Source organism: Platalea leucorodia (assembly GCF_965183815.1).
Source record: "Platalea leucorodia genome assembly, contig: HAP1_HAP1_SCAFFOLD_136, whole genome shotgun sequence".
In the NCBI taxonomy this organism is placed as follows: Eukaryota; Metazoa; Chordata; class Aves; order Pelecaniformes; family Threskiornithidae; genus Platalea; species Platalea leucorodia.
Window position 1 is genome coordinate 935 of NW_028121404.1, and position 141,533 is coordinate 142,467.

The 141,533-nt window shown below is 52.4% G+C and overlaps 4 protein-coding genes and 1 pseudogene across 5 annotated transcripts in view; 4 read left to right on the forward strand and 1 right to left on the reverse strand.

Annotated features, from left to right (window-relative positions):
* Positions 1 to 20,008: 20,008 nt before the first annotated feature.
* LOC309603588 lies at positions 20,009 to 20,310 on the reverse strand (annotated as a pseudogene). The gene is made up of 2 exons: positions 20,217 to 20,310; positions 20,009 to 20,156 (listed from the first exon to the last, which is right to left on the reverse strand). The product of its transcript is annotated as an uncharacterized misc_RNA (transcript).
* Positions 20,311 to 24,167: 3,857 nt separating this feature from the next.
* LOC309603583 (olfactory receptor 14A16-like) lies at positions 24,168 to 68,232 on the forward strand (the record flags this gene model as incomplete). Its single annotated transcript, XM_082338392.1, has 3 exons — positions 24,168 to 24,247; positions 24,772 to 25,183; positions 67,369 to 68,232. 3 exons carry the CDS (start codon positions 24,168 to 24,170, stop codon positions 68,230 to 68,232), a joined length of 1,356 nt encoding a protein of 451 aa, XP_082194518.1.
* Positions 68,233 to 86,464: 18,232 nt separating this feature from the next.
* On the forward strand, positions 86,465 to 87,403 carry LOC309603587 (olfactory receptor 10AG1-like; the record flags this gene model as incomplete). Its single annotated transcript, XM_082338395.1, has 1 exon — positions 86,465 to 87,403. One exon carries the CDS (start codon positions 86,465 to 86,467, stop codon positions 87,401 to 87,403), a length of 939 nt encoding a protein of 312 aa, XP_082194521.1.
* A 42,707-nt stretch (positions 87,404 to 130,110) lies between these two features.
* LOC309603584 (olfactory receptor 14A16-like) lies at positions 130,111 to 131,040 on the forward strand (the record flags this gene model as incomplete). The annotated part of the gene is made up of 1 exon (XM_082338393.1): positions 130,111 to 131,040. The coding sequence occupies one exon, from the start codon at positions 130,111 to 130,113 to the stop codon at positions 131,038 to 131,040; it is 930 nt and encodes a 309-aa protein (XP_082194519.1).
* Positions 131,041 to 140,788: 9,748 nt separating this feature from the next.
* LOC309603585 (olfactory receptor 14A16-like) overlaps positions 140,789 to 141,533 on the forward strand; it is a gene marked incomplete at both ends in the record, with an annotated part of 936 nt that continues 191 nt past the window's right edge. The window contains one exon of the mRNA XM_082338394.1: positions 140,789 to 141,533. This exon is cut by the window's right edge and continues 191 nt beyond it. Coding sequence (XP_082194520.1) covers positions 140,789 to 141,533 — 745 coding nt within the window.

The following is a 141,533-nucleotide window of genomic DNA, read 5'->3' on the forward strand; positions in this document are numbered from 1 at the left end:
AAATTAACGCTATCCCAGCTGAAACCAGGACATCCCTCAGGAGAGGGGAGCGAGCGAGCAGCTGGCTGGGGGCTTAGCGGCTGCATTATGGACTTATTTCTGTTTTCACTAATAACAGTAACAGTAGCATGCTCTAAAATTTCTCTTCTCCTTCTTGATGATGATATACTTAATTTCTTTACTTTTATGCCTCTCCTTCATTCTTACTTGACAAGACAGCTATAACTTAACAGAATTTAGGCCATGGCATGAAGTTTTTACAACAGTGGTTTTTCTCTCATTGCGAGCTCTTTGTTACCATTTCATGGTAACACCTCTTAGAGAATATTGCCCCTAATTCATTTCTGCTCTCTTTCATCCTTATTCCAAGTGTGTGCGAGGAGTTTATTTTTTTATCAAAAATATGTCAAGGGACACATCCCAAACTGGTGAAAAGTACAAAGCAGGCCAAAGATTTATGAGATTGGACACTGGTACAACACCATTATCTTCCTTTTGGATCTCTGAAGACCTCATCCTTCAGCAGCATGCCTCGAACGTCTGAAGTCCCTCCACCTGCCCTGTAGGTCAGCACTGAAGGTGAAATCACTGCAGTCAGAGGTGCTGTTTTGATTCTCTTCTCAGCCTAAAGCATCACCTGGGTCAGGAGATATTCCAGGACACCTCAAGGGGCATCATGCTCCTCTGGACCCAAAAGGGGAATCTCAGGTGTCATGGCATAGCAACACTTGTGTTCAGGGACCTGGTCAAAACACCCATCTCCTTTTTGCTTGAGTTTGTTCAAGTAACCCTTGAGTTGATTCCCATCCACTGCTGGTTGTCCTCCTCCACAGGAAGAGAACACAGGGAGCATCCCCCATCCTCATCCTCTCTGCCTGTCTCTCCAGCAGAGCCTGTTTTCCTCCACTGCAGAACTCCATGTGAGCAAGCTGTCCCACCACATCTCATTTCATCCAAAACCATCACAGTTGTGTGACAAGCCATGGGGTTCCAGCTCCTCCTGCCTGCGATCGACCTCCTCCTAGCTCTGATCCACCTCCTCCTCCTCCACAGCTCAGCTGTGGCACCAGGCTGGAGTGCAGACTTCTCACAGGGAAACCTGAGCAGTGACCCTGACCAGAAGACCATTGGACAGCGAGCTGTGCTGCACTGCACGTACAGCCTGGCCTTCACGCCTGTGCCATGCAGAACGGAGCCTTTGGCCACAGGACAACTTCAGCAGCTCATTGTCACAGAGGAGCCTGCAGGCAGCTCCCGCTCAGTACTGCCCTTACACCTCCTGCCTGGCCTTGCCTGTGTCTAACAATGCAGCAAGGAGTTCTCATGAGAACATCACTTCTGTTAGACTGTCGAGATGATGGAAAGAGTTCTTCTTTTGTAATAAACGCCTACAGTAGCTTGAACGATCAAAAGAGGGGAAGGGCTTCGCTGGGTGGGGTGCGCATGGCATGCCATGTGTGGGTCAGTGGCCTGTTCAATGCTACACCACCTGGGGTTCCCACCATCTAAAAGGGACCTAAGATGATCTGCATGATTCTCTCTTCATAGTGTTAGCGCTAATGAACAGCCTGTTAAATGATACCTTGCAGAGTCTGACTGCCTTTCTTACTCAAATTACAATGAACCAGTGGTGAAAAACACTCTCGCAGCACCCTTGCATGCAGCCCCTCCAGTCCCATGGACTGGTAAGGGTGCAGTTTGCTCAAGGAACCCCTGGCTTGATCCCCATCCACTGCTGGTTGCCCTCCTTCAGCGTCCTGCCTCAAAGCACCGAGGCCCGGGAGACCTTGCTGGTGGTTGCTGAGGCAAAGAGGATGTAGAGTATCTCCGATCTATCTACACCTACTGTTATTAAATTTAGCAGTGGTCTCACAGTATTTCTGACTCTTCCTTAGCTCTTCCTGAAGTAGCAACAGCTCATCTTAATGCCCTTGGATTCCCTTTGGAGTTTCAATTAAGTTTTGAGATGAACCCTGGCAGTGCTTCATTATGCTGTCCTTGAAGACAAGATGTATCCAGGCACGCTGTTAACATGATTGGCCTGTTCCTTGATTGAATCGCCAAGGGAGGGAGTAAAGACCCCGGTGTGGGGTGCTTTGTGTTCATGCAATGCAGGCAGCTATTGCGTAGAGAAGGGACAGACCTTGCTTCTCTGAAGGCACCTGATGGCTGATGCCTCTGACTGGTGCATCAGCCAATAGCACACAGGCACCAAATCCCACTTGCTGCGATGCCGTCAGGGGTGTCTGTCACACACCCGCCCTAAATGGGGATTGCTTTCCTGTAGGTGCTGTGCTGTCCCTGCCAGCCCTGGTGTCTCAGGTTGCTCTGTGGGCCTGGGTTTGAAAATTAGATTGAATCGACACCCAGAATTCTGTAAGGCAATGTGGGGATGGACGTGAGGCAACTGCCAACACAGTGAGTGGAGGCCTAGTAAATACAGCTCATGGAGAAGAGAAAGAGAGAGCCTGAGCTCTCCCTATGGCACATGACTCCATTCCATCATAGGAATACCTCTATAGGCCGCCCTGAACATAATGAGTAGGGACAGGTTCCATTGCCCTTAATTTGGGCATCAGCTGTCATTTTAGTTGGCCAAAGAAAACTCCCAAGAGCCTCCACGAAGCTGCTGTCAGTCAAGGTTGTTGTGGTCTGATATTGTCCTGTCTCTACATCTGCCTGCACCTATCTTCAGTCTCTTTCTATTGCCTGCACCTATCTTTGACCACCTCTAGCACCTCAGCTGTGACCACACATTTGCACCTGAACAGCTCACTCCTGGCCTCCACCACCATTAATGGGAGCTGAGGCAAGGAGCTCACATGCAGGTGCTTCTTTAATGCCCACCTGAGCAGAGGCAAGAGGAATCCCACCTCCTGTGGGTTGGTGGTGTGCATGGGAGGGCGCAGAGTCCCTTGCCAGCCCCAGGACTACAAACCATGGAGAGGATGCCTTGCCTGACTCAGTTGCATCCCTTCCTTCAGCAGGGGTAAAGGAGAGCCCTGTCTCATGTCCTGTCTAATGATGGGCCAAGAAAAGTTGATATTTAGACCTAACTCTGTCTCTCAGCAGGGAAATGGCACTGCTGGAAAGAAGTGTCTCTCCCCAGCTGAGGGAGGGCACATCAGTGATTGCTTCAGCCTGTTTCACAGCAGGTTCCCCTGGAGCCCCAGGGACAAATCAAGGGAGCGCAGAGGGGGCAGAGAAATTGCCACCTTGGGCTGGTCCTCTGCTGCTGAGCTGGGCCGGGCTCCTGGGACACAGGGAGCTCATGGGAAGCGGGCAGAGCTGCAGAGAGACAGCTCTGCCCAGGAGCAGCAGCTCTGCAAAGCGCAGCAGGGCTGAGGGCACTGCCTGCAGGCACCAAGGGGAGAGGAGCAGGGCAGGGAGAGCTTAAAGGCAGCCTGGGGTGTAAGGGAAGTTGAGAGCTCACTGGGGGAGAAATCTTCGCAGCCCTCTACGTGGTAAGTACCTTCATGAAGGCCAATGTATCTGCAGCTGGTGGAAAGATGTCCAAAAGCTGGCGCATCCCAGAGTCAGGAGGACTGCCCCAGTTTCTCTAGTGTAGAGGAGAAGGACGTGCTGCACAGCAGGGCTTCCCTGCTGCACCCTCAGAGGGACAGGGCATCACAGCTGCCTTCTCCCGGGGACAGGTGCAGGGAGGTGAACGTGTGTGTGCAGCCAGGGGTGCAACACACACACAGAAGGTCAAGGCAGAGTTTGCTATAAAGAGATTTCCCGAGCCTGTGTTTTCAGTTCCCTACTCTGAGGGCAGGGAACAGGAGCAGGGGTGGGGCTGGGGAAGGGAAAGAGAAATAGAAAAGGACCTGTCAAGTTTGGACAAGTCATTGAGACTCCTGAGCTGTAACTTGGAGTCGCCAGTAGGTCATCTAACAGCCTCCTAAAGTGCCTTCAGCCCCTCCTCTGCCTAGGGGCAGCACCAGCACCACCTCTGCTGCACCCCTCAGGGCTGTTCTGACCTGCCCTTCTGAACCTCCCGACAGGAACATGTGCCCAGCCAGTGCCCTGCAAACAGGCAGGTTTCTGTAGGGCCAAGGGGAGTGCACAGAGGTTGGCATGGGGTCTGTGAGGGCTGACAGGGAAAAGACATGGCACAGGGAATCACTTCCCAGGAGGAAAATCTCCAGGCAGCAGGGTTACGATCAGGGAATGAGAGGAAACTTACTTAAAAGAGCAATGTTGTGGGAGGGAGAATTCAGAAAATTCCATATCATCCCCTCCAATGCAGACCCCTGCCTCTGAGCAAGCCCCCTTGCCTCCTCTCCCACCCACCAAAGCCTCTGCCCTCAGGGCTGGGGGCTCCAAGGCGTGAACCACCTCCTCTGCAGCCAGAGCTCCAGCAGAGCCGTGGTGCAGCTCTGCAGCCACGGGCCCAGTTCCCTCTGCAGAGCGCAGGGGCTGAGAGCAGCTGCCCGGCAATGGTGGTGTCTGGGAGGTGGCGTGCACAGCTGGGGAAGGGGAACGCTGTCTGAGTGCCCCAATGCCTCTGCCCTGGCCTCCCTCAGCCAGACCCTCCCTGTATTTTTCCTTCTTTCTCCACTTGTCTGTGTGATTGCTCTTGTTATCCTGGTCTTGCTGTCAGGCTCTCTGGGGGTGGCAGTTTCAGCTGCAGAGTCACACACTGATCTTGTGGGGCCTTTCGTGCAGGTGTGTCCCTGGGAACAAGTGTCCCAGCCTTCCTCTCATCTGTGAGGCTGTGGACAATGCAGGCTGTGGGGCTGGGGCATGAGCTGGTTTGCCCTTAGCGAGATACCATCATGAAAAAACTGAGGTATCTCCTTGAGGTATCCTTCCAAGCTGTGAGCTGCCCTCCAGAATGCACATCTGTCCCATAGCATCTTTGTGTTACCTGGAAGCCCCATGGAGAAGCACGGAGATGCAATGGCCAAGGAAATGCTCTTGGGTTGGTGAAATGAGCCCTGTGTGACCTTGGCTGGAAGTGGGCTGCTGAGGCCTTGAGAAAGGGTGGGACATTTAGTGGTCTGCACTGGATCCCTCTGCTCTCAGCAGTGTCTGCTGGCTTTTCACAGGAACACAGCAGTGTGATCGCCCTCAATCTCAGAAAGGTGCAAGGCCAGGGCCTCTCGGGCTGAGGGACGGACCAGCTCCCCTCACTCTGCTCTAATCCCAAGGCAATCCTCTTGCCTTGCAGGATTCGCTCTGTTCTCCCTGAGTGCAACAGAAATACTGAGGGTTTCTGACATCCCAAAACAATCCTCAAAGAAGACGGGGGAAATTCTTTTCTAAAAAATACTTTCAGTCTGCCTTCTGCATTCCTCATTCCTTAGCACTGGGAGTGCAGATGCTGACAAGCCCTTCTGTTTTAGGGGAGGTTTCATCTGACAAAGCTGAATACCAGGACTGGACCCTGCTTCCACCATTCCCATGAACTCACTGCTGCACAGCAGGGCTGACACCTCAGCAGCCAGAGGGCAGAGGCCCAGCTCCTCACGGCACATTCAACCAGCACAAAGCACAGCTTCAGCCATGGAGCTGAAGGAAGGTCTCCTAGAAAAGGGAAATGTGTGTGTGTTTATGCGTGTTTGTGTGTAGCAAGGGGAGGGTCTGTAGGAAATGCCTTTTAGTTTTGCTCAGAAAAGTCTCCCCTAACTTGTCAATGCCTTTTCCTCCTTGCATGGGTCCCCATGCCCAGAGGCAGCAAATGTCCAATGCCAGCTCCATCACTGAGTTCCTCCTCCTGGCGTTCATGGACACACGGGAGCTGCAGCTCTTGGACTTCTGGATATTCCTTGGCATCTACCTGGCTGCCCTCCTGGGCAATGGCCTCATCATCACCGCCGTAGTCTGTGAACAACTCCTCCACACCCCGATGTATTTCTTCCTCCTCAACCTCACCCTCCTTGACCTGGGCTCCATCTCCACCACTGTTCCCAAAGCCATGGCCAATTCCCTTTGGAACACCAAGGCCATCTCCTACCAGGGATGTGCTGCACAGCTCTTTCTGTTTGTGTTTTTGATGGCAGCAGAGTTTCCTCTTCTCAGCATCATGTCCTACGACCGCTACGTTGCCATCTGCAAACCCCTGCACTACGGGACCCTCCTGGGCAGCAGAGCTTGTGTCCACATGGCAGCAGCTGCTTGGGGCACTGGGTTTCTCCGTGCTCTCTTGCACACTACCAATACATTTTCACTACCCTCTGCCAAGGCAATGCTTTCGACCAGTTCTTCCATGAAATCCCCCACATCCTCAAGCTCTCCTGCTCAGATGCCTACCTCTTTCTATGGGAAGTTTGGGCTATTGTGGTTAGTATGTTTGTGGATTTGGGGTGTTTTGTTTTCATTGTGGTGTCCTATGTGCAGATCTTCAGGGCTGTGCTAAAGATCCCTTCTGAGCAGGGACGCCACAAAGCCTTTTCCACGTGCCTCCCTCACCTGGCCGTGGTCTCCCTGTTTATCAGCACTGCCATGTTTGCCTACCTGAAGCCTCCCTCCATCTCGTCCCCATCCCTGGATCTGGTGGTGGCAGTGCTGAACTCAGTGGTGCCTCCAGCAGTGAACCCCCTCATCTACAGCATGAGGAACCAGGAGCTTAAAGACACATTGAAGCAGCTGATTCAATCAGCTCTTTTCAGCAGCATTAACCTGCTCGTGTCTCTTCAGAAGTGATTTCAAATTCATCTCAGGAACCTCCTGCGCTTTGGGCATTTTGCCTGTGATAACCGTGTCTGTACATGCCTGCATCCACTCCACTCCACCAGAGGCCTGAACCCAGCCTGTCTGACCCAGAGGCCTGTTCACATGTGGCTGGCACAATGGTACAGCTCGCCTCCCATGACACATCTCTGGAATAAAAGGGGATTTCCTCAATGCTGGTGTCTGGAGGTTGGGCTCTTCTGCCAAAGCTGAGGTCAGGCTGAAGAAATTGCCCCCACAGTGCCGTGCTGCATTGCTTGGCTTCTCCATGGGATGAGGGGAGGAGGGCATGGGGCAATGTGTTAGAGAATGGGCCTGGGCTGAGCCTTCACCTGTGGGTGCCCAGTTCCCCCGGAGATGGTGAATGATCAACAGGGATCTGCCTGGGGCATCGCCCCATGGCTTTCAGGCACCACGGCCCGGTCGCTCTGCAGAGCAGTACCAACAGCTCGGGGCCCTGTGGAGAGCACAGGGAGGGGGTAGGAGCAGCACGCCAGGCCAGCATGGACAAACTTCCCTGGTGAAAGGCTCTCTGGGGGCAGGGACATGCCTGGAGAAGAGCAAAGAAGCACCTCTGTGCTTCCAGGGGGTTATAAATGACAAAGAGAAATCTATTTCTGAATGCACCAGCTCGGGCAGGCTTTTCTATTGCTTGGGCAGCCGGAGCAGCCTGAGCATCCCCTGGGCCAGCAGTCTTTTCCTGGTGTTGTGGTTTAACCCCAGTCGGCAACTAAGCACTACACAGCCGCTAGCTCACCCTCGTCCCTCCCCAGTTGGACCGGGGAGAGAAGAGGGAAAAAAAAGTAAAACTTGAGGGTTGAGATAAAGACAGTTCTGCTCACCACCCGCCAATGATGCCCAGCCTGTCCCCGAGCAGCGATCGCTGCTGATCCAAACCGGCCAAAGGGCTATTCCATACCATGTGACATCATGCTCAGTATAGAAACTGGGGGGAGTTGGCCAGGGGCAGGGATTTCTGCTCAGGGACTGGCTGGGCATTGGTCAGTGGGTGGCGAGCAATTTCATCACTTGTTTTTCCTGGCTTTTATTTCTCACTCTCTCTTATTGTTTTCCTTGTCATTGCAAATTTTTTTTTATTATTATTATTATTATTATTATTATTATTACTACTACTACTACTACTACTACTACTATTACTATTATTACTATTACTATTATTATTATTATTGTTATTATAATATTTCAATTATTAAACTGTTCTTATCTCAACCCATGGGTTTTCTTACTTTTGCTCCTCCAATTCTCTGCCCCAGCCCACCAGGGTGGGGAGGGTGAGCGAGTGGCTGTGTGGTGCTTGCTTGCTGACTGGGGCTAAACCATGACAGTCCTTTCTGGCACCCAACACGGGGCATGAAGGGTTTGAGATTATAACAGATTAACCAGAGTTTACTAGGGAATTTATATCTGTTAACGGCTGCAGGTCATGACATCATTGATTCATCTGTTCCCGATCTTAGTTTATCTGATCTGCACCATGCTCTTTTTTTTGTGTACATGTTAAAGATTGGTGTTGGGTTTTGCAGCTTGCTGTGCTCTGCAGTGATTAGTGATGTTTTACCTCAGATATTTGTTATTGAAACACTAGCCTTGAGCTTTATCTGCTATTTAAGCTTTGTACTGAAACCATTACTGTACTTCGAGTACTACCTTCACATTTAGAAGTGAGTAACGAATGCTATGACCAGGACTAGAGAGGCCCTGCCTCCATCCAGGTGGAGGAAAGGGACAGCCGGGTGTACTGGACTGCGTGGATTCGATGGCCTGGCACATCAGACCCACAGGAGAATAAGGCTCTAGTGGACACTGGTGCACAGTGTATCCTAATGCCATCAAGCCATAAAGAGGCAGAACCCATCTGGATTTCTGGAGTGACAGGGGGATCCCAACAGCTGACTATATTGGAAGCTGAAGTGAGTCGAACTGGGAATGAGCGGCAAAGGACTCCATTGTGTCTGGCCCAGAGGCTCTGTGCATCCTTGGCATAGACTACCTCAGGAGAGGGTATTTCAAGGACGCAAAAGGGTACCGGTGGGCTTTTGGCATAGCTGCCTTGGCAAGGGAGGAAATTAAACAGCTGTCCACCTTGCCCAGTCTCTTGAAGGACCTTTCTGTTGTGGGGTTGCTGAAGGTCAAAGAACAACAGGTGCCAATTGCTGCCACAACGGTGCACCGGAGGCGATTTTGCACCAACCGCCAGCTGACCCCAAGTGACCAAAGGGATATTCCATACTCTATGACATTATGCTCAGCATATAAAGCTGGGGGAAAAGCTGGCCAGGGGTCTGCTGCTCAGGAACTGGCTGGGCATCACTCAGCAGGTGGTGAGCAATTGCACTGGACATCAATTATTTTGTATATTCTTTTATCATTGTTATTCTTTTCCCTTTTTTTTCTGTCCCATTAAATTGCCTTTATCTCAACCCATGAGTTTTACCTTTTGTTTTCGATTCTCTCCCTCATCCCACTGCGGGGGAGTGAGTGAATGGCTGTGTGGGTTTTAACTGCCTCTTGGGTTTAACCAGAGAAGACCTTGATGCTGTGCAAACACGGCTCAGCAATAGCCAAAACACGAGTGTGTTATCAACACTGGTTTAGGCACAAATGCAAAACATAGCACCATGTGGGCTGCTATGAAGGAAGTTAACCCCATCCCAGCCAGACCCAGTCCACTTGAAATGGGGGCCCAAAAATGGACGCAGTCGCTTACAGGTGGCCTAACGAGTGACGAGCAGGGGAGACAATCTCTTCCCTCGCACTTTTGGCAAGGGTTCTCTTTATGCACTTAAGGACACTGCTGGCCGCCTTTGCTGCCTGGTTGCACTGGATCGAGTGGATAAATGCTGGATGATGTTCTGTCTTTAATTTCTCTAATCTTTCCTGTATTTTCACCTGTCCGGATACAACGACCATTTCTAAAGTCATCTTTTCAGCAGGTTGTGCAGACAACAGCCTTTTTCCATTATTCTCCAGTTTTCTCCTGCCCTTACTCTTTGTTCATTCAGATCCTTCTCACCTATGCTGCTGCTTTGAGCTTCAGGGACTAAAAGCTTGCCTGTCCTTCAGCAGGACAAGTGTCTGTTTAGCCAATTCTTTAATTATGTTTATCTCTAACTTTCTATAACTATGTATCTAAAACATTTCTCATAAGATCATCCCTTGTAGAAAGGCAACCTCATTAGTGGTAGCTTGTAAGGAGCATATGCTCGAGGAGTGTATTTTATTGTTTATGAAGCTTTATCATGCTTAATTTTCTTTGCTTGCCAACAGGAAGAATCCTTCTGTGCCTGTGTGCAGCCAGTTGTCTAAGGAGATGAGGTGGGAGATGGTGCGATGGAACTGTAACATTCAGCTCCCAGAGGTCAGTGAAGTCTGATGTCAGGAAACTGATGTAAATCCCAGGTGGCCAATGAGAGAAATGGTGAGGTTGAGGAAGGCAGGAAGCAAGGGGCAAGGTTGTCACTACAGTGCCAGACCTCAAGGGACTGCTTTTCCTAGCTGCGCAGACCTCCTGAGGAGACCCTCTGCATCAATATCAATTGGAGAATGCTGCTGTTACCTCTGCTCTCAACTGAAATGAATAAAATATAACCTTTAAAAAAAGGATTTTTATTGGGTACACTTGGAAATCTTCCTCCTTAACTACACTATGAAATGACTCTACAATTAGCTGGACAAGTCTTGAAGAGTTGAAGAAAATTACAGGAAGAGAAATAGCTCGTTAGGGCTTTCTGTATTTTCATGAGCCCCCATGCTGTAGTTGGCCCTGTGTCCGTGAACCTCAGATACTGAGAGCAGACTGAACAAACCTCTCAAGAAGTCAAAGGCAGAAGCAAGACCTTGAAGCATTGATTGGCCCCCCTGAGGGCCATTACTGACAAAGCCTCCCCAAGGGCTCGTTAGAGCAGCTAACTGGAGGCTGTGATTGCAGGTAGGCAAAGGCCCTGTGCAGGGGGCTGTAATGCTGAGAAAACCCTTGGCTGGTTTGATGAAGCAGCAAGGCCAAGTCCTAACCTGCAGGCCCTGGGAAGGCAGATCCTGTCCCTCATGTCTGGCTCAGGGCTCTTCCTGGGGGCAGTGGGATGTGAGGATGAGCAATGCCAAGTGCAGAAAAACTGTGCAACACCTCCCGGCCTCCCCAAGCAGGGATGAGGAAGAAACAAAGTCCAGAGCCTCAAAATGAAATTTTGCGGCAGGCATCAGTGGCAGAGGCTGCTGCCATAGTCAAGAGGACAAAGACCTCAGTCCTGTTGGGCTCAGGGGGAGGGTGTCTAGTTAGTGTCAGGGCATGGGCTCGCTTTGTGGATTAGGGTTTTGTGTAGGGCTCTTGTGAGGGTTAGGGTCAAGGCTAGCATTTTAGTGTTCTGGATAAAGGCTAGGAATTAAGAGTGAGTAATAGGGTGAGAGTAAGCGTTTATGGTTTGGGGCTTTGGTTTAGAGGTAAGGTTTGAGGTTAGGGATTGGAGTAGTGGATTCCTGTTAGGGTGAAGGGTGCCATTTAGGGGTAGGGTTAGGGCTTAAGCTTACTGGCTAGAAATAGGGTAGATGCCTAACATGAATGTTTTCTCAGTCAGTATCACGGTGGCATCAAAATTACCCAAACACATCTTTCCTCTTCAAAATCTTTCATCTCTATTGGCCAAACCTCTCTTCCCTCCACCAAATCTTGTCCCAGCTAACCCTGACCTCCCCACATCTTTCGTCTTGTTGGGGGGAGCATTGTGATGGCTTTCAAGACCTCAGAGTATCTCTCTCCCCACTGCTGCCTGGTCAGAAATGACCTCACAGCCAGCATCCAAAGGGACACAGTGTGCTGCTGTGCTGGAGAGGCCTCTTCACAGCCTACCCAGCAGCGCTGAAGGCAGGTGGTGCCTTCCACCACCCCAAGGTACCCGCTTGCCTACCAGCTCATGCTGCAGAAGCCTCCTATATGTCCTGTGACAAATTTCCCATATGCATGCTTCAGCTACATAGGGCAGTGGCCACCTCTTTGTGGACGACTTAATCGAGCCCTGAATGTAATTTCTTAGGAAAAAGTTGAAACTTCTGCAGAAAAGAACTCAATGTAATAGCTGAGAAAGTCTTCATTTCCAGCATGGCTAGCTTTTTATGAATTTTCAATATTTTTTTCATCTATTTTTATTAACAGCAGGAAGGGCATGTACTGGCAAGCTGATTACGCTCCCTTGCTGTGTGCAGGCAGTTTTATGCAGCCACTTATCAAAATAAATTTTCTTACCAATCATTCAAATGGAGAAACATTGCTCAGAACTACTCTATTTCTGTTGGCACCCTTTATCTCTCTGCTTCTTCCTTTCTATCTTTTCTCCTTCCTCTGCTTCTTCTCTCTTCAGAGAGCTCTCCAAGGGGAAGATTGACTGAATCCTAGAATAACTCAGGTTAGAAGAGCCCTGAATGTTGTCTTGTCTGACTCTCCTGCTCGAGGCAGGGTGAACTAGATGAGGTAGCTCCAGAGCTCCGCTCAGCTTGCCAAGGGAGCTGAAGGTGAGCTCCATCCCATCGTACAGGGAGATAATAAAGGTGTTAAAAGTGTTGGCCCAAATGCTGGTAACAGATGCCGATAATGACTGGCTGCAAGGAGGACTCTGGGCCAGTGGTGACATCTGAGCCTGATCGTGCAGTCATCCTCCCATCCACCTCATCGTCTGCTTCTTTAGTCCAGATGTCACCAATCTGGCTAGAAGGAGACTATGGGAGACCATGTTAAGGCTTTGCTAAAGTCCAGCTATGCAACCTCTCTGATGCCTCTTGCCTTTACAAGGCCTTTTACAGAGGTCTCACAATGAAACCAGCCAGCCCCACTAGCACCTCTCTGCACCAGAAACCTTCTCCACATCTCACACTTCCACGAGAGTGCCCAGGACACAGCACACACCTGTCTGGGTTTTCTGGGCCTGTTCAGAAGAGAACCAGAAGTCACTGCTCCCAGCAGGCCCACAACTCCAATTGGCTCTTTGTGCAGCCCACAGCTTTTCTGAGCACTTCTCTCCGTGTCCCACTCCCCTCCAAACTTTCTGATCCTCAGGCTGCAGATGAGGGGATTGAGCAGGGGCCTGAGGACGGTGTAGCAAAAGGGCTTTGTCCAGCTATCTCGGGAGGGCTTTTCTGGGCATCTGACAGACAAGGATGAGGATGCTGTAGAAAACAGTTTCACGAGTGAGGTGAGAGCAGCAGGTGGAGAAGGCCTCCTGCCTGTCCATGCTGGGTGGGAGAGCTGCCCCAGGGTGGCAGCTCTGGTGCATGCACAGGATGCTCCTGTGAAGAGGAAGGGGAGGCCCAGACCTAAAAAGCAGGTTATGAGAGCAAAGAGTGTAAGTGTCACGGTGTCACTGCAGGAGAGCTCCAGTGAACTCACAGAAGAAGTGGCGCACTGCACTGGGGCCACAGACCTGTATCTGGGACAGGAATGAAGTGACTATTGTAGATGAGAGAAATGCCCCTAGCCAAGCTGTAGCTGCCTTCTCAAAACAGACCTTCCAGGCCATGAGTCTTGCAGAGAGAAGCAGGTGGCACACAGCCCAGTACTGGTCGTAGGATGTGGCCACCAGCATGAAGCACTCAGTACATGCAAAAGGTGCAGCAAGTACTACTAACACCGCTGTCAGCAGAGATGGTGGTGTGTCCAGTCCAGTCAGCAGTGTGGTCAGGTCAGGGGCGTGGTGGTGGAGCTATAGCAAGTCTTCAAGTTGTCCACCACCAGCACAATGATGAGGGTGTTCCCAACACCAGTCACAGGGCAGGTCATGAGGGAGAGGAGGACTTCTCTAAGGCTTAGGGATATTCCCTATTTGCAGTACAGGTAACTCCGTTGATGAGCTTTGATTGTCCCCTTCCCCTTTCTCCATTGAAGGTTTTATGTCCATGTTAAGTCCCGGTCTGATTGTCAGGCTCAGGGAAGGTTTGTAATGATCCCAAGGGTGAAATTAAGACACAAACGAGGTTATATGCCGCCAATCAGACGTTTTATTGGGTAAATATAAAAGAGTAAAGCGATAGGAAAGGCAGGAAATATTAGGAGGAAATTAAGCAAGCATCCAGAGAGAGAGAAGCAAAGGATAGTCACCACCATGGATCCAGCGGCGTCCCGTTGGTCCCGTCTTCAGTTTTTTCGGTGGTGGATGGCCACACTCAGGTTTCGTTGTGCCGTCTTTTATCTGGTGTTGGAGAGGGAGTTTGCCCTCTCGTTTCCGTTTGGTTACCCAGGGCAACATCACGTACCCAACACATGCATATCCACTGGTGGGGCAAGCGGCCTGACCAGATACCAGTTGGTGTCCTATTCTTGGTGGTGCCTGATAAGCCAAAGAATGGCCTGCTGCTTCAGCAAGTTTGCACAGGCTTCCTTGCAAGATGGTGCTACCTGAGAAGCCAAAGAATGGCCTGCTGCTTCAGCAAGTTTGCAAAAGTTTCCTTGCCAGATGGTGGTACTTGATAAGCCAAAGAGTGGTCTGCCCTTGGGTCTTGTCAGACAAAAGAGTGGTCTACTGTTCTGGTCTTATCAGATAAACACACACAAGCAAGCTTTGAGACAATTGTTCTTTAACACTTCAGTCTCTTACACCACCCCGTGGCTCAACAATTGCTGTCTTGACTCGCAGATCTCTGCCTTCATGGCCCATGGTGGTGATAGAGGGAGAGGATAGTAAGGTAAGAAGAGAGCATTTGTTTACACAATTTTTACAACTAAAGGATTTGGTTGGTACACTGCACGGATATATTTAACATTGTCTGGTGATGGGGCACCAACAAATTGCATGTTAGTCACAACATGTTGAATTAATTGAACAAAACATGGAATGATACATGGTAAAAATAATAGCATTGCTAATCCACACAACATATAGAACAAGATATGCTTAACCCAAGGGGTACCTGGAAGCCATGAAAAGGGATCAAAATTCCCAACCTTTCCAGGTCTGAACAGGAACATGGGCTAATTTTCTTATTCCAGAGGTTATTCATTTAACATCTTGACCGTTATCATCAATTTTTAAACAGCAATTAGAATCATTTAATTTACCACAAACACCTCCTTCTTCAGCTAGCAGTTAGTTGAGAACCATACGATGTTGCAAAATTGCCGTTTGCATTTGTGTGGTTTGATCTGCCAATAGGTCCAAGGCATGAGCGGTTTCATTGGTAATAATTTCTAAAATGGCTTGTAGTCAAATAATGCGATTTAAATTACAAACAGGTTCTCGAGCACCGTTAATCAGTTCATTGGGGTTCCAGGTGGCAGGCCCATAGTGTTGGATAATTCGTTCTGGGGGCCATTCATCCTTTCCCCACAATTGGCTACTACCACCTGCTATAGCAGTATTAATAGATCGTTTGCTTCGTGTAAGATCATCATACAACTTAACACCCAAATTATCATCATCATTCTTGGGAAGCAGAAAAAACAGGGGACGAATTATTCCAACATAACATATTCCAGACCACTTTGCTGGTCACACTTTGTATGCATGGTGACCACACACCCAGTAGTGACGCTTTAAGGCTCGATGGCCATTAGCAAAAGGTCTTTTCCATTCTTTTGCTGATTTGCCAGCATGTAATAGAAAAGTTTGGAATGTGTTTTCTCCAAAATACAAGTATTCCTAGCACATACTGCAATTCCTTCTTTGACTCGGGCATTTTTGTCTGATCTAGTGTGGAGAGGGTATCCTGAGGAATACATGTCATTCCTCCTTTCCACCAAATCCCTAGAAATTCAACTTTATTTGCAGGAGTATGAATTTTCTCAGGCGGGATCTTTAACCCTAGGCTTTCTAAATGAATGATAATGTTATCCTGTGTTGTCTGGACCTTTTCCGTTTGACTCCCTGCAATTAGCACATCATCAATGTACTGATAACCTTTAACTCCTTCCTCTGATGGGATTAGTTCTAATTCTCGTGCTAAAGCGTGGTGGGCTAACGTGGGGGAATGTTTATATCCTTGAGGGAGCCCTGTAAAAGTAAACTGTTGCCCCTCCCAGGTAAAAGCAAAACGATCTTGGTCCTGCGGTTGCAGAGGGACCATAAAGAACATATCTTTAACATCAATAGTTGCCATAATAGGATGTGCTTGTTCCTGAATAGTGGCTATGAGTTCGGCAATGTTTGGTACAGCAGCTGTTAACGGGCCCGTGTTTGCATTGAGCCTTCGGTAATCGACTGTTAGTCTCCACTTCCCATTTGGTTTTCGGACTGGCCATACAGGAGAATTAAAGGGAGAGTGAGTAGAAACTACAACCCCCTGTTCCTTTAATTCCTCCAGTACTGGGGAAATCCCCTCTCGTGCCCCCAGGGGCAAGGGATAGGGTTTAACATTTGTTAATCTTGAAGGGGGAAGTAAAGGTGCAGCTTGTAAAAGCCGTATGTTTATCAGTGGCACACCAAAAGACCAGCTTCCCCCTTTATTGTCTGTCCACACTTTACCCTTCAGGACGTCAAGCCCGAAAAGATTAAGCGGGAGCGGCCCCACAACCATTTCCACTGGAGTGGCTGTCTCCTCCCCTGGTAGCTGTAAGTTGACCGTAGCCAGTGCCTGTGCTTGAACATTACCGAACGCATCTGCCACAAACAAACGTCGCTTAGACAATGATATACCTCCGCGCGCTGCATCTTCTATCTTGATGGCTGAAATTTGAGCACCAGTATCCACTAAAAATGTAATGGGTACTCGTCTAAATCCTACAAGGCAGGTGATTAATAAATCACCTCGATGACCTATAGTGAGCTGTCTAATATACACCCACCCTTCGCACCCCCGCTCACTACAAAGGGGCGAAGGAATTAGTTTCCCGTCAACCTTTGGGGGCAGTCGAGTCAGTCAAATTAATTGGGGTGGGGGTGCACTAGGAACCGGACTCTCAAACATTTTTACTTTGGCTGCTGGCTTTTCCGGCCACTCTAAAACTAATTTTTCAAGCCTATCAGTTGGTAACCCATCCATAAGATCTGGAGAAACACCTTTCTGACACCCTATGGTCCATAAGCTAACACGCTTGTTTGAGATGTTTCTTCCGCCAGAAAGTTTAACGAAGGACGCTCTTTTTTCATTTTCAAGATGTGAGGGAGTCTTTATTCCAGTACGTCTTAAACCCTTCAGGTCTGATTTTGGGGACGGGGTGCTAATTGGGCCATATTTTCGCCCATAATTGATTAATTCCTGAGCAACCTCACCCCAAGTCCATACTTTAAAATTTTGGTTCCTGCGATCAGAAGTCGCCAGTCCAGCTAGTGCGGTTGAGACCTTTTCGCCCTGGGGCATTGCGTTAATTGTACTTTGTAATTGTATGGCCAGAGGTTTTAAAGATTCAGGGAGGCCCCTTATCAGGGGGGTCATTCGTTCAGGGTCCACCGGCATCATCATCGGGGACTCCTGTTTGAGCTTCAGCTCACGATCATACATCATTTGCAAACACGCCGCTTTCTGTATATTTTCTACCAATTGATCAATTGATCCTGTGATAGCAAGAGGGTCTCCTCGTTCCAAGGGATTGAGGCCTCCAGCCCAGTAAGCTGCCCTTTGGGTTAGGGACCAGGGAGCGCGGTGATCACCGGTAGTTAAAAACACTCCGGGCCCCCAATATCCTTCAGCTTCTTTTTCACTTAGTAATATTTGGTCCCCACCTGACAATGACACCCTCCATACATATTCTGTTTCGGATTCCTTAGGGGTACGGCCAAAGTCCCTTTTTAATTTAGCTAATTCTGTAGCGGTATACAGCACTTCTTTTGTAGTAATTTGAGGGGAGTCATCCTGGTCATTGTCATACGTGAATTCAGTCTTAACCAAAGGTCGGAGAGAGTAAGGAGGCATCTCTAATTTGTCTAATCTTAATTTCATCTTTTCTAACTCCTCGCAAGGATACACAATTTTCTTTTTGGGGGGCGAATGGCTGTCACCACTCTCGCCCGTGAGGAGTTGATCTTTAAGGGCAGATTGCAGATAGTCTGCCTGGGCTCTCTCCTGCTCTAATTGCTCTTTTAAGTTTTCAATTTGTCCTTGCAAAGATTGGACAAGGGCTTGTAAGCACTGTATGGTCTGAGACTCGGCACTACGCTGCCGGTCTCTTGCTTCCACAGCTACAACTAAACTGGCACCCAAAACGGCGCATATAATTGATTTTCCTTTTCCGGCCCGAAGTTTACCGTCCTTTTGCAGGGTGCTGATTCGGTCGGTTATACTCTGCAGATTATACCAATTGTCTCGTGCCCAATCAATACCTTATACGGAAGGGCGTGCATTATGTTTTTCCAAAAAGTTATACAGCACCTCCCTGTCCACAGGGATAGTGTTATCATCACCCATTTTCTACAACAGCACACTTCAAGCAGGTTTAGTATTCAACAAGTGAGGGTGGTCGTCCCAGGGAGGCCACACATAAGAGTTAATTTTCACAAAGGTTTCACCCTCTACTTCCCTGAGAGGTACGCACGTAAGACAAGCAAGTTCAAAGGTAAGAAATACAAGAGGTGCACCACTTTCACTCCAAGGGGTCCTGTCCGTGACGCCAATAAAATGTTAAGTCCCGGTCTGGTTGTCAGGCTCGGGGAAGGTTTGTAATGATCCCAAGGGCGAAATTAAGACACAAACGAGGTCATATGCCGCCAATCAGACATTTTATTGGGTAAATATAAAAGAGTAAAGCGATAGGAAAGGCAGGAAATATTAGGAGGAAATTAAGCAAGCATTCAGAGAGATGAGCAAAGGATAGTCACCACCATGGATCCAGTGGCGTCCCGTTGGTCCCGTCTTCATTTTTTCCGTGGTGGATGGCCACACTCAGGTTTCGTTGTGCCGTCTTTTATCTGGTGTTGGAGAGGGAGTTTGCCCTCTCGTTTCCGTTTGGTTACCCAGGGCAACATCACGTACCCAACACATGCACATCTACTGGTGGGGCAAGCGGCCTGACCAGATACCAGTTGGTGTCCTGTTCTTGGTGGTGCCTGATAAGCCAAAGAATGGCCTGCTGCTTCAGCAAGTTTGCACAGGCTTCCTTGCAAGATGGTGCTACCTGATAAACCAAAGAATGGGCTGCTGCTTCAGCAAGTTTGCAAAAGTTTCCTTGCCAGATGGTGGTACTTGATAAGCCAAAGAGTGGTCTGCCCTTGGGTCTTGTCAGACAAAAGAGTGGTCTACTGTCCGGTCTTATCAGATAAACACACACAAGCAAACTTTGAGACAATTGTTCTTAACACTTCAGTCTCTTACAGATGCATCTCCTTCGGGGAGCGTGGTAAGACCTCGCGTAACGTCTGGACTATAAAACCTCCCAAACCCAGCGACAATCATGACAAAAAACCCACACCCACGCCGGTCCCTCAGAGAAACCCCAATCCATGGCACAAGAAAAAGCTGGAACCTCTTATTTCGGTTTACCTGCTAACAGCTCTCATTATTCTTGCTTGCCCTTCGCCAAGAAGTTTTTAAAAGCTTTCCTCATTGCATTTATAGTGTAAAAAAAGATCTTCAAGCTACAGAGGAATGGTGAAAAGGATTTAAAATCCCTGCTCTCACTAGAGAATTCATCAGAACCCATCTTCATAACAGACGCTACACAATTTCCTGAGAAGATTGTTGTTTATCAAGGGTCAACGTTCGATATATTCCTTACCTGCTTAGATTCACCTAACAGAGTGCGAGCCATTCTTTTTCACCGCTTGTCAACCTTACACGTGGTTGTTTTCAATCTTTACTTCCAGCAAACAGGATGTAAAATATGGTGGCTCATCTACCGTGAAGGAAGAGGAGAAAGAAGAACCTACCACGTTGGCAAAAGACAGAGTGGGACCAGTTGAAAAACCCAGCGCCCATGAAGTCTGAGAACACGACTTGAAGGAAAGACCAAGTTAACCATCAGGAGAGAGAGCAGTTGGCGACGGATCTTGGGAGGAAGCTTGGGCAGCACCAAAACTGGCAGAAGTGGTGACCAACCAGCAGCAAAGGTGTGAGGCCCAGGACGCACGGGAGCTGGAGACTGATGGCGACGAGGCCGCCCGTGTCCTCTGCCTCCAAAACGAGCTGCTGCTGCAGAGGCCACTCTTCCTGAAGTCTATCCTGGGGTGGTTTGAGCATCTCCATGGCCCCGCAGTCCCCAGAGAGCTGCCATGGCCCAGGCTGGACCATGGGGACCTGGTGCCGGCCGGGCCCCCCGCTGCCCCCAACCCCAGCTCCGGACACAGGGCAGCGGCTGGGGCAGGAGAACGTTTTAACGACTGCAGTTTTCTGTCTCTTAGTGACATAAAGAAATGAGATCCTCCGTGTCAAAACAGACTAACATGGGAGTCTGAGGTCCCTGGCATCACATGGAAGAAATCCTCCTCCTCCCTCCTCCTCCCTCCTTCTCCGTCTCCTCCTCGTCTTCTTTCTCCTCCTCTTCTTTCTCCTCCTCCTCCTCTTCCTCCTCCTCGTCCTCCTCCTCCTCCTCTTCCTTCTCCTTCTCCTTCTCCTCCTCCTTCTCCTTCTCCTCCTCCTCCTCCTCCTTCTCCTCCTCCTTCTTTACCTCCTCCTTCCTCCTTCCTCCTCCCTCCTCCTTCCTCCTCCTCCCCCCTCCTCCTCCTCCTCCTTCTCCACCTCCTCCTCCTTCTCCACCTCCTCCTTCCTCCTTCCTCCTCCCTCCTCCTTCCTCCTCCTCCTCTTCTTCCCTCCTTCTCCTCCCTCCTCCCTCCTCCCTCCTCCCTCCTCCTCCTTCTCCTCCTCTTCCTCTTTCTCCTTCCTCCTCCTCTTCTTCCCTCCTCCTTCTCCCGCCTCACCAAAGCTCACCCACTGCCGAGCGCAGATTTCACAGCCACCGAGGAAAGACCCCCAGCGTCAGACCCCGTCGTTTGCAGACGGGGCTTTACTGGAGAGAACGAAGCCTTGGTGTTAACAGCCTGGCCCTCGTCCTGCTGGAGGAGGCTCTTGCTGGACATCTCTCTCGGGAGAGGCTCTCCCGGCACTCGCCGATGTGGACTAGATCTGCTCCTCACCACCACGGCAATGGGCTCTTCCCTCTGCCTTCTCGAGGAGGTGGGTCGCTGCTCCTCGCAAAGCCTGCTGCGTCCCTGGGGAAAGGCTCCTACCGCGGCAAGGACAAAGTCCCACATCTCGACCGAGACCCTCCTGCCTCTCCCCTCTCCCAATTGCCCCAACCCAGTGATGGCTGTGCTCGGGGCTGCAGAGAGGCACCTGGCACCGGGGACTGACCCCCGCCATTCCCACGGCATGAGAAAGGAGGGGATACTGTCTGTGTCCAGCCCCGTGGCGCTGGGATTTTCTTCCCTCACCCCCAGCTGGGCCACCAGACCCCAGCTGGCCCCGTCTGGCCTCAAGCTGGCCCACACTCACCTTTTCAGAGGTGAGGGCTCCAAAAGGCAAAGACTCAACTCGTCCTCTGGGCTCTCCTCATCCTCCATGGAGGGCTTTTTTCGGCCCTCTCCCCACCGCTCTGCAGTGCCGCGACCGCAGGAGCCCTGCACAGAGAGGGGTGAGCGCAGGAGATGCCACTGGGCAGCGGGGAAGGCGCCTCGAGCTGGTACAGCCCCACACAGGACAGTCAGCCCCCACACTCCTAGGGCTTAGGGACCTTCCCACCTTGGCTCCCCGGCAGCAGAGGAACGCCGTCTTCCTAAGTGTTTTTCACCGCCTGGGCCTGCCGTTGCTCTCGCTCTTCTTTCCAAGCCTTCGGGGCTGCTATTTTTGCCCTCGCCTTCTGGTGCAATTTCTTGCGCTTGCGTCCTTCCCCCTCCATGCACGCACGGGGCTGTGCCTGCAGGGCCATGGCAATGCAGCAGCCGTCCTGCAAGAGGACACCTCGGAAGCTTCTGGTGTCCTGAAGCGTTACCGGCCTTTCTGCTTTCCCGGGGCTGCAGGAGTCGAATGCCCTTATGGATCGCTGATCCCAGCTGGGTGTCATCACCCTTGCAGAGGCACTGCTGACATCCAGCACACACCCACAAACTGCCCGGGACTGCCTGTAGGGTAAGGCAGGTTGTCTTCTGCTCGTAGAGGTTCCTGCAAAGTCAGATTGCAGCTTCACTGTCCACGGAATGAGGCATGAAAGACTTTTATTTCAGCGCTTCCAGTCTTTTTTTCCCCTCAGAGGGGTTAACCAGCAAGAATATATGGCTGGATGCTACTAGGTGGGATCCAGAGAACCATTTTCCTCACTGAAATAGGAAATGATCTAAAAAAAAAAGGGCAAAAAAAGTGTACGAGTAAGGTGCGAGCATCCACTCTTCTTTACCTGGAATGCAGCGTGTGTCTTCATCTTTCCGTCATCGAAAAGAATAATATTCGCATACCGAGCCTCAGAGGGTTTTGAGCGATTCATCCATATGAAAGGGGAGACCTCTAAAAGGTGTATGTAAGACTCATGGAGAATTTCTAGGACTGTTGGGAAACCTGACCTGGTATTTTTGATTACTGCTGGCCGCTGCCAAGTTTAGAACTCCATGCACAACTTCAACTCCCAACTCTTCACAGAGATTCCTGATGATCTCCAAGTCTACTTCTCTTAGTCTTGCTCCCCGATTCAGCAATCCCCCTTCCAGGCCTTATAACCAAAGCTTTACTTTTTGAACCCTGCTATCCAGCTCCTCCGGAAGAAGAATGCCGTTGTCTCTTGTCTTCGCTGAGCATTGTTTTTATTATAAGGCTTATTTTTCTAAAAGAAGCATAACTTTTTCCGTGCGGTCTTCAAGAAACTGCACGTGAACAAGTGTATAAAGAAAAGCTAGGTCCCCGGGGCCATCGCCACCGCCTGATTCTCTTATTCTTCCATTATTTACTAATTTATGCTTCTAGAAACTCTAAATTTGATACTAGAGCAACCCTTACACAATTCATATTTTTGGGGGGGGAAAAGATACACACGTCTTCCCATCGTGATGCTAATGGGTGTAACCTCGGCCAACTGGAAGAGTGACGACTTGCCACAGGGCTTTACTGGCCCAGGACTCGACAGCCAGGAAGCATTCGATGAGATCTAGGTTTTAAATGAAGAGAGGAGAAAATAGTTCAGTGGCACAGAGCATGATGAACGGGTGATTTAGAACGCTTAAGGAATCACTGACCAAGGTATTATCATCGAATCCAAGAATGGGTTGGGTTGGAAGGGACCTTAAAGATGATCTGGTTCCAACCCTTTGACACGGGCATGGACACCTTCCACCAGCCCAGGTTGCTCAAAGCCCCATCCAACCTGGCCTCGGACACTTCCACGGATGGGGCACCCACAGCTTCTCCAGGCAACCTGTGCCTCACCGCCCTCATCGTACAGCATTTCTTCCTTAGATCTAATCTAAATCTCCCCTCTTTCGCTTTAAAGCCATTACCCCTTGTCCTGTCAGTACGTGCCCTTGTAAAAAGTCCCTCTCCAAAAGCGGAAGGCAAAAGTGGTTTTTATATGACGCTGTGAAAGTGGACTTAGAGTTCGATGGCAAGGTTCCCTCTATTAATGACTGCTGAGAAGAATCATAGAAAAGAAAACTGAGTTACGCTCGAGTTCGAGTGATTCACAGAGAGACCAGAGTTGCAAAGAGTGAGGAAGACCCTCCCGTTGAGTGACGAGGTTCAGAGTAGACCCCCTTGCTTTCTAAACTCCTGAAGGAGCTTAAGCGTGGCTAGGTCCAGTCTTAGTCTCAGACTTGGAGAACGGTTTATGTCTAAGGGATTGTACATGCGAAGTTTATGTAACGTTTCATTAGCATCAATTCAGCATGCAATCAAAGTCACCAAGACAAAATCAAAGTTACCACACTACAAGGTTAGGCGTGATATCGGTCGCTCACCAAAGATCTGTCATTGGTAAAGAGTCTCTCTGCCTCGAGGAGCGACCTTGCGAGGTGTCCCAGCTCCAGGGGAGATCACCGCCATGCCGCCACGCTGCCGAGCAGGGAGAGCTCGAAGGCGGCTCACTGAGGCTGCCGTATTTATAGGATAAAATGGTTGGCTTGTAGTCAAATTACAGGCAATGGAAAAGGTCTGCAGGAGGCTCCTTGTACCCACAACTTTCTTTGTCCCTTGATAAATGAGTCTTGGAAAAGCCATGTGTCAACCGCATGGTCGGTGTTCCAAGCCCGTGTGCATGGATGCTCATGGTGTCGCTCTGCTCCTTGGTGGGGTTTCAGAGAACGGATTGAAACATGAGGAGTTCACAGCCCGGCTACGGCTCAGGCCTTAACGTCTTCTGGAGCCCGCACCAAACCACCGCCAGCCTGGTCAAGGGGTCGAGCACATCCATCGCACCTCATCCCGCAAGCGGAGCACTCAGCGGGGGGCTGTTGGGGGTGTCCGATCCCAGCTTCTGCCTCCCCTCCTGCTTGGAAACCTGCCACGTTGCCCCACCCCAAGAGGCCACCGTGCCCAGCGACTCTGTGACATCAGCCCCAGGGCCGAGGCCACTGCAGGCAATGTGACTACTGCGGGCGCTACGTCGGCTGCTGCACCGGTGGCGACAAGCCCTCCATTGCCACGTGCCGATGGCAGCCATGAATTTGCTCCCCCTCCTCATCCTGCTGGCCACGTGCTGGCCTGCGCAAGGCACATGGGACAGCTGTGGGTAGGTGGCCCGAGGCTCTGGGAGGGAGCTGGGGCAACGATTATGGGGTTCACTGAAGGGTCCCTGCTTGTCCCCCGTGGCCACGCCACAGCTTCTTGAACCCCATGTGGGAGCCTCAGTTCCCTGCCAGCACCTAGGCTGCTGGCACAACTCATCTAGCAGAAACAGGGGCAGACAGACAGACGCACGCCCCACAGGGCTCCCTGGCCCTGCTGTCCATGCAACGCTGTGTGGGGAGGGAAGAGGCCCAACCTTCAGCCTCAACAGCAGCAAGCCGTCGAGCAGGACAGTAAGGACTTTCTGGTTGCGGAGGGACCTGTGGGCTCCGGCCCATGGCTGCTCACCATGGCATGTGACGCGTCGTGGGGGACAGAGGATCCCTGGGTAATAGGCACCGGGCATCTCTGACCCCTCTCTCCATCTGCCTTCCAGGCACATCACCACGTGGTGATGGGGGCCACCCAGCTGGGCCCTGAGGCCCACGTGCGCCATATTAAGCGGCTCCTGGTTCACCAACACTATAGAAATATCTCGGAGAGGAACAACATCGCCTTGCTGGAATCGGACCAGCCTCTCCAGCGGAGCTCCTACGTACAGCTCGCCTGCGTGCCCGACGCCTCGCAGAGAGTGTCAGAGCTGACAACATGCTACGTCAGTGGCTGGGGTTCCACGACCGCAAGATGCGAGTTCCCAAAAAGCGCTCGTGTCCTGAGCGCAAGTTTGGCACGCTGGGGAGACGGGTTCGGCTTCCTGAGAGCAGTGGCGAAAGCCAGGGTCAGGCTGCGGGGACGTCTGCCGATAGAGAGATGTCCCCAGAGCAGGGCAGAAGGGAAACACAGGTACGATGCCCTCAAGACGCAAAGCCAAGCCCCGCGGAAGGGGTTCACCCAGAGAGAGGAGGAGAACCGCAGCGAGCTGCACCAGCTCCGCTCTGCTGTGGGTCTTTCAAATTCGGTCAAGGGCAGCGTGGGCTCTTCAGAGGGTCACCACCTCCCCCCTTCCAACCGAGAGACGAGCAGCACACAAACCCCATGGCATCACCAGCAGAAGGCGAAACCTTCCACGCCTGCAAAGTTTCACCTTTTGCCACAGGCTCTGCTTTCCCTGAAGGGAAAAAAAGAGCAGAGCTGCTGATCGCTGAGGAGGAGAGCTGTAAGCGGAGCCTTTCTTACCTCCACTTCTCACGTGACCTTGTCCGTGAAACCTCCTGAATTCTGTTTGTAAGCAACTGCCGGTTTGATAGCATCACTGAAGAGCTGAGAAGGAAAATGCTTGTCACCCAGAGAAAGGGTCACTGGGCTCCTGTAGCATACGGAAACTGTTCCCACACCCCGAGAAAAATAAAACCCTCTGCAACTACCTGGAGCTCCCAAGAGCTCCCAAGTAGCCAAAGAGATGTACTGGCCCGTTTTCTGCTCTCTGTGCCTCCCGCAGTCTCTGTGTCCTTGGACGGTAGAGGGGTCTCATGGATGCTGAGCCAAATAGCTACGTTTTACCTTCACTGCATTGGTGCCATCCACAGCAGACGCAAAGTAAAAGGGCAAACTGAACTTCCAGGCAAAGCTGAAGCTTTTCTGGGTCCAATTCATATCCACTGGGGAGCAAAAAAAGGGAGAAATGGTCAGTGAGACATCGCTGTAGGCAGAATGCCGACCTATGCAGGAGCGGTGGAACAGATGGAGACCAGAGCCCGATGTAGCCTTTTTAACCAGAACTCCCCCCTGCCCTTCTGCCACGTTACCTGTAGCCCTGTGAGGCAAGCGGCACGCTCACAGCCTGCAAATGATTCAACTCATATATTCTTACTTAACAAGTGGTTAGGTCCGGCCACCCCAACCTCAGTAGGCCAGAGGCTTTATTTCAGTTTTGGAACAAATCTACTGCATATCTACATATCTACCTGGCTGCCCTCCTGGGCAATGGCCTCATCATCACCTCCGTAGCCTGCGACCACCGCCTCCACACCCCCATGTACTTCTTCCTCCTCAACCTCTCTGTTCTTGACCTGGGATCCATCTCCACCACTGTCCCCAAAGCCATGGCCAATTCCCTCTGGGACACCAGGGCCATCTCCTATGCAGGATGTGCTGCCCAAGTCTTTCTGTTTGTCTTTTTGATGTCAGCAGAATTGTATCTTCTCACCATCATGGCCTATGACCGCTACGTTGCCATCTGCAAACCCCTGCACTACGGGACCCTCCTGGGCAGCAGAGCTTGTGTCCACATGGCAGCAGCTGCCTGGCGCAGTGCTTTTCTCCATGCTGTGCTGCACACGGCCTATACATTTTCCATACCCCTCTGCCAAGGCAATGCTGTGGACCAGTTCTTCTGTGAAATCCCCCACATCCTCAAGCTCTCCTCCTGAGATGCCTACCTCAGGGAAGCTGGGCTTCTTGTGGGTAGTGGTTTTCTTTTTTTGGGATGTTTTGTTTTCCTTGTGGTGTCCTATGTGCAGATCTTCAGGGCCATGCTGAGGATCCCCTCTCAGCAGGGACACCACAAAGCCTTTTCCACGTGCCTCCCTCACCTGGCCATGGTCTCCCTGTTTATCAGCACTGGCACGTTTGCCTACCTGAAGCCCCCCTGCATCTCCTCCCCATCCCTGGATCTGGGGGTGGCAGTTCTATACTCGGTGGTGCCTCCAGCAGTGAACCCCCTCATCTACAGCATGAGGAACCAGGACCTCAAGGATGCCTCATGGAAGCTGATCCAATGGGTGCTGTTTCACTGACAATAACCTGCCTCTCCTCCTCTGCATGTTTCCCAGAGTTTATCTTAGGCCACAATTCTGTTTTTGTCTCTTGTGATAATGCTATTAGGGGTAATTTGGTGGGTTTATACTCCTTCTGTGGAGGTTTGATGCTGTTGTGCCTGACAACACTGTGTCACATGTGGCCTGTCAGATAGCAGCTCTTCAATTAAAGGGGATCTCCTGGATGCAGTGCCTGAAGGCTGGGCTCTTCCTTCAAAGTTGCTTCCAAGAAAATGTCCAAGGAATTGGTCTTTAAAGATTCTGTTCTCCTTTTGATCTCGGTGGTTTTGGGGTTAAGCTCAGGGTAACACTCGGTTCCACTGAATCAAAAGCTCTGGTTTTAAAGTCTCTCTTCTTCGTTTCCAAGGGCAGGGGAGATGGCCCATCAGCTCCCCATTTTTTCCTCAGGTTGCTTCTTGTATGACAGGACTGATGGCATGTACCAGACTGTCTAGAAAATACTTCGGAGAAGTCAGGAGAGGAGAGGATGGGGACTCCCCACGTGCCCTGGGGTTGGAATGAATGGAGACTCAGAAGGTGAAACACCCTCAAAGATGAAGTCCCCCAAAAGTAAAGCGCTAAATTGTGGTACCTATGAAAAAGGATACCTGCAGTGCCATGGGAGTCAGTGGGGACTCAGCAGGCACAGGGAAGGGAGAGTGGAGAGCTGCAGGAGCTGCCTGAGGAACCCCAGGGCCAGGACACTAGTGCTGTCCTGGGGAGTGGGGCTGGTGGCAGCAGAGGAGGGGGAAAAGTCAGTCAGGGCTGGGGTTCACCTACAAGATGAATTGAGGAGAGCCAGAGAGCAACTAGCCTCTGTTACCTCATGGCCTTGGGGCCAGCAACAGCCCTGGGGCTGATGGGGAGCCTGAGCCCCGCTGTCTGCCCCCCAGCAGCTGCTGTGGCCTTCAGAGGGGCTGGGGCTGTGGGGTGAGTGCCCAGAGCTCTGCAGCAGCCTGCACTGGGCAGCGCCATAGAGCCAGCCCAGGCTGGGCTGCTCTGCTGGGCTGGGCTGGGCTGGGGAGAGGGCAGGGGAGGTGGGGAGAGGTGGGGAGGGTCTGGGCTGGGCTGGAAAGAGCCCGGGAGAGAAAAACACCGGTGTAGAGCTAAGGTGTGTGAGTGTGCGGGGTAGGGGCAGCCAGTGCTCACAGTGCAGAGCCAGGTGTCATGGTGAAGGAAGCAAGGCATCCAAGGTGCAGAAGAGACGGGCCTGGTCTGTGCCATGTGCCCTGAACACCACAGGGAAGTTGCCCCAGGAAAATTGTCCCAGACCAGTCCCACCCACCGGCCATTTCCATCTCTGGGCACAACTATCCAGCCCGGAGGAAGGACCTTTGCTGCATGGTCACCCCCATCCTCCTCGGAGCTCAGTCATACCCAACTCTACTCCCATTATAAATCAAAAGGGGACCATTTTCCTACTGATAGCCATTACACACAAAATCCCACAGCTCTTGCCACAGCTGGTCTCTCAGGCAAGCCCGTTCTCAGACAGCTCCAGCTAGGTCAGCTGCTCATGGCCTGGTCATGACAAATATTGAGAATTTCAGTTGATTGAAATCCCAAGTCAGAGGATTTGTTTACATTCTGTTTACAGCCTAGAGCACCCCATGCTCTGCAGATATCTCGTTGCCTTATCTCTGGCCAGAAACTTCCTCATTACAACATTTGACTATTGCCTATTATTCTCCTGCCAACCAATACCATTACAAGACCGGTTTCACTTTCCTGAAAGCCTCCACTTGAGGGCTGGCAGGTCACTATTAATTTCTCAAGACCTTCCCTTCTGCACATTGAACAAGGCCCTTTCCTCCACTTTCTCCTCCCAGGCAAGTGCTCCAGCCCCTCAGCAGCTCAATGACTCTCAACTCCCTGCCGGTTACCAACACCTCCCTTGCTGTGGTGGTGATCTCTGGCCAAGAGCCCAGCAGCCCCACAGGCGCTCACTCCCTCCTCCCCTTCCCCAGTGGGGGACCAAAAATGGACGCGGTTGTGTACAGGTGGTCTAAGGAGCGATGAGCAGGGGGAGACAGTCACTGCCCTCGCTCTTTTGGTGAGACTCCAGGACCCTGCTGGCTGCCTTTGCTACCAGGTCGCACTGCTGGGTCATGTTTTGCTTTCTGTCTCCCACCACCACCAGGGCCTTTTCCACAGAGCTGCTCCCCAGCCAGGCAGTTCCCAGCCCCTGCCACTGCAGGCTGTTAGGCTGTCCCAGGTGTAAGACCTGGCCTTTGTCCTTCTCTCTCATGAAGTTCCTGACAGGACAGTCCTACTGCCTGTCAGGTTTGCCCTGGACGGCATCCCTAAGGAATAGGAATGGTCCTCCCAATTTAGTGCCATCCACAAACATGGTGACAGTTGCCTCCTCCGGGTCATGGATACAGGTGTTAAACTGCACAGGGCTCAGGAGAGTCCCCTGTGCTGCCCCACAATGTCCCAGTATGGCCCACTGGCCTCCAGGTAGGGCATGACCCCTTCAGTGCTGCTCTCTCAGCCTCATCCTCCAACTGGTGTTTCACCCATCTGTTTGTCGACCCATGCAGACTGTAATGGCCTAACGTGGGTACAAGGCTATCGAGGGAGACCATGCCAAAAGTCTTGCTGAAGCTGAGGTAAAGGACATCCACTGTTCTCCCCTCGTGCATAAAAGCAGTTCCTTCATCAGGAAGGCCGTCAGGTTGGTGAGGCAGGATTTACCCTTGGCTAATCCATGCTGACTGCATTTGGACACCTTCTGCTCTTTGAGGTGCCCAGCAATGTCACCCAAGAGCACTCATGGGAAGGCTCACTCCTCCCCCAAGTGAACTTGTACAGCCTGGCGTTCCCGGGGTTGCACTTTTGGCCTCTTTCAACGATGGGTGCAACATTGGTTTGTCCTCACTCCCAAGAGACCTCTAGCAATCCCATGACCTTTCAGAAGGGATATTCCAATGAAATATCGATCTTCCAGTGTAAATTCATTACCACTGTTCTGCCTGTTATACCGTGTATTGAATTTATATTTAAATTAAATATAAATTAAATTTATTTAAATAAATTAAAATTATTTCTATTAATTTAATTTTTATCTGTCATATATTTTCACCTCTCTTGAAAGAAGAACCATTTCTAACGTCATCTTTTCAGATGCAGACTGCCAAGACAAAGGCCCTTTCCCTTATTCTCCAGTTTTCTCCTGCCCTTACTCTTGGTGCATTCAGAATCATCTCACCCATCTAGTTGCTGCTTTGACATCAGGGACTTAAAAGTTTGCCTCTCTTGCAGCAGTCTAATTGTCTCCTTAGCCAATTCTTTAATTATGTTTATATCTCTCTTCTTTGGATCTCCCTACCTGAAATAGTTCTCCCATTATCCCCTGTAGAAAGGCAACCTCATTAGAGGCAGCTTGTACTTAGCATATGCTGGCAGAGTCTGTTTTCTTTATGGAACTGGACCATGCTTGACTTGTCCTTTGCTTGCAAATAGGAGAAACCCTTCTGTGCCTGTGTGCAGCCAGGTCTCTAAGGAGAGCAGGGGGGAGATGGTGCAAAGGAGCTGTACCATCCAGCTGCAGAGTTGAGTGGAGAAGTCTGCTGTAAGGAAAAGTCCCAGGTGGGCAAGGAGAGAAATGGTGGGGTTGAGGAGGTGAGGTAGGAGGTTGTCAGAGCTCAAGGGGAAGCTTCTCCTACCAGTCCAGACCTCCTGAGGAGACACCCTGCATCGATATCTATTGGAGAATGCTGCTGTCACCTCTTCTCTAAAATGAAAAGTAATAAACTACACCCTTGAAAATAAAACCTTATGTTTATTAGAAGCTCTTTGAAATCTTTCCCCATAACTACGCTAGGAAACAACTCCAATTATCTGTACACCTCTTGAAGACTTGATGAAACTTATGGGAAGAGACATGGCTCGTTAGGGCTTGCTTTCTTTCAATGAGCCCCATGGAGGATTTGTGCTGAGTCCTTCAGCTGCAGGCACTGAGAGGAGATTGCACAAACCTCTCCAAGAGTCAGCACCAAAAGCAAAACCCAAAGCACCTTGAAGTATTCATAAGCCCCACTGAGGGCCATTACTGGCAAAGCCTCCCCAGGGACTCGTTAGAGCAGAGAATTGGAGGCCATGATTGCAGGCAGGCAAAGGGAATGTGCAGGCAGCTCAGCTGCTGAGAAAACCCTGGCTTTGTTTTATGAAGCAGAGAGGCCAAGCTCTGACCCCCAGCCCCAGGGAAGGCAGGTCCTGTCCCTCACGCATTGCTCAGGGCTCTTCCTGGGGCAGTGGGATGTGTGTGGGGGTGATGCTGAGTGCAGGACAAGGCTATGACAGCTCCCAGCCTTACTGGGGGTGTGCAAGGAGGCAATGAGGCCCCCTCCACTGCCTTAGGACAACATGTCTCCTCATAGGCCTTGGTGGCAGGGACGGTTGCCATAGTTAAAGGGAACAGCCTTGGGTTCTCTGGGACACTTCCAGCCTTGCTAGTGCTCTTTGCCATCTCCACCATAGCTTGTCCTACGCTGTCCCACAGCTGCTTCTTTTACCCTGCAGGCTGCAGACACCCATCTCGCTTCCTCACCTTGCTCTCACCCTGACATTTCCATACATTCACTGACGGCTGTCCACCCTCACACTCTGTTCCTTCAAACACAAGGAGATGGACTGATCTCATACGCCTTCTGGAGGACTTCATGTACCACAGCACTACCGTCTGAGTGACATTTCTTCCTCCTCATGTCCAATCTCTGCCATCCCAGCTGCACTGTGCGGCAGTGTTTCTCTCTCCTGCTCTTTCCTACCTCCAAGGAAAGCTCCACCATCTGGGAAATAACCCTTCAAACAGGCATCGAAAACCATAAGCCTTCTTGGAGCCCTTCATCTGACCAGACAGAAATAACCTCTCCATGATCTTCCAAGGCTGCGAGCTTTTCTGCTTCTCATATAGACATGACCAAGCTGCGTGCCTGCTGCTGTCCCATCCTGTACTCAGGCAGAAGAGACAGGACAGCCAAAATACAAACCCCCTTCCTGCACTGAGCCTAGGTCCTTCGGCAGAGGGGGTCTCCCAGCCAATGTGCCAACCAGCTGCCTTCTGCTGGTTCGTCACAGACACCGGCAGAGGTGAGTTTAGAAGCACATGTCCCAGCCATGAGTCAAGGGCTGACCTATCGGCTGTTTCAGGAAGAAGTGACCTCACAGTGCCTTTCCCAGACACATTCCTGCTGTTGGCCTCTCACCTCCAGAGGCAGAAGTGACCTCACAGCCCCCTTCACAGCCATTGGCTTCCTACTGGATTATGAGTTCCTGAGACACATTTGACCGCATGGTACCGTACCCAGCATTAACCCTCCTTGTGGCTCAGTATTTGAACAGATAAACGTAAGCTTGTTTCATCAGTTTTATCTAATATCTGTCTCTCTCTTTTTTCCTTCTTCCTCTGTCACTTCTGTCTTCAAAAAGCTCTCCAATGAAAAGATTCACTGAATCCTGGAATAACTCAGGTTGCAAGAGAGCCCTGAACATCACCTTGTCCAGCTATCCTGCTCAAGGCAGGGTGAACCAGATGAGGTCACTCAAGAGCTCTGCCCACTTTGGCACCATCCACAAAGGAGCTGAAAAGGCACTCCGGCACATTATCCAGGCAGTTAATGAAGACACTCCAGAGTGTTGGCCCCAGTGCTTGCACTGAGGGATGCCACTAGGAAGTGGCCTCCAGCAGGACTCTGCCACTGCTGACATTTGGGCTGGATCCACCAACCACCTTCCCACCCACTACATCACCCACTTCTTCAATCCAGATACCACCAATGTGGCTATAATGAGACCATGGGAAACCATGTCAAAACCCTTGCTAAGCTCCAGGAACAAAACATCCCCTTCTTTCCCCTACCCACACAGGTTCAGCAATGCCTTCCTTGTCCTACAAGTACCTGGAAATGGCTGCAGCAGTATTTGGCCCATCCCCTGCCCAGGGACTGAGGTGATGTTGACCAGCCTGTAATTCTCCCAGTCCTCCTTCTTGCACTTCTGGAAGAAGGGTTTGATGTCTGCCTTTTCCAAAGACCCCAAAACCTCTCTGATGGCTCTGACACCTTTGAGGGCACAATCCAGAAAGGGTGACGTGAGCAGACAGGAGCATTTGCAATGAGCTTGTCCGAGGCGGGTGAGATGAATCTCCCTGGGCCAGTGGGGTTTGTTCCTGGACTTATACACAGAAAGAGCACGGTTCTGTCAGGCGTCCACATCTGAGCTGGCCTCGTGGATTCCTTATGCACCCAGGGGTGTTCAGAGACAGAGTCTTTCCCTCTTACACACAGAGGCAGGGCACTGCAGGAGTCATAGGGACTCTGTGGCCTCCTGCTGCCACTGCCAGAGCCTGGGAGGCACCTCAGCCCTGTGGTGTATCGCCCTGCTCTGCACTCACCTGAGATGCCCCTCGTCATGAGGAATGGACACAGGGAGCGCAGTTCAAGGAAGCACATCCCAGTGCTGCCTTCAGGCAGCTTCCCATGGGACGTTGCTCCCATCGAGAAGTGACCTGGAGGCGCTGTCTGTCCCACAGGCCTCCATGGAACCCCAAGGAATAGCTGATGGCATTTGTGCTCACTCAGGACCATCTCACCTCACGTACGTGATGTGCATGCTTACATCTCCTCTGTACAATGCAAACATGGACTTCTGACCTAGTCATTCGGTGTCCTTCCATGGAGGGACAAAGAACCTCTCCGAGCTGGAGTGAGAGGCCAGTGCTGGGAATGGTGGTTGCAAGGGGCTGGTCTGTGGCCATTGCCCTGGGGCACCTTGCCCAGGGTGTCAGGCAAACACGGGCACAGACCAGACCCTGCTCTGCTGGTCCTTCCAGTCTGTCCCTGGAGGCCTGGCTGTGCGAGGACACTGCTGTGTGCCGCAGCCCTGCACACTCACACATTTTGGATGTTCACTGGTGTTTTCCTCACCAGGGTACTATCTTGAGCTTGTTCTTGACAGCAGCTTTGGACAAAGACCTAAGCCTTCATGCACTGCCCTGAGGAGATCACCTTTCTTTATGGAAGCGCTGTTATGGAGGCCAGCTCTGTCATGGAAGTGCCCATTGCCTGTCCCTGCCTGCGGTCAAAGGACAACCATGCAGCACGACTGTGACCAAGCTGCCAGAGCACTCAGTGCTGACACCAACACAAGGGATCAGAAAGAGAGTGTGGATGTGGAAAGAGAACAGCCCTGGAAGACCAAGCGCTGGTGCTCCCTGGCAGTGCTGCCATGCTGGGACTCTTTTTCCCCTCCACCCATGCATAAAGGAACCATCCCTGCAGCTCCAAAAAGGCCTTTCAGGAAGGATCTCAGGTAAAAAGATAGTCACTGAAGTGCCCTTTATTTTGTTTAAACACACAGAGAGCATGGCTCCTCATTTAAACTACCACTGAGTCAGAAAAGAAAAGCAGAAAATCAAGTATAAAGGGGACAACAACTTTATCCCAAGTAAAAACCCACCACCACCAACAAAAAATATAGAAGACAGGCTGGGCTTGTAATGAGTTATAAGTGTTATGCAGAATATGATGGGCAGTTTATTACTCCAGAAAAACATCCAGTTATCAGTTTCCACACTGCATCCTTCAGCGCCTGGTTCCTCATGCTGTAGATGAGGTGGTTCACTGCAGGAGGCACCACCGAGTACAGCACTGCTGTTACGAAGTCCAGGGATGGGGAGGAGATGGAAGGGGGCTTCAGGTAAGTAAATATGGCAGTGCTGACTAAAAGGGAGACCATGGCCAGGTGAGGGAGGCACGTGGAAAAGGCTTTGTGCCGTCCCTGCTCAGAGGGGATCCTCAGCATGGCCCTGAAGATCTGCACATAGGACAGCACAATGAAAACAAAACAGCTGAATGTTACTAAGAGACTAACCATAAGAAGCCCAACTTCCCTGAGGTAGGCATCTCAGGAGGAGAGCTTGAGGATGTGGGGGATTTCACAGAAGAACTGGTCCACAGCATTGCCTTGGCAGAGGGGTATGGAAAATGTATAGGCCGTGTGCAGCACAGCATGGAGAAAAGCACTGCGCCAGGCAGCTGCTGCCATGTGGACACAAGCTCTGCCCAGGAGGGTCCCGTAGTGCAGGGGTTTGCAGATGGCCACGTAGCGGTCACAGGCCATGATGGTGAGAAGGCAATACTCTGCTGATATCAAAAAGACAAACAGAAAGAGCTGAGCAGCACATCCTGCGTAGGAGATGGCCCTGGTGTCCCAAAGGGAATTGGCCATGGCTTTGGGGACAGTGGTGGAGATGCAGCCCAGGTCGAGAACAGAGAGGTTGAGGAGGAAGAAGTACATGGGGGTGTGGAGGTGGTGGTTGCAGGCGATGGCAGTGATGATGAGGCCATTGCCCAGGAGGGCAGCCAGGTAGATGCCCAGGAAGAGCCAGAAGTGCAAGAGCTGCAGCTCCCGCCTGTCTGTGAATGCCAGGAGAAGGAACTCGTTCATGGAGCTGCCATTGGACATCTGCTGTCTCTGGGCATGGAAACTGCCAAAGGAGACAAATGAGAAAAATTCAGAGAAGCTTGTCTGAGCAAAATTTGATTCCTTCATTGTGAAATACCTAAGGCAGCTTTGCTTTCCTGGGGGACCGTTACGCAGCTCCGAGGCTTCAGCTCTGGTTTGTGCTGGCTGAGTGTGCTGTGCAGAGCCGTGCCCTCTCCCCAGGGGCTCCTGGAGGGTCAGCCCTGCTTTATAGCAATGACCCATGGAGGCAGCAACAGCCCAGTGTGTTTGGAGGGAGGGTTCCTGGGGAGGAGCTCCCTGTGCTGCACTAGAGCAGAGGGTGAAAGCTCCGCAGGACGCTTTCTTCCACAGAGGAAGGTGGGAGATGAGGTGCAGCAAATGTGTCTCGTTACGCTGTGGTTTAATATTCAGACACCCCCATCCACTTGGGAAATGTTCTTGGAAAGGGTAAAATTCCCCCATTGTCCCATTGCTTGCAGAGTAAACCTGCATCCGTGCTCCCATCCAGGAGGGCTGCTCTGTCCATCAGCCTGGTGCCCAGCTGCTCTGTGCTTGCACCGCTCCCAGCTGCAGGAGGACTGCACACAGAGGTTGTTCCAAAAAAAAAAATGGACTGTCCTGGGAGCAGAGGGGTCCTGTTCAAGGAGCAGCTTTAAAAACACCTCTCCTTTCCAGCACAGCTCTGCAGAGTATGATGGAGAGCACAGGACAAGGATGCTGATTGGCATGGGCAGATCAAGCGCTCTCAGACATCACCAAGGTCCTACAGGAGAGCTGTGCCCTTCTGGAGTGATGCTCACAGCCCCGCAGCACTCCCTGTCCAGCACGATCAGGTGTCTGAAGGTGATGTCTGCTAAGGGAAGTAGTGTCTCAAGCCTGGAAAACTAAGAGAGGGCTTGGGCACCTTGGTCCCATGGAAACACCTCCAGGGCAGCGCCCTCCAGGTCAGGGCCAGAGCAGGCACTCAGCACCCCCATCCCTTGCCCCACACCACCACTGTTACTGCCAGGCAGCCCAAGAGCAGGAAGAAGAGCAGCACAAGCAGGTGGAGAAACAAAGAAAAGCTCTGTGACTCTCCTCCTAGGGGAAGCAAGGAGAGGAGAGGCAGCCGGGCACTCAGGAAAGCCTTCTCCTCACCCAGCAGGACACAGCACCTCCCGGTTAGCAAAAGCCCAGGGCAGTCGCTCTCAGCCCCTTTGCCCTGCAGAGGGAAGCGGCCCCATGTCAGGGGAGATGCCCCTCTGCTGTGCCAGAGCTCTGGCTGCAGAGGAGGCACCTCCTGCCCTGGACCACACAGCCTTGAGGGCAGAGGCTGTGCTGGGTGGGAGACGGGAGCAGGGGTCTTGCTCAGAGGAAGGTGTCTGCATTGGAGGGGATGACAGGGAGCTTCCCAAAGTCTCCCTCCCATGACATTGCTGGTTGGAGTTTCCTACAACACTCTGCCCATGTGTTTGCAGCCTGGAGCTCTCCCTGGTGGGAACTGTTTTCTCCCTCCAGTTTTTCCCTGTCAGGGATCACAGACCCCATCACCAACTCCTGTCTGCTCAGCTCTCACCTGAAGAAACCTCCCCCTTCCAGGCACTCTCTAGAGGTACTCCCCGTTTGCAGGCAGTGAGGAGCAGGTCAGACAAACCCTGCTGAGGACAGCAAAGGTGATGCTGTTGCTCTCTGGAGGTAGAGGAGGGGATGGAAGCAGTTGACTTGCCTCCCACCAGACCTACTGATCTCTCAGTGTAGCAGCTCAGGACTCTCAGTCTGCCTCTCCAAACACAGCAGCGCCTTTTCCCTTTTTCCTGAAACAGCAGGATATCCTGCTGTTCTCCTACCTTTAAGGTATCCCCTGCCATGGTCTTCCTCTGGAAAAGTCCCCTATGAAATGCCCTGGGCAGCTCTGGATGCACACTGCCTTCACCCCTTTCCCCTGTTCTAACATGAGCCCCTGGGCTGGGAGGCCTCCTGACAGATCCCGTAGGCTGTAGGCTGTGATAGCTAATTCAGGAGACCCTTCCAGGAACGGCAGCTGCATTGCCCTGCACCAAGAGACTTACCATGTCAAGGGCTGGAAAGATTCCTTCCCTTGCAGCTCTCCTCTCTCCTCCCGCTCGAGGCTGCCTTTAATCTCTCTCTGCCCTACTCCTTTCCCCAGAGCCCTGCTGCGCTTGGCAGAGGAGTTGCTCCTTGGCCGAGGTGTCTCTCTGCACTGCTGCCTGCTTCCCATGAGCTCCCTCCATCCCAGGAGCCCGTCTCAGCCCTGGAGGAGAGGACCTGCCCAAGACGTCACTTGCTCTGCCCCCCACCCCACTCTGCGCTCCCTCCAGGTGTCCCTGGGGCTCTCCAGGGAGCTGCTTGGGAAGAGACTGAAGGAATCACCCATGTTGCCTGTCTCACCTCCGCAGAGAAGTTTCTTTGCAGCGGTGCCCTTTCTCGTCTCAGAGTCACAGATAGGTCTGAGAATCCCCCTTCCTTGGCCCATCATGAGACAGGACACCTGGGCACTGGCAGGGAGGCATCTCTTTACCCATGCTGAGTGAAGGCAATCAGCTGAGGCAATGGAGGCATCGCCTCCTGGAGTTGTAGCCCTGGGGCTGGAAGGGACCTCAGCTCCCTCCCATGCCTGCCACAAACCCCCAGGAGGTGAGATTCCTCTTGCTTCAGTCATGGTGTCTGCTAAAACTAGGCACCTGCACTCCTTTTCTGTGGTCCCATGGTCACTGATGGAGATGGAGACCAGGAGTTCACACACAAACACCTGGTGACATCTGAGGTGCCAGATGTAGTCCACGATAATGGAGCAGTACTGACAGATTGGGAAACATCTGGGGGCACCATCCTGCAGCCTGGTGAGGATGCCAGCTGAAATGACGGCAGACGCCCACATTTAGGACATCACAGCCTGTCCCTACTCACGCTGTTCAGGGCCACCTAGAGAGGTGTCCAGCTGACCAAATGGAGTTCTGTGCCAGAGGGAGAGGGAAGTCTTTCTCTTTCTCCACTCCTTTAGCTGTATTGACTAGCTGTCCATTGCCTGTAACAAGAGCTGTCTCACACAGCCCCATGGAGCCTAACCTAATTCAGGGCAGCTGCTCATTGAATGGCCAAACACAGGCCTGTAGGGCTACGTGAGACGCCAAGGCTCTCCACCAAAACTGTGTGTGGCTGGCAGGGACAGCACAGGACCCACAGGAAAGCCATGTCCCCTCAGAGCGGGTGTGTGACAGACACCCCAGGCACCATCTCAGATTCCTTCGGTGCTTGTGTGCAAGTGACTGATTGCCACCCCTGCAGTGAGGCCAGCCCTGTCCCATCTCTATCCAGCAGATGCAAGGCACTGCACGAATAAGAAGCACATTGCACTGGGCTCTCCACTTGTGGGCCTATGTTCTCAGCTTCTTCTAGTTCTCCTCTGCCCCATCCTTTACTCACCCTCTTGACGATACAGTCTTCAAAGAGCCCAGTGAATTTCGAGTGGGCCTAGATCACAGGATGCCCACACCCAAGGACGCTTTCAGCAGCACCTTGTCCTTCCAGGAGATCAGTGCCTCTCTCCACCAAAGGCCCTCCAGGGCTGCAGACACACCACAGGCAGCCATGCCCTCTCCTGCCAGGGCTGCCCAGCCCAGCCCTGTTTCTCTCGGACCTTGGGGGCAGCAGGCATTGCTCTCTTTTGGGGCATCTCATGTCTTTCTACAATGCCGTCTGCCATCCGCTCCAGCATGTCTCTGTCATGCAGCAAAGGTTTTGCGCACATGGGCTCTTGGGTGCTTGGTGTCCCTGTTCACCATGACAAGGCTGAGGTTGGCCTGGAGCCACAACTCGGGGGCTGCAGCCCAGATGTGCAACACTCTCCTCTGACTGGGAACAGCCAGGAGAACTTGGAGCCCCGTCGTCTGTCACAAGCTGTGACTTCTGAGGCACAGTGGGACACCTCCCACAGCTGGCGTGCTGCAATGGATGGATAAAGGCTCTTCACGAGGCACAGGATGGGAGCATCAGAAGAGGAATACTTTCTGTGCAAAGGAGCTCCTTGCTGGGAAAGTCAACAGGCTGGGTGAGCCCTTGTGGGTGAGGCTTGGAGGAGAGGCCAGTTAGGGTGACATCGTGATGGGAGATAAAGAACTGGTGATCAAGGGGAGGAGGTGGACAAGCTCTTACTTAAGCAACCCATGGAAGCCTCCAGATCAGTGACATGGGGCTCTTTGAGGGGACTTTAATGACCCTGACATTCATTGGAGGGGGAACACAGCACTGTGAAAACAGACCAATAGGTTTCTGGAGGGTGTTGGAGCAATTTCTTTGCAAAGCCACCAGCTGGACCAACAGAGATGATGATGCTCACCTGGATCAGGTCCTTGCAAACCATGAAGAGTGGTCAGGGACCTGAAAACCAGGGTCATCCTTGACTGTAGTGACCATGAAATAGCGGGGTGCAGCTCCTGAGCAGCCTGAGGAGGGAGAGGAGCAGAGTGCAGGTGTCAGACCTGAGAGGGGAAGAGTTTGGCCTGTTCAGGGGGCTTTTAGTGGGGATCCCATGGGCAGCAGTGAAGGGCAGCACAACTCAGTACAGCTGGTCTTTAACGAGAGAATGACCCACAAAGAGCAGCAGTGAGTAAATAGCTGACAAGACCAGCTTGGGTGAAGAGGGAAGTTCTTGGAAGAGGAAGCTCCATAGGTAATGGGAGCAGAGAGGAGGAGGGTGCAGAGACTCACTTCAGATGGAGGAATTTAGAAATAGGAGTGCCTTTTTGTTTTTTAAGAACAATTTTGGAAGCCAGGGTGGGTTGAGTTACAGGAGCACAGATGCCTGGTGTCACCCTCCATCTGCAGTTTCCATTGGAGGGTCCAGGTCTCCCACAGCCCCTTGTGGTCACTCCCAGTCCCAGGTGAGTGTATCAGGCACACCAGGACCTCCTGAAGTGGCACTGGAGGCTTCTGGTCAGGAACTGAGATCGGCCTGCAGAGATGAGGATATTTTCTCAACATTTATGTAGTATGGGAACATTTTCATCAGCTGAAATGTTTGAATACTTTTCATAGAGAGAGAATGTTTTCCTGTGCTGCCATCATGAAACTCTCCAGGATGTGTACTGCTCTCGGGAGAAGAAACCTTGATCTTCCCGGCACTTGCTTGGCCACTGCTCTCTCCAGTATGGAGTGTACTGAATCTCACTAATCTTCTAGGTATTCCCACATGTCCTGATTCAACTGACCATTTCTCAAGTCATCTTCTCCAGCAGACTGTCTGCACAGATGCCTTTTTGAGTGTCCATCTGGATTTCTTCCTCCCATTACTCTCCATTCCCTCAGACCCCTCCCAAGTACCCAGGTGCTGCTTGGAGCTTCAGGCAGTTGAAAGCTTGCTGCTCCTGTCTCCTGACTGTCTCTGTAGCCAACTCCTTCATTGCCTTTCTCTCTGCCCTTTCCTACTAATCTCACTGAAGATTTTCCCCTCAAAAGTACAAGTGGGATTTAGTGGAGGCAACTTGGACTTCATACACACCTGAGGAATATGTTTTATTCTATACTCAACTACTCTTTTCTTTTTCATTTTTGCTGTTGTTGTTCTTGTTAACTAAGAGAAATGCTGTGTGTCTGTGCAGCCACTTCTCCAAGGAAAGCAGAAGGAAAGGGAGGCTGAGACATTCAGCTCCAGCCTGAGTGGGAAAAGCTTTGATTTTAATGTGAGTGATGTGAGTTTCAGGTGACTGGTGAGAGAAATGGCAGGTTGGGGTGGGGTGGGTGGGATGAAGAGTGTGTCTAGGGTGTCTGACAGAAAGGGTCTTGCTTTTCCTGCATGTTCATACTTCATCCTGAGACTCTCGGGATCAATATGACTTGGAGATTGTCTATATTGTTTAATCTGTAAGCAGGACAATAATGAAAATGCACAAATCTTTTAAAAATGTTATTTGTTTTTGACATCTTCTCATTTAGACTATACTCCTGAACTCTCTCTAATGAACCACCCAAGAAGGGAGGCATCAAAGAAAACTGCAGAGGGCCATGGCATGTTAGGGTATCTGCATTTCCATGAGCCCTCTGGTGCCAAGTTCCTGAACTGCAGCTACCGAAAGGAGATTGAACAAGCCGCTGAAGAAGCCTTTAAAATGTGATTCAAATCTCCAGGACTCTGAGGGTGTCAGTGGGCGCCCTGAGGGCCATCACAGCTGAAGCCATGAAGGGAAGCAGGGGTGGAGGTACCCGTCCCTGGGGGCTGCCTTAAACTGGCAAGAGGTCAGCACTGGTTCCAGGTGACCAAGGCAATGTGCAGGTGGCTCTGCTGCCACGTCAGCCCTTGATGGGTTTCATCAAGAAGGATGGGCAAGCTCGGATCCCTGGCACCTGGGAAGGGAGATCCTTTTCCTCCTGCATTGCTCAGGGCTCTTCATGGAGCAGTGTGATGTGGGGGTGTGCGATGACGAGTGCAGGACAACCCTAGGACTGCCTGGACTCTAGGAGGGGATGAGGAGGCACCGAGGCCATGGGGCTGTAAGGAAATGGTGTCCCCTCGTGGGTCTTGGTGGCAGTGACAATATTGATAGCTGAGAGGAGAGAGACCTTGGTTGTGTTGGGGAAGTCCCAGCCCCACCAAGACCCTCAGTCATCCCCACCATGGGCTCTCCCATGCTGTCCCATGCCTGCAGCAGTTCTGCAGACTTTGGCCACCCCCCAGATTCCCCACCTCACTGTGTACCTAGGCTTTACAAATGTCTTTTTGTGCTCCCTGCCTTTTGCTTCTAACACAAAGCTGTGGTTTTCTGGGGATTTGCCAAAGCTGTGAATCCCCAAGCAACACATCCAGCTGCTTTCAAAGCTAATGCTCCTCAGTCACCTAAGATATCCCAGCACCGTACGTACTTATCATAGATTCATAGAATGGTTTGGGTTGGAAGGGATCGTTAAAGGTCATCTAGTCCAAGCCTCCTGCAGTGAGTAGGCCATCTTCAATTAGATCAGGTTGCTCAGAGCTCCATCCAACCTGACCTTGAATGTTTCCAGGGATGGGGCATCTACCACCTCTCTGGGCAACCCCTTCCAGTGTTTCACCGCCCTCATCATAAAAAAGTTCTTCCTTATATCTAGTCTGCATCTACCCTCTTTTAGTTTGAAACCATTGCCCCTTGTCCTATCACTACAGGCCCTACTAAAAAGTCTGTCCCCATCTTGCTTCTAAGCCCCCTTTAATTGCCGAAAGGCAGCAAGGAGGCCTTCCCAGAGTCTCTCTTGCCCAGGCTGAACAACCCCAACTCTCTCAGCCTTTCCTCAGAGCAGAGGTGTTCCATCCCTCTGAACATTTTTGTGGCCCTCCCTGGACCCGCTCCAACAGGTCCATGTCTTTCCTATACGGAGCGCTCTGGAGAAAAATTAGAAAAAGCATATTTTTTCACTAATTTTCCAGGAGAAAAAATTGCTTGGGGGATGTTATGAATGTGCATAAATACCTGAAGGGAAGGAATGAAGACAAGGGAGCCAAACTCTTCTCAGTAGTTCCCACTGACAAGACAAGGGCTGATGGACACAGATAAAAACACATGTCATTCCATCTGAATGCAAGAAAACACTTTTTCACTGTCAGGGTGGTCAAACACTGGAAGAGGTTGCCCAGAGAGGCTGAGGAGCCTCCATCTATGGAGGTATTCCAGACCCACCTAGACAAGGTCCTCAGCAACCTGCTCTAGCTGACCGTGTCTCAGCTGGGGAGTTGCACTTGATGAACTCCAGAGGTGCCTTCCAATCTCAACATCTCTGTCATTCTGTGAGTGTGAAGGAGAAAAGTAAGACGGAAAGAAATGAACAGCACATAGCCTTCATGGCAAACACAGTGGGATCCTGTGGAGAGGACCCACACTGGAGCAGGGGAGATGTGTGAGGAGGAAGGAGTGGCAGCGATGTTCTGTGCTGACCGTAAGCCCCATTCACCATCCCCCCAGCTCCTCTTGCGGTTGGGGTGGGTAGAAGAATTGGGAGCAATGGAGTAATTTGAGCCTGGGAAGAAGGAGTGGGGTGGGGAAATGGTCTTGAATATTTTTGCTATACTTTGTATCTGAATCTCTTTTAATTGGCAATAAATTCAATTGATCTTCCCCAAGTCAACTCTTCTTTGCCCATGACAGTAATAAGTGATCTCCCTGTTTTTATCTTGACGCATGAGCTAGTCCACCTTATCTTCTCCCTTTGTCATTTGATCTGGGGCTGTGAGTGAGCAGCTGGGTGGGTTCTGGCTGCTGGCCAAGGCGAACCCACTACAGGACCAGCACAGCAGGACTGCTGTGTCCAGCCTGGGGCTCAGCAGCACAAGGAAGATCCTGACAGACCGAAGCAAGCCCTGCAGAGGCCGGAAGGATGGTTGGGGCCTGGAGCACATAATGGACAAGGAGAGGCTGAGAGAGCTGGGTTTATCAGAAATCCCTCAGAGCCAAACATCAGAGCAAGGACCCAGGCCAGCTGGGAAGATCTCAGTCAATGGAGATTTTCAAAATTGGTTGAGACAAGCACCTGATTGAGCTGGAGCTGTCTGAGAAGAGGCTGGGCTGAGAGACCAGCTGTGGCAAGAGCTGTGGGACTTGGTGTGTAATGGCTGTCAGTAGGAAACTCGTTTCCTTTTGATTAATAATGGCAGTGGAGCTGGGTATGACTGAGCCCCAGAGGAGGATAGGGGTGACCATGCAGCAAAGGTCCCTCCTCAGGGCTGGGGTGTATGGCCAGAGATGGAAATGGCCATTGGCTGGGACTGCTCTGGGACAATTTTCCTGGGGCAGTTTCCCCAGGGTGTCCTGGAAACATGGCACAGACCAGGCCCCTCTCTTTTGCACCTTTGATGCCTTGCTTCCTTCACCATGACACCTGGCTCTGCACTGGGAGTGCTGGCTGCCCCATCCCTGCACACTCACACACCTTAGCTCTACACCGGTGTTTTTCTCTCCCGGGCTCTTTCCAGCCCAGCCCAGACCCTCCCCACCTCTCCCCACCTCCCCTGCCCTCTCCCCAGTCCAGCCCAGCCCAGACCCTCCCCACCTCTCCCCACCTCCCCTGCCCTCTCCCCAGTCCAGCCCAGCCCAGCAGAGCAGCCCGGCTTGGGCTGGCTCCATGGCACTGCCCAGCGCAGGCTGCTGCAGAGCTCTGGGCACTCACCCCACAGCCCCAGCCCCTCTGAAGGCCACAGCAGCTGCTGGGAGGCAGGCAGCGGGGTTCAGGCTCCCCATCAGCCCCACGGCTGGTGCTGACCACAAGGCCATGAGGAAACAGAGGCTAGGCACTCTCTGGCTCTCCTGAAATTATACAGTAGGTGAGCCCCAGCCCTGACTGAATTTTCCCCCTCCTCTGCTGCCACCAGCCCCACTGCCCAGGGCAGCACCAGCGTCCTGGCCCTGGGGGTCCCCAGGCAGTCCTCAGGTGTCTTGCACTCCCAATCCTCTCCTGACCCCTCCAAATTCATTTCCAGAGAATCTGGTACACGCCATCAGTCCTGTCATATGTGAAGCAATCTGAGGACTTAATGGGGAGCTTATGGACCATCTCCATTGCCATTGGGCACCAAGAAGAGCTCTTTTAAAACCAGAACTTCTGAACCAATGGAACCCAAGGTTCATTACCCAGGAGATCCCTTTTTATTGAAGAGCTGCTGTCTGACAGGTCACATGTGACACAGTGTTGTGCACGGGTCAGACTCAACAGGATGAAACCTCCACTGAAGGAGTATAAACCCAGAAAATTATCTCTAAGTAGAATTATCACAAGAGAAAAAAATAGACTCATGGCCTAAGATAAAATCTGGGAAATGTGCAGAGGAGGGGAGGCAGGTTATTTTCAGAGAAACAGCACCCATTGGATCAGTTTCCATAAGGCATCCTTGAGGTCCTGGTTCCTCATGCTGTAGATGAGGGGGTTCACTGCAGGAGGCACCACCGAGTACAGAACTGCCACCACCAGATCCAAGGATGGGGAGGAGATGGAGGGGGGCTTCAGGTAAGCAAACATGCCAGTACTGACAAACAGGGAGACCACGGCCAGGTGAGGGAGGCACATGGAAAAGGCTTTGTGGCATCCCTGCTGAGAGGGGATCCTCAGCACGGCCCTCAAGATCTGCACATAGGACAGAACAATGCAAACAAAAAACCCAGATTCCACAAAGACACTGACCACAAGAAGCGCAATCTCCCTGAGGTAGGAGTGTGAGCAGGAGAGCTTGAGGATGTGGGGGATTTCACAGAAGAACTGGTCCACAGCATTGTCTTGGCAGAGGGGTAGTGAAAATGTATTGGCAGTATGCAGGAGAGCACTGAGAAAAGCACTGCCCCAGGCAGCTGCTGCCATGTGGACACAAGCTCTGCTGCCCAGGAGGGTCCCGTAGTGCAGGGGTTTGCAGATGGCCACATACCGGTCATAGGACATGATGGTGAGGAGACAGAACTCTGCTGACATCAAAAAGACAAACAGAAAGAGCTGGGCAGCACATCCTGCATAGGAAATGGCCCTGGTGTTCCAGAGGGAATTGGCCATGGCTTTGGGGACAGTGGTGGAGACGGATCCCAGGTCAAGAACAGAAAGATTGAGGAGGAAGAAGTACATGGGGGTGTGGAGGTGGTGGTTGCAGGCTACAACTGTGATGATGAGGCCGTTGCCCAGGAGGGCAGCCAGGTAGATGCCCAGGGAGAGCCAGAAGTGCAAGAGCTGCAGCTCCCGTGTGTCTGCGGACATCAGGAGAAGGAACTGGGTGATGGAGCTGCCATTGGACATTTTGTCCCTCTGCGCCTGGGAATCTGTTAAGGGAGGTAAAGGAAGGGAGAAGTTAGGGCTGACTGCTTAGAGAAAAAGCTATTCACTTTCTATAGAAATCCCCAAAAATGCCTTTCAGTTTTCACGAAGACCTTTTGTGTTGGTGCTACCTGAGGGTGCCCCAGGGAGCAGGAGGCTCTGCTGGGGGCTCTGCAGGACTCAGTCCTGCCCCACAGCAATACGTAAACAGGAACTCAGGGTGATCTCAGATTAAATCCAATCCTGATATCAAAGAGCTTTTCAGCATTGTCACTCCCAATTCACCTGACTGCAGAGCAGAGCTGTGGGGAGTTTGGGTTGTGCCTTCTGTTCTAGTTGCCCCAGCACAGCTGAGGAGTGGTTTGAATGCAGCAATGCCTGGCATTTCTGCTGCCCTGCAAGGGAAACCTTGTGGGTGCAGAGACTGGGCACAGGGACTGTCCCTTAGTGCAGAGTGAGGACAGCCGCTCTGCCCATCAGCCCTGCTCTCAGCTGCCCTGTGCTGGCAGCTCTTCCACCTGGAGGACTATCGCACTCGGGTGTTCCCCCCAAAAGAAAGAGGCCAGTGGTGGGAGCAGAGGAATCCAGTTTCCAAGTGCAGATCTCCAAACCCTCACCCCATCCCATCGTACCTGAGGAGGATCTCAGCTCTGCCCTCCCAGCCAGGGACACAGAGGGCTCATGACAGCTGCCCACATGCAGTCGCCTAGCAGCGTTTCAATGGCCTTAGCACCGAGGTGTCTTCTCCAGGGGGCTCCTGCATAACACAGAGATGCCCTGGGAGAGCTGTGCCCCACGGGAGGGCAGCCTGCAGCCCAGCAGGACCTCCCAAGGACAGAGTCCACTCTCCTACATTTGTTACGTCCTAAAGGGAGGGTGAGATCACTGCCAGCTGCACAGACTGCAGTACCCAGAGCCCCACAGGTGAACAGGGTGCGAGCTGGATGCTCTTCCTCCATGGCCATATGTGCATGACAGCACACGCAGCGTTGGTGTCTGAGCTGCACTTGAATCCTCACCCCCCCACACCAGTGAGTGTAACAGTAAGAAGAAGGGCAGCAGGGAGAAGAGGAGAACATGCCAAAGGAGCCCTGCCAGGGGAGGCAGGAGAGGGAGACAGAGAGAGACCCTTGAGTTTTAACTCCCTTTGGTGGTCAGGCTGCTTGGGAAGGCAACTCATGGCCACATCCCCATGCCATTAAGGGCAGAAGGTCTGCTGTGTGAGTGAGGAGACCAGGGGGTTGCTCCAGGGAAAACATCTGCAGTGCACGGGGTGGTAGGGAGATGCCTGAACCCCCACATCTCCTCCCTCTCCATGCTCACAGAGCCCATCCCACCTGCTGTGTGCTCAGCTCTGTCCTGCAGGCACCTCCTGGCAGCAGGGCACTGCCCAGGGGCATCTCTGTGTGTGTAGGGGCTAAGGAGCAGCTCAGACAAGTCCTAGTGAGAACTGGGGTCTCATTGCCTACTCCAGAACAGAGACATAAATTCCTATCTCTCACTGCCCACCCAGCCTATCAAGAGTGGATAAACTCAAAGCACAGATTTCTTCTCTTTAAGGCAATCCCCTACCTTGACACCCATCTTTAAAATATCCCTCTGCTAATGTCCTCTAGGTGATGTAGAAGTCTGAGCAGCCCTGACCCACACTGCATCCTCTGGACAGCAGAGGGATCCTGCCCTGCTTCCACCCACCAGTTCTCCCCACAGCTTTGAATGGCGCTCCCTGGGCAGGGGGAGGGCTGACCCGCTCAGACGGCAGATTCCCTGCCCTGGTGCACAGCCCCATGGGGTGCAGTGACCCTGCTCCGAAGAACAGCCCTGAACACACAGGTGCACACTGATCTTCAAAACCCCAGAAGAAGGCAGCTGTATTGCCTTTTCCTTCTGATGGCGCAGTAGGGAAGTCCTCCTCTGCAGCATGTCCTCCTCCTCTACTTTAGAGAAACTGTGGAAGTCCTCATGAAAATCCCATAGGCTGTGGGATGTAGCAGCTTTTGGAGATCCCTCCAGGAACACCAATTACATTGTCCTGCAGCCAGGGACTTACCATGTAGAGGGATGTAAAGATCTCTACCATGCAGTGAGCTCTCAGCATCCTCCCACTCCACACTGCCTTTACAGTCTCTCTGCCTCACCCCTCTCCTCTCAGCACTTGCAGGCAGTGCCCTCAGCCCTGCTACGCTTTGCAGAGGAGCTGCTCCAGGGCAGAGCTGTCTCTCTGCAGTGCTGCCCACTTGCCAGCAGCTCCCTCCATCCCAGGCACCCAGCCCAGCTCAGCAGCAGAGGCCCAGCCCAAGGCACCACTTTCTCTGCCCCTCTGGGCTCCCTCCAGGTGTCCCTGGGGCTCCAGGGGAACCTGCTGGGAAACAGGCTGAAGGCATCACTCATGTTCCCTCCCTCAGCTGCGGGGAGAGAGACTTAATCTCCAGCAGAGTCATTATTCCTATTAGAAAAATAGTTGGGCATGAGAATCGCTTTTTTGTCCCATCATTAGACAGGACACCCAGGAAGGTCACAGGGAAGGATCTAATTTCTTCCATCTGGGGACTTATCCTCAGTTCAATGAAATAGGCATTTCATGCTGGGTCTTTAGACCTGGGGCTAGGAAGACATGCAGCTCTCTTTTGCCCACACCATGTCTCTGCTTTTGCACCCACGGAGTCTTGGAGACTTGGTACCAGGGTTCTTTACAGCAAGTCAGAGCTTGCCTGGTTGCACAGCTCTGTTGCTTCAGCCCAAATGTGCAGCAGTGACCTCAGCCAGGGGCACAGGCAGGAGGAACTGGAGCTGTTCCTGAGGAGATAGAGCTGTGACATGGTGGCAGAGCTCAGGACAGCTGCTCTTCAAGGACAGCATCCTCCAAGCTCCGCAAGGGTCCAGATGGAAACTCAGTCTAAACTTGAAAGGCAATTGAAGGGCACCATAAGGAGGGTTTACTGCTTCAGGAACAGTTAAAGGAAAATCAAAGATCCTGTGTGGCCACTGCTGAATTTAGGAAGAGCAGGTGTAGACAGATGTGAGATTCTGTGTGTCCTCTTTGCCTCAGTCTTCCCCAGCGAGGTCTCCCAGGCCTCTGTGACTCAGGGCAGGACTCTGGAGGAGATCAACCAGCAGTGGATGGGAAATGAAGTCAGGGATGACTTGAGGAAACTCCATCCTTCCCAGTGTATGGGACAGGAGGGGCAGCATCGCAGGGAGCTGAGTGAGCAGGCCAATGGCACAGCAAGACCACTCTCCATCATCTTTAGAAGGTCATGGAATCTGTGGCAACTCCCTGAAAATGGGAGAATATAAACGTTGCAGGCACCTTTTTAAAATGCCCAGAGGATGAGCAGGGGAATGAACGGCTGTGCCCCAGATCGTGTTCACTAGGATCCCATTTCTGGGTGTCTGAAAGAGAAGGGGACTGGATCTACCTAGGGGAGCTTGCCTTTCCCCATCCTCTTTGCTTTCTGTGCTGAAAGGACAGGATTGCTGGACCCAGGGAGGGCAGTGGTTGTCTTTTGACCTAGAAGTCAGTGAAGTTTTCAACATCGCCCCCCCTCACCCTCCCAATATTCTTGTGCCCAAGTTAGGATATTATGGTCTGCCTGTTTGGAAAAATAGGTGGGTAAAAAAGCAGATGGATGGTTGGGCTCAGAGGGACATAGTCAATGTTTGGTACTGTGCCTGGAGGCATCTAGCAAGGTGGGTCCTGCAGGGGTCTCTGCTGCAACCTGCCCTGTTTAATGTGTTTTTAATGACCCAGAGGAGATGAGAGAGTGCTTTTTCATAACATTTGGAGAAGACACCACATTGAGGAGAGCAGACACTACACTGGAGGGCAGGGTGGCCATCCCAAAGGACAAAGACAAGCTGGAGTAATGGGCCAACAGGAACCTCAGGATAGCCAATAAGTTGTGCCCTTGAGGTCGACTAAGCCCATGACACAACATAGGCCACGGACTGCCCAGGTGGGCAGCAGCTCTGTGGAAAGGCTTTGTGGTCCTTGGGTTCCATTAGGCAAAAGAGGAGCAATCAGGAAAGAAGGCCAACAGCATCCTGGGCTGTAGGAGCCAGAGCACAGCCAGTCTGCTCAGCACTTTTGACACCATAGCCAGAATATTTTCCCAGGTTTTGACAGAGAGACCTCGACATACTGGAGCCAGGTCAACGGAGGGCCACCAAGGTCAGCAGGGTAGGAGAACTTGTACTGTGAGAAGAGGCTTAGAGTGCTGCGCTTGTTCAGACAGGAGTAGAGAGGATCTTGTGGGAAATATGTAGCAGCATTGCACAGTTCCCAGGAAGATGGAGTCAGGCTCATGTCCCTGACACAAGGACAAGAGGCAATGGGCTGAAACAAGAGAGGGTCAGGCTAGAGAGAGGGAGAAATTATTCCAGCAGAACGATAGTCAGGGGCTGGAAGCTGTTTCCCAGGGAGTGTGCACTGGCTCTGTCCTAGAATGTGATCAAGATGTGTTTGGGTAAAGGCCTGAGTACTCTGTCTGAGCCTGCTTTGAGCAGGAGGTTGGTCCAGACACCTCTCGAGGTCCCTTCCAGAAGGAATGATGCTGTCCTTCCTTCCCCCTCATGTCTGCAAACTAGGGAAAGTGCTCAGGTTCTCCCTGACCCCAGAAGTCATGCACATCAGGTTCAGGGCTGCTTCACAGGTGTCCCCAAACTGCCCTGATCACATACAGATTTTTTTTCCTTTATGTGCATGGCTCAGCCTGACAGACAGGGAATGCCCACTGCTTGGGGTGTCTGTGCTCAGTCATGCCCCATGAGCTGACCTGGCTCTCCTCCCCTCCTCCACTCCTCACACTTGGGTGGGTGTCAGGAAACCTCCCTGAGCCTGGAGGATGCACAGCCCTCCTGGGGTGAGGTCCCACCGCTGCGGGGGAAGAGGAAGGGTTGGTGAGACACATGGGCATGCAGGGAGGGAGCAGTGCAGGTGCAGCAGTGAGTGCATTGAAGGCAGGAAGAAGACTTGACATGTTGGGGCCTGTCATGCTGAAGTGAAATAGGTTGAGTCTTGATTTGGAGGCAGCAGCAGAAGGAGGATGGGCAGCTGAGTGCTGGGACGGGGTGCTAAACGAGGATTCTAGCATGTCTGGGCCTTGGAACTCTTGGGTGATAAAGCAGCACTAGCAAGGCTTTGGAAGAAACGGGAATGGGTTGTGGGGAACTCAGAGGCATTGGCAAATGCTCAGAAACACAGAGCTTGGTGCTGGAAGCAAGGAAGCAGGCACAGGCACAGGTCAGTGTAGCTGTGGTGGGGGTGGCCAAGGCCCTTGGTGGGGCTTTGACACCCCAACAGAACTGGGACCCTTGTCCACTCAGCTGTGGCTTCTGTCTCTTCCACTGAAACCCACGAGAGGACATGCGGTCCTTACAGCTCCAGCGCCTCGTTGCCTCCTCCTCACCCACCCTCCATAGCGCCTGGCAGGTGTCCTACCACTGACCTGCGCCTGCCACCACACACTCCCACATCACAATGCCCCCAGGCAGAGCTCAGAGCATCACAAGAGGGAAAGGATCCCCCTCTGCAGGGGATGCGGGTCAGGGCTTGGCCATCCTGCTTGGTGAAGCACATCAAGGGCTTTCACAGTGGGAAAACGTCTCACATTGAAATGTCCTCCTGTCCCAAGTGCCTCCAACTCCCTGCTTCACCAGCCCCCAGGGACAGGAACCTTCTCTGCTCATTCCCTGCATGGTCTCTTAGTGATGGCCTTCAGCAGGGCCTGCTAACACCCTCCAAAACCTTCAGCTGTGTTTCTTTTACTTCTCTGGAGGCTTGCTGAGTCTTTCAGGAGCTGCAGTTGAGGAACTCGGCACCAGAGGGCTCATTGCCACACAAAGCACCACAAGGAGCCAAGCCTGGACATAACTCTCCTGTAGTCGTCAATTCTTATGTGGCTTCCTAGAGAGATTTCAGAAGCGTAGTCAAAGTGAAAAGATGTCAAAGCAAAGAGGCAAAGTGAATCAAATGCTTGATTTTGAATAGCCAGTTCTGCATGAATCCCCGCGTATTTGGGTTATAGGAATGTCTTCAAGTGGAATCTGCACCATCAAGACCCATGTGGGTGGATGGGAACAGCCACCCCCAGTAAGGGGGAATCCCCATGTGCTAGGCTGAGGCATGCATTCAAGATGCAAACCTCTGCATTGCCCACTTGTTCCAGGCCTCCAGGCAGAGCGTGACTCATTCTGCGTGACCTTCTAAGCCTCTGTCAGCTCATTTTGATGCTCATTTTCCCTGCAACTCTCAAGCCTATGGGAGCTTTCGCTTTGGCATCCTCCCTTCATCCTGGGGCAAGGTTTCTCAATTCCTCCTTTGCATCTTCCCCTGCTTCCACCTCCTGGGGGCTGCCTTTTTGCTCAGTTTATACCAGCAGCCTCCTGAGATGAATGTTTCTCTTCATGGCTATTCAAAGAGATCATTCTTGTCTTTGGAGGAGGCAGTCCTGTAAGGCCTGTCAGATTTCCTGAGCTCCTTTACCCTACAGAGCTGCTTCCCATGGCACCACCTGGATCAGTCTCCCAAGTATGTCCAAGTCTTCCTCTCTGGGGTGCACCCATCTGTGCTCCGCTGGTGGCCTTCCTCACTCCTCTTTGGCACCTGGGACCCCACTATTTCCTGGTCACGACAGCCAAGGCTGACACTGATGATCACATCCCTGACCAGCTCTTCCTTCTTTGCCAGTACCAGGTCCAGGGGAGCATCACCCTTCTTGGCCCATCTGGCAGCTCTGTGAAGACACTGTCCAACGATCCTCCAGACTGTTGGCACCCTGTTGCTTTGCCTGCCCAGTGAATGCCAGGGCAATTACAGCTCCCCATGGGAACCCATGCGTTGATCTGGAGACTGCCTCACCTTACTGACAGAAGACTCTCCTTCTCGTATTTTTGATCAAGTGGATCGTATCTGCCAACACAATGTCACCCTTACTGATTCCTCTGGTCCTTAATGACAGGCTAACCCGACCTGCTGCCTGTCATAGGAAGAGCCTGAATAAATCTGAGCTGGGCCTTCATACGGGGGACATCCCCCCTCCTCAGATTCCCCACCACTCTCTCCAGCAGAGCCTGTATCCCTCCACTGCAGCACCCCAGGTAAGCAAGCTGTCCCACCACATCTCAGTTAAGCCAAAACCACCCCAGTTCTGTGACAAGACATGGGGCTCCAGCTCCTCCTGGCTGGGCTCCAGCTCCTCCTGCCCATGCACATGTTGGCTGCAGCACCTCAGCTGTGGCACCAGGGTGGAGCTCAGACTCCTCCCAGGGAAACCCGAGCGGTCATCCTGACCAGAACACTGCACCTGGAGCAGTCAGTACTGTGCTGGGCGGGGCTGCGCTGGGCTGCACGTACACTGTAGCCTTCACACCTGGGCTGTGCTGCACAGATCCCTTGGCCGCAGGAGAAGCTCAGCAGCTTGTTGTAACAGAGGAGCGTGCAGGCAGCTCCCACTCGGTACTGGCCATTATGCCCCCTGCGTGGCCTTGCTTGTATCGACCAGGGCAGCAAGAAGTCCTCCTGAGAACATTGCTTCTGTTTGACTGTAGAGATGATAAATAGACTTGTTTCCTTGTTAGAAAATCCTGCAATAGCTAGAATGACCAAAACAAGAGACTCCCAGCTATGGATGGGGTCTGCATAGTGTGCTGCATTTGGGTTGGAGGCCCATTCGGTGCTGCACAACCCGGGTACCCACCATCTAAAGGGACATAAGATTCTGTATAGGATTCTTTCCTTACAGTGTTAGCTGTCATGCAAAGCATTTTAAAAAATACCTTACGAAGTCTGAGTGCCTTTCTTCCTGGGATCATGTTGGCCCAGCACCTCCTGGTGAAAAACACTCTCAGAACACTTAAGATCATAGAATTGTTTAGGTCGGAAAAGACCTTTAAGGTTATCAAGTCCAACCACTAACCTAACACTGCTTAGTCCATGACTAAACCATGTCCCTAAGCACCACGTCTACCCGTCTTTTCAACACCTCCAGGGATGGGGACTCAACCACTTCCTTGGGCAGCCTGTTCCAGTGCCTGATTACCCTTACAGGGAAGAAATATTTCCTAATATCCAACCTAAACCTTCCCTGGTGAAACTTGAGGCCATTTCCTCTTGCCCTAGTGCTTGTTACTTGGGAGAAGAGACCGACACTCGTGTCGCTACAACCTCCTTTCAGGTAGTTCTAGAGATTGATAAGGTCTCCCCTCAGCCTCCTTTTCTCCAGGCTAAACAACCCCAGCTACCTCAGCCATAAGACTTGTGCTCTAGACCCTTCACCAGCTTCGTTGCCCTTCTTTGGACATGCTCCAGCACTTCAATATCTTTCTTGTAGTGAGGGGCCCAACACTGAAGACTGTATTCAAGGTGCGGCCTCACCAGTGCCGAATACAGGGGGACAATCACCTCCCTGGTCCTGCTGGCCATGCTATTCCTGATACAAGCCAGGATGCCACTGGCCTTCTTGGCCACCTGGGCACACTGCTGGCTCATGTTCAGCCGGCTGTCGACCAACTCCCCCAGGTCCTTTTCTGCCAGGCAGCTCTCCAGCCACTCCTCCCCCAGCCTGTAGCATTGCATGGAGTTGTTGGCTGACCAAGTGCAGGACCCGGCACTGAGCCTTGTTGAACCTCCTACAGTTGGCCTCGGCCCATCAATCCAACCTGGCCAGGTCCCTCTGTAGGGCCTTCCTACCCTCCAGCAGGTCAACACTCCTGCCCAACTTGGTGTCATCTGCAACTTACTGAGGGTGCACTCAATGCCCTCATCCCGATCATTGATAAAGATACTAAGCAGAAGTAGCCCCAGTACTGAGCCCTGGGGAACACCAGTTGTGACTGGCGTCCAACTAGATTTAAATCCATTCACCCCAACTCTTTGGGCCTGGCCATCCAGTCAGTTTTTTACCCAGGGAAGGGTATGCCCATCCAAGCCATGAGCTGCTAGTTTCTCCAGGAGAATGCTGTGGGAAATGGTGTCAAAGGCTTTACTAAATCTAAGCAGACAACAGCCACAGTCTTTCCCTAATCCACTAAGCAGGTCACCTATTCCTGAGTTCCAGCCAAAGCTCCCTATTCAGCCAGACCCGTCTTATCCCCTGCCGTCTTTCGGCAGTTGGGGATGGCTTGCTTCTGCTCCTTTAAGGTCTCCTTCTTGAAGAATGTCCAGCCTTCCTGGACTCCTTTGCCCTTCAGGACTGCTTCCCAAGGGACTCTGTCAACCAGGATCCTAAACAGGCGAGAGGCTGCCCTCCAGAAATCCAAGGTAGCAGTTCTGCTGACCCTACTCCTTACTTCTCCAAGAATCAAAAACTATCATTTCCTGATCGCTATGCCCTAGACTGCCTCCAACCGTCACATCACCCACCAGGCCTTCTCTGTTTGCAATCAGATCCAGCAGGGCGCTTTCCTTCATTGGCTCCCTCACCAGCTGTGTCAGGAGGTTATCTTCCACACACTCCAGGAACCTCCTAGGCCGTTTCCTCTCTCTGTATTGTATTTCCAGCAGGCATCTGGTAGGATGAATTCCCTCATGAGAACAAGGGCTAGCAATGGTGAGACTTCTCCCAGCTGCTTATAGAATACTTTGTCCACCTTTTCATCCTGGTTGGGTGGTCTCTAACAGACTCCCACCATGATATCTGCCTTGTTGACATTCCCCCTGATTCTTACCCATAAACACTCAATCCTATGGTCACCATCATTAAGCTCTAGACAACCAAAACAGTCCCTAATGTACAAGGCTACCCTCATCGCCTCTTCTTCCTTGCCTGTCCCTTCTGAAGAGTTTAGAGCCGTCCATTGCAGCACTCCAGTTGTGTGAGTCATCCCACCATGTTTCTGTGATGGCGACTATGTCACAGTTTTCCTGCTGCACAATGGCTTCCAGCTCCTCCTGTTTGTTCCCATGATGCATGCATTGGCATAGATGCGCTTAAGTTGAGCTATCGCTCCTGCCTTCTTTTGGGGGAGAGAAGCCCTAGTTCCTACATGAACATTCTGATGCACTTCTGAGGTTTCTAACACAGCCATAGCCCTTGCGTGTTTTCTGCTGCATGGTTCTCCATCCCCCACCTCCACTGAGACGACAGACCAAAGGACGTCATTAGCACACCATCCCTCAAATATTGGTGTATCGCCCCCAGGCTTATCTCTAGCAAGCCTGGTTTTACCCCTTCCCCCCTTCCAATCTAGTTTAAAGCTCTGAGCCCTGCTAACTCCTGTGCTAGGATCCTTTTCCCTCTTTGAGACAGGTGTACCCTGTCTGTCATCAGCAGGCCTGGAGTTGTGTAAACCAACCCATGATCAAAAAAACTGAAATCTTGCCGGAGACACCAGGCTCGGAGCCAGGTATTGATCTGCTGGCTCTTCCTGTGTCTTCCCTCATCATTCCCTGCAACTGGAAGAGTGGAGGAGAACACTGCTTGAGCTCCTGATCCCTTAACCAGTCGGCCCAAGGCCCTGAAGTCTCTCTTGATTGCCCTTGGACTTCTAGTTGTAACTTCCTCACTGCTTACCTGAAAAAACAATAATGGGTAGTAATCTGAGGGCTGTACCAGGGTAGGAAGTTTTCTCTTCACATCTTTAACCCAGGCCCCCGGGAGGCGGCAGACTTCCCTAAGAAGTGGCTCCGGTCTGCGTATCGGGCCTTCTGTTCCCCTCAGGAGAGAGTCTCCTATGACAATGACCCGTCTTTTCTTCTTTGTGGAAGCTGTTTTGATGCAGAGTGTAGGCTGACTTACCCTTGGTGACACCTCCAAGCTGGATGTACCATCGTCCCTGGCGTTGTTTGGTTCCACTTGCAGAGCTTCACACCTGTTTTGTAATGGCACCTGCGAAGGTGGGGCAGTCACAGAGGAGACTCGCCTGTGCTGCGCCGGGCAGGAACTTGTCGCCATTGCCCCCTAGCCCTTAAGTCACTGTGTTCGGCCAAGTGGAGAGAGGATAAGGCATCTTCTGTCTCATGGGTCCTGTCTGCCTGTTGGGCCTGTCTGAGGGAAGGTAGGGTGCGATTCCAGTAATCCATCCTCTCTTGCACTCCCTCATACTCCTCAGCCTACTCACCTCCTCCCAGAGCTCCGTCACTAAGCAGAGGAGCTCCTCTACCTGGGCGCACCTCCCACAAGGGTGCTCACTGCTGCCGTCTGGTACTGGCGTAAGAGCAGGGCAAACCCTGCAGCCTGACACCTGGGTGGCAGCGTGTTCCCACCGGAGCTCTGTCCAGGCAGCTGCGTCCATCGTGGTGGGTGCAGAGCTTAGCGAGGCCATGGTTTTTTGCTGGATGGAGAACATTGCTCCCTGGTTGATCTTCAGGGCCCTTCCTGCACGCCCTTCTGCGTGAACTGCTGCGCCATGCCCTTTCTGACGTGTCATACCCTTTCTGACGCACGGCACCCTTTCTGACATGCCATGCCCGCCCTGTTGGTGGTGCTATGGGTCGCTCGCGCTCCTTAAGGGCTTCCTTTATACGTGGCGGGGGCTTGGCTGCTGTTGTTCCTGGTCCCGCCCAGGTCTCATCAGCCCAAAGCTGCTCACTGTGGCAACTGAGGCCAAGCAGAGTTCCTCAGGAGATGGTCAGGATGAATATGAATAGGAGAAGGCTGATCTTGCTTGTTCTGTAAGCAGAATGTCCTGGTTTCAGCTGGGATAGAGTTAATTTTCGTCTTGGTAGCCGGTATGGGGCTGTGTTTTGGGTTTAGGATGAGAACAATGTCGATGATACACTGATGTTTTGGTTCTTGCTAAGTAGTGCTAAGCTGTCTCTAAATAGGTGCTAAGTGGCGCTCACACTGGTCAAGGACTTTTCAGCTTCCCCTGCTCTGCCGGGTGCACAAGAAGCTGGGAGGGGGCACAGCCAGGGGGGCTGGCCCAGACTGGCCCAAGGGCTATTCCATATCATATGTCGTCATGCTCAGTATATAAGCTGGGGGAAGAAGAAGGAAGGGGGGACATTGGGTATGATGGCGTTTTGTCTTCCCAAGTAACCGTTACGCGTGATGGAGCCCTGCTTTCCTGGGGATGGCTGAACACCTGCCTGCTGATGGGAAGTAGTGAATGAATTCCTTGCTTTGCTTTGCTTGTGTGCACGGTTTTTGCTTTGCCTATTTAACTGTTCTAATTTATTTTACTTCAATTATTAAACTGTTCTTATCTCAACCCACGAATTTCCTCCCTTTTACCCTTCTGATTCTCTCCGCATCCCACTGGGGGGGAGTGAGCGAGCGGCTGCGTGGTGCTTAGTTGCTGGCTGGGGTTAAACCACGACAGTCCTTTTTGGCGCCCAACGTGGGGCTCGAAGGGTTCGAGATAACAACAGATTTAACTGGAATGCGCTAGATCAAATTTATAGCTGTTATTGCTGTTTAGCTGTTCATCGGCAGGCTTCTGTGCTTGCCACGGGGCTTGCTTGCCTTACTGTGTGTTAGAGTGTAGTGCTTGTTAGTGGCTGCTTTTTGCTTTTACTGCTTCCTGTACTGCTTATCATCTTACTGTGCTGTTCCTGGGAACATTTTGATAACAGCAATGGCCACATGCCTGGGCTGGCAGATGGCCAGGGCATTGCTGCTGGTTTTCTGTGCTGCTGTACTGGACAGGCTGGAACTCCAGTGTGAACTCGAGTCGAAGGGACTGTGACCTGTGGATGAGTTCCTGCGGGAGCACGACACCCCAAAGTGTCTGTGGACGTGGATAATCCCATGTCAGAGCAGCCCATGGAAGTTAAGAGTGGAGCAGAGATCCACCTGCAGCCCATGGAGGACCCCATGCTGGAGCAGGTGGATGCCCGAAGGAGGCTGTGACCCCATGGGAAGCCTGTGCTGGAGGAGGCTCCTGGAAGGACCTGTGGACCCGTGGAGAGAAGAGCCCACGCTGGAGCAGGTTTGCTGGCAGGACTTGTGACCCTGTGGGGGACCCACGCTGGAGCAGTTAGTGAAGAACTGCAGCCCGTGGGAAGGACTCACATTAGAGAAGTTCATGGACTGTGCTGTCAGAGGGACCCCACGCCGGAGCAGGGGCAAGGGGAGGACTCCATTGCAGTGTTAAACCCTATAACCTGGCCCAAAGGGGCCAGGGGTGGAGACTGTAATGGAAATACCTTTAAATTGTTGTGACCCGGGATTTGAGTTGCATGTTATGGGAATTACTATAGCAGGAACCCCTTGTTGCTAGCCAGGCTAGGAGTAAGGGGAGGAGTTCATTGCAATGTTAAACCTGGCCCAAAGGGGCCAGGGGTGGAGATTGTGATGGAAATACCTTTAAATTGTTGTAACCCATGATCTGAGTTGCATGTTATAGGAACTACCATAGCAGGAACCGCCTGAACCAATGGAGGAGAAGCCTTACAAGAAGCAGTGCAAGTGCAGCAGTGACCTGACCTGAGCTGGCTTTGGTGCCCAATAACTCCACGCAACACACCACCTCACCACCTCTCCTGTCCTGAGTGACCACTATCACAGATGGAGCCCAAAGTCATGGACTAAACGAGCTCAATGGACATTTTTGGGACAACAGGGGTGGTGGTTAAAGAGGATGTACTGGATAATGTGGGACCTGAGCATGATGTAAATGGTATGGAATGAGGGGTGGATACTGTCCTGGTTTCAGCTGGGATAGAGTTAATTTTCGTCTTGGTAGCTGGTATGGGGCTGTGTTTTGGGTTTAGGATGAGAACAATGTCGATGATACACTGATGCTTTGGTTCTTGCTAAGTAGTGCTAAGCTGTCTCTAAATAGGTGCTAAGTGGCGCTCACACTGGTCAAGGACTTTTCAGCTTCCCCTGCTCTGCCGGGTGCACAAGAAGCTGGGAGGGGGCACAGCCAGGGGGAGGGCTGACCCAGACTGGCCCAAGGGCTATTCCATACCATATGACGTCATGCTCAGTATATATATATGCTGGGGGAAGAAGAAGGAAGGAGGGGGACATTGGGTATGATGGCGTTTTGTCTTCCCAAGTAACTGTTACGCGTGATGGAGCCCTGCTTTCCTGGGGATGGCTGAACACCTGCCTGCCGATGGGAAGGAGTCAATGAATTCCTTGTTTTGCTTGCCTGCACGGTTTTTGCTTTGCCTATTTAACTGTTCTAATTTATTTTACTTCAATTATTAAACTGTTCTTATCTCAACCCACGAATTTCCTCCCTTTTACCCTTCTGATTCTCTCCGCATCCCACTGGGGGGGAGTGAGCGAGCGGCTGCGTGGTGCTTAGTTGCTGGCTGGGGTTAAACCACGACACAGAAAAATAAAGAAAACTGGAAAAAGAAGAAAAAATGATTTATTCTTCCTTATTATTTAACTCTTCTCTGCCTTTATTCTTCTCATTCCGTCTTCCTTGACAAGATAGCTGTAACCTAAGAGTATTTAGATTCTGGCATGAAGTGTTTAGAACAGTGCTTTTTCTCTCATTGCTAACCCTTTCTTACCATTTCATGGTAATACCTCGCAGACAATGTTGCCCCTAATTCACTTCTGCTGTCTGTCTTTCATCCTTATTTCAAGTGGGGGTGTGTGTGAGGAGCTTATGGTTTTACCAAAAAATGTCAAGGGACAGATCCCAAATGGGTGAAAAGCACAAAGCAAGGCAAATTTTTCTGTGGTGGACACTGACACAACACCATTATCTTCATTTTGCATCTCTGAAGACCTAACCCTTCCACAGAGTGCCTGCAAGGTCTGGAGTGCCTCCATCTGCCCTGTACGTCAGCACTGAAGGTGAAACTACTCCCGTCAGAGGTGCTGTTTGGATTCCCCTCACAGCCTAAACCACCACATGGGTCAGGAGATATTCCAGGACTTCTCAAGGGCCATCATACTCTTCTGGAGCTAAAAGTGGAATGTCGTGGGTCATGGCATACCAATACTTGTGTTCAGGGACCTGGTCAACTGATCCATCTCCATTTCTGTAACGGTGCTTCAGTTTGCTCAAGGAACCCTTGAGTCAATCCCCATCCACTGCTGGTTGTCGTCCTCCACAGGAGGAGAACACCAGGGGCATCTGCTCAACACAGGGGGCATCCCCCAGACTCATCCTCTCTGCCAGTCTCTCCAGCAGAGCCTGTTTTCCTCCATTGCAGAACCCCACATGAGCAAGCTGTCCCACCACATCTCATTTCATCCCAAACCATCCCAGTTGTGTGCCAAGCCACAGGGCTCCAGATCCTCCTGCCTGCGATCCACCTCCTCCTGGCTGTGCACGGTTTGGCCGCAGCAGCTCAGCTGTGGCACCAGGGTGGAGCACAGACTTCTCACAGGGAAACCTGAGCAGTGATCCTGACCAGAAGAGCACGGTACAGCCAGTGGTGCTGTGCTGCACGTACAGCCTGGCCTTCACACCTGTGCTGTACTGCACAGATCCCTTGGCTGCAGGACAACCTCAGCAGCTCATTGTCCCAAGGGGCCTGCAGGCAGCTTCCACTCAGTACCAGCCCTTACGCCTCCTGCATGGCCTTGCCTGTACCTAACAGTGCAGCAAGGAGTTCTCATGAGAACATCCTTGCTCTTTGACTGTAGAGATGAGGAAAAGAGGTGGTTTCTTGTAAGCAAAGCTAAGAGCAGCTTGAATGACCAAACCAGGAGACTGTCTTCTATGGGTGGGTCTGCATGGCATGCTGTGTGGGGGTCAGAGGCTTGTTCAATGCTACGCCACTTGGGGGTCCCACCATCTAAAGGCACCTAAGATTATCAGCATGATTCTCTCCTTACAGGGTTAGCACTAAAGAACAGCATTTTTAAAGATCCCTCACAGCGTCTGAGTGTCTTTCTTAGTGGAATTAGACTGGACCACTGCCTCCTGGTGAAGAACACACTCTCAGCACCCTTGGGTGCAGCCCCTCCAGTCCCATGGACTGGTAAGGGTGTAGATTGCTCAAGTAACCCCTGCCTTGGTCCTCATCCACTGCTGGTTGTTCTCCTCCAGATTTCTGCCTCAGAGCACAAAGGTCTGGGAGACCTTGCTGGTGGCAGCTGAGGCAAAGAGTGCGTAGAGTATCTCAGCCTACCTACACCTACTCTAACTACATTTAGCAGTGGTCCCACAGTATTTCTGATTCTTCTGTAGATTCTGTTCCTGAAGTAGAAACAGCTCATCTTGGTGCCCTTGCATGCCCTTTTCAGTTTCAGTTGAGTTTTGGTAGGACCCATTGCTGTGCGTGGGGGACACTTTCTTTGAAGACAAGATGTATCCAGGCACATGGTGAAAATGGTTCGTCTGTTCCTTGGCTCTATCATCCAGGGTGTGAGTAAAGACCCCAGTGTGATGTGCTTTGTGTTGAGGCAATGCCTGGAGCTCTTGGGAAGAGAAGGGACAGACCTTGCTTCTCTGATGGCATCTGATGACTGATGGCTGTGACTGATGGCGTCAGTCAATGGCACACAGGCACCAAATCGCACTGCTTGCAATGCCTTCTGGGGTGTCTGTCACACACCCACCCTGAATGGGAATTGCTTTCCTGTTGGTAAATAGAACCATCATAGAATCAAAGAATGGTTTGAGTTGGAAATCACTTAAAGATGATCTGGTTCCAACCCCCCTGCCATGGGCAGGGACACCTTCCACTAGACCAGGTTGCTCAAAGCCCCATCCAAGCTGTCCTTGAACAGTTCCAGGGAGGGGGCATCCACAACTTCCCTGGGCAACCTCTTCCAGTGCCTCAGCACCCTCATACAGAAGAATTTCTTCCTTGTATCTAATCTAAACCTACCCTCTTTCACTTTAAAACCATTACCCCTTCTCCTAGCATGACATACCCTTATAAAAATTCCCTCTCCAGCTTTCTTGTAGGCCTCCTTCAGGTACTGGAAAGTCTCCGTGTGGCCTTCCCTTCTCCAAGCTGAACAACCCCAACTGTCTCAGCCTGCCTTCATAGGAGAGCTGCTCCAGCCCTCTGATCACTTTCATGGCCCTCCTCTGGGCTCACTCCAACAGGTCCATGTCCGTCTTCTGTTGGGGACCCCAGACCTGAACACCGCACTCCGGGTGGGGTCTCATGAGAGTGAAGTAGAGGGGGAGAATCACCTCCCTCGACCTGCTGCTCATGCTTCTTTTGATGCAGCCCAGGATACAGCTGGCCTTCTGGGCTGCGAGAGCACATTGCTGGGTCATGTCGAGTTTCTGATTAACCAACACCCCCAAGTCCTTCTCCTCAGGGCTGCTCTCAATCCATTCTCTGCGCAGCCTGTATTTCTGCTTGGGATTGCCCTGACCCATGTGCAGGACCTTGCACTTGGCCTTGTTGAACTTCATTATGTTCACACAGGCCCACATCTCCAGCCTGTCAAGGTCCCTCTGGATGGCATCCCTTCCCACCAGCATGTTGACCACACCCCAGAGCTTGGTGTCGTCGGCAAACTTGCTGAGGGTGCACTCAATCCCACTGTCCAAGTCACTGACAAAGATATTAAACAGCGCCAGTCCCAAGACTGACCCATGAGGAACACCACTCGTCACTGGTCCTGTGCTGTCTCTGCAAGCCTTGGCATCTCATGGAGTTCTGTGGGCCTGGGTTTAAACATTAAACTGAGTAGACACCAAGATCTCTGTAAGGCAATGTGGGGATGAACATGAGGCAACTGCCAGTAGAGTGAGTGGAGACCTGGTAAATAGGGCTGATGGAGAAGAGAAAGAGAGAGCCTGAGCTCTCCCTGTGGCACATGGCTCCAGTGGTTCAGATGAATAACTCTCAAGGCTGCCCTGAACATAATGAGTGGGGGCAGGTTCAGGTGCCCTTATTGGGGCATCAGCTGTCATTTCAGTTGGCCAAAGAAAATTCCCAGCAGCCTCTAAGAGGATTGCCCCAGATGTTGGCCTGTCTCTACGAACGGCTCCATTAGAGCTTGCAGTTGCCTGCACAGATCTTTGACCACTCCTGACACCTTCAATATCACCAGGGGTTGTGTCTGAACAGCCCAGTCCTGCCCTCCATCCCCATTAATCAGCATGGGAACTGCGACAAGGAGCTCCCATGCAGGTGCCTATTTTGTGCCCACCAGCACACCTGATGCAAGAGGAATCCCACCTCCTGTTGGTTTGTGTTGTGCATGGGAGGGAGCTAAGTCCCTTTCTAGCCCCAGGACTGCAAACCCACAAATGAGATGTGTCTATTGACTCATCTGCATCCCTTCCCTCAGCAGGGGTAACGCAGATCCCTCCTTGTCACTGCCTGCTTGTCCTGTCTCATGATGGGACAAGGAAAGGTGATTCTCCTGCCCAAATCTTTTCCTGATAGGAGAAATGACAGTGCTGGGAATAATTGTGTCTCTGCAGCTGAGGGAGGGAAAAGAAGTGTTTTCATTCAGCCTGTTTCACAGCAGGTTCCCCTGGAGCCCCAGGGACACCTGGAGGGAGCCCAGAGGGGCAGAGAAAGTGGTGCCTTGGGCTGGGCCTCTGCTGCTGAGCTGGGCTGGGCTCCTGGCATGGAGGGAGCTGATGGCATGTGGGCAGCACTGCAGAGAGACAGCTCTGCCCAGGAGCAGCTCCTCTGCAAAGCGCAGCAGGGCTGAGGGCACTGCCTGCAGGCATTGATGGGAGAGGAGCGAGGCAGAGAGAGGGTAAAGGCAGCTTGGGGTGGGAGGATGCTGAGGGCTCACTGGAGGAGAAATCTTCACAGCCCTTGACACGGTAAGTCTCTGGAAGCACGGCAGTGAAGCTGCAGTTGCTGGAGGGATCTCCAAAAGCTGCTACATCCCACAGCCTGTGGGATCTTTAAGGTTGATTCTCACAGCTTCTCAAGGGTAGAGGAGGAAGGCACGTTCCAGAGCAGGTTTTCCCTGCTGCACCATCAGAGGAACAGGACATGATGGCTGCCTTCCTCCGGCGATGACTGCAAGGGTGTTAAGCCAGGTGCACAGCCAGGGATGCCCAGGGCCGTCCTTCAGAGCAGAGTCCCTGTGCCCCAGCGGTCTGTGTGCCAGGGTCAGTGCTCAGCCTGCCCCCGGAGCTCCCAACGGCGCTGTGGGGAGAATCTGTGGGTGGAAGAAGGGACCCCTGGTAGGGCAGGGTCCTTCTGCTGTTGAGAGAGTGCTGCATGGGTCAGGGCTGCTCACAGCTCCAGTTCCCCCCCAGAATATTTCCTCAGGGATGTTTCAAGGAGAAGGTCCTGGCAGGGAGTGCCGTAAAGGTAATGAAGATTTCCTCAGTTTGTGTTTTCAGTTTCCTATTTGGAGTGGGGGTGTAGTGGAAAAAGGATGAATGGAAAAGGATCTGCCAACTTTAAAGAAGTCACAGAGCCTCCTGACTGAGTGATCATTAACTCCTGATAGGAGCCTCCTAAAGTGCCCTCAGCCACTGCTCTGCCAATGAACAGCACCAGCATCACCTCTGCTGGACCCATCAGGGTTCTTCTGACCTGCCCTTTTCCACCTGCAAACAGGAACACACACCCAGCCAGTGCCCTGCAAACAGGCAGGTTTCTGGAGGGCCAAGGTGAGTGCACAGAGGTTGGGATGGGGTCTGTGAGCGCTGAGAGGGAAAAGACATGGGGCAGGGAAACACCTCCCAGCAGGAAAATCTCCAGGCAGCAGGGATATGATGAGGGAATGAGAGGAAAGCAAAACCAGAAATGTTGTGGGAGGGAGAATTCAGAAACCTCCGTGTGATCCCCTCCAATGCAGGCCCCTGCCTCTGAGCAAGCCCCCTTGCCTCCTCTCCCACCCACCAAAGCCTCTGCCCTCAGGGCTGGGGGCTCCAAGGCGTGAACCACCTCCTCTGCAGCCAGAGCTCCAGCAGAGCCATAGTGCCGCTCTGCAGCCACGGGCCCAGTTCCCTCTGCAGAGCGCAGGGGCTGAGAGCAGCTGCCCGGCAATGGTGGTGTCTGGGAGGTGGCGTGCACAGCTGGGGAAGGGGAACGCTGTCTGAGTGCCCCAATGCCTCTGCCTTGGCCTCCCTCAGCCACACCCTCACTGTGTTTTCCCTTGTTCCTCCACTTGTCTGTGTGATTGCTCTTGTTATCTTGTTCTTGCTGCCAGGCTCTCTGGGGATGGGACTTTCAGCTGCAGAGTCACACACTGATCTTGTGGGTCCTTTCATGCAGGTGTGTCCATGGGAACAAGTGTCCTGGCTTTCCTCTAACGTGTGAGGCTGTGGGCAATATGGTCTATGGGGCTGGAGAATAAGCTGGTTTTTCCTTAATCAGATGGTATCGTTAGGACACTTGGCTGTGTCCTTGAGAAGCTGTGCTTAAGAAGCTTTGTCCTTTCAAGCTGTGAGATGTCCTTCCAGAATGCAAACCTGTTCCCTAGCACCCTTGTGTTACCTGAAAGCCCCATGCAGAAGTGTAGAGACGCTACAATGGAGGAAATGCTGTTGGGTTGGTGAAATGAGCCCTGTGTGTCCTGGGCTAGAAGTGGGGTGCTGAGACCTTGAGAAAGGGTGAGACATTTAGCGGTCTGCGGGGGATACTTCTGTTCTCAGCAATCTCTGGTTGTTTTTCAGGGTAGCAAAACAGTGGGATCACCCTCCATCCCATGCAGAACAAGGCCACGGCAACTCAGAACAAGACGGAGAGACAAACCAGCTCCTTCTACACTAAGCCCCAGGCAATCCTTTTGCTTCCCAGGACTTGCTCTGTTCTCTCTGAGTGCAGCAGAAATGCCGAAGTTTTCTGAAATCCATGAAAACTGCCCAGGTGAGATGGGGGTGGAGCATTAAAATCCTGAAACCTCCCAAAGTGCCTTCTGTTATCCCCTTTCCTTAGCATGGGAGTGCAGATGCTGACAGGCCCTTCTGCATTAGGACCAGTTTCATCTGAGAAAGTTGAACACCAGGACTGGCCCCTGCCCCACCGTTCTCATGAACCCACTGCTGCAGAGCAGGGCTGACTCCTCAGCAGCCAGCGGGCAGAGGCCCTGCTCCTCACAGCACACTCAGCCAGGGCTGCAGCCACAGAGCTGAAGGAAGGTCTCCTGGAAAAGGAATGGGGTGGGTGGGGGATGGGGCAGAGTGTGTCAGAGTGAGGGTCTAAAAGAAAGCTTTGATTTTGCTCAGAGAAATGTCCCCTTCATTAACCCTTCCTGCAGGAACAGGACCCCATGTCCAGAGGCAGCAACCATCCAACACAAGCTCCATCACCCAGTTCTTCCTCCTGGCATTCACAGACACACAGGAGCTGCAGCTCTTGCACTTCTGGCTCTTCCTGGCTGCCATCTACCTGGCTGCCAGGTAGTGGCATCTACCTGCCACTTCCATCTACCTGGCTGCCCTCCTGGGCAATGGCCTCATCATCACTGCCATCGCCTGTGACCACCACCTCCACACCCCCATGTACTTCTTCCTCCTCAACCTATCCTTCATCGACCTGGGCTCCGTCTCCACCACTGTCCCCAAATCCATGGCCAATTCCCTCTGGGACACCAGGGCCATCTCCTACGCAGGATGTGCTGCCCAGCTTTTTCTGTTTGCCTTCTTGGTAGTAGCAGAGTACTGTCTTCTCACCATCATGGCCTACGACCGCTATGTTGCCATCTGCAAACCCCTGCACTACGGGACCCTCTTGGGCAGCAGAGCTTGTGTCCACATGGCAGCAGCTGCCTGGGGCAGTGCTTTTCTCAATTCTCTCCTGCACACTGTCAATACATTTTCACTCCCCCTCTGCCAAGGCAATGCTGTGGACCAGTTCTTCTGTGAAATCCCCCACATCCTCAAGCTCTCCTGCTCATACTCCTACCTCAGGGAAGTTGGGCTTATTGTGCTTAGTTTTTCTTTAGCTTTTGGGTGTTTTGTTTTCATAGTGGTGTCCTATGTGCAGATCTTCAGGGCCGTGCGGAGGATCCCCTCACAGCAGGGAAGGCACAAAGCCTTTTCCACGTGCCTCCTTCACCTGGCCGTGGTCTCCCTGTTTATCAGCACTGCCATGTTTGCCTACCTGAAGCCCCCCTCCATCTCCTCCCCATCCCTGAATCTGGTGGTGGCAGTTCTGTACTCGGTGGTGCCTCCAGCAGTGAACCCCCTCATCTACAGCATGAGGAACCAGGAGCTCAAAGACGCACTGAAGAAGCTCATTCAATCCGTAGTCTTTCAGCAGCAATAAGCTGCCCATGTCTCTTCACAAGTGATTTCCAATGAATCAGGGGAATGTCCTGTGCTTTGGGCGTTTTATCTGTGATAATTGCGTTTCTCCAGGAATGTCTGCATGCACTCCACTTCTCCAGAGGCATGAACCCAGTCTGGATGACATAAAGGTCTTTGCACATGCGTCTTGCCTGGTGGCACAGCTGGCCTCCCATGTCACATCTCTGTAATAAAAGGGGATTTCCTCAGTGCTGGTGTCTGGAGGTTGGGCTCTTCTTCCAGCGCTGAGGTCAGGAACAGGCTGAAGGGATTGCCCCCACGAGGCCGTGCTGCTGTGCTGGTGTTCTCCATGGGCTGAGGGCAGTAGAGCTCAGGGGAATGTGTTAGGGAATGGGACTGGAGTGAGCTTTCACTGGTGGCCTCCCTATTCGGCCACTTCCAGCACTGGCCACTCTGCACAGGTTTATGGGTGAGTTTTGCTGCACGGCCATTTTTGCCTCCTCCTGCTGGGCTCAGGGCCTGCACTGGGGGAATGGCCAGCCCTGCTCGACCTCTCTCCTTGTCCAGACCCTGGCAGACCCTTGGTCAGGGATGTCTGCGAAACCCCACATGGGGTGTGGATAGGGCTGAGTAGGTTCCAGGACGTGGGGGAGGCTGTGTCAAGTAGGAGGAACAGAAGGGGGACAGGGCACAAAGTGATGTTGTCCTGGTTTCAGCTGGGATAGAGTTAATTTTCTTCTTAGTAGCTGGAATAGTGCTGTGTTTTGGGTTTAGGATGAGAACAATGTCAATAACACACTGATGTTTTGGTTCGGGTTAAGTAGTGTTAAGTTGTTGCTAAGTAGTTGCTAAGTAGTGCACAGACTGGTCAAGGACTTTTCAGCTTCCCATGCTCTGCCAGGTGCAAGAAGCTGGGAGGGGGCACAGCCAGGACAGCTGACCCAGACTGGCCAAAGGGCTATTCCATACCATGTGACGTCATGCTCAGTATACAAGCTGGGGAAGAAGAAGGAAGGGGGGGACGTTCTTTGTGATGGTGTTTGTCTTCCCAAGTAACCGCTACGCATGATGGAGTCCTGCTTTCCTGGGGATGGCTGAACACCTGCCTGCCCATGGGAAGGAGTCAATGAATTCCTTGCTTTGCTCTGCTTGTGCGTGCAGCTTTTGCTTTACCTGTTATACTGTTCTAATTAAGTTTACTTCAATTATTAAACTGTTCTTATCTCAACCCACGAGTTTTCTCACTTTTACCCTTCCGATTCTCTCCCCATCCCACTGGGGGGGAGCGAGCGAGCGGCTGCATGGTGCTTAGTTGCTAACTGGGGATAAACCACGACAGTCCTTTTTGGCACCCAACGTGGGGCACGAACCCACGACCCTGGGATTTAGAGTCCCGTGCTCTACCGACTGAGCTCATGGAGATCACTCAAGAGAATCTGTTCCTCACTCCAGATACACCCTTTGCCGTTGATACCACTCCAGGGTTCTGGCTATTGCTGAACACTGCTCGCAGAGCATCAAGGCTTTCTCTCTCAGACACCCCCCACAGAAGACAGTAGGCTTGTGGGGCAGCGGGGCAAGAAAATGGGAGTGAAGACAGCCAGGACAGCAGACCTGAACTGACCCAAGAGCTGTTCCATACCAAAGGATGTCGTGCTCAGCGATAAAACCTTGGCAAAAGCAGGAGGAAGGGGTGCTGTTCGTTGTTATGGTGTTTGTCTTCCCAAGCCAGTGTTGTGTGTGCTGAGGCTCTGCCCCCCAGTAAGTGCCTAAACATCTGCCTGCGCCCGGGAACTGGTGCGTGAATTCCTCTTTTTGCTTTGCTTGCACACATAGCTTTTTCTTTTCTTATTAAGGTGTCATTCTCTTGACCCATGAGACTTTTCTCCTTCCTCTGTTTTCTCTCCATCCTCCAGGAGAGGGCAGTGAGTGAAAACCAGGGTGGGTCTGGCTGAGGTCAACCCACCACAACAATCATAACCTACGCTCCAAGCGGGGCCTCACCAGGGTTCCCTGGGGCTGTGCAGCCAGGATGTGGGATGCACTGGGGTCCCTGCATGGGCTCAGGGGAGGGCCCGTGCAGACACCCAACACCCAGCGCAGAGGGACTGAGGTGGTGCCTGTGGGCTGACAGTGGGGCAGAGTGTGACAGATGCGCTCGACCCCTTGACCCGACTGTTTCGGTTTCCCAAGTAACCGTTACGCATGATGGAGCCCTGGTTTCCTGGGAATGGCTGGACACCTGCCTGCTGATGGGAGGTAGTGAATGAATTCCTTGCTTTGCTTTGTTTGTGTGCGCGGCTTTGGCTTCACCTATTAAACGGTCTTTATCTCAACCCATGAGTTTTCTCACTTTTACTCTTCTGATTCTCTCCCCCATCCCACCGGGGGGGAGTGAGTGAGCGGCTGTGTGGTGCTTAGTTGCTGGCTGGGGTTAAACCACGACATCGCCACAGGGTGCTGCAGAGCTCTGGGCACTCACCCCACAGCCCCAGCCCCTCTGAAGGGCACAGCAGCTCCTGTCGGGCAGGGAGGAGTCTCAGCCTCCCCATCAGCCCCAGGGCTGGAGGCTCACCATGGCATGAGGAAATGGAGGTTAGAGAAACTGCAGGAAGCATGGCCTCTGGTCCAGGAGATGCCCACCACAGACTGACTCTGCCCCATCATTGTCAGCCCCTCACCTCACGCCAGCACAGGAGTCCTGGCCAGGGGACAGAGCAGCCTGCCCCGAGTGGGTACCTGCAGAAAGAGGTTTCTCTTTCTCATGGATTCCTCCCTGCAGCCACAGAAATGCTCCCTTGCTCTTCTCCATAGTCATCCCTGCTCTCCAGAGAGCCTTCCCCCAGGTCAGCATGTCTGTGCCGGCCTGGCCAGACATTCCGGGTTCCTGCAAGGCCCCAAGCTGGCGGTGCTGCTCTGCAGAGGGAGGGGGCTGTGGTGCCCTGGGGCCATGGGGTGACCCTGCACTGGCCATGCTGGTCAGGGTCAGAAGCAGATCCAGCTGGAGCAGGATCACTGCTGCTGAGCCCCTTTCCATCATCCCTGATTGCTCAGGAGCCAAGGACAGGGCTGGGCAGGACCATGGGGTGTCTCTAATGGCACACAGGGCAGGGGATGGCTGCACTGGATCCAGCCCATGGGGTTTCCAAGAGGTTGCCCTGAAACACTCTCCAGTCTCATGGCCCTTTGCCTGCTGTCTCCTCACAGCCTCTCCTGGCATTGCAGGGCCCTTGTTAGCCTGTGGGCTCCTCACGTTCACCTTTTCCTCCAGGACACTCCTCCTTGGATGGTCACTCATTTTATGAGGTGCCACTCACTTCCCACCCAGTCTCACACACTGTCCCTGGAGATCCCCTGAGCTCTCCTGGCAGCTCTCAGTTCCTCTTCAGGATGGCATCTGCCATCAGCCCCACTGCAGGTGGGACAGCACCAGGCAGATAAGTCAAAGACCGGTTGCTCTTTCAGTGGACATATGCAACCAAGAAGGGAGGTCTTCATCCATGCCTTGGTCCCTAACACATCACCGTGGGACTCTCAGATTGTCACCCTGAATCCATCAGAACCCCAGAAGAGCAAAAGTCCTTCTGAGGGAGAACCCTATTGGGTGTATTCCTGACACCAGCTTTGGAAGAGGCGCCCAGCCTTCTGGCCCTGTCCTGAGGAGCCCCTTTGGTTATGATGGTGCTTGCATGGAGACCAGCTCTGATAGAGTGGTTCACATGGCCTGCTCCTGCCCTCAGCCACAGGGATGCCACCGTACAGATAACAGGACTGTCACAAGTTGCACGAGACGTTAGGGGCAGCACAAATAAAAGGGCACAGCAGAACAGTGTGGAATTGAGGAGAGACCAGCACTGAAAAGACAATGTCCTGCTGCTGTCCTTGGCCACGGCTCCAGGAAAGCAGCAGCCCCAACTCACAGGCAGTAGAGGGATAGTGCCCACCAGGGCTGCTCCTCTGTCAGGCAGCTGGGCATTTGTCCCCTGAACCCCTCCTGCAGGCTGGGGCTGTTCCCCCAGCTCCAGAGCAGATGTGAAGAGATGGGAGCTGAGACAAATTATTTTCTACTGGTTTCTTTATTGAGTTTATCTAAATGGGGAGCCTGGATCCATAGGTACATGAGGACTTTGGGTCAAGAAAAGGCAGGTAGGAGGCCAAGAATAATATTATCACAGGCATCAACAAAAAACCAACCCCCCAAATATCCCACAAAGGAAAAATAAAGACACATACAAAGAAAAGTTAGTCCAGGCTATTCCTGTGATACTGTGGGAGCCTGAGTGGGACAATGGGCACCTTCTTAATATGAAGTAGCTTGTAATCGAATAGTTTCCACACTGCATCCTTCATTTCCTGGTTCCTCATGCTGTAGATGAGGGGGTTCACTGCTGGAGGCACCACCGAGTACAGAACTGCCACCACCAGATCCAGGGATGGGGAGGAGACGGAAGGGAGCTTCAGGTAGGCAAACATGCCAGTGCTGACAAACAGGGAGACCACAGCCAGTTGAGGGAGGCACGTGGAAAAGGCTTTGTGGCGTCCCTGCTCAGAGGGAATCCTCAGCACGGCTTCCCTGAGGTAGGCATCTGAGCAGGAGAGCTTGAGGATCTGTGGAGGTTCACAGAAGAACCGGTCCACAGCATTGCCTTGGCAGAGGCGTAGTGAAAATGTATTGGCCGTGTGCAGGAGAGCATTGAGAAAAGCACTGCCCCAGGCAGCTGCTGCCATGTGGACACAAGCTCTGCTGCCCAGGAGGGTCCCGTAGTGCAGGGGTTTGCAGATGGCAACATAGCGGTCACAGGCCATGATGGTGAGAAGGGCACACTCTGCTCACAGGAAGAAGAAAAGCAGAAAGACTTGGGCAGCACATCCTGCGTAGGAGATGTCCCTGGTGTCCCAGAGGGAATTGGCCATGGTTTGGGGGAGAGTGGTGGAGATGCAGCCCATGTCAAGGAGGGAGAAGTTGAGAAGGAAGAAGTACATGGGGGTGTGGAGGCGGCGGTCACAGGCTACAGCAGTGATGATGAGGCCGTTGCCCAGGAGGGCAGCCAGGTAGATGCCCAGGAAGAGCCAGAAGTGCAAGAGCCGCAGCTCCCGTGTTTCTGTGAATGCCAGGAGGAGGAACTGGGTGACGGAGCTGCTGTTGGACATTTGCTGTTTCTTGACATGGGGGCACTACTCAGAAAATGAAAGGACAGGTTAAAATCAAGACAGACTCCTCTGAGCAAAACCACTCCTTTTTTCATCGCAATACCCTCCAAGTGAAGTGCATTTCCTTTCTCTGGTCTGCGCTGGCTGAGTGTGGTGTACCGAGCAGGACCTCTGCTCATGTGCTGCTGAGGAGTCAGCTTTGCTCTGCTGCAGTGGCTACATGGGAGCTGGTTTGTGACAGCTCCATTGCTCTCAAGGGATGTCAGACGTAATCCACCTTTAATGGAAAAGTGCAATAGCTGCACTCGTGACTCCGAAGAGTGTGGGCTGCAGAAAAGAGGCTTAGCAAGTCTTTATAATAATTTTGTTTGTGGTTTTTATTTTCCACCATCACAACCACTGGGTATCCTATTTAGGGACAGAAATCCTCATTTTTATGACTGAAAAGGTAAGAGTCTTGAGACAGGACATACAAAAGGGCTCAGATATTTGTAGCTTAGTGCAGAGTCAGGAGAGCTGCAGTGCTACAGAATCATGGAATCATAGAGTAATTTAAGTTGCAAAAGATCTTTAAGATCATTGAGTCCAACCGTTAATGTAGCACTGCCAAGTCCACCACTAAACCATGTTCCTAAGCACCACGTCCACACGTCGTTTAAATACTTCCAGGGATGGGGACTCAACCACTTCCCTGGGCTGCCTGTTCCACTGCTTGACAACCCTTTTGGTGAAGAAATCTTTCCTAATATCCAATCTAAACCATTTCCTCTTGTCCTATCGCTTGTTACCTGGGAGAAGAGACCAACTCCCACCTCACTACAGCCTCCTTTCAGGTAGTTGTAGAGAGCAATAAGGTCTCCCCTCAGCCTCCTCTTCTCCAAACTAAACAACCCCAGCTCCCTCAGCTGCTCCTCACCAGCCTTGTGCTCCAGACCCTTCACCAGCTTTGTTGCCCTTCTCTGGACACGCTCCAGCACCTCAATATCCTTCTTGTAGTGAGGGGCCCAAAACTGAACACAGGATTTGAGGTGCGGCCTCACCAGTGCCGAGTACAGGGGAACCATCATTCCCCTAGTCCTGCTGGCCACACTATTGCTGATATAAGCCAGGATGCCACTGGCCCTCTTGGCCACCTGGGCACACTGCTGGCTCATATTCAGTCAGGTGTCAACCAACACCCCCAGGTCCTTTTCTGCCAGGCAGCTCTCCAGCCACTCCTCCCCAAGCCTGTAGCATTGCATGGGGTTGTTGTGACCCAAGTGCAGGACCCGGTCCTGAGCCCTGTTGAACCTCCTACAGTTGGCCTCAGCCCATCGATCCAGCCTGTCCAGATCCCTCTGTAGACCCTTCCTGCCCTCCAGCAGATCAACACTCCTGCCCAACTTGGTGTCGTTGGCAATCTTACTGAGGGTACACTCAATCCCCTCATCCAGATTATTGATAAAGATATTAAGCAGAACTAGGCCCAATACCGAACCCTGGGGAACACCGCTTGTGACCGGCCACCGACTGGATTGAACTCTGTTCACCACCACTCTTTGGGCCTCATCATCCAGCCAGTTTTTTACACAGCAAAGAGTACGTGGGCCCAAGCCATGAGCAGCCAGTTTCTCCAGGAGAATGTTGTGGGAAAAGGTGTCAAAGGCTTTACTGAAGTCCAAGTAGACAACATCCACAGCCTTTCCCTCATCCACTACGCTGGTCATCTTGTCATAGAAGGACATGAGGTTGGGCAAACAGGACCTGCCTTTCATAAACCCATGCTGACTGGGCCTGATCCCCTGGTTGTCCTGTATCTGCCGCGTGATGGCACTCAGGATGATCTGGTACATGACCTTCCCTGGCACCACAGTCAGGCTGACAGGCCTGTAGTTCCCCAGGTCCTCCTTCTGGCCCTTCTTGTAAATGGGCCTCATATTTGCTAACCTCCAGTCGACTGGCACCTCCCCACTTAGCCAGGACTGCTCATAAATGATTGGAAGTGGCTTGGTGAGCACTTCTGCCAGCTCCCTCAGTACCCTCGGGTGGATCCCATCTGGCCCCATAGACTTTGTGTGTGTCTACATGGTGTAGCAGGTCGCTGACCATTTCCCCTTCCGTTATGGAGGCTTCTTTCTGCTCCCCATCCCTGTCTTCCAGCTCAGGGGGCTGGGTACCCTGAGAACAACTGGTCTGACTATTAAAGATGGAGGCAAAGAAGGCATTAAGTACCTCAGCCTTTTCCTCATCCTTTGTCACTATCCAATAAAGGCCCTCCTTTTGTTGCTAATGTATTTATAGGAACTTTTTTTTACTGCCTTTTACGGCAGTAGCCAGATTTAGTTCTAGCTGGGCTTTGGCTCTTCTAATTTTCTCCCTGTGTAACCTCACAACATCCTTGTAGTCCTCCTGAGTTGCCTGCCCCTTCTTCCACAGATCAGAACTCTCCTTTTATTCCTGAGTCCCAGCCAAATCTCTCCGAGCTCTGAGCTCTCTCTGCCCACCAGTCTTTTTTCCCATCTGTGCTGCCCTTTCACTTGTGCTGCCTTGAAGATGACTTCACACACAAATTTCTCTTTAAAAACCCCAAGCAACTGAACTCGTATGGCAGCAGGAGAGCACTGGTTCAATGGGTAGGTCTGCAATCTCTTCGCTCTGCCAGCTCAGAGATGGGGTTGCGATGAAGAGGGCAGGACAGGACTCCTCACAGAGCGAAGGAAAGGACCCTGAGAGGAGAGTGCCAACCCCGAAGGAAAGGCTCAGCACTCCCTAGGATCCTACAGGAGAGCTGTGCCCTTCTGGGAGCAGCTCGCAAGCCCAGCAGGACAGGCAAAGCAGAGAGTCAGGGGTCCCGAAGATGACATGTTGCAAAGAGAGAGGCAGATCATTGCCCAGCAGACAACGCCCAGAAGACATCTACAGTGAAAGACAACAAGAGAGCTGCCGGAGAGCGCCTTCCCCCACTGCTTGTTTGCAGTTTCCCCCCACCCCTTGCCCCTGTCTCTGCTGCCTGGAGCTGTCCCTGCCAGGAGCTGTTTCTCTGGCCCCAAGCCTCCTCCCTGTCAGTGCTCACAGAGCCCATCCCACCCGCTGTGCGCTCAGCTCTGCCCTGCAGGCACCTCCCAGCAGCAGGGCACTGCCCAGGGGCATCTCTGTGTGTGCAGGCTCTGATGGGAACCTCAGAGCAAACCTGATGGGGCTGGAAAAGTGATACTGATGCTGTCTGTAAGCCACGGTATGTTGACTTCTGATACTGCCTGGTTTATTCACTTTGAAGAGTAAAAGAGTTGCAATTTCAGTGCCTCCTCCAGAACTGAGACATGAATTTCTGTGTCCCATTGCCCACCCAGATAACCCAGAGTAGAAGACTGAAAGAACAGGATCCTTCCCTTTTGGGTAGCCCCTGCCTTGCTCTGCTTCTTGGAAAGTCTTCTCCTGGGAATGTCCTGTAGTGATCTGCTGCTGTGAGCAGCCCTGACCTGTGCAGCACCCACTCGAGAGCAGGACCCTGCCCTGCCAGGGTGTCACTCCTTCTACCCACAGCTTCTCCCCGCAGCTCAGTGGGGAGCTCCCCGGGCAGGCTGAGTGCTGACCCTGGCAGGTGGCATTGTCCCTGCCCCAGCACACAGCCCCCTGCAGTGCAGGGACCCTGCTCGGAAGGACAGCCCTGGGCACCCCTGGCTGCACACCCACCTTCACACCCTGCAGCCATCCCTGGGAGAAGGCAGCCATCACAGCCAGTCCTCTGAGGGTGCAGTGGGGAATCCTTGTTCTGGAGCATGTCCTTCTCCTCTACACTAGAGAAACTCTAAGGGTCCTCCTGACAGATTCCATAAGCTGTGGCATGTGCCAGCTTTAGGAGATCTTTCCAGGAACCGCAGCTGCACTGCCTTACACCCAGAGACTTCCTGTAGTTAGGGCTGTGAAGATTTCTCCCATAGTGAGCTCTCAGCTCTCCTTCCCCTCCAGATTGCTGTCTCTCTCTGCCTCGCTCCTCTCCCATCGATGCCTGCAGGCAGTGCCCTCAGCCCTGCTGCCCTTTGCAGAGGAGCTGCTCCTGGGCAGAGCTGTCTCTCTGCAGTGCTGCCGACTTGCCATCAGCTCCCTCCATCCCAGGCGCCCAGCCCAGCTCAGCAGCAGAGGCCCAGCCCAAGGCACCACTTTCTCTGCCGCCTCCGGACTCCTTTGAGATGTCCCTGGGGCTCCAAGGGCTGACAGCTCCTGCAAGGCAGCTTGGTCCTTCCAGGGGAATGTGTTTTGAAGTCAACTCAAGTAATCATGGACAATCCCTCATGAAACCGTGGAGAGAGACTGATTCCAGCAGCATGGCTTGTCCTAGCAGAGTGTGGCTGACTGCAAGAGGTGTAAATGTTCCCCTCTGGACACCCCCATTCCTGTACCATAGCAAAAAGACACACAGACAGGGAAAGGGAGGGGTTGGCTTCCCCTGTGCCAGGCAGGGATTCAGCTGAGGCAACACAGGCATCTCATCCCAAGCTGGAAACCCTTGGGCTGAAGTGGCATCCAGCTCCCCCCATGCACCCCACACGCCAAAGGGAATCCTCTGGTTCAGTTCAGGAGGGCATAAAAGAGTGGCCTGCATGTGAGCTCTTGCTCTGAGCCCCTTGGCTTCATTCAGTGGGGACTCAGGCGCTCACACTCAGACACTTGGTGATGACTGAGGTGCCAGGGGTGGTCCAAGACGTGGGCAAGTGTTTGCAAGCTCTGATGGAAAATCTCTGAGAACACCCACATTCTTCTGAGCATCAGCTGAGGGCCAGAGCAGGAACGGGGATATCCTTTGCCACCCACGGTGACACCAGCCACCTCCGTGCCTTTGTCAAGTATTTCCCTGGAGCATGCAGAGCTATTGAGGTAACCAAATGGAGGACTGCCCCAGACAGAGACCCAGGTCTCTTCTATCCACTGTACTCCCTGGAGCTCCAGTCACTGCAAAGCTAAGTCGCATCCACATCCCTGCACTGAATACATCAGGGCTCTCATTTTAATGGCATTAAAAAAAAAGGCTCGAGTGCCATGCCCGGTGCCTGGGGTGCCAAACACAACTGCACTCAGCAGGCAAACACAGCACAGGACCTCCAGAAAAGCTGTGCCCTCTTGGAGCTGCTGTGGGGCAGACAGCCCAGGGCCCCCCAGGTGGATCTGGTGCCTGTGTGCCACCTGAACACCAGCACCACAGCACAGATGCGAGGTCTGTCCCATCTACACCCAGGGGCACTGCAGGACTGGGAGGCAGATCACACCAGGATGCCCTCCCCTCTCCCTGTGCTCTCAGCCCTTGGCCATTCTTTCTCTCAGTCTCTGAGATTCACCTGCCTGATGCTATGAAGAGGGAAGATGACAACAATGTTCACAGAGTGGCTGGATCAAAGTCTGTTACCCCCAGAGACTTTCTCTGAAGCCCCCTGTCCTCCCTGCAGTTTGTCTTGCAAGCCCCACAGCTCTGCAGAGTTCATGCAGAAACACCAAAGCCCTCTCTGGGCCAGGTGTCATTGCCCAGCCCTGCTCCTCTGCCCTTGGAGACATCAGGGTTTGCTCTCTTTGTGGGCATCTCATCTCCTCCTTACCTTGCCATCTATCAACACTCCAGCACGTCTGTGCCCTGAAGCACAGCCTTTCCATACGTTGGGTCTTGGGCCCTTGCTCCCATGTTTTCCTGGGACAAGTCGGTGCCACAGCCCAAATGTGCACAGGCAGGAGGAGCAGGGGAACAGATAGGAGAAACTGGACCCTCATAGCCCTGTGAGTTTTGTGGATTAAATTAGATGTGGTGGGACAGCTTGCTCACCTGGGGTGCTGCAATGGAGGGAGACAGGCTCTTCCAGAAAGAGTAGCAGGGCGGATGAGGAGGGGAAGATGCCTCCTTTGCGAAGGAGCAGGTCAGATGTCAGGAGCTCCCGTATGGGACGGACAATGGGTAGGATTAGCTTTGTCACTGAGGATTAGAAGAGCCAGCAAGGGTGTGTGGTGGGCTGACCTTGGCTGTCCGCCAGGTGCCCACCAAGCCGCTCTGTCACTCCCCCTCCTCACCAGGACAAGGCAGAAAATACGACAAAATGCTCATGAGTTGAGATAAGGACAAGGAGATCACTCCCTAGTTACTGTCATGGGCAAAATAGACTCAACGCGGAGAACTGAAATGAATTGATTGCCAATTAAACAGAACAGAATAATGAGAACTAAGGATAAATCTCAAACCCCCTTACGCCCACCCCTCCCTTCTTCCCAGGCTCAGCCTCACTCCTGACTTCTTTCCCTCCTTCCCCCAAGCAGCACAGGGGGATGGTGAATGCAGGCTGCAGTCAGCTGATAATGCTTTGTCTCTGCTGCTCCTTCCTCCTCACACTCTTCCCCTGCTCCAGGGTGGGGTCCTTCCTGCGGGATCCAGTCCTTCATGAACCTCTCCGGCATGGGTCCCTCCCATGAGCTGCAGTTCTTCACAAACTGCTCCAGCATGGGTCCTTTCCCCCGGGGTGCAGTCCTTCAGGAACAGACTTGCTCCAGCACGGGTCCTCCAGGGGGGTCACAGGTCTTGCCAGAAAACCTGCTTCTGTGTGGGCTCCTCTCCACAGGCCGCAGTTCCTCCCAGGAGCCTGCTCCAGCACGGGCTGTCCATGAGGTTAAATCTCCCTTCAGGGCACTTCCACCTGTTACTTACATGGGGAGTTACTTACTTACAGGGAGTTACTTCCATGCTACCCGCCTTGTATTTATAATGTTGGACACCTAAACGATATGTGGTTTTTAGTGTCAGCGTAATCTCCTTAGTTTTCCTTGGGTTTGTCAATGAAGTTCAGGACACAGTTCAACTTATTGCAGAAATGGATTTCTAAAGGTAGAGGAGAGGAGTCGATTCCTCTTCTGCCCTTGCAAGGGGAGCCCTGACTGACCAATTGACACCTGGCCTCTTCATTGCAGACCTCTGGGAGATTTGCAGAGATCATTCCTTGCTGCCTAAGGGCCACCTGACTGTCTCCTTCCACTCCAGAAGGAAGCCGATGTCCTGAGGGTTTGGTGCTAAAACTGGCAACATTGTGAAGGCCTCTCTGCCCATCTTAGTGCATCTGAAATAGGACAAGGCATCTCTCTTTGGGTGGAATTGTTCCTCTCAAGCTAAGAGAGAGGGATCTCATTCTTCAAGGCTTTGGGAGTCTCCTCCTTGATGACACTGAAGAAGACTCCCTGAGTACAGATCACCTCTTAGTCCCCCTTTCTCCACAGCGCTCATGGAAATGGGCTTCTATAGGTACATTAACCAGAAAAGGAAGGTTAAGGAAAGCGGACCCCCTCTGATGAGCAGAAGTGGTGAGCTGGTAACAACAGCCGAGGTGAAGGCTGAGGTACTCAACAACTTCTTTGCCTCAGTCTTCACTGGCAACCTTTCTCCTCACACCTCCCGAGTCAATGGGCCATGCGATGCGGATCGGGAGGGCAGAAGTCCTCCCACTGTAAGAGAAGATCAGGTTCGTGACCACCTGAGGAACCTGAAGGTACATAAGTCTATGGGTCCTGATGAGATGCGTCCCAGAGTCCTGAGGGAATTGGCTGATGTACTTGCTAAGCCACTCTCCATGATATTTGAAAAGTCCTGGCAGTCAGGTGAAGTCCCTGGGGACTGGAAAAAGGGAAATATTGCAGCCATTTTCTAAAAAGGGTTCAAAGGAGGACCCTGGGAATTACCGACCTGTCAGCCTCCCCTCTGTGCCTGGGAAGATCATGGAACAGATCCCCCTAGAAGCTCTGCTAAGGCACATGGAGGACAGGGAGGTGATTCGGGACAGCCAGCACGGCTTCACCAAGGGCAAGTCCTGCCTGACCAACCTAGTGGCCTTCTGTGAAGGAGTAACTACATCAGTGGACGAGGGAAGAGCTATGGATGTCATCTATCTGGACTTCTTTAAGGCCTTTGACACGGTCCCCCACAATATCCTCCTCTCTAAATTGGAAGGATATGGATTTGATGGGTGGACTGTTCGGTGGATAAGGAACTGGCTGGATGGTCACATCCAGAGGGTAGTGGTCAATGGCTCGATGTCCAGATGGAGAACAGTGATGAGTGGTGTCCCTCAGGGGTCCATTCTGGGGCCAGTGCTGTTCAATGTCTTCATCAATGACACAGACAGCGAGATGAAGTGCACCCTCAGCAAGTTTGCAGTTGACGCCAACCTGAGTGGTGCAGTCGACATGCCTGAGGGACAGGATGCCATCCAGAGGGACCTGGACAAGCTGGAGAGGTGGGCCTGTGGGAACCTCATGAGGTTCAACAAGGCCAAGTGCAAGGTCCTGCACCTGGGTCAGGGCAATCCCTGGTATCAGTACAGGCTGGGGGATGAAGGGATTGAGAGCAGCCCTGCCGAGAAGGCCTTGGGGGTACCGACAGACAAAAAGCCGGACGTGAGCCAGCAACGTGCTCTCGCAGCCCAGAAAGCCCACTGTATCATGGGCTGCATCAAAAGAAGTGTGGCGAGCAGGGTGAGGGAGGGGATTCTGCCCCTCTACTCTGCTCTGGGGAGACCCCACTGGAATACTGCGTCCAGCTCTGGGGTCCTCAGCACAGGAAGGACATGGACCTGTTGGAGCGGGGCCAGAGGAGGGCCGCAAAAATGATCCAAGGGCTGGAACACCTCTGCTATGAGAAAAGGCTGAAAGAGCTGGGATTGTTCAGCCTGGAGAAGAGAAGGCTGTGGGGAGACCTTATTGCGGCCTTTCAGAACTTAAAGGGGGCTTAGAAGAAAGATGGGGACAGACTTTTTAGCAGGGCCTGTAGCGATAGGACAAGGGGGAATGGTTTTAAACTAAAGGAGGGTAGAATCAGACTAGATATAAGGAAGAACTTTTTTACAATGAGGGTGGTGAAACACTGGAAGGTGTTGCCCAGAGAGGTGGGAGATGCCCCATTCTTGGAAACATTCAAGGCCAGGCTGGATGGGGCTCTGAGCAACCTGATCTAGTTGTAGATGTCCCTGCCAATTGCAGGGGGGATGGACTAGATGACCTTCAAATGTCCCTTCCATCCCAAAGCATTCTAGGATTCTGTGATTCTTCATAGCAGCCGTATGGGGCCATGCTTCGGATTTGTGACCAAAACAATGTTGATCACACAGGGATGTTTTAGCTATTGCTGAGCAGGGCCTGCACATTGTCAAGGCCTTTTCTGCCTCTCACCCCACCCCACCAGCAAGTAGGCTGGGGGTGCACAAGAAGGTGGGAGGGGACACAGCTGGGACAGCTGACCCCAACTGACCAAAGGGATATTCCATGCCATGTGATGTCATGTTCAGCAAAAAAAAGCTGGGGGAAAGAAGGAGGAAGGGGGAACATTCATGGTAACTTGGGAAGACAAATGCTTCCTAACCTAACCCTGAACTAACCCTTTTACCTTAAACCTTACCCTAACCATTACCGAAACTAGCCCTACCACTACTCCAATCATAAACCTCAACTCTAACTCTAGCCCTTACCTAACCCGAAACGAACATCAGCCACAGCCTGAAGTCTAACTCGAAACCAGGTGTAAACATAACTCTTACCCTAACCCTAACTCTAATTCTAACTCAAACCTGAACCCAAACCCTGACTAACCTAACAGGTTTCCTAAAGCATCTTGCAAGGCCAACAGCACCTGTGTAACGACATCTGTAATATCGTCTCAGGCAATGATTACTATGGTAACAGCATTAGAAAGAAAAGATAATTTGGGTAGATGGGATGGACAGGCGAGCATCCTGGTATCATCCTGTCAGTGCTGGTTCAAGGCCTGGCGGCATGAGCAGCTGCCCTCTGCTTCCTCATGGCTGTAGGCACCATGGCTGTGGGCACCACTGTGTGTCACCCAAATCAGACTCAAGTCAGACGAACCATTTTGTATTTCTTATATACCATATACATTGTTTCTCTGTTGAGCTCTAATCAGAGCTTAGTTACGTAGATAACCAGGCTTTGGGTGGGATATTTCTCGTGCAATGACCTCCTGGAGTAGCTCTACTGACCCCGGTCTCTCTCCATATTTACAATCCTACAGCTCTGACAGGAGGAAAGCACCCTGCAGTGCCTGGATTTGTCCAAGCCACAGCACTTCATAGCCTTCCTGACCATTGGGTCCTTTGGTCCTGGTGGGAGATGAGCCTCTTGTCTTAATCCTGACTTTGTTGGGTAACCCGAAAGGACAGACTGGAGGCTGTTGAGTCACATGTCGGGTTTCAGAGCAAGAAATCGGGGACTGCATTTACCTCACACAGTGGTGGGAGATCCTTTCCTCTGGAGGGGTTATTTGTGCTATTGGCTATAAAGCCACCAAGTCTACCTAGGTCAGACTCGGTCAACCATTCTTGAGGCATTGGGGCCAAATTATTCTGTACAGATACAGAGATCTGCAGTGTAGTGCCATGACACAATCCTTTTTTCCTTCCCATGCAGATGTCCCAAACCCAAGCTTCCTCTCCAAGCTCTTTCTGGATGTGAACCAGCATGCAGACACCACAAGCAGTCAGAGTTCAACCTCTCAGGGCCACCTCCGTCTTGAGGATAACGTGGGCCACAGGCATGGGTTGGGACCCAGAGAGGTGGAGGTACAGAGAAGCCTTTTCTGTTGCTGCACAGTGAAGTTAAGCACAGACTGAAAAGGCTTATGTTCTGCTTCCCTGCTTGCCTTTTTTGTATTTTTTGTTTTTCCTCCCAGAAGTTTGGCACTTGTCCTTTGAGCAGCTAAACCTCATGTCTCAGTTTTTCTCTTTCTAAAGACCAATAGTTATGCTGGAAGTTTCTTGTCAGGCTGGCGCCCGTGATTCTGACAGTCTTTCTAAAACAGTTCCTGGTGCCGTGGGTGTCCAGGGAGGAGCAATGGCAGCACCAGCATCCCCGCCTTCTCTCCTGAGGCTGCTTACTAACTGTCTTATAACCAGGTGAGAGTGACAGAGAGGTGTCCAGAGAGCCATAGCCAGGTGGTTTTGAGGGGAATGACGGAGAGAAAAAGAGGTCACCACTGCCTCCTGCAGCACCATGGACTGAGGAGGGTGTTCCTGCCTCTTGGCTCCTGGCAACGGTAAATCCCTGTAAATCCCTGGTTAAGCAAAAACTTGGAGACACTGCTGGTATCCTGGTAATCCTGCTGGTAAATCCAGCACAGACACCACCAGAAGCAGCTGCAGGCATCTGTCCAGCTTGGCTGGGCTCACTGGGATGGGCTTCCTTCAGCTTTGAAAAGTGCCACCCGTGAGATAGTCACCATCTGAGAAGTACTCTGGCACCTTCCCATGAGCAAAGCTAGCCTGAACCATGCTGCACCCATGATCTTGTGAAGCACTGAGTCATTGGAGAGTTAAAAAGAACAGGCTGTATGTTTGAGGACATTTTGAAACAAGCAGGAAATGCTGGTACGTGGGTAACCTGCATGTAAATGGTTGCTTTGAGTGAAAGCCTTAATTTAAAATAAATGTGGGTATCAGAGAAGTATTTTATTTTTCTGTACATTTATACGAAAAAGTAGGTAGATTAGAAAACAATCGTGGCGGCTTTTCACTCATGCAAACCTTAATTTTACCTTGGACATTTTGAATGGCACCTCTATGAGATGGAAAAAAACAGGAAAAAGGCGGGAATACCTTGGGAAAAGGATCACACCGTTAGGACCGTGTGTTTTTGTGAATTTGGATTTTTCTCTTGAGAAAACCACCCTGTGTTTTTCACTTGGCTAGTCTGAATGCTTTTATCACATGTTTTCTGACTGGCTGTTCTCATCTTCAGTACATCGGAGTTGAAGAAGACTCCTGAAAGGGAGGTAGTGATAGACATGGCCAGCATCCTCAGTCCTCTGCCTGGAAGAGGGTATTCTTTCCCCATGTCAAGCTGAGATTATAAAACATTGTTCAGCTGAGTATCTTCTGCAGAAGAAGCAACCTGCTCTTGCAGCGCTGCTTGCTTGTAGCTCCCATCCCTCAAGTGTGCCCAGCAAGAAATCTTTGTGCTCTGGGAAGGTGGGGAATGCAAAGGGAAGGCTCAGTTCCCCAGGCAGCAAGAGCATCGCTCTGCTTCTGCGAGGGCTTGCAGGGGAGTGGGAAGCATTGCAGGGTTGGGGTCAGAGCGAATGGGCCCTCGGCTGGATTTCTAAGCTGTCAGAAATCCAAGCGACAGAGCAGCAAGTTTAGGAACGCTGAATTATTCAGGGCTCATTCAGAAGTTATAAAAGCCTGACCTGCTCCGGAAAATTGGGTATCGTAAGGAGATCACCAAATTTTAATCACTTTCTTCTCTGCATAACTGAAAAGTGCATCAAGCAGTTTGATTGCTTGCATAAAAATGTCTTTTAGCACCCCGAAAACTTGAGATTTATGCATAAACTGCGGCTTATCCGTCTTGTTCAAATGTCCCCTGGATGAATCAGTGTCACTTGATTCGTTGGCAGATAGAAGCCTGTTGTACTTCTGATGGGATTCACCCTTCACCATGTAAAAAGTAATGATTCAGGTCTAAAATAGTCTCCCAGATGTTTGTGTGCAGACACGGCATCAGGGGATGAGCTCTTACACGTGAGGAGAGCTGGGACGAATCTCTCTCGTTGAGATCTAAGAATCAAGTCAGGCCTTGCCTTGCTTTCTTTTGATTGCCTCTCCTTGCCTGGCCTTGTCTTGCTTTGTCTTCCCCTTTTCATCCCTTTCCTCCTTTTCACCCTATTTCTTCTTCGTGCTCTTACATTCAATGCAGCTCTTACAAGATCTGGACAAGGAACGTAAGCAAGACTGTTCTTAAAGGGGTGAGTATTTATCCATTTTCTTCCTTTTTTTCTCATCTCTCACCAGGTATTCTGTTTAAGAAAATCAACTCTGAAAAAGAAAGTCAAGTTTCTTTTACCCATATTAAAAAAAACCCCAGCCATTCAGGCTCAAGGATTCTGTTCTTTCCTCTTTTTAACCCTCCCCCTACAGCAAGCAAACCGTGTTAGATTTCCAGACATTCAGGCAGATCTTGGTCCAGCTCGCCTAATCCTGCAATCACGTGCACGCTGATGTTCGTAGTCTTTCTCTAGGCTTGAAGTGTGTGGGATGGTGGACAGGCCATTAGCATCCTCTAAGAGCCTGATGTTTGGATTGCTCTGTCTAGGGAAAATGCCCCAAAGAAAAGGCTCGGAGAATCACACCGTTGGATCCGGATTCGTTCTTCTGGGATTTTCTGACCACTCCGGCCTGCAGGGCCTGTGCTTCACAGCATTCCTGGCCATATACCTCATGATCCTCACAGGGAACAGCCTGATTGCACTCATCACAGTGGTGGACTCAAGCCTCCACAGCCCCATGTATTTCTTCCTGAGGAACTTGTCCACCCTGGAGATCTGCTACCCATCAGTCACTCTGCCAAAAATGCTGGTGGGTTTCCTGCGGGCGGATGGCAGGATCTCCTTCCTGGGCTGTGCTGCCCAGCTGTATTGCCTGGTTTTGCTGGGCAGCATTGAATGCCTTCTCCTGGCTGCCATAGCCTACGACTGCTGCATAGCCATACGTGACCCCCTGCACTACACCCTCGTCATGAGCAGGGGTCTCTGCATCAGACTGGTGGTGGGGTCCTGGGTGGCTGTCGTACCAGTGCAAGTAGGACAGACCCACCAGCTGTTCACTTTGCCCTTCTGTGCATCCCATGACCTCCATCACTTTTTCTGCGATGTCCCCCCTCTGCTGGAACTGGCCTGTGCAGACACGTTCTGGAACCAAGTGATGCTGTACACCATCATCCTGCTCTTCGCAATCCTTCCCTTCTCCTTAATAGTTACTTCTTACATTCAAATTATTAGGGCAATTCTGAAAATGCCTTCAGGTCTGGGCAGACGCAAAGCCTATTCCACCTGCTCGTCACACCTTGAGGTGGTGATGCTCTTCTATGGCTCGGCCACAGTCGTCTACTTAAAGCGACGGTCAAGGGATTCGGTCGACACCGACAAATACCTTGCCCTGTTTTACACAATTGTGACCCCCATGTTTAACCCTGTCATCTATAGCCTGAGGAATAAGGAAGTGAGAATTGCCTTGAGGAGACTCCTATGGACAAAGTGATGCTACCGAGGATGTAAAATAGTCCCAAGCAGTACCAAAAGTCCCACTGGGTTATGTGGTTGCCTGAACAAAGCATCCCGTATTTGCTCAGACAAAACCATGTGTCCAGCCTGGCTTTCATCCTCCTCAAGAAGGGGAGAGGTCTCCTGAGGCATTCCTGCTACGCCATGCCCCACCATGATATCTTTGTACTCTAGAGCACCTTCAGTGCCCCTCAAGAGCGTGATGCCAATAGCTACTTCAAGCTGCGTCTGACCAACGTAACGTTCAGGAGAAAGAGTCAAAGCATGGTCAGTAGTCAGTGGGGCCCAGAGGGTGACACAACCGATGAAGAGATGACTGCCCTCAGGCTTGAGAAATCACTTGCTAGATGCCACGGACTATCTACAGCGTCCTGTGTGGAATCAGCTTAAAAAAGTTAAAAGACATGAAGGTCATCTTCCCCTGCTATGATGTCTTGCACTGAGCTGTGTAATGCTTGACTAACTTGACATAAAGAATAAAAAGAAAAAAAAAATCACCAGGGGGCCAGTCCAGCACTGGAAGAGGGGCCCAGAGACCTCTGGAGTTTCTGTTTGTCGTGGTTTAACCCCAGCCAGCAGCTAAGCACCACACAGTCGCTTGCTCACTACCCCCCTGGTGGGATGGGGGAGAGAATCAGAAGGGTAAAAGTAGAGAAAATCGTGGGTTGAGATAAAGACAGCTTAATAGGTAAAGCAAAAACCGTGTGTGCAAGCAAAGCAAAACAAGGAATTGTTCCCATTGGCAGGCAGATGTTCAGCCATCTTCAGGAAAGCAGGGCTCCGTCACACGTAACAGTGACTTGGGAAGACAAACCCCATCGCTCCAAACATCGCCCTGTTCCTTTGCTTCCTGCAGCTCTTTAAAATCATGAGCACAATTGGGAATGGCTGAAATTGTGGGGGATAAATGTGTTTCCTGAGACAGCATTTGATACGCAGACAATACAAGAAGGTTGTGAAGGTGAATGGGCAGAAAAAACAGGAAAACTGCCCATCCCATGGAGCTCTGCAGAAAGCGGATGGATCTGTACCCAGCAGGAGGTGATGATACCAGTGGGATTAGCACGTAGAAAAGGCTTTTGTGGGGAAGGCTTTGCAAAGGAATACGCTGACTTCACCCAGATGAAAAATAGAGACCGGGCAGTGAAGTGATCGTGAGAAGTGTCCTGGGGTAAAAGACCTTTGATGAGAGAAGGTTGGAGACATTTGGGTCGCAGAGATTTGAGGTAGTCCTTTGACGATCTGAGTAGGTTGAGCTTTGGAAATGAGAAAAATAAAGCAGCTCTCAAGGCTGTTTAAGGAATGAGCGGTACTATCACTATAATAACAGGAACAGCACAGTGCTGTAAGGGAGTTCCTTCTTATTCTTCATTATGATTAATTAAAGCACTTTAATTTCATTCTAACATTCATTTTTACTTGACAAAATAGCCGTAAGTGCTCAGTAGTTAGCTTCTGGCATGAAGTGCTTTTTCTCTCACTGCTAGGTCTCTGTTATCATTTAAATATTACACTTCTTAGACAGTATTGCCCTTAAATTATCCCTGCTTCCTATCTTTTCTTCCTGTTTTGTGGAGGAGGGGGAGGTGGAAGACGGCAGCTGTTTCTTTTTTAGCCAAAGGCAGCTGAGGGACACATCCCAGATTAGTGCAAAGGCACAAAGGAAGCCAACGTTTCCATGTGCTGGACACTGACACACCACCGTTACCTGCATTTCTGGTTTCTGAAGTCCTAACTGGGCAGCAGAGAGCCTGGAAGCTCTGAGCTCCCTTCAGCTGCCCAGCATTTCAGCATGAAAAGTGAACCTAACCTGGTCAAAATGATTCTTTTGATTCTGTCCACAGCCTAAAGCACCGCATTTGCCAGGAGACTGGCCAGGACACCAAAGGAGGACTCACGCTTCTCTGCACACAAAGCTTAGGTGTTCCTGGGAATCTCAGGAGGCATGGCATACCCATTCCTGGATTCAAGGAGCTGGTCAAATGCCTCGTCTCCACTTCTGTAATGGTGGCAGACTTTGTACAGGGGTGCTGACATTTATGGAGCAACCTGCTCAGACCTCAGAGCTGGCCCTGCTTGGAGCCAAAGGTAGAACTAGAGACCTCTTGAGTACAAGACCATTCCACCCTGAATTGTCCCATGGCCCTCTGCTGCAGAGACCCCCAGCTCCAGCTGAATCCTTTCTCCTGGGGCACACTGCAAGGCACAGGCTCGTGGAAGGGTTGTTGGGAAAGGGAGGGCTGGGATCTCTGGGCCAGCTTCCCAGCACAGGGTGGGGTATCACTCTATCCCAGGTTGACTGAAACCTGAAAACCTCCAAAAATGGAGATCACAGAGAGGCTTTGGGGGTCCTGCTGCAGGGTAGCATCACCCCCCTAGTCCGTTTTTCCTGAGGCCCAGCCTGAAGCCCCCAGGAAGAAACTTGTGGCTGTTTTCTCTGCCAGGATTCAGTTGCTTTTAGACCGCCCTGTGCCTCTCCTTCAGCAGACTAAAGAGACCCAGTTCCTTCCACCACTCCACACAGCTCATGTTCTTTAGGTCCCTAACCCCACCATGACAGACTTGCTCTGGACTTTCTCCAGTTTCTCCATCCACCTTTCAAAATGGGAAACACACTGGCTCCTACGGCATCCATCGTAACTCCCATGCCCTTCTCCTCAGGACACTCCTCAGCCAGTCACGTCACAGCTGCTCCTCGTGCATGGGCTTTATCCCACTCCGTATGCAGACCTTGCCCCCTTCATCTTGAAAAACTTCAAGAGGTTTCTGTTCATCAAAGCCACAAGGATGTGAAGGTCCCTCAGGACTGAAACTCCAACATGTCAGCGCTTAAGATTTGTGGGCCAATGCCTCCAGCAAGAAAGCAGCATGGGGAATTGCAGGACACCACAGGTAATGAGAGTGATGTGTTCAACTGAGTTGCAAGCCGTGGTCAAAAACACTACAGCAACCACCTCAGACATACCATGAGAGGGTACAAAACAAGAAATGCAGGGCCAATGGGGAAAGGATGAATGCGGTAGGCTGTTCTTTTGGAGGGTAACAGAGAACAACTTGGGCAGGGGGAAATGAAAACAGAAGGAAAGGATGGGGTCAGGGCAGTTTGGGGACACCTGTGAAGCAGCCCTGAACCTGATGTGCATGACTTCTGGGGTCAGGGAGAACCTGAGAGCTCTCCCGAATTGGAAACCATGAAGGGGAAGGAAGGACAGCATCATTCCATCTGGAAGGGACCTCGGGAGGTGTCTGGGCAAACCCCCTGCTCAAAGCAGGGTCAGACAGAGTACTCAGGGCTTTATCCAAACACATCTTGATAACATTCCAGGATCCCAGTGCACACTCCCTGGGAAACAGCTTCCACCACTTGACTATCCTTATGCTGGAATAATTTCTCCCTCTCTCTAGCCTGACCCTCTCTTGTTTCAGCCCATTGCCTCTTGTCCTTATGTCTTGTACCATGGCCATGAGCCTGACTCAGTCCTCCTGGGAACAGTGCCATGCTGCTGCATGTTCCCCCAGGATCTTCCCTTCTCCCAGCTGGACAAGCCCAGCTTTTTAAGCTTCGTCTCGCAGTACAAGTGCTCCAACCCTGACTACCTTGGTGGCCCTCCATGGAACTGGCTCCTGTTTAACAATGTCTTTCAGGCATTGCAGGAGGTCAAAACCTAGGGAAGTATTCTGGATCTGTTCGAAAATATGCTGACCAGAGGGCAATAATCACTTCCACTGGCTGTGCTCCTGCTCACACTGCCCAGGATGCTTTTGGCTTTTGCTGATGGCTTGTGTTTTGCCTAACGAAAGCAAAGGAACACCAGAGCCTTTCCTGCAGAGCTGGTACCAACTGAGGCAGTCCCTGCCCTCTGTCACTGCGGGGCCTTAGCCAACGTCAGGACAGGACTTTAGATCTGTCCTTGTTGGATAACGTGATGTTACTATTGGCCCATCCTTCCAGCCTGTCTAAATCTTTTGGGACGGCAACCCTGCCATCCGATGCAGTGTCTGCGCTCCTCAATGTGCTGTCATCTACAAATGTTACGAAAAAGCATTTTCTCGACTCTTTTGGGTAATTAAAACCTCTTGAAACATGACAGGACCCTACCAGCTACAGGCCTCTGGGCAGAATACTACGCATTGACCACATTCCTCCCAGCCCGACTGTCCAGCTGAATTTTTACCCATCTCCTCATCCACCCATGCAGACCTTAATATCCTAACTTGGATGCAAGCATATTGTGGGGAATGATGCAGATAGCCTTTCTGCCTTCCAAGTAAAACACAAGCACTGCTCTGCCCACATCCAGCAATCCTGTCCCTTCATCAGAGAAAGCAAAGAGGAGGGTCAGGCACAACCTACCCTGGGTAAATCTAGTCCTCTTCTCTTTTGGACACCCAGAAATGGGAGCCGAATGGACACGATCTGGGGCACAGCCTTTCGTTCCCCTGCACATGAGGCATTTTTGAAAAATTTGCATTTTGACAGTCATCAGGGAGTTCCCTCAGTCTCCATGACCTCTCAAAAATGATGGAGAGTGGCTTCACTGTGCTCTTGGCCTGCTCTCTCAGCTCCCTGGGATGCCGACCCTCCTGTCCTGTACGCTCGGAAGGATTGCGTTCGTCCAAGTGACCCCTGAATTGATCCACATCCACCGCTAGTTCTTCTCCTCCAGAGTCCTGCCTCAAGTAACAGCAGCCTGGGAGACCTTGCTGGGGAAGACAGAGGACAACATGACATAGAAAATCTGAGATCTGTCTCTCAACTAAATTCAGCACTGGCCACACAGAAGCTTTCTTTTTTCTTTAACTGTTCCTGAAGCAGTAACAGCTTGTTATGATGTCCTTGAATTGCCTTTCGGGTTTAGGCTGAATCTCAATCTGGACTATTGCTGTGCTTAGAGGATGCAGTTCTTGAAGACCAGCTGTCCTGAGCTCTGCCACCATGCCTTGGCAGTTTATTTTACCAGTGTCACAGTTCCGTCTCCAACAGTAATGGCTCCAGCTCACCCTGGCTGTGCCCCTGGCTGAGGGCATTGCTGCGCATTTGTGCTGAAGCACCTCAGCGGTGGCACCAGGCAAATTTAGACTTGCCAGAGGGAAACCTGGTACCAAGTGTCCGAGACTTCATGTGTGCAAAGGCTTTGCTTCAAAGCGAAGACATGGTATGGACAAAAGAGAGCTGCATGTCTTTCTAGCCCTAGCGTATTATCTGTGATAATTCTGTTTCTCCAGGAATGTCTGCATGCACTCCGCTTCTCCAGAGGCATGAACCCAGTCTGGATGACATAAAGGTCTTTGCACATGTGTCTTGCCTGGTGGCACAGCTGGCCTCCCATGTCACATCTCTGTAATAAAAGGGGATTTCCTCAGTGCTGGTGTCTGGAGGTTGGGCTCTTCTTCCAAAGCTGAGCTCAGCAACAGGCTGAAGAAATTGCCCCCACGAGGCCGTGCTGCTGTGCTTGGGTTCTCCATGGGCTGAGGGCAGCAGGGCATGTGGCGATGTGTTAGGGCATGGGCTTGAGCTGAGCCTTCACCTGTGGGTGCCCAGCGCCCCTGGAGATGGTGAGCGATCCACAGGGATCTGCCTGGGATTGTCTCTCGGTGGCTTTTGGGCACCACAGCCCGCTTGCTCTGCAGAGCAGCGTTGCCAGATCCGGGCCCTGCGGGAAGCACAGGGAAGGGGCAGGAGTGGCTGCATGGACACAGTCCCCTGGGGAAAGGCTCTCTAGGGTCAGGGATGTCCCTGGAGAAGAGCAATGGAGCAACTCTGTGCTTTCCTGGGGGAATAAGTGACCTAAAGAAACCTATGTCTGCACACACCAGCTCAGGGCAGGCTGCTCTTTCACTGGGGCAGCAGGAGCACCCTGGGGAGCCCCTGGGCCAGGAGCCTTGTGCTGGGGAGAGGGGCTGGCTCAGAGGGGCTGTCGGCAGTGGGCAACAGGGATCTCCTGGAGACAGTGGCAGGGGACACAGGCAAACACTGACCTCCATCTCCTAGTGCCATGGATGGCCCCAGCCCAGGGACTGATGGGGAGGCTGACCCTCTGTTGTGAGTCCTGGTTTAGGATCCTGCTGCCTACGCCAATTTGTCACAAATGGGTGATTTAGGTCGCTTAAGGAATCACCAACAATGGTATTAGCAAAAGCGGTTTTAATATGATGTTGTAAAAGTACAACTTAACAAAGTTCGGTGGCAAGGTTCACTCTTAATGACTGCATGGAAGAAACGTACAAAGGAAAACTGAGTTAGACTTGCGTTAAAATGATTTACAGAGAGTCCGGGGATGCAAAAGATTAAGGAGGACCCACCCATTCAGTCATGAGATTCAGAGTAGACCCCCTTGCTTTCTAAATTCCTGATGGAGCTTAGGTGTGGCTAGGTCCAGTCTCAGTCTCAGACTTGGAGAACGATTTATGTCTAAGGGATTGTACATGAAAAGTTTATGTAACGTTTCATTAGCATCAATTCAGCATGCAATCAAAGTCACCAAGACAAAATCAAAGTTACCACACTACAAGGTTATGTGCAGTATCAGTTACTTACCAAAGATCTGCCGTTGGTAGAGGTCTCTCTGCCTCGAGGAGCAACCTTGAGAGGTGTCCCAGCGCCAGGGGAGATCACCGCCATGCCGCCACGCTGCTGAGAACGGAGAGCTCTAAGAAGGCTCACTGAGGCTGTCATATTTATAGGATAAAGTGGTTGGCTCATAGTCAAATTGCATGTGATAGGAAAGGTATACATGAGGCTCCTTTTACCCACAACTTTCTTTGTCCCTTGATAAATGAGTCTTGGAAAAGCCACCCGCTATTCATGTGTCAACCGCATGGTCGGTGTTCCAAGCTCATATGCATCGACGCTCACTGTGCTGCTCTGCTCTTTTGTGGGTTTTCAGAGAACAGATTGAAACATGAGGAGTTCATGGCCCTGCTACGGCTCAGGCCTTAACGTCTTCTGGATCCTGCACCAACCCACTGCCAGTCTGGTCAAGGGGCTGAGCGCACCCATCACAGGCCACAGAGGAACCAAGAGGTTCCCCTCCTTATCAGGGTACAGAGCGTCATTTTTAGCATCTAGCCCATCATTTTTACTGCCAAAAGCCTCATTTTTAGGGCCAAAATCCTCATTTCTAGGGTCCCAACCTGTCTTTTATTACCCATAGCCTTTTTGTAGGGCCCACAGTTTAATTTTTAGGGTCTAAGCCCTCATTTTTAGGGCAGAAAGGGTCCTGCACTTGAGTCACGACAACCGCATGCAAGACTACAGGCTTGGGGAAGAGTGGCTGAGAAGCTCCCAGTGGAAAAGGACCTGGGGGTGTTGGTCAACAGCCAGCTGAATACGAGCCAGCAGTGTGCCCAGGTGGCCAAGAAGGCCAATAGCATCCTGGCTTGCATCAGGAATAGTGTGGCCAGCAGGACCAGGGAACTGATCATCCCCCTGTACTGAGCACTGGTGAGGCCGCCACACCTCGAATCTTGTGTTCAGTGTTGGGCCCCTCACTCCAAGAAGGACATTGGGGTGCTGCAACATGGCCAGAGTAGGGCAGCAAGGCTGGGGAAGGGTCTGGAGCACAAGGCTGGTGAGGAGCAGCTGAGGGAGCTGGGGTTGTTTGGTCTGGAGAAGAGGAGGCTGAGGGGAGACCTTATTGCTCTCTACCATTACCTGAAAGGAGGTTGTAGTGAGGTGGGGGTCGGTCTCTTCTCCAAAGTAACAAGTGACAGGACCAGAGCAAACGGCCTCACATTGCGCCAAGGGAGGTTTAGATTGCATATTAGGAAAAATGTCTTCCCTGAAAGGGCCGTCAGGCACTGGAACAGGGTGCCCAGGGAAGCGGTTGAGTCCCCATCCTTGGCAGTACTTAAAGACATGTAGATGTAATGCTTAGGGACATGGTTTAGTGGTGGACTTGGCAGTGCTAGGTTAACGGTTGGACTTGATAATCTTAACGGTCTTTTCCAACCTAAATGATTCTATGATTCTATGACTCTATGATTCTATGGTGACAGTTGTCAATTGGGGAGCGGACTGGGGCAGAGAAGGGGTAGATTGGGAAGAAGAAGAATGGGTATGGGGAGAGGAGGGGTATGCAAGGGGCTGGCTGCATGTGGGCAGGGGACTGACCAGGGCTGGTCTGGCCAAATCTGTGCCTAATCACCATGGTCTTGCCATCTTATTAAACTCTGCTCCTGGCCATTTGATGCATGAGTGTGCTCACTGTTGGATGTGTGTTTGGGGTGAATTTATGGACATTCTATGCTGGCCAAATCCAAGCCAGGCTGGCTGCAGAAAGAGGACACCAGCATGTGGAGAGACCCAGAGTTCAAACTGCCAAGTCGGTAACAACGGCCCCAAGACTGGGCAGGGATCTGAGCAGACCCAAAGCCCAGGCCCACACTGGAGGGACGGCAGGCATGTGCGCCCGTGGGTAAGGGGATGCACAAGGCCTTGGCAGAGGGGGAGTGAAAATGTATTGGCATTTTGCAACAGAGCGTTGAATAACCCACTGGCCCAGGCAGCTGCTGCCATGTGGACACAAGCTCTGCTGCCCAGGAGGGTCCCGTAGTGCAGGGGTTTGCAGATGGCCATGTAGCGGTCATAGGCCATGATGGTGAGAAAATACAATTCTGCTGACATCAAAAAGACAAACAGAAAGAGCTGAGCAGCACATCCCACGTAGGAGATGGCCCTGGTGTCCCACAGGGAATTCACCATAGACTGGGGGACAGTGGTGGAGATGGAGCCCAGGTCAAGGAGGGAGAGGTTGAGGAGGAAGAAGTACATACAGGTGTGGAGGCAGTGGTTGCAGGCTACAGCAGTGATGATGAGGCCGTTGCCCAGGAGGGCAGCCAGGTAGATGCCCAGGAAGAGCCAGAAGTGCAAGAGCTGCAGCTCCCGTGTGTCTGCGAATGCCAGGAGGACGAAGTGGGTGACAGAGCTGCTGTTGGACATTTTAACCCTCCGGGCATGGGGATCTGTTCAAGGAGGTAAAGGAAGGGAGAAGTTAGGGCGGACTGCTTTCAGAAAGATCTATTCAATTTCTTATAGGATCCCCCCAAAGAGCCTTTCACTTTTCAGGAAGAGCTTTGGTGAGCTGTGGTTGGTGCTGGCTGAGGGTGCCCCAGGGAGCAGGAGGCTCTGCTGGGGGCTCTGAAGGACTCAGTCCTGCATCAGGTAAATAGGAACTCGGGGTGATCTCAGATTAAATCCAGTCATGATGTCAAAGAGCTTTCCAACATTGTTACTCCCAGTTCACCTGACTGCAGAGCAGAGCTGTGAGGATTTTGTTTTATGCCTTCTGTTGTAGTTGCCCCAGCACAGCTGAGGAGTGGTTTGAATGCAGCAATGCCTGGCATTTCTGCTGCCCTGCAAGGGAAACCTTGTGGGTGCAGAGACTGGGCACAGGGACTGTCCCTTAGTGCAGAGTGAGGACAGCCGCTCTGCCCATCAGCCCTGCTCTCAGCTGCCCTGTGCTGGCAGCTCTTCCACCTGGACGACTATTGCACTCGGGTGTTCCCCCCAAAAAAACATGCCAGTGCTGGGAGCAGAGGAATCCAGTTTCTTAATGATGGTGCATATTGGGTGGAAAATACCACTGAGCATTCAGCCTGGAGATAAGGAAAATGTTTTTCACCATGAGGCTGAGCTCCTCACACCTGGGCTCTTCTTCCCAAGTGAAACCCCTCCAAGATGATGTGCCAAATGTGGATCTGAGGCTAATTTGGCCTGAGGTACTCTCCTGACAGTGAGGGACAGAAATCAAAGCAAGATTCAATTACTTGGACCTCCAGTGCTGTCCAAAAAGGCCTTGCACAGGCATGGAAGAGGCTGAGGATCTCATTGCCTCCCTTCCCCACCCCTTGCCTGGTAAGGTCTGCCCCCAAGTCTCCCTGGGCCTTGAGTCCCCCAGCAGCCTCTGGGGTAGCAAAGCTTCAGCCACGTGAGAGCAAGCTGCAGCTGGGGAGCACTAGTGCCAGCTGGACACAGGCAAGTGGATGGGAGCAGAGGGGATGCACCCAAGGGGGCTGGGGGAAATGGCCGCTGTCATTGCAAGGCTGCTGCCCTTTGGCTTTGAAATGTCATGGCAGCTGGGGGGAACATAAGGATCCTTGTTAGAAAGTCCAACCAATGGCCAGTTTCTAGAGGCGTCCCTCCCGGAGAAGTGCTGCGGCCAGTGCTGTCTGTCATCTTTAGTGGTGGCCTGGACAATGGGACAGAGTTCACCCTCGACGTGTTTGTGGACGGCACATAACTGGGGGGAGCCCTCCATTGAGTAGGGGGCAGGGAGGGGAACTGGATGATGCCCAGAAATATCTCCCACATTGAATTACTCGATCAATCTTTACCTGGAGTTCTCTGTAAAGACAAGCTTGGTAGAGGAAGGAGAAAGGGCAGAGAGGCTGAAGAAGAGATGGGAAATAGGTCACTATAGATAGAGTAGTTTTTCAGAAGAAAATTTCTCCACTGAGAGCACTGGTAGGAAATGTATTTTGATGAACAGCTGCATATAAATATGCTGGCAGAGGGGAAGTAATGTGCTGTGCTCATGTGGTCCTCCCAAATACAAAAATAAAAAGAGGAAAACAGTATTAGAACTCAGCCAAAATACCTGACATTCTGCAAATGAAGATTGTTTTGAGTTGTTGCCTAGAATAAGTTTTAAGTAGGTTTCAACTCAAGACTAAGACCTACGTTCAGGTCTGGATTCATTTGCCCACATGTGGAGGCTGTTGCTGTCTGAGCTGCCCCGGGGTTACAGATGTACCCATAAGGTGCTTGGAAATGTGACCCAGGGCTCCCTTCTGGAGCATTCGTTGGTCACCAGGAAACCTCCAGGCGTCTCGGTTGAGACGTCTTCTGTCTCTCCATTTACTGCCAAGGGAAGCCTAGACAACTCGATTAGAGGTAGACATCTGCGTTGAGGTGTTTGGTGCTGGGTAAGGACAATCTTGTCCCTTTCTGCACCTAAAATAGAGCGACAATTCACGCACCGCGGAGGGAATATGAAGGGAGTGTGTCTTGCTGATTTAGGGACTCCTTCCAGAAGTGCTGGTAACACAAATATGTTGGCCATGCAGAAGCAGCGCGTTTCCCTGAAGACGGTCACCCTTCTTCTCTGGAACGGTTGAGAGAGCTCAGCCCCTCAGAGTGTGACCGGCTGTGTGAAAGGGCGAGCAGTGGCAAGGCCAGTCCTGGGCAGGGAGTGTTTGAGGGCACTGAACTCCATGTGAGACACAAACATACTCTTTTTAATGTTATAGGCCTGATTACGACAGAACAATTCAGAAAATGTCAAAAAATAAAATGAAAAGAAATTAAGGAAACAATTTAAAGGGAAGGAAATGTTCTACTTCTGTGGTGGGTTGATGCTGGTTGGATGCCAGGTGCCCACCAAGCCACTCTATCACTCCCCCTCCTCATCTGGACAGGGGGAGAAAAATATGACAAAAGGCTCGTGGGTCGAGATAAGGACAGGGAGATCACTCAGAAATTACCGTCACGAGCAAAACAGACCCAAGTCGAGGAAATTAATTTCATTTATTGCCAATCAAAAGTCAGAGTAAGATAATGAGACATAAGAACAATCTTAAAACACTTTCCCTCCCCACCCCTTCCTTCTTCCCAGGCTCAGCTTCCCTCCCGATTTTCTCTACCTCCTCCCCTGCGAGCAGTGCAGGGGGACAGGGAATGGGGGTTGTGGTCAGTTCATCACACGTTGTCTCTGCTGCTCCTTCGTCCTCAGGGGGAGGACTCCTCACACGCTTCCCCTGCTCCAGCATGGCGTCCCTCCCATGGGAGACAGTTCTCCACGAACTGGTCACACAGCTCAGCTAACATTGGTGGTGTCCTCTCCTGGGCACTTTCCAGACCAGCTCAGACCTTTCCTGGCTCTTCCCATCTCCCCTGCCCTCTCCCCAGCCCAGCCCCACAGAGCAGCCCAGCCTGGGCTGGCCCCATGGCAGTGCCCGCTGCAGCCCACAGCCCCAGCCCCTCTGAAGGGAGCAGAGAAGGGTCAGCCTCCCCATCAGCCCCAGGGCTGGAGGCTCACCATGGCATGAGGAAAGGGAGGTTAGGGAAACGGCAGGAAGCATGGTCTCTGGTCCAGGAGATGCCACAGACTGACCATGCCCCATCATTGCCAGTCCCCCCCGCCCAGGCCAGCACAAGAGTCCTGGCCAGGGCACAGAGCAGCGTGCCCCAAGTGGGTGCCTGCAGAAAGAGGTTTCTCTTTCTCATGGATTCCTCCCTGCAGGCACAGAAATGCTCCCTTGCTCTTTTCCCTGGCCATCCCTTTCCCCTGGCCAACTTGTCTTGGTTCCCACCCCATGCTCTCCATAGGCCCCTGAGCTGGCAGTGCTGCTCTGAAAAGACCAGGTCCTGCTGTTGTCCACAGCCATGGCTCCAGGGAAGCAGCAGGCCCAACATGAAGGTGGCAGAAAGGATCTGCCCACTGAGGCAGTGAGGGGCAGCCCCGACGTCCACGAGTGCGTGCTCCTCCATGTGGCAGCTGGGCTCGTGGCTCCTTGACCCCTCCTGTATGCTGGGGCTGCACCCCCAGCTCCAGAGGAGTTGTACGAGATGGGAGCAAAGTCAAAGACTTTTCTGCTGGATTCTTTATTGTGTTTCCCTAGACAGGGAGCCTGGCTCCATATCTATGTGGGGTTTTTCGGGTCAGGAAACACTGGTAGGGCCGTAAGAATCATATTATTTAACTGGAAATAATATATGAAGTACATTAAACAAAGAGAAAACCAAGACAAATATGATCAAAAGAGCATGCGAGCTTTTCCTGAGGATGATGGACAGCTTACTGATGCTGCAGTAGTCTGTGTTCAAACAGTTTCTTCAGGGCCTCTTTGATGTCTGTGTTCTGCATGCTGTAGATGAGGGGGTTCACTGCCGGACGCACCACTGAGTACAGAACTGCCACCACCAGATCCAGGGATGGGGAGGAGATGGAAAGGGGGTTCAGGGAGGCAAATGTGCCAGTGCTGACAAACAGGGAGACCACGGCCAGGTGAGGGAGGCACGTGGAACAGGCTTTGTGCTGTCCCTGCTCAGAGGGGATCCTCAGCAGGGCCCTGAAGATCCCCACATAGGACAGCACAATGAAAACAAAACAAGAAAAAAGAAGAAGGTAATAAATATGACAAGCCAAACTTCCCTGAGGTAGTCATCGGAGCAAGAAAGCTTGAGGATGTGGGGGATTTCACAGAAGAACTGGTCCAGGACATTGCCTTGGCAGAGTGGTAGTGAAAATGTATTGGCAGTGTGCAAGAGAGCACGGAGAAAGCCACAGCCCCAGGCAGCTGCTGCCATGTGGACACAAGCTCTGCTGCCCAGGAGGGTCCTGTAGTGCAGGGGTTTGCAAACGGCAACGTAGCAGTCATAGGCCACGATGGTGAGGAGATAATACTCTGCACCAAACAAGAAGAATACAAAGAAGACCTGGGCAGCACATCCTGCGTAGGAGATGTCCCTGGTGTCCCCATGGATTTGGGGAGAGTGGTGGAGATGGACCCCAAGTCAAGAACAGAGAGGTTGAGGAGGAAGAAGTACATGGGGTTGTGGAGGCAGTGGTCGCAGGCGATGGCAGTGATGATGAGGCCATTGCCCAGGAGGGCAGCCAGGTAGATGCCCAGGAAGAGCCAGAAGTGCAAGAGCTGCAGCTCCCGCCTGTCTGTGAATGCCAGGAGAAGGAACTCGTTCATGGAGCTGCCATTGGACATCTGCTGCTTCTGGGCATGGAAACTGCCAAAGGAGATAAAACCAGAAAAATTCAGAGAAGCTACTCTGAGCAAGATTCGATTCCTTCATTGTGAAATACCTAAGGCAGCTTTGCTTTCCTGGGGGACTGTTGCGCAGCTCCGAGGCTTCAGCTCTGGTTTGTGCTGGCTGAGTGTGCTGTGCAGAGCCGTGCCCTCTCCCCAGGGGCTCCTGGAGGGTCAGCCCTGCTTTACAGCAATGACCCATGGAGGCAGCAAGAGCCCAGTGTGTTTGGAGGGAGGGTTCCTGGGGGGGAGCTCCCTGTGCTGCACTAGAGCGGAGGGTGAAAGCTCCGCAGGACGCTTTCTTCCACAGAGGAAGGTGGGAGATGAGGTGCAGCAAATGCGCCTCATTACACTGAGGTTTAGAAATCAGACTCCCCCATCCACTTGGGAAAAACTCTTGGTAAAATACCCCTGTTGCCCTGTTGCTCTAAGTGTAAATCTGCATCAGTGCTCCCATCCAGGAGGGCTGCTCTGTCCACCAGCCTGGTGCCCACCTGCTCTGTGCTTGCACCGCTCCCAGCTGCAGGAGGACTGCACACAGAGGTTATTCCAAAAAAAACCCTGGACTGTCCTGGGAGCAGAGGGGTCCTGTTCAAGGAGCAGATTTCAAAACACCTCTCCTTTCCAGCACAGCTCTACAGAGTATGATGAGGGGACAGGACAAGGATGCTGATTGGCATGGGCAGATCAGGTGCTCTCAGACATCACCAAGGTCCTACAGGAGAGCTGTGCCCTTCTGGAGTGATGCTCACAGCCCCGCAGCACTCCCTGTCCAGCACGATCAGGTGTCTGAAGGTGATGTCTGCTAAGGGAAGTAGTGTCTCAAGCCTGGAAAACTAAGAGAGGGCTTGGGCACCTTGGTCCCATGGAAACACCTCCAGGGCAGCGCCCTCCAGGTCAGGGTCAGAGCAGGCACTCAGCACCCCCATCCCTTGCCCCACACCACCACTGTTACTGCCAGGCAGCCCAAGAGCAGGAAGAAGAGCAGCACAAGCAGGTGGAGAAACAAAGAAAAGCTCTGTGACTCTCCTCCTAGGGGAAGCAAGGAGAGGAGAGGCAGCCGGGCACTCAGGAAAGCCTTCTCCTCACCCAGCAGGACACAGCACCTCCCGGTTAGCAAAAGCCCAGGGCAGTCGCTCTCAGCCCCTTTGCCCTGCAGAGGGAAGCGGCCCCGTGTCAGGGGAGATGCCCCTCTGCTGTGCCAGAGCTCTGGCTGCAGAGGAGGCACCTCCTGCCCTGGACCACACAGCCTTGAGGGCAGAGGCTGTGCTGGGTGGGAGACGAGAGCAGGGGTCTTGCTCAGAGGAAGGTGTCTGCACTGGAGGGGATGACAGGGAGCTTTCCAAAGTCTCCCTCCCTCTCAGCTCTGACCTGAAGAAACCTCCCTTTTCCAGGCACTCTCTAGAGGTACTCCCCGCTTGCAGGCAGTGAGGAGCAGGTCAGACAAACCCTGATGAGGACAACAAAGGTGATGCTGGTGCTCTCTGGAGGTAGAGGAGGGGATGGAAGCAGTTGACTTGGCTCCCACCAGACCTGCTGATCTCTCAGTGTAGCAGCTCAGGACTCTCAGGCTCCCTCTCCAAAGGTAGCAGCGCCTTTCCCCTTTTTCCAGAAACAGAAGGAAATGGAAAGCATAGCCTCAGGAAAGCTCTTTACCTTCAAGGGATCCCCTGCCTTGCTCTTCCTCTGGAAAAGTCCCCTCTGAAATGCCCTGGGCAGCTCTGGATGCACACCCTGCCTTCACCCCTTCCCCCTTGTCTACCATGAGCCCCTGGGCTGGGAGGCCTCCTGACAGACCCTGCAGGCTGGAGGCTGTGATAGCTTTAGGAGACCCTTCCAGGAATGGCAGCTGCATTGCCCTGCACCAAGAGACTTACCGTGTCAAGGGCTGGAAAGATTCCTTCCCTTGCAGCTCTCCTCTCTCCTCCCACTCCAGGCTGCCTTTAATCTCGCTCTGCCCTACTCCTTTCCCAAGAGCCCTGCTGCGCTTGGCAGAGGAGTTGCTCCTTGGCAGAGCTGTCTCTCTGCACTGCTGCCTGCTTCCCATGAGCTCCCTCCATCCCAGGAGCCCGTCTCAGCCCTGGAGGAGAGGACCTGCCCAAGACGTCACTTGCTCTGCCCCCCACCCCACTCTGCGCTCCCTCCAGGTGTCCCTGGGGCTCTCCAGGGAGCTGCTTGGGAAGAGACTGAAGGAATCACCCATGTTGCCTGTCTCACCTCTGCAGAGACGTTTCTTTGCAGCAGTGCCCTTTCTCCTCTCCGAGACACAGTTAGGTCTGAGAATCCCCCTTCCTTGGCCCATCATGAGACAGGACACCTGGGCACTGGCAGGGAGGCATCTCCTTTACCCATGCTGAGTGAAGGCAATCAGCTGAGTCAATGGAGGCATCTCCTCCTGGAGTTGTAGCCCTGGGGCTGGAAGGGACCTCAGCTCCCTCCTGTGCCTGCCACAAACCCACAGGAGGTGAGATTCCTCTTGCTTCAGTCATGGTGTCTGCTAAAACTAGGCACCTGCACTCCTTTTCTGTGGTCCCATGGTCACTGATGGAGATGGAGACCAGGAGTTCACACACAAACACCTGGTGGCATTTGAGGTGCCAGATGTAGTCCACGATAATGGAGCAGTACTGACAGATTGGGAAACATCTGGGGGCACCATCCTGCAGCCTGGTGAGGATGCCAGCTGAAATGACGGCAGATGCCCGCGTTTAGGACATCACCCCCTGTCCCTACTCACGCTGTTCAGGGCCGCCTACAGAGGTGTCCAGCTGACCAAATGGAGTTCTGTGCCAGGGGGAGAGGGAAGTCTTTCTCTTTCTCCACTCCTTTAGCTGTATTGACTAGCTGTCCGTTGCCTGTAACAAGAGTTGTCTCACACAGCCTCACATAGCCTAACCTAATTCAGGGCAGCTGCTCATTGAATGGCCAAACACAGGCCTTTAGGGCTACGTGAGACGCCAAGGCTCTCCACCAAAACTGCGTGTGGCTGGCAGGGACAGCACAGGACCCACAGGAAAGCCATGTCCCCTCAGAGCGGGTGCGTGACAGACACCCCAGGCGCCATCTCAGATTCCTTCGGTGCTTGTGTGCAAGTGTCTGATTGCCACCCCTGCAGTGAGGCCAGCCCTGTCCCATCTCTATCCAGCAGATGCAAGGCACTGCACGAATAAGAAGCACATTGCACTGGGCTCTCCACTTGTGGGCCTATGTTCTCAGCTTCTTCTAGTTCTCCTCTGCCCCATCCTTTACTCACCCTCTGGACGATACAGTCTTCAAAGAGCCCAGTGAATTTCTAGTGTGGTGAAATCAGAGGATGTCCACACCCAAGGACGCTTTCAGCAGCACCTTGTCCTTCCAGGACATCAGCGCCTCTCTCCACCAAAGGCCCTCCAGGGCTGCAGAGACACCACAGGCAGCAATGGCCTCTCCTGCCAGGGCTGCCCAGCCCAGCCCTGTTTCTCTCGGACCTTGGGGACAGCAGGCATTGCTCTCTTTTGGGGCACCTCAAGTCTTTCTCACAATGCCGTCTGCCATCTGCTCCAGCATGTCTCTGTCATGCAGCAAAGCTTTTGCGCACATGGGCTCTTGGGTGCTTGGTGTCCCTGTTCACCATGACAAGGCTGAGATTGGCCTGGAGCCACAACTCGGGGGCTGCAGCCCAGATGTGCAACACTCTCCTCTGACTGGGAACAGCCAGGAGGAGCTGGAGCCCCGAGGTCTGTCACAAGCTGTGACTTGTGAGGCACAGTGGGACACCTCCCACAGCTGGCGCGCTGCAATGGATGGATAAAGGTTCTTCATGAGGCACAGGCTGGGAGCATCAGAAGAGGAATACTTTCTGTGTGAAGGAGTTGATTGGATGTATGGAGCTCCTTGCTGGGAAAGTCAACAGGCTGGGTGAGCCCTTGTGGGTGAGGCTTGGAGGAGAGGCCAGTTAGGGCGACATTGTGGTGGGAGAAAAAGAACTGGTGATCAAGGGGAGGAGGTGGACAAGCTCTTACATAAGCAACCCATGGAAGCCTCCAGATCAGTGACATGGGGCTCTTTGTGGGGACTTCAATGACCCTGACATTCATTGGAGGGGGAACACAGCACTGTGAAAACAGACCAATAGGTTTCTGGAGGGTGTTGGAGCAATTTCTTTGCAAAGCCACCAGCTGGACCAACAGAGATGATGATGCTCACCTGGATCAGGTCCTTGCAAACCATGAAGAGTCAGGAACTGAGATCGGCCTGTAAAGATGAGGACATTTTCTCAACATTTATGTAGTATGGGAACATTTTCATCAGCTGAAATGTTTGAATACTTTTCATAGAGAGAGAATGTTTTCCTGTGCTGCCATCATGAAACTCTCCAGGATGTGTACTGCTCTCGGGAGAAGAAACCTTGATCTTCCCGGCACTTGCTTGGCCACTGCTGTCTCCAGTATGGAGTGTACTGAATCTCACTAATCTTCTAGGTATTCCCACATGTCCTGATTCAGCTGACCATTTCTCAAGTCATCTTCTCCAGCAGACTGTCTGCACAGATGCCTTTTTGAGTGTCCATCTGGTTTTCCTCCTCCCATTACTCTCCATTCCCTCAGACCCCTCCCAAGTACCCAGGTGCTGCTTGGAGCTTCAGGCAGTTGAAAGCTTGCTGCTCCTGTCTCCTGACTGTCTCTGTAGCCAACTCCTTCATTGCCTTTCTCTCTGCCCTTTCCTACTAATCTCACTGCAGATTTTCTCCTCAAAAGTACAAGTGGGATTTAGTGGAGGCAACTTGGACTTCATACACACCTGAGGAATATGTTTTATTCTTCACTGAACTACTCTTTTCTTTTTCATTTTTGTTGTTGTTGTTCTTGTTAACTAAGAGAAATGCTGTGTGTCTGTGCAGCCACTTCTCCAAGGAAAGCAGAAGGAAAGGGAGGCTGAGACATTCAGCTCCAGCCTGAGTGGGAAAAGCTTCGATTTTAATGTGAGTGATGTGAGTTTCAGGTGACTGGTGAGAGAAATGGCAGGTTGGGGGGGGTGGGTGGGATGAAGAGTGTCTCTAGAGTGTCTGACAGAAAGGGTCTTGCTTTTCCTGCATGTTCATACTTCATCCTGAGACCCTCGGGATCAATATGACTTGGAGATTGTCTATATTGTTTATTCTGTAAGCAGAAAAATAATGAAAATGCACAAATCTTTTTAAAATGTTATTACTTTTTGACATCTTCTCATTTAGACTATACTCCTGAACTCTCTCTAATGAAGCACACAAGAAGGGAGGCATCAAAGAAAACTGCAGAGGGCCATGGCATGTTAGGGTATCTGCATTTCCGTGAGCCCTCTGCTGCCAAGTTCCTGAACTGCAGCTACCGAAAGGAGATTGAACAAGCCGCTGAAGAAGCCTTTAAAATGTGATTCAAATCTCCAGGACTCTGAGGGTGTCAGTGGGCGCCCTGAGGGCCATCACAGCTGAAGCCATGAAGGGAAGCAGGGGTGGAGGTACCCGTCCCTGGGGGCTGCCTTAAACTGGCAAGAGGTCAGCACTGGTTCCAGGTGACCAAGGCAATGTGCAGGTGGCTCTGCTGCCACGTCAGCCCTTGATGGGTTTCATCAAGAAGGATGGGCACGCTCTGATCCCTGGCACCTGGGAAGGGAGATCCTTTCCTCCTGCATTGCTCAGGGCTCTTCATGGAGCAGTGTGATGTGGGGGTGTGCGATGACGAGTGCAGGACAACCCTAGGACTGCCTGGACTCTAGGGGGGGATGAGGAGGCACTGAGGCCATGGGGCTGTAAGGGAATGGTGTCCCCTCATGGCTCTTGGTGGCAGTGACAATATTGATAGCTGAGAGGAGAGAGTCCTTGGTTGTGTTGGGCAAGTCCCAGCCCCACCAAGGCCCTCAGTCATCCCCACCATGGGCTCTCCCATGCTGTCCCATGCCTGCAGCAGTTCTCCTGCAGACTTTGGCCACCCCCCAGATTCCCCACCTCACTGTGTACCTAGGCTTTACAAATGTCTTTTTGTGCTCCCTGCCTTTTGCTTCTAACACAAAGCTGTGGTTTTCTGGGGATTTGCCGAAGCTGTGAATCCCCAAGCAACACATCCAGCTGTTTTCAAAGCTAATGCTCCTCAGTCACCTAAGATATCCCAGCACTGCACTTACTTATCATAGAATCATAGAAAGAATGATAGAATCATAGAATGGTTTGGGTTGGAAGGGACCGTTAAAGGTCAACTAGTCCAAGCCTCCTGCAGTGAGCAGGGCCACCTTCAACTACATCAGGTTGCTCAGAGCCCCATCCAACCTGACCTTGAACGGTTCCAGGGATGGGGCATCTACCACCTCTCTGGGCAACCCCTTCCAGTGTTTCACCACCCTCATTGCAAAAAAAGTTCTTCCTTATATCTAGTCTGCATCTACCCTCTTTTAGTTTGAAACCATTGCCCCTTGTCCTATCACTACAGGCCCTACTAAAAAGTCTGTCCCCATCTTGCTTCTAAGCCCCCTTTAATTGCCAAAAGGCAGCAAGGAGGCCTTCCAGAGTCTCTCTTCCCCAGGCTGAACAACCCCAACTCTCTCAGCCTTTCCTCACAGCAGAGGTGTTCCATCCCTCTGATCATTTTTGTGGCCCACCCTAGACCAGCTCCAACAGGTCCATGTCTTTCCTGTATGGAGCGCTCCAGAGAAAAATTAGAAAAAGCATATTTTTTCACTAATTTTCCAAGAGAAAACATTGCTTGGGGGGTATTATGAATGTGCATAAATACCTGATGGGAAGGAACGAAGACAAGGGAGCCAAACTCTTCTCAGTAGTTCCCACTGACAAGACAAGGGCTGATGGACACAGATAAAAACACATGTCATTCCATCTGAATGCAAGAAAACACTTTTTCACTGTCAGGGTGGTCAAACACTGGAAGAGGTTGCCCAGAGAGGCTGAGGAGCCTCCATCTATGGAGGTATTCCAGACCCACCTAGACAAGGTCCTCAGCAACCTGCTCTAGCTGACCGTGTCTCAGCTGGGGAGTTGCACTTGATGAACTCCAGAGGTGCCTTCCAATCTCAACATCTCTGTCATTCTGTGAGTGTGAAGGAGAAAAGTAAGATGGAAAGAAAGGAACAACACATAGCCTTGACGGCAAACACAGTGGGATCCAGTGGAGAGGAGCCACACTGGAGCAGGGGAGAAGTGTGAGGAGGAAGGAGTGGCAGAGATGTTCTGTGCTGACCGTAAGCCCCATTCACCATCCCCCCAGCTCCTCTTGCGGTTGGGGTGGGTTGAGGAATTGGGAGCAATGGAGTAATTTGAGCCTGGGAAGAAGGAGCGGGGTGGGGAAATGGTCTTGAATATTTTTCCTATGCTTTATATGAATCTCTTTTAACTGGCAATAAATTCAGTTGATCTTCCCCAAGTCAACTCTTCTTTGCCCATGACAGTAATGAGTAAGTGATCTCCCTGTCTTTATCTTGACGCATGAGCTAGTCCACCTTATTTTCTGCTTTTGTCCTTTTGAGCTGGGGCTGTGAGTGGGTGTCTGGCTGCTGGCCAAGGCGAACCCACTACAGGACCAGCACAGCAGGACTGCTGTGTCCAGCCTGGGGCTCAGCAGCACAAGGAAGATCCTGACAGACTGAAGCAAGTCCCGCAGAGGCCGGAAGGATGGCTGGGGCCTGGAGCACATTATGGACAAAGAGAGGCTGAGAGAGCTGGGTTTATCAGAAATCAGCTGCTGAGATCTCAGTCAATGGAGATTTTCAAAATTGGTTGAGACAAGCACCTGATTGAGCTGGAGCTGTCTGAGAAGAGGCTGGGCTGAGAGACCAGCTGTGGCAAGAGCTGTGGGACTTGGTGTGTAATGGCTGTCAGTAGGAAACTCGTTTCCTTTTGATTAATAATGGCAGTGGAGCTGGGTATGACTGAGCCCCAGAGGAGGATGGGGGTGACCATGCAGCAAAGGTCCTTCCTCAGGGCTGGGGTGTATGGCCAGAGATGGAAATGGCCAGTGGCTGGGACTGGTTGGGGACAATTTCCTGGGGCAGTTTCCCCAGGGTGTCCTGGAAACATGGCACAGACCAGGCCCCTCTCTTTTGCACCTTGGATGCCTTGCTTCGTTCACCATGACACCTGGCTCTCCACTGGGAGTGCTGGCTGCCCCTACCCCGCACACTCACACACCTTAGCTCTACACCGGTGTTTTTCTCTCCCGGGCTCTTTCCAGCCCAGCCCAGGCCCTCCCCACCTCTCCCCACCTCCCCTGCCCTCTCTCCAGCCCAGCCCAGCAGAGCAGCCCAGCCTGGGCTGGCTCTATGGCACTGCCCAGCACAGGCTGCTGCAGAGCTCTGGGCACTCACCCCACAGCCCCAGCCCCTCTGTAGGCCACAGCAGCTGCTGGGGGGCAGACAGCAGGGTTCAGGCTCCCCATCAGCCCCACGGCTGGTGCTAGCCCCAAGGGCATGAGGTAACAGAGGCTAGGGTCTCTCTGGCTCTCCTGAATTCATCTTGTAGGTGAGCCCCAGCCCTGACTGAATTTGCCCCCTCCTCTGCTGCCACCAGCCCCACTCCCCAGGACAGCACTAGTGTCCTGGCCCTGGGGTTCCTCAGGCAGCTCCTGCAGCTCTCCACTCTCCCTTCCCTGTGCCTGCTGACTCCCCACTGACTCCCATGGCCCTGCAGAGTCCTTTTTCATAGATACCACAATTTAGTGCTTTACTTTTGGGGGACTTCATCTTTGAGGGTGTTTCACCTTCTGAGTCTCCATTCATTCCAACCCCAGGGCACGTGGGAAGTTCCCATCCTCTCCTGACCCCTCCAAATTAATTTCCAGAGAGTCTGGTACATACCATCAGTCCTGTCATACATGAAGCAACCTGAGGGAGATAATGGGGAGCTGATGGAGCATCTCCCCTGCGATTGGACACCAAGAAGAGAGCCTTTAAAGCCAGAACTTTTGATCCAATGTAACTCAACATTATCATGAGCTTAGCCCCAAAACCACTGAGAACACAAGGAGAACAGAAATGAATTCCTTGGACGTTTTCTTGGCACTGCACCCAAGAGATCTCCTTTAATCGAAGAGCTGCTATCTGACAGGCCACATGTGACACAGTGTTGTGCAAGGGTCAGGCACAACAGGATCAAACCTCCACAGAAGGAGTATGAACCCAGACAATTATCTCTAAGTAGAATTATCACAGGAGAAAAAAGCAGAATTGTGGCCTAAGATAAACTCTGGGAAACATGCAGAGGCGGGGAGGCAGGTTATTGTCAGGGAAACATCATTTATTGGGCCCATTTCCATAGGACATTTTTTATTTCCTTGTTCCTCATGCTGTAGATGAGGGGGTTCACTGCTGGAGGAACCACCGAGTACAGCACTGACACCACCAGGTCCAGGGACAGGGAGGAGATGGAGCGGGGCTTCAAGTAGGTAAACATGGCAGTGATCAAAAACAGGGAGACCACAGCCAGGTGAGGGAGGCATGTGGAAAAGGCTTTGTGGCGTCCCTGCTGTGAGGGAATCCTCACCACAGCCCTGAAGATCTCCACATAGGACAGCACAATGAAAACAAAACACCCAAAGTCCACAAAGAGACTAAACATAATAAGCCCAACCTCCTTGAGATAGGAGTGTGAGCAGGAAAGCTTGAGGATCTGTGGGATTTCACAGAAGAACAGGTCAACAGCATTGCCTTGGCAGAGGGGGAGTGAAAATGTATTGCCAGTGTGCAGGAGAGCACTGAGAAAAGCACTGCCCCAGGCAGCTGCTGCCATGTGGACGCAAGCTCTGCTGCCCAGGAGGGTCCCGTAGTGCAGGGGTTTGCAGATGGCAACATAGGCGGTCATAGGCCATGATGGTAAGAAGACAATACTGTGCTGAAATAAAAAATACAAACAGAAAGAGCTGAGCAGCACATCCCACGTAGGAGATGGCCCTGGTGTCCCACAGGGAATTCACCATAGACTGGGGGACAGTGGTGGAGATGGAGCCCAGGTCAAGGAGGGAGAGGTTGAGGAGGAAGAAGTACATACAGGTGTGGAGGCAGTGGTTGCAGGCTACAGCAGTGATGATGAGGCCGTTGCCCAGGAGGGCAGCCAGGTAGATGCCCAGGAAGAGCCAGAAGTGCAAGAGCTGCAGCTCCCATGTGTCTGCGAATGCCAGGAGGACGAAGTGGGTGACAGAGCTGCCGTTGGACATTTTAACCCTCTGGGCATGGGGATCTGTTCAAGGAGGTAAAGGAAGGGAGAAGTTAGGGCGGACTGCTTTCAGAAAGATCTATTCAATTTCTTATAGGATCCCCCCAAAGAGCCTTTCACTTTTCAGGAAGAGCTTTGGTGAGCTGTGGTTGGTGCTGGCTGAGGGTGCCCCAGGGAGCAGGAGGCTCTGCTGGGGCTCTGAAGGACTCAGTCCTGCCCTACAGCCATAAGGAAATAGGAACTTGGGGTGATCTCAGATTAAATCCAATCCTGATATCAAAGAGCTTTTCAGCATTGTTACTCCCAGTTCACCTGACTGCAGAGCAGAGCAAAAGCAAATTTTGTTTTATGCCTTCTGTTGTAGTTGCCCCAGCACAGCTGAGGAGTGGTTTGAATGCAGCAATGCCTGGCATTTCTGCTGCACTGCAAAGGAAACCTTGTGGGTGCAGAGACTGGGCACAGGGACTGTCCCTTAGTGCAGAGTGAGGACAGCCGCTCTGCCCATCAGCCCTGCTCTCAGCTGCCCTGTGCTGGCAGCTCTTCCACCTGGACGACTATCGCACTCGGGTGTTCCCCCCAAAAAAACACGCCAGTGCTGGGAGCAGAGGAATCCCATTTCCAAGTGCAGATCTCCAACCCCCTCACCCCATCTCATCGCACCTGAGGAGGATCTCAGCTCTGCCCTCCCAACCAGGGACACAGAGGGCTCGTTACAGCTGCCCACATGCAGCCACCCAGCAGCATTTCAATGGCCTTAGGACCGAGGTGTTTTCTCCAGGGGGCTCCTGCAAAACACAGAGATGCCCTGGGAGAGCTGTGCCCCACGGGAGGGCAGCCTGCAGCCCAGCAGGACCTCCCAAGGACAGAGTCAACTGTCCTGAATTTGTTATGTCCTGAAGGGAGGGTGAGATCACTGCCAGCCGCACACACTGCAGTACCCAGAGCCCCACAGGTGAACAGGGTGTGAGCTGGATGCTTTTCCTCCATGGCCATATGTGCAAGACAGCACATGCAGCGTTGGTGTCTGAGCTGCACTTGAATCCTCACCCTCCCCACACCAGTGAGTGTAACAGTAAGAAGAAGGGTGGCAGGGAGAAGAGGAGAACATGCCAAAGGAGCCCTGCCAGGGGAGGCAGGAGAGGGAGACAGAGAGAGACCCTTGAGTTTTAACTCTCTTTGGTGGTCAGGCTGCTTGGGAAGGCAACCCATGGCCATGTCTCCATGCCATTAAGGGCAGAGGCTCTGCTGTGTGAGTGAGGAGACCAGGGGGTTGCTCCAGGGAAAACATCTGCAGTGCACGGGGTGGTAGGGAGATGCCTGAACCCCCACATCTCCTCCCTCTCCATGCTCACAGAGCCCATCCCACCTGCTGTGTGCTCAGCTCTGTCCTGCAGGCACCTCCTGGCAGCAGGGCACTGCCCAGGGGCATCTCTGTGTGTGCAGGGGCTAAGGAGCAGCTCAGACAAGTCCTAGTGAGAACTGGGGTCTCATTGCCTACTCCAGAGCAGAGAAATAAATTCCTATCTCTCACTGCCCACCCAGCCTATCAAGAGTGGATAAACTCAAAGCACAGATTTCTTTCCTTTCAGACAATCCCCTTCCTTGACATCCATCTTTAAAATGACCCTCTGCAAATGTCCTCCGGGTGATGTAGAAGTCTGAGCAGCCCTGACCCACGCTGCACCCTCTGGACAGCAGAGGGATCCTGCCCTGCTTCCACCCACGGCTTCTCCCCGCAGCTTTGAACGACGCTCCCTGGGCAGGCTGAGGGCTGACCCGGTCAGATGGCAGAGCCCCTGCCCTGATGCACAGCCCGCTGGGGTGCAGGGACCCTGCTCTGAAGAACAGCCCTGGGCACCCACAGGTGCACACTGATCTTCAAAACCCCAGAAGGCGGCAGCTGTATTGCCTTTTCTTTCTGAAGGTGCAGCACAGAAGTCCTCTTCTGCAGCACGTCCTCCTCTTTAACCCCTAGGGAAACTGCGAGAGTCCTCCTGAATGATCCCATAGGCTGTGGGATGTAGCAGCCTTTGGATATCCCTCCAGGAACATCAGTCACATTGTCCTGCAGCCAGGGACTTACCATGCAGAGGGCTGTGAAGATCTCTCCCATGCAGTGAGCTCTCACCATCCTCCCACTCCACACTGCCTTTACAGTCTCTCTGCCTCACCCCTCTCCTCCCAGCACTTGCAGGCAGTGCCCTCAGCCCTGCTGCGCTTTGCAGAGGAGCTGCTCCTGGGCAGAGCTGTCTCTCTGCAGTGCTGCCCACTTGCCAGGAGCTCCCTCCATCCCAGGAGCCCAGCCCAGCTCAGCAGCAGAGGCCCAGCCCAAGGCACCACTTTCTCTGCCCCTCTGGGCTCCCTCCAGGTGTCCCTGGGGCTCCAGGGGAACCTGCTGTGAAACAGGCTGAATGAAAACACTTCTTTTCCCTCCCTCAGCTGCAGAGACACAATTATTCCCAGCACTGTCATTTCTCCTATCAGGAAAAGATTTGGGCAGGAGAATCACCTTTCCTTGTCCCATCATGAGACAGGACAAGCAGGCAGTGACAAGGAGGGATCTGCGTTACCCCTGCTGAGGGAAGGGATGCAGATGAGTCAATAGACACATCTCATTTGTGGGTTTGCAGTCCTGGGGCTAGAAAGGGACTTAGCTCCCTCCCATGCACAACACAAACCAACAGGAGGTGGGATTCCTCTTGCATCAGGTGTGCTGGTGGGCACAAAATAGGCACCTGCATGGGAGCTCCTTGTCGCAGTTCCCATGCTGATTAATGGGGATGGAGGGCAGGACTGGGCTGTTCAGACACAACCCCTGGTGATATTGAAGGTGTCAGGAGTGGTCAAAGATCTGTGCAGGCAACTGCAAGCTCTAATGGAGCCGTTCGTAGAGACAGGCCAACATCTGGGGCAATCCTCTTAGAGGCTGCTGGGAATTTTCTTTGGCCAACTGAAATGACAGCTGATGCCCCAATAAGGGCACCTGAACCTGCCCCCACTCATTATGTTCAGGGCAGCCTTGAGAGTTATTCATCTGAACCACTGGAGCCATGTGCCACAGGGAGAGCTCAGGCTCTCTCTTTCTCTTCTCCATCAGCCCTATTTACCAGGTCTCCACTCACTCTACTGGCAGTTGCCTCATGTTCATCCCCACATTGCCTTACAGAGATCTTGGTGTCTACTCAGTTTAATGTTTAAACCCAGGCCCACAGAACTCCATGAGATGCCAAGGCTTGCAGAGACAGCACAGGACCAGTGACGAGTGGTGTTCCTCATGGGTCAGTCTTGGGACTGGCACTGTTTAATATCTTTGTCAGTGACTTGGACAGTGGGATTGAGTGCACCCTCAGCAAGTTTGCCGACGACACCAAGCTCTGGGGTGTGGTCAACATGCTGGTGGGAAGGGATGCCATCCAGAGGGACCTTGACAGGCTGGAGATGTGGGCCTGTGTGAACATAATGAAGTTCAACAAGGCCAAGTGCAAGGTCCTGCACATGGGTCAGGGCAATCCCAAGCAGAAATACAGGCTGTGCAGAGAATGGATTGAGAGCAGCCTGAGGAGAAGGACTTGGGGGTGTTGGTTAATCAGAAACTCAATATGACCCAGCAATGTGCTCTCGCAGCCCAGAAGGCCAGCTGTATCCTGGGCTGCATCAAAAGAAGCATGAGCAGCAGGTCGAGGGAGGTGATTCTCCCCCTCTACTTCACTCTCATGAGACCCCACCCAGAGTGCGGTGTTCAGGTCTGGGGTCCCCAACAGAAGACGGACATGGAGCTGTTGGAGTGAGCCCAGAGGAGGGCCATGAAGGTGATCAGAGGGCTGGAGCAGCTCTCCTATGAAGACAGGCTGAGAGAGTTGGGGTTGTTCAGCTTGGAGAAGGGAAGGCCACACGGAGACTTTCCAGTACCTGAAGGGGGCCTACAAGAAAGCTGGAGAGGGAATTTTTATAAGGGTATGTCATGCTAGGAGAAGGGGTAATGGTTTTAAAGTGAAAGAGGGTAGGTTTAGATTAGATACAAGGAAGAAATTCTTCTCTATGAGGGTGGTGAGGCACTGGAAGAGGTTGCCCAGAGAAGTTGTGGATGCCCCCTCCCTGGAACTGTTCAAGGACAGCTTGGATGGGGCCTTGAGCAACCCGGTCTCGTGGAAGGTGTCCCTGCCCATGGCAGGGGGGTTGGAACCAGATCATCTTTAAGTGATTTCCAACTCAAACCATTCTTTGATTCTATGATGGTTCTATTTACCAACAGGAAAGCAATTCCCATTCAGGGTGGGTGTGTGACAGACACCCCAGAAGGCATTGCAAGCAGTGCGATTTGGTGCCTGTGTGCCATTGACTGACGCCATCAGTCACAGCCATCAGTCATCAGATGCCATCAGAGAGGCAAGGTCTGTCCCTTCTCTTCCCAAGAGCTCCAGGCATTGCCTGAACACAAAGCACATCACACTGGGGTCTTTACTCACACCCTGGATGATAGAGCCAAGGAACAGACGAACCATTTTCACCATGTGCCTGGATACATCTTGTCTTCAAAGAAAGTATCCCCCACGCACAGCAATGGGTCCTACCAAAACTTAACGGAAACTGAAAAGGGCATGCAAGGGCACCAAGATGAGCTGTTTCTACTTCAGGAACAGAATCTACAGAAGAATCAGCAATACTGTGGGACCACTGCTAAATGTAGTAAGAGTAGGTGTAGGTAGGCTGAGATACTCTACGCACTCTTTGCCTCAGCTGCCACCAGCAAGGTCTCCCAGACCTTTGTGCTCTGAGGCAGAAATCTGGAGGAGAACAACCAGCAGTGGATGAGGATCAAGGCAGGGGTTACTTGAGCAATCTACACCCTTACCAGTCCATGGGACTGGAGGGGCTGCACCCAAGGGTGCTGAGAGAGTGTTTTTCACCAGGAGGCAGTGGTCCAGTCTAATTCCAGTAAGAAAGGCACTCGGACACTGTGAGGGATCTTGTAAAATGCTGCTCATTAGCACTAACCCTGTAAGGAGAGAATCATGCTGATAATCTTAGGTGCCTTTAGATGGTGGGACCCCCAAGTGGTGTAGCATTGAACAGGCCTCTGACCCCCACACAGCATGCCATGCAGACCCACCCATAGAAGACTGTCTCCTGGTTTGGTCATTCAAGCTGCTGGTAGATTTGCTTACAAGAAACCACCTCTTTTCCTCATCTCTACAGTCAAAGAGCAAGGATGTTCTCATGAGAACTCCTTGCTGCACTGTTAGGTACAGGCAAGGCCACGCAGGGGGCGTAAGGGCTGGTACTGAGTGGAAGCTGCCTGCAGGCCCCTTGGGACAATGAGCTGCTGAGGTTGTCCTGCGGCCAAAGGATCTGTGCAGCACAGCACAGGCGTGAAGGCCAGGCTGTACATGCAGTGCAGCACCGCTGGCTGTACCGTGCTCTTCTGGTCAGGATCACTGCTCAGGTTTCCCTGTGAGAAGTCTGTGCTCCACCCTGGTGCCACAGCTGAGCTGCTACGGCCAAACCATGCACAGCCAGGAGGAGGTGGATCGCAGGCAGGAAGATCTGGAGCCCTGTGGCTTGGCACACAACTGGGATGGTTTGGGATGAAATGAGATGTGGTGGGACAGCTTGCTCATGTGGGGTTCTGCAATGGAGGAAAACAGGCTATGCTGAGAGACTGGCTGAGAGGACGAGTCTGGGGGATGCTCCCTGTGTTGAGCAGATGCCCCCTGTGTTCTCCTCCAGGACAGCCAGCAGTGGATGGGGATCAACTCAAGGGTTCCCTGAGCAAACTCAAGCACTGTTACAGAAATGGAGATGGGTCATTTGACCAGATCCCTGAACACAAGTATTGGTACGCCACGACCCCTGAGATTCCACTTTTTGGTCCAGAGGATATGATGGCCCTTGAGGTGTCCTGGAATATCTCCTGACCCATGTGGTGGTTTAGGCTGTGAGGGGAATCCAAACAGCACCTCTGACGGGAGTAGTTTCACCTTCAGTGCTGACGTACAGGGCAGATGGAGGCACTCCAGACCTTGCAGGCACTCTGTGGAAGGGTTAGGTCTTCAGAGATGCAAAATGGAGATAATGGTGTTGTGTCAGTGTCCATCACAGAAAAATTTGCCTTGCTTTGTGCTTTTCACCCATTTGGGATCTGTCCCTTGACATTTTTTGGTAAAACCATAAGCTCCTCACACACACCCCCACTTGAAATAAGGATGAAAGACAGACAGCAGAAGTGAATTAGGGGCAACATTGTCTGCGAGGTATTACCATGAAATGGTAAGAAAGGGTTAGCAATGAGAGAAAAAGCACTGTTCTAAACACTTCATGCCAGAATCTAAATACTCTTAGGTTACAGCTATCTTGTCAAGGAAGACGGAATGAGAAGAATAAAGGCAGAGAAGAGTTAAATAATAAGGAAGAATAAATCATTTTTTCTTCTTTTTCCAGTTTTCTTTATTTTTCTGTGTCGTGGTTTAACCCCAGCCAGCAACTAAGCACCACACAGCCGCTCGCTCACTCCCCCCCAGTGGGATGGGGAGAGAATCAGAAGGTTAAAAGGGAGGAAACTCGTGGGTTGAGATAAGAACAGTTTAATAATTGAAGTAAAATAAATTAGAACAGTTAAATAGGCAAAGCAAAAAACCGTGCACACAAGCAAAGCAAAGCAAGGAATTCATTGACTCCTTCCCATGGGCAGGCAGGTGTTCAGCCATCCCCAGGAAAGCAGGGCTCCATCACGCGTAATGGTTACTTGGGAGGACAAACACCATCATACCCAATGTCCCCCCTTCCTTCTTCTTCCCCCAGTTTCTATACTGAGCATGATGTCATATGGTATGGAATAGCCCTTGGGCCAGTCTGGGTCAGCCCTCCCCCTGGCTGTGCCCCCTCCCAGCTTCTTGTGCACCCGGCAGAGCAGGGGAAGCTGAAAAGTCCTTGACCAGTGTGAGCGCCACTTAGCACCTATTTAGAGACAGCTTAGCACTACTTAGCAAGAACCAAAGCATCAGTGTATCATCGACATTGTTGTCATCCTAAACCCAAAACACAGCCCCATAGCGGCTACCAAGACGAAAATTAACTCTATCCCAGCTGAAACCAGGACATTCTGCTTACAGAACAAGTGAGATCAGCCTTCTCCTATTCATATTCATCCTGACCATCTCCTGAGGAACTCTGCTTGGCCTCAGTTGCCACAGTGAGCAGCTTTGAGCTGATGAGACCTGGGCGGGACCAGGAACAACAGCAGCCAAGCCCCCGCCACGTATAAAGGAAGCCCTTAAGGAGCGCGAGCGACCCATAGCACCACCAACAGGGCGGGCATGGCATGTCAGAAAGGGTGCCGTGCGTCAGAAAGGGTATGACACGTCAGAAAGGGCATGGCGCAGCAGTTCACGCAGAAGGGCGTGCAGGAAGGGCCCTGAAGATCAACCAGGGAGCAATGTTCTCCATCCAGCAAAAAACCATGGCCTCGCTAAGCTCTGCACCCACCACGATGGACGCAGCTGCCTGGACAGAGCTCCGGTGGGAACACGCTGCCACCCAGGTGTCAGGCTGCAGGGTTTGCCCTGCTCTTACGCCAGTACCAGACGGCAGCAGTGAGCACCCTTGTGGGAGGTGCGCCCAGGTAGAGGAGCTCCTCTGCTTAGTGACGGAGCTCTGGGAGGAGGTGAGTAGGCTGAGGAGTATGAGGGAGTGCAAGAGAGGATGGATTACTGGAATCGCACCCTACCTTCCCTCAGACAGGCCCAACAGGCAGACAGGACCCATGAGACAGAAGATGCCTTATCCTCTCTCCACTTGGCCGAACACAGTGACTTAAGGGCTAGGGGGCAATGGCGACAAGTTCCTGCCCGGCGCAGCACAGGCGAGTCTCCTCTGTGACTGCCCCACCTTCCCAGGTGCCATTACAAAACAGGTGTGAAGCTCTGCAAGTGGAACCAAACAACGCCAGGGACGATGGTACATCCAGCTTGGAGGTGTCACCAAGGGTAAGTCAGCCTACACCCTGCATCAAAAGAGCTTCCACAAAGAAGAAAAGACGGGTCATTGTCATAGGAGACTCTCTCCTGAGGGGAACAGAAGGCCCGATATGCAGACCGGAGCCACTTCTCAGGGAAGTCTGCTGCCTCCCGGGGGCCCAGGTTAAAGATGTGAAGAGAAAACTTCCTACCCTGGTACAGCCCTCAGATTACTACCCATTATTGGTTTTTCAGGTAGGCAGTGAGGAAGTTACAACTAGAAGTCCAAGGGCAATCAAGAGAGACTTCAGGGCCTTGGGCTGACTGGTTAAGGGATCAGGAGCCCAAGCAGTGTTCTGCTCTACCCTTCCAGTTGCAGGGAATGATGAGGGAAGACACAGGAAGAGCCAGCAGATCAATACCTGGCTCCGAGCCTGGTGTCTCCGGCAAGATTTCAGTTTTTTTGATCATGGGTTGGTTTACACAACTCCAGGCCTGCTGGTGACAGACAGGGTACACCTGTCTCAAAGGGGGAAAAGGATCCTAGCACAGGAGTTAGCAGGGCTCAGAGCTTTAAACTAGATTGGAAGGGGGGAAGGGGTAAAACCAGGCTTGCTAGAGATAAGCCTGGGGGCGATACACCAATATTTGAGGGACGGTGTGCTAGCAAGGTCCTTTGGTCTGTCATCTCAGTGGAGGTGGGGGATGGAGAACCATGCAGCAGAAAACACGCAAGGGCTATGGCTGTGTTAGAAACCTCAGAAGTGCATCAGAATGTTCACGTAGGAACTAGGGCTTCTCTCCCCCAAAAGAAGGCAGGAGCAATGGCTCAACTTAAGCGCATCTATGCCAATGCATGCAGCATGGGCAACAAACAGGAGGAGCTGGAAGCCATTGTGCAGCAGGAAAACTGTGACATAGTCGCCATCACAGAAACATGGTGGGATGACTCACACAACTGGAGTGCTGCAATGGACGGCTCTAAACTCTTCAGAAGGGACAGGCAAGGAAGGAGAGGCGATGGGGGTAGCCTTGTACGTTAGGGACTGTTTTGGTTGTCTAGAGCTTAATGATGGTGACCATAGGATTGAGTGTTTATGGGTAAGAATCAGGAGGAAGGTCAACAAGGCAGATATCATGGTGGGAGTCTGTTAGAGACCACCCAACCAGGATGAAAAGGTGGACAAAGTATTCTATAAGCAGCTGGGAGAAGTCTCACCATCGCTAGCCCTTGTTCTCATGAGGGACTTCATCCTACCAGATGCCTGCTGGAAATACAATACAGAGAGAGGAAACGGCCTAGGAGGTTCCTGGAGTGTGTGGAAGATAACTTCCTGACACAGCTGGTGAGGGAGCCAATGAAGGAAAGCGCCCTGCTGGATCTGATTGCAAACAGAGAAGGCCTGGTGGGTGATGTGACGGTTGGAGGCAGTCTAGGGCATAGCGATCAGGAAATGATAGTTTTTGATTCTTGGAGAAGTAAGGAGTAGGGTCAGCAGAACTGCTACCTTGGATTTCTGGAGGGCAGCCTCTCGCCTGTTTAGGATCCTGGTTGACAGAGTCCCTTGGGAAGCAGTCCTGAAGGGCAAAGGAGTCCAGGAAGGCTGGACATTCTTCAAGAAGGAGACCTTAAAGGAGCAGAAGCGAGCCATCCCCAAGTGCCGAAAGACGGCAGGGGATAAGACGGGTCTGGCTGAATAGGGAGCTTTGGCTGGAACTCAGGAATAGGTGACCTGCTTAGTGGATTAGGGAAAGGCTGTGGATGTTGTCTGCTTAGACTTTAGTAAAGCCTTTGACACCATTTCCCACAGCATTCTCCTGGAGAAACTAGCAGCTCATGGCTTGGATGGGCATACCCTTCCCTGGGTAAAAAACTGACTGGGTGGCCGTGCCCAAAGAGTTGGGGTGAATGGATTTAAATTTAGTTGGACGCCAGTCACAAGTGGTGTTCCCCAGGGCTCAGTACTGGGGCTACTTCTGCTTAGTATCTTTATCAATGATCTGGATGAGGGCATTGAGTGCACCCTCAGTAAGTTGCAGATGACACCAAGTTGGGCAGGAGTGTTGACCTGCTGGAGGGTAGGAAGGCCCTACAGAGGGACCTGGCCAGGTTGGATTGATGGGCCGAGGCCAACTGTAGGAGGTTCAACAAAGCTCAGGGCCGGGTCCTGCACTTGGGTCACAACAACCCCGTGCAACACTACAGGCTTGGGGTGGAGTGGCTGGAGAGCTGCCTGGCAGAAAAGGACCTGGGGGTGTTGGCTGACAGCCGCCTGAATATGAGCCAGCAGTGTGCCCAGGTGGCCAAGAAGGCCAATGGCATCCTGGCTTGTATCAGGAATAGTGTGGCCAGCAGGACCAGGGAGGTTATTGTCCCCCAGTATTCGGCACTGGTGAGGCCGCACCTTGAATACAGTCTTCAGTGTTGGGCCCCTCACTACAAGAAAGATATTGAAGTGCTGGAGCATGTCCAAAGAAGGGCAACGAAGCTGGTGAAGGGTCTAGAGCACAAGTCTTACGGCTGAGGTAGCTGGGGTTGTTTAGCCCGGAGAAAAGGAGGCTGAGGGGAGACCTTATCAATCTCTAGAACTACCTGAAAGGAGGTTGTAGCGACACGAGTGTCGGTCTCTTCTCCCAAGTAACAAGCACTAGGGCAAGAGGAAATGGCCTCAAGTTTCACCAGGGAAGGTTTAGGTTGGATATTAGGAAATATTTCTTCCCTGTAAGGGTAATCAGGCACTGGAACAGGCTGCCCAAGGAAGTGGTTGAGTCCCCATCCCTGGAGGTGTTGAAAAGACGGGTAGACGTGGTGCTTAGGGACATGGTTTAGTCATGGACTAGGCAGTGTTAGGTTAGTGGTTGGACTTGATAACCTTAAAGGTCTTTTCCGACCTAAACAATTCTATGATCTTAAGTGTTCTGAGAGTGTTTTTCACCAGGAGGTGCTGGGCCAACATGATCCCAGGAAGAAAGGCACTCAGACTTCGTAAGGTATTTTTTAAAATGCTTTGCATGACAGCTAACACTGTAAGGAAAGAATCCTGTACAGAATCTTATGTTCCTTTAGATGGTGGGTACCCAGGTTGTATAGCACCGAATGGGCCTCCAACCCAAATGCAGCACACTATGCAGACCCCATCCATAGCAGGGAGTCTCTTGTTGTGCTCATTCTAGCTATTGCAGGATTTTCTAACAAGGAAACAGCTCTATTTATCATCTCTACAGTCAAACAGAAGCAATGTTCTCAGGAGGACTTCTTGCTGCCCTGGTCGATACAAGCAAGGCCACGCAGGGGGCATAATGGCCAGTACCGAGTGGGAGCTGCCTGCACGCTCCTCTGTTACAACAAGCTGCTGAGCTTCTCCTGCAGCCAAGGGATCTGTGCAGCACAGCCCAGGTGTGAAGGCTACAGTGTACGTGCAGCCCAGCGCAGCCCCGCCCAGCACAGTACTGACTGCTCCAGGTGCAGTGTTCTGGTCAGGATGACCGCTCAGGTTTCCCTGGGAGGAGTCTGAGCTCCACCCTGGTGCCACAGCTGAGGTGCTGCGGCCAACATGTGCATGGGCAGGAGGAGCTGGAGCCCAGCCAGGAGGAGCTGGAGCCCCATGTCTTGTCACAGAACTGGGGTGGTTTTGGCTTAACTGAGATGTGGTGGGACAGCTTGCTTACCTGGGGTGCTGCAGTGGAGGGATACAGGCTCTGCTGGAGAGAGTGGTGGGGAATCTGAGGAGGGGGGATGTCCCCCGTATGAAGGCCCAGCTCAGATTTATTCAGGCTCTTCCTATGACAGGCAGCAGGTCGGGTTAGCCTGTCATTAAGGACCAGAGGAATCAGTAAGGGTGACATTGTGTTGGCAGATACGATCCACTTGATCAAAAATACGAGAAGGAGAGTCTTCTGTCAGTAAGGTGAGGCAGTCTCCAGATCAACGCATGGGTTCCCATGGGGAGCTGTAATTGCCCTGGCATTCACTGGGCAGGCAAAGCAACAGGGTGCCAACAGTCTGGAGGATCGTTGGACAGTGTCTTCACAGAGCTGCCAGATGGGCCAAGAAGGGTGATGCTCCCCTGGACCTGGTACTGGCAAAGAAGGAAGAGCTGGTCAGGGATGTGATCATCAGTGTCAGCCTTGGCTGTCGTGACCAGGAAATAGTGGGGTCCCAGGTGCCAAAGAGGAGTGAGGAAGGCCACCAGCGGAGCACAGATGGGTGCACCCCAGAGAGGAAGACTTGGACATACTTGGGAGACTGATCCAGGTGGTGCCATGGGAAGCAGCTCTGTAGGGTAAAGGAGCTCAGGAAATCTGACAGGCCTTACAGGACTGCCTCCTCCAAAGACAAGAATGATGTCTTTGAATAGCCATGAAGAGAAACATTCATCTCAGGAGGCTGCTGGTATAAACTGAGCAAAAAGGCAGCCCCCAGGAGGTGGAAGCAGGGGAAGATGCAAAGGAGGAATTGAGAAACCTTGCCCCAGGATGAAGGGAGGATGCCAAAGCGAAAGCTCCCACAGGCTTGAGAGTTGCAGGGAAAATGAGCATCAAAATGAGCATCAAAATGAGCTGACAGAGGCTTAGAAGGTCACGCAGAATGAGTCACACTCTGCCTGGAGGCCTGGAACAAGTGGGCAATGCAGAGGTTTGCATCTTGAATGCATGCCTCAGCCTAGCACATGGGGATTCCCCCTTACTGGGGGTGGCTGTTCCCATCCACCCACATGGGTCTTGATGGTGCAGATTCCACTTGAAGACATTCCTATAACCCAAATACGCGGGGATTCATGCAGAACTGGCTATTCAAAATCAAGCATTTGATTCACTTTGCCTCTTTGCTTTGACATCTTTTCACTTTGACTACACTTCTGAAATCTCTCTAGGAAGCCACATAAGAATTGACGACTACAGGAAAGTTATGCCCAGGCTTGGCTCCTTGTGGTGCTTTGTGTGGCAATGAGCCCTCTGGTGCTGAGTTCCTGAACTGCAGATCCTGAAAGACTGAGCAAGCCTCCAGAGAAGTAAAAGCAGCACAGCTGAAGGTTTCAGAGGGTGTTAGCAGGCCCTGCTGAAGGCCATCACTGAAGAGACCATGCAGGGAATGAGCAGAGAAGGTTCCTGTCCCTGGGGGATGGTGAAGCAGGCAGTCGGAGGCACTTGGCACAGGAGGACATTTCAATGTGAGATGTTTTCCCACTGTGAAAGCCCTTGATGTGCTTCACCAAGCAGGATGGCCAAGCCCTGACCTGCATCCCCCGCAGAGGGGGATCCTTTCCCTCTTGTGATGCTCTGGGCTCTGCCTGGGGGCATTGTGATGTGGGAGTGTGTGATGGCAGGCGCAGGTCAGTGGTAGGACACCTGCCAGGCTCTATGGAGGGTGGGTGAGGAGGAGGCAACAAGGCGCTGGAGCTGTAAGGACCTCGTGTCCTCTCGTGGGTCTCAGTGGAAGAGACAGAAGCCATAGCTGAGTGGACAGGGGTCCCAGTTCTGTTGGGGTGTCAAAGCCCCACCAAGGGCCTTGGCCACCCCCACCACAGCTACACTGACCTGTGCCTGTGCCTGCTTCCTTGCTTCCAGCACCAAGCTCTGTGTTTCTGAGCATTTGCCAATGCCTCTGAGTTCCCAACAACCCATCCCGTTTCTTCCAAAGCCTTGCTAGTGCTGCTTTCTCACCCAAGAGTTCCAAGCCCCAGACGTGCTAGAATCCTCGTTTAGCTCCACATCCCAGCACTCAGCTGCCCATCCTCCTGCTTCTGCTGCCTCCAAATCAAGACTCAACCTATTTCACTTCAGCATGACAGCCCCCGACATGTCAAGTCTTCTTCCTGCCTTCAATGCACTCACTGCTGCACCTGCACTGCTCCCTCCCTGCATGCCCCTGTGTCTCACCAACCCTTCCTCTTCCCCTGCAGCGGTGGGACCTCACCCCAGGAGGGCTGTGCATCCTCCAGGCTCAGGGAGGTTTCCTGACACCCACCCAAGTGTGAGGAGTGGAGGAGGGGAGGAGAGCCAGGTCAGCTCATGGGGCATGACTGAGCACAGACACCCCAAGCAGTGGGCATTCCCTGTCTGTCAGGCTGAGCCATGCACATAAAGGAAAAAAAATCTGTATGTGATCAGGGCAGTTTGGGGACACCTGTGAAGCAGCCCTGAACCTGATGTGCATGACTTCTGGGGTCAGGGAGAACCTGAGCACTTTCCCTAGTTTGCAGACATGAGCGGGAAGGAAGGACAGCATCATTCCTTCTGGAAGGGACCTCGAGAGGTGTCTGGACCAACCTCCTGCTCAAAGCAGGGTCAGACAGAGTACTCAGGGCTTTATCCAAACACATCTTGATTGCATTCCAGGACAGAGCCAGTGCACACTCCCTGGGAAACAGCTTCCAGCCCCTGACTATCGTTCTGCTGGAATAATTTCTCCCTCTCTCTAGCCTGACCCTCTCTTGTTTCAGCCCATTGCCTCTTGTCCTTGTGTCAGGGACATGAGCCTGACTCCATCTTCCTGTGAACTGTGCGATGCTGCTACATATTTCCCACAAGATCTTCTCTACTCCTGTCTGAACAAGCCCAGCACTCTAAGCCTCTTCTCACAGTACAAGTTCTCCTACCCTGCTGGCCTTGGTGGCCCTCCGTTGACCTGGCTCCAGTATGTTGAGGTCTCTCTGTCAAAACCTGGGAAAATATTCTGGCTATGGTGTCAAAAGTGCTGAGCAGACTGGCTGTGCTCTGGCTCCTACAGCCCAGGATGCTGTTGGCCTTCTTTCCTGATTGCTCCTCTTTTGCCTAATGGAACCCAAGGACCACCAAAGCCTTTCTGCAGAGCTGCTGCCCACCTGGGCAGTCCGTGGCCTATGTTGTGTCATGGGCTTAGTCGACCTCAAGGGCACAACTTATTGGCTATCCTGACGTTCCTGTTGGCCCATTACTCCAGCTTGTCTTTGTCCTTTGGGATGGCCACCCTGCCCTCCATTGTAGTGTCTGCTCTCCTCAATGTGGTGTCTTCTCCAAATGTTATGAAAAAGCACTCTCTCATCTCCTCTGGGTCATTAAAAACACATTAAACAGGGCAGGTTGCAGCAGAGACCCCTGCAGGACCCACCTTGCTAGATGCCTCCAGGCACAGTACCAAACATTGACTATGTCCCTCTGAGCCCAACCATCCATCTGCTTTTTTACCCACCTATTTTTCCAAACAGGCAGACCAGAATATCCTAACTTGGGCCCAAGAATATTGGGAGGGTGAGGGGGGGTGATGTTGAAAACTTCACTGACTTCTAGGTCAAAAGACAACCACTGCCCTCCCTGGGTCCAGCAATCCTGTCCTTTCAGCACAGAAAGCAAGGAAGATGGTGAGAGACAAGCTCCTGTGGGTAAATCCTGTCCCCTTCTCTTTCAGACACCCAGAAATGGGATCCTAGTGAACACGATCTGGGGCACAGCCGTTCATTCCCCTGCTCATCCTCTGGGCATTTTAAAAAGGTGCCTGCAACATTTATATTTTCCCATTTTCAGGGAGTTGCCACAGATTCCATGACCTTCTGAAGATGATGGAGAGTGGTCTTGCTGTGCCATTGGCCTGCTCACTCAGCTCCCTGCGATGCTGCCCCTCCTGTCCCATACACTGGGAAGGATGGAGTTTCCTCAAGTCATCCCTGACTTCATTTCCCATCCACTGCTGGTTGATCTCCTCCAGAGTCCTGCCCTGAGTCACAGAGGCCTGGGAGACCTCGCTGGGGAAGACTGAGGCAAAGAGGACACACAGAATCTCACATCTGTCTACACCTGCTCTTCCTAAATTCAGCAGTGGCCACACAGGATCTTTGATTTTCCTTTAACTGTTCCTGAAGCAGTAAACCCTCCTTATGGTGCCCTTCAATTGCCTTTCAAGTTTAGACTGAGTTTCCATCTGGACCCTTGCGGAGCTTGGAGGATGCTGTCCTTGAAGAGCAGCTGTCCTGAGCTCTGCCACCATGTCACAGCTCTGTCTCCTCAGGAACAGCTCCAGTTCCTCCTGCCTGTGCCCCTGGCTGAGGGCACTGCTGCACATTTGGGCTGAAGCAATAGAGCTGTGCAACCAGGCAAGCTCTGACTTGCTGTAAAGAACCCTGGTACCAAGTCTCCAAGACCCCGTGGGTGCAAAAGCAGAGACATGGTGTGGGCAAAAGAGAGCTGCATGTCTTCCTAGCCCCAGGTCTAAAGACCCAGCATGAAATGCCTATTTCATTGAACTGAGGATAAGTCCCCAGATGGAAGAAATTAGATCCTTCCCTGTGACCTTCCTGGGTGTCCTGTCTAATGATGGGACAAAAAAGCGATTCTCATGCCCAACTATTTTTCTAATAGGAATAATGACTCTGCTGGAGATTAAGTCTCTCTCCCCGCAGCTGAGGGAGGGAACATGAGTGATGCCTTCAGCCTGTTTCCCAGCAGGTTCCCCTGGAGCCCCAGGGACACCTGGAGGGAGCCCAGAGGGGCAGAGAAAGTGGTGCCTTGGACTGGGCCTCTGCTGCTGAGCTGGGCTGGGTGCCTGGGATGGAGGGAGCTGCTGGCAAGTGGGCAGCACTGCAGAGAGACAGCTCTGCCCTGGAGCAGCTCCTCTGCACAGCACAGCAGGGCTGAGGGCACTGCCTGCAAGTGCTGGGAGGAGAGGGGTGAGGCAGAGAGACTGTAAAGGCAGTGTGGAGTGGGAGGATGCTGAGAGCTCACTGCATGGTAGAGATCTTCACATCCCTCTACATGGTAAGTCCCTGGCTGCAGGACAATGTAATTGGTGTTCCTGGAGGGATATCCAAAGGCTGCTACATCCCACAGCCTATGGGATTTTCATGAGGACTTCCACAGTTTCTCTAAAGTAGAGGAGGAGGATGTGCTGCAGAGGAGGACTTCCCTGCTGCACCGTCAGAAGGAAAAGGCAATACAGCTGTCTTCTTCTGGGGTTTTGAATATCAGTGTGCACCTGTGTGTTCAGGGCTGTTCTTCAGAGCAGGGTCCCTGCACCCCAGTGGGCTGTGCACCAGGGCAGGGGCTCTGCCATCTGACCGGGTCAGCCCTCAGCCTGCCCAGGGAGCGTCGTTCAAAGCTGCGGGGAGAAGCCGTGGGTGGAAGCAGGGCAGGATCCCTCTGCTGTCCAGAGAGTGCAGCATGGGTCAGGGCTGCTCAGACTTCTACATCACCCAGAGGACATTTGCAGAGGGTCATTTTAAAGATGGATGTCAAGGAAGGGGATTGTCTGAAAGGAAAGAAATCTGTGCTTTGAGTTTATCCACTTTTGATAGGCTGGGTGGGCAGTGAGAGATAGGAATTTATGTCTCTGTTCTGGAGTAGGCAATGAGACCCCAGTTCTCACTAGGACTTGTCTGAGCTGCTCCTTAGCCCCTGCACACACAGAGATGCCCCTGGGCAGTGCCCTGCTGCCAGGAGGTGCCTGCAGGACAGAGCTGAGCACACAGCAGGTGGGATGGGCTCTGTGAGCATGGAGAGGGAGGAGATGTGGGGGTTCAGGCATCTCCCTACCACCCCGTGCACTGCAGATGTTTTCCCTGGAGCAACCCCCTGGTCTCCTCACTCACACAGCAGAGCCTCTGCCCTTAATGGCATGGAGACATGGCCATGGGTTGCCTTCCCAAGCAGCCTGACCACCAAAGAGAGTTAAAACTCAAGGGTCTCTCTCTGTCTCCCTCTCCTGCCTCCCTTGGCAGGGCTCCTTTGGCATGTTCTCCTCTTCTCCCTGCTGCCCTTCTTCTTACTGTTACACTCACTGGTGTGTGGGGGGGTGAGGATTCAAGTGCAGCTCAGACACCAACGCTGTGTGTGCTGTCATACACATATGGCCATGGACGAAAAGCACCCAGCTCGCACCCTGTTCACCTGTGGGGCTCTGGGTACTGCAGCGTGTGCGGCTGGCAGTGATCTCACCCTCCCTTTAGGACGTAACAAATGTAGGAGAGTGGACTCTGTCCTTGGGAGGTCCTGCTGGGCTGCAGGCTGCCCTCCCGTGGGGCACAGCTCTCCCAGGGCATCTCTGTGTTATGCAGGAGCCCCCTGGAGAAGACACCTCGGTGCTAAGGCCATTGAAACGCTGCTAGGCGACTGCATGTGGGCAGCTGTAATGAGCCCTCTGTGTCCCTGGCTGGGAGGGCAGAGCTGAGATCCTCCTCAGGTGCGATGAGATGGGGTGAGGGGGTTGGAGATCTGCACTTGGAAACTGGATTCCTCTGCTCCCAGCACTGGCGTGTTTTTTTGGGGGGAACACCCGAGTGCGATAGTCGTCCAGGTGGAAGAGCTGCCAGCACAGGGCAGCTGAGAGCCGGGCTGATGGACAGAGCGGCTGTCCTCACTCTGCACTAAGGGACAGTCCCTGTGCCCAGTCTCTGCACCCACAAGGTTTCCTTTGCAGTGCAGCAGAAATGCCAGGCATTGCTGCATTCAAACCACTCCTCAGCTGTGCTGGGGCAACTAGAGCAGAAGGCACAACCCAAACTCCCCACAGCTCTGCTCTGCAGTCAGGTGAATTGGGAGTGACAATGCTGAAAAGCCCTTTGATATCAGGATTGGATTTAATCTGAGATCACCCTGAGTTCCTGTTTACGTATTGCTGTGGGGCAGGACTGAGTCCTGCAGAGCCCCCAGCAGAGCCTCCTGCTCCCTGGGGCACCCTCAGGTAGCACCAACACAAAAGGTCTTCGTGAAAACTGAAAGGCATTTTTGGGGATTTCTATAAAAAGTGAATAGCTTTTTCTCTAAGCAGTCAGCCCTAACTTCTCCCTTCCTTTACCTCCCTTAACAGATTCCCAGGCGCAGAGGGACAAAATGTCCAACGGCAGCTCCATCACCCAGTTCCTTCTCCTGGTGTCCGCAGACACACGGGAGCTGCAGCTCTTGCACTTCTGGCTCTTCCTGGCCATCTACCTGGCTGCCCTCCTGGCCAACGGCCTCATCATCACTGCCGTTGCCTGTGACCACCACCTCCACACCCCCATGTACTTCTTCCTCCTCAATCTTTCTGTTCTTGACCTGGGATCCGTCTCCACCACTGTCCCCAAAGCCATGGCCAATTCCCTGTGGAACACCAGGGCCATTTCCTATGCAGGATGTGCTGCCCAGCTCTTTCTGTTTGTCTTTTTGATGGCAGCAGAGTTCTGTCTCCTCACCATCGTGGCCTATGACCGCTACGTTGCCATCTGCAAACCCCTGCACTACGGGACCCTCCTGGGCAGCAGAGCTTGTGTCCACATGGCAGCAGCTGCCTGGGGCAGTGGATTTCTCAGTGCTCTCCTGCACACTGCCAATACATTTTCACTACCACTCTGCCAAGGCAATGCTGTGGACCAGTTCTTCTGTGAAATCCCCCAGATCCTCAAGCTCTCCTGCTCACACTCCTACCTCAGGGAGATTGCGCTTCTTGTGGTTAGTGTCTTTGTGGAATTTGGGTTTTTTGTTTGCATTGTTCTGTCCTATGTGCAGATCTTGAGGGCCGTGCTGAGGATCCCCTCTGAGCAGGGACAGCACAAAGCCTTTTCCACGTGCCTCCCTCACCTGGCCGTGGTCTCCCTGTATGTCAGTACTGGCACATTTGCCTACCTGAAGCCCCCCTCCATCTCCTCCCCATCCCTGGATCTGGTGGTGGCAGTGCTGTACTCGGTGGTGCCTCCAGCAGTGAATCCCCTCATCTACAGCATGAGGAACCAGGACCTCAAGGATGCCTTATGGAAACTGATCCAATGGGTGCTGTTTCTCTGAAAATAACCTGCCTCCCCTCCTCTGCACATTTCCCAGATTTTATCTTAGGCCATGAGTCTATTTTTTTCTCTTGTGATAATTCTACTTAGAGATAATTTTCTGGGTTTATACTCCTTCAGTGGAGGTTTCATCCTGTTGAGTCTGACCCGTGCACAACACTGTGTCACATGTGACCTGTCAGACAGCAGCTCTTCAATAAAAAGGGATCTCCTGGGTAATGAACCTTGGGTTCCATTGGTTCAGAAGTTCTGGTTTTAAAAGAGCTCTTCTTGGTGCCCAATGGCAATGGAGATGGTCCATAAGCTCCCCATTAAGTCCTCAGATTGCTTCACATATGACAGGACTGATGGCGTGTACCAGATTCTCTGGAAATGAATTTGGAGGGGTCAGGAGAGGATTGGGAGTGCAAGACACCTGAGGACTGCCTGGGGACCCCCAGGGCCAGGACGCTGGTGCTGTCCTGGGCAGTGGGGCTGGTGGCAGCAGAGGAGGGGGCAAAGTCAGTCAGGGCTGGGGCTCACCTACAAGATGAATTCAGGAGAGCCAGAGAGACCCTAGCCTCTGTTTCCTCATGCCCTTGGGGCTAGCACCAGCCGTGGGGCTGATGGGGAGCCTGAACCCCGCTGCCTGCCCCCCAGCAGCTGCTGTGGCCTTCAGAGGGGCTGGGGCTGTGGCGTGAGTGCCCAGAGCTCTGCAGCAGCCTGCGCTGGGCAGTGCCATGGAGCCAGCCCAGGCTGGGCTGCTCTGCTGGGTTGGGCTGGGCTGGGCTGGGGAGAGGGCAGGGGAGGTGGGGAGAGGTGGGGACGGGCTGGCTGGGCCGGAAAGAGCGCGGGAGAGAAAAACGCCAGTGTAGAGCTAAGGTGTGTGAGTGTGCAGGGTAGGGGCAGCCAGCACTCCCAGTGCAGAGCCAGGTGTCATGGTGAAGGAAGCAAGGCACCAACAGTGCAGAAGAGAGGGGCTTGGTCTGTGCCATGTTTCCAGGACACCCTGGGGAAACTGCCCCAGGAAAATTGTCCCAGAGCAGTCCCAGCCACTGGCCATTTCCATCTCTGGCCATACACCCCAGCTCTGAGGAAGGACCTTTGCTGCATGGTCACCCCCATCCTCCTCTGGGGCTCAGTCATACCCAGCTCCACTGCCATTATTAATCAAAAGGAAACGAGTTTCCTACTGACAGCCATTACACACCAAGTCCCACAGCTCTTGCCACAGCTGGTCTCTCAGCCCAGCCTCTTCTCAGACAGCTCCAGCTCAATCAGGTGCTTGTCTCAACCAATTTTGAAAATCTCCATTGACTGAGATCTTCCCAGCTGGCCTGGGTCCTTGCTCTGATGTTTGGCTCTGAGGGATTTCTGATAAACCCAGCTCTCTCAGCCTCTCTTTGTCCATAATGTGCTCCAGGCCCCAACCATCCTTCCGGCCTCTGCAGGACTTGCTTCAGTCTGTCAGGATCTTCCTTGTGCTGCTGAGCCCCAGGCTGGACACAGCAGTCCTGCTGTGCTGGTCCTGTAGTGGGTTCGCCTTGGCCAGCAGCCAGACACCCACCCAGCTGCTCACTCACACCCCCAGATCAAATGACAAAGGGAGAAGATGAGGTGGACTAGCTCATGCGTCAAGATAAAAACAGGGAGATCACTTACTCATTACTGTCATGGGCAAAGAATAGATGACTTGGGGAAGATCAATTGAATTTATTGCCAGTTAAAAGAGATTCGGATAGAGAGAAAGCATAGGAAAAATATTCAAGACCATTTCCCCACCCCACTCCTTCTTCCCAGGCTCAAATTACTCCATTGCTCCCAATTCCTCAACCCACCCCAACCGCAAGAGGAGCTGGGGGGATGGTGAATGGGGCTTACGGTCAGCACAGAACATCTCTGCCACTCCTTCCTCCTCACACGTCTCCCCTGCTCCAGTGTGGGTCCTCGCCACAGGATCCCACTGTGTTTGCCATCAAGGCTATGTGCTGTTCATTTCTTTCCGTCTTACTTTTCTCCTTCACACTCACAGAATGACAGAGATGTTGAGATTGGAAGGCACCTCTGGAGTTCATCAAGTGCAACTCCCCAGCTGAGACACAGTCAGCTAGAGCAGGTTGCTCAGGACCTTGTCTAGGTGGGTCTGGAATACCTCCATAGATGGAGGCTCCTCAGCCTCTCTGGGCAACCTCTTCCAGTGTTTGACCACCCTGACAGTGAAAAAGTGTTTTCTTGCATTCAGATGGAATGACATGTGTTTTTATCTGTGTCCATCAGCCCTTGTCTTGTCAGTGGGAACTACTGAGAAGAGTTTGGCTCCCTTGTCTTCATTCCTTCCCTTCAGGTATTTATGCACATTCATAACATCCCCCAAGCAATGTTTTCTCTTGGAAAATTAGTGAAAAAAATATGCTTTTTCTATTTTTTCTCCAGAGCGCTCCGTATAGGAAAGACATGGACCTGTTGGAGCTGGTCCAGGGAGGGCCACAAAAATGTTCAGAGGGATGGAACACCTCTGCTATGAGGAAAGGCTGAGAGAGTTGGGGTTGTTCAGCCTGGGGAAGAGAAGGCTCTGGGAAGGCCTCCTTACTGCCTTTCGGTAATTAAAGGGGGCTTAGAAGCAAGATGGGGACAGACTTTTTAGTAGGGCCTGTAGTGATAGGACAAGGGGCAATGGTTTCAAACTAAAAGAGGGTAGATGCAGACTAGATATAAGGAAGAACTTTTTTATGATGAGGGCGGTGAAACACTGGAAGGGGTTGCCCAGAGAGGTGGTAGATGCCCCATCCCTGGAAACATTCAAGGTCAGGTTGGACGGGGCTCTGAGCAACCTGATCTAGTTGTAGATGTCCCTGCCAATTGCAGGGGGGTTGGACTAGATGGCCTTTAACAGTCCCTTCCAACCCAAACCATTCTATGAATCTATGATAAGTACGTACGGTGCTGGGATATCTTAGGTGACTGAGGAGCATTAGCTTTGAAAGCAGCTGGATGTGTTGCTTGGGGATTCACAGCTTTGGCAAATCCCCAGAAAACCACAGCTTTGTGTTAGAAGCAAAAGGCAGGGAGCACAAAAAGACATTTGTAAAGCCTAGGTACACAGTGAGGTGGGGAATCTGGGGGGTGGCCAAAGTCTGCAGGAGAACTGCTGCAGGCATGGGACAGCATGGGAGAGCCCATGGTGGGGATGACTGAGGGCCTTGGTGGGGCTGGGACTTGCCCAACACAACCAAGGACTCTCTCCTCTCAGCTATCAATATTGTCACTGCCACCAAGAGCCATGAGGGGACACCATTCCCTTACAGCCCCATGGCCTCAGTGCCTCCTCATCCCCCCCTAGAGTCCAGGCAGTCCTAGGGTTGTCCTGCACTCGTCATCGCACACCCCCACATCACACTGCTCCATCAAGAGCCCTGAGCAACGCATGAGGAAAGGATCTCCCTTCCCAGGTGCCAGGGATCCGAGCTTGCCCATCCTTCTTGATGAAACCCATCAAGGGCTGACGTGGCAGCAGAGCCACCTGCACATTGCCTTGGTCACCTGGAACCAGTGCTGACCTCTTGCCAGTTTAAGGCAGCCCCCAGGGACGGGTACCTCCACCCCTGCTTCCCTTCATGGCTTCAGCTGTGATGGCCCTCAGGGCGCCCACTGACACCCTCAGAGTCCTGGAGATTTGAATCACATTTTAAAGGCTTCTTCAGCGGCTTGTTCAATCTCCTTTCGGTAGCTGCAGTTCAGGAACTTGGCAGCAGAGGGCTCACGGAAATGCAGATACCCTAACATGCCATGGCCCTCTGCAGTTTTCTTTGATGCCTCCCTTCTTGTGTGCTTCATTAGAGAGAGTTCAGGAGTATAGTCTAAATGAGAAGATGTCAAAAAGTAATAACACTTTAAAAAGATTTGTGCATTTTCATTATTTTTCTGCTTACAGAATAAACAATATAGACAATCTCCAAGTCATATTGATCCCGAGGGTCTCAGGATGAAGTATGAACATGCAGGAAAAGCAAGACCCTTTCTGTCAGACACTCTAGAGACACTCTTCATCCCACCCACCCCCCCCAACCTGCCATTTCTCTCACCAGTCACCTGAAACTCACATCACTCACATTAAAATCGAAGCTTTTCCCACTCAGGCTGGAGCTGAATGTCTCAGCCTCCCTTTCCTTCTGCTTTCCTTGGAGAAGTGGCTGCACAGACACACAGCATTTCTCTTAGTTAACAAGAACAACAACAACAAAAATGAAAAAGAAAAGAGTAGTTCAGTGAAGAATAAAACATATTCCTCAGGTGTGTATGAAGTCCAAGTTGCCTCCACTAAATCCCACTTGTACTTTTGAGGAGAAAATCTGCAGTGAGATTAGTAGGAAAGGGCAGAGAGAAAGGCAATGAAGGAGTTGGCTACAGAGACAGTCAGGAGACAGGAGCAGCAAGCTTTCAACTGCCTGAAGCTCCAAGCAGCACCTGGGTACTTGGGAGGGGTCTGAGGGAATGGAGAGTAATGGGAGGAGGAAAACCAGATGGACACTCAAAAAGGCATCTGTGCAGACAGTCTGCTGGAGAAGATGACTTGAGAAATGGTCAGCTGAATCAGGACATGTGGGAATACCTAGAAGATTAGTGAGATTCAGTACACTCCATACTGGAGACAGCAGTGGCCAAGCAAGTGCCGGGAAGATCAAGGTTTCTTCTCCCGAGAGCAGTACACATCCTGGAGAGTTTCATGATGGCAGCACAGGAAAACATTCTCTCTCTATGAAAAGTATTCAAACATTTCAGCTGATGAAAATGTTCCCGTACTACATAAATGTTGAGAAAATGTCCTCATCTCTGCAGGCCGATCTCAGTTCCTGACCAGAAGCCTCCAGTGCCACTTCAGGAGGTCCTGGTGTGCCTGATACACTCACCTGGGACTGGGAGTGACCACAAGGGGCCATGTGAGACCTGGACCCTCCAATGGAAACTGCAGATGGAGGGTGACACCAGGCATCTGTGCTCCTGTAACTCAACCCACCCTGGCTTCCAAAATTGTTCTTAAAAAACAAAAAGGCACTCCTATTTCTAAATTCCTCCATCTGAAGTGAGTCTCTGCACCCACCTCCTCTCTGCTCCCATTACCTATGGAGCTTCCTCTTCCAAGAACTTCCCTCTTCACCCAAGCTGGTCTTGTCAGCTATGTACTCACTGCTGCTCTTTGTGGGTCATTCTCTCGTTAAAGACCAGCTGTACTGAGTTGTGCTGCCCTTCACTGCTGCCCATGGGATCCCCACTAAAAGCCCCCCGAACAGGCCAAAGTCTTCCCCTCTCAGGTCTGACACCTGCACTCTGCTCCTCTCCCTCCTCAGGCTGCTCAGGAGCTGCACCCCGCTATTTCATGGTCACTACAGTCAAGGATGACCCTGGTTTTCATGTCCCTGACCACTCTTCATGGTTTGCAAGGACCTGATCCAGGTGAGCATCATCATCTCTGTTGGTCCAGCTGGTGGCTTTGCAAAGAAATTGCTCCAACACCCTCCAGAAACCTATTGGTCTGTTTTCACAGTGCTGTGTTCCCCCTCCAATGAATGTCAGGGTCATTAAAGTCCCCTCAAAGAGCCCCATGTCACTGATCTGGAGGCTTCCATGGGTTGCTTAAGTAAGAGCTTGTCCACCTCCTCCCCTTGATCACCAGTTCTTTATCTCCCATCACGATGTCACCCTAACTGGCCTCTCCTCCAAGCCTCACCCACAAGGGCTCACCCAGCCTGTTGACTTTCCCAGCAAGGAGCTCCTTTGCACAGAAAGTATTCCTCTTCTGATGCTCCCATCCTGTGCCTCGTGAAGAGCCTTTATCCATCCATTGCAGCACGCCAGCTGTGGGAGGTGTCCCACTGTGCCTCAGAAGTCACAGCTTGTGACAGACGACGGGGCTCCAAGTTCTCCTGGCTGTTCCCAGTCAGAGGAGAGTGTTGCACATCTGGGCTGCAGCCCCCGAGTTGTGGCTCCAGGCCAATCTCAGCCTTGTCATGGTGAACAGGGACACCAAGCACCCAAGAGCCCATGTGCGCAAAAGCTTTGCTGCATGACAGAGACATGCTGGAGCAGGGGGCAGATGGCATTGTAAGAAAGACTTGAGGTGCCCCAAAAGAGAGCAATGCCTGCTGTCCCCAAGGTCAGAGAAACAGGGCTGGGCTGGGCAGCCCTGGCAGGAGAGGCCATTGCTGCCTGTGGTGTCTCTGCAGCCCTGGAGGGCCTTTGGTGGAGAGAGGTGCTGATCTCCTGGAAGGACAAGGTGCTGCTGAAAGCGTCCTTGGGTGTGGGCATCCTGTGATCTAGGCCCACTCGAAATTCACTGGGCTCTTTGAAGACTGTATCGTCAAGAGGGTGAGTAAAGGATGGGGCAGAGGAGAACTAGAAGAAGCTGAGAACATAGGCCCACAAGTGGAGAGCCCAGTGCAATGTGCTTCTTATTCGTGCAGTGCCTTGCATCTGCTGGATAGAGATGGGACAGGGCTGGCCTCACTGCAGGGGTGGCAATCAGACACTTGCACACAAGCACTGAAGGAATCTGAGATGGTGCCTGGGGTGTCTGTCATGCACCCGCTCTGAGGGGACATGGCTTTCCTGTGGGTTCTGTGCTGTCCCTGCCAGCCATACACAGTTTTGGTGGAGAGCCTTGCCGTCTCACAGAGCCCTACAGGCCTGTGTTTGGCCATTCAATGAGCAGCTGCCCTGAATTAGGTTAGGCTATGTGAGGCTGTGTGAGACAACTCTTGTTACAGGCAACGGACAGCTAGTCAATACAGCTAAAGGAGTGGAGAAAGAGAAAGACTTCCCTCTCCCTCTGGCACAGAACTCCATTTGGTCAGCTGGACACCTCTCTAGGTGGCCCTGAACAGCGTGAGTAAGGACAGGGGGTGATGTCCTAAATGTGGGCATCTGCCGTCATTTCAGCTGGCATCCACACCAGGCTGCAGGATGGTGCCCCCAGATGTTTCCCAATCTGTCAGTACTGCTCCATTATCGTGGACTACATCTGGTACCTCAAATGTCACCAGGTGTTTGTGTGTGAACTCCTGGTCTCCATCTCCATCGATGACCATGGGACCACAGAAAAGGAGTGCAGGTGCCTAGTTTTAGCAGACACCATGACTGAAGCAAGAGGAATCTCACCTCCTGTGGGTTTGTGGCAGGCATGGGAGGGAGCTGAGGTCCCTTCCAGCCCCAGGGCTACAACTCCAGGAGGCGATGCCTCCATTGACTCAGCTGATTGCCTTCTCTCAGCATGGGTAAAGAGATGCCTCCCTGCCAGTGCCCAGGTGTCCTGTCTGATGATGGGCCAAGGAAGGGGGATTCTCAGACCTAACTGTGACTCTGAGAGGAGAAAGGGCACTGCTGCAAAGAAACATCTCTGCGGAGGTGAGACAGGCAGCATCGGTGATTCCTTCAGTCTCTTCCCAAGCAGCTCCCTGGAGAGCCCCAGGGACACCTGGAGGGAGCGCAGAGTGGGGTGGGGGGCAGAGCAAGTGACGTCTTGGGCAGGTCCTCTCCTCCAGGGCTGAGACGGGCTCCTGGGATGGAGGGAGCTCATGGGAAGCAGGCAGCAGTGCAGAGAGACAGCTCGGCCAAGGAGCAACTCCTCTGCCAAGCGCAGCAGGGCTCTGGGGAAAAGAGTAGGGCAGAGCGAGATTAAAGGCAGCCTGGAGTGGGAGGAGAGAGGAGAGCTGCAAGGGAAGGAATCTTTCCAGCCCTTGACATGGTAAGTCTCTTGGTGCAGGGCAATGCAGCTGCCGTTCCTGGAAGGGTCTCCTGAATTAGCTATCATAGCCTACAGCCTCCAGGGTCTGTCAGGAGGCCTCCCAGCCCAGGGCCTCATGGTAGACAAGGGGGAAGGGGTGAAGGCAGGGTGTGCAACCAGAGCTGCCCAGGGCATTTCAGAGGGGACTTTTCCAGAGGAAGACCATGGCAGGGGATACCTTAAAGGTAGGAGAACAGCAGGATATCCTGCTGTTTCAGGAAAAAGGGAAAAGGCGCTGCTGTGTTTGGAGAGGGAGGCTGAGAGTCCTGAGCTGCTACACTGAGAGATCAGTAGGTCTGGTGGGAGGCAAGTCAACTGCTTCCATCCCCTCCTCTACCTCCAGAGAGCACCAGCATCACCTTTGCTGTCCTCAGCAGGGTTTGTCTGACCTGCTCCTCACTGCCTGCAAACGGGGAGTACCTCTAGAGAGTGCCTGGAAAAGGGAGGTTTCTTCAGGTGAGAGCTGAGCAGACAGGAGTTGGTGATGGGGTCTGTGATCCCTGACAGGGAAAAACTGGAGGGAGAAAACAGTTCCCACCAGGGAGAGCTCCAGGCTGCAAACACATGGGCAGAGTGTTGTAGGAAACTCCAACCAGCAATGTCATGGGAGGGAGACTTTGGAAAGCTCCCTGTCATCCCCTCCAATGCAGACACCTTCCTCTGAGCAAGACCCCTGCTCCCGTCTCCCACCCAGCAGAGCCGCCGCACTCAGGGCTGTGTGGTCCAGGGCAGGAGGTGCCTCCTCTGCAGCCAGAGCTCTGGCACAGCAGAGGGGCATCTCCCCTGACACGGGGCCACTTCCCTCTGCAGGGCAAAGGGGCTGAGAGCGACTGCCCTGGGCTTTTGCTAACCGGGAGGTGCTGTGTCCTGCTGGGTGAGAAGAAGGCTTTCCTGAGTGCCCGGCTGCCTCTCCTCTCCTTGCTTCCCCTAGGAGGAGAGTCACAGAGCTTTTCTTTGGTTCTCCACCTGCTTGTGCTGCTCTTCTTCCTGCTCTTGGGCTCCCTGGCAGTAACAGTGGTGGTGTGGGGCAAGGGATGGGGGTGCTGAGTGCCTGCTCTGGCGCTGCCCTGGAGGGCGCTGCCCTGGAGGTGTTTCCCTGGGACCAAGGTGCCCAAGCCCTCTCTTAGTTTTCCAGGCTTGAGACACTGCTTCCCTTAGCAGACATCACCTTCAGACACCTGATCGTGCTGGACAGGGAGTGCTGCGGGGCTGTGAGTATCACTCCAGAAGGGCACAGCTCTCCTGTAGGACCTTGGTGATGTCTGAGAGCGCTTGATCTGCCCATGCCAATCAGCATCCTTGTCCTCTCCTCTCCATCCTACTCTGCAGAGCTGTGCTGGAAAGGAGAGCTGCACCTTGAACAGGACCCCTCTGCTCCCAGGACAGTCCAGAGTCTTTTCTGGAGCAACCTCTGTGTGCAGCCCTCCTCCAGCTGGGAGTGGTGCAAGCAAGGAGCAGCTGGGCACCAGGCTGATGGACAGAGCAGCCCTCCTGGATGGGAGCACTGATGCAGGTTTATACTGGGAGCAATGGGGCAACAGGGGTATTTTACCAAGAGTTTCTCCCAAGTGGATGGGGGTGTCTGATTTCTAAACCTCAGTGTAATGAGACACATTTGCTGCACCTCATCTCCCACCTTCCTCTGTGGAAGAAAGCGTCCTGCGGAGCTTTCACCCTCCGCTCTAGTGCAGCACAGGGAGCTCCCCCCCAGGAACCCTCCCTCCAAACACACTGGGCTCTTGCTGCCTCCATGGGTCATTGCTGTAAAGCAGGGCTGACCCTCCAGGAGCCCCTGGGGAGAGGGCACGGCTCTGCACAGCACACTCAGCCAGCACAAACCAGAGCTGAAGCCTCGGAGCTGCGTAATGGTCCCCCAGGAAAGCAAAGCTGCCTTAGGTATTTCACAATGAAGGAATGATATTTGGCTCAGAGAAGCTTCTCTGAATTTTTCTGCTTTATCTCCTTTGGCAGTTCCCATGCCCAGAAGCAGCAGATGCCCAATGGCAGCTCCATGAACGAGTTCCTTCTCCTGGCATTCACAGACAGGCGGGAGCTGCAGCTCCTGCACTTCTGGCTCTTCCTGGGCATCTACCTGGCTGCCCTCCTGGGCAACGGCCTCATCATCACTGCCATCGCCTGCGACCACCACCTCCACACCCCCATGTACTTCTTCCTCCTCAACCTCTCTGTTCTTGACCTGGGCTGCATCTCCACCACTGTCCCCAAAGCCATGGCCAATTCCCTCTGGGACACCAGGGCCATCTCCTACGCAGGATGTGCTGCCCAGGTCTTCTTTGTATTCTTCTTGTTTGGTGCACAGTATTCTCTTCTCACCATCATGGCCTATGACCGCTACGTGGCCATCTGCAAACCCCTGCACTATGGGACCCTCCTGGGCAGAAGAGCTTGTCTCAGAATGGCAGCAGCTGCCTGGGGCAGTGGGTTTCTCCATGCTCTCCTGCACACTGCCAATACATTTTCACTCCCCCTCTGCCAAGGCAATGTCCTGGACCAGTTCTTCTGTGAAATCCCCCAGATCCTCAAGCTCTCCTGCTCACACTCCTACCTCAGGGAAGCCAGGATTCTTGTGGTTAGTGTCTTAGTAGCATTCATCTCCTTTGTTTTCATTGTGCTGTCCTATGTGCAGATCTTCAGGGCTGTGCTGAGGATCCCCTCAGAGCAGGGACGCCACAAAGCCTTTTCCATGTGCCTCCCTCACCTGGCCGTGGTCTCCCTGT